The sequence below is a fragment of the Hippopotamus amphibius genome, chromosome 4, assembly GCF_030028045.1.
Source record: "Hippopotamus amphibius kiboko isolate mHipAmp2 chromosome 4, mHipAmp2.hap2, whole genome shotgun sequence".
In the NCBI taxonomy this organism is placed as follows: Eukaryota; Metazoa; Chordata; class Mammalia; order Artiodactyla; family Hippopotamidae; genus Hippopotamus; species Hippopotamus amphibius.
The window spans coordinates 156,708,531-156,825,316 of record NC_080189.1 but is presented as its reverse complement, the minus strand read 5'-3'; the positions used below and the strand labels follow the sequence as shown (position 1 = coordinate 156,825,316).

Genomic DNA, 116,786 nt, shown 5'->3' with positions numbered 1-116,786 from the left:
CGTCTAAGTGGAGGACAACAAAAGGATGAAGGAAAAGTCGGCCTCGCTCATGAACTGCAGTATCATTTTGTATGTATATTCAGCTTTCGGTTCTTAATTTGCTTTCTATAAAAGTCACCGTGATCCAAGGTGCAATTCCCCCAGGCAAAAGAAATCCGAGATTTGTAGACAAAGTGAGCCTCTTCATAGAGACCAAGCCCACTTCACCGACAGCTTTCCTACCCTCAGTCTGAGCCCCAGTAAAGTGGTCTTTCTTCTGAATTCTAGAAATCAACGGTATTGGAGTCTCTTCTTACAGGAACCCAGGAGAGCGCGAGCTGTACGCGGTCTTCATAAAGGTGAGAACTGTAGTTTCCAGAGTTCTAAAGAACATTCCAGTGGGCCTGAAGGCCTTGATAGATGAAAGGTTACGGAAGGAGCGGGGATGCAGTTCAGTGGGACGCGAGCGGAAGCTGATTCACCTGGTAGGATGGGGCAGAGGCAGCTCCGAGAGAAGGGAGAGTCCAACTGTAAGAAGGAGCTGGAGAGGAAAGAGCTCTTCCGGGGGGGAGGGTGGGCGCAACCCGGCTCGCTTCTCCTCTGCTTGCTCTCAGAAGCTCACTGGAGGACGAAGACCACAGGTGCTGCCCAATGGAACCCCTACCGCTCGGCGGCAAACAAAGCGAGCGGTCTCTTTCAGCCGTTTTGGTGTGAATGAGGGCCAAGCTTTACCTCTGAGGACCCACCCATCCTTCCTCAGGCGTCCAATGAGGCCGCGGCCTTGTCCAGCCGGGCGGTGTCGAACTCTCCCAGGAAACCGACAGGTACCTCGGACCAATGGTTGGCGCCGCGGCGGGCCAATGGGAGAGAGCAATGGGTCAACCTGGGGTTTGAGAATGAGAGAGCCCGTACGGGGGGCGGGCGACGTAGGCGCCAGGGGTGGAGAGGGGGCGGGGCGGGCGGCTGGCGGGGCAGCCCCCACCGCGGCGGGAGGAACCTGCGGCCGGGTCGGCGGCGGCCAATGGGAAGGCAGGATGGCGCGGGGGGCGGGCCCGGGCGCCGAGGAGCCCCGCCCCCTCGGGTCCGCAGGGCTGGGGCGGAGCCAGGTCTGCGTCAGGTGGTCCTGGGCGTGCGGGCGGCGCAGGGGGCGGGGCGCGGCGCAGAGCGGGGAGCGGCGGCCGGCGGGCGGCGGCGGTCACCGGCTGTGGGAGCAGGTATCCGCGGCGGAGGTGGCCAGGCCGCCCGCGGGGGCGAGGGCAAAGGCGGGGGCTCCGGCCCGCCGCGCCCCCATGCAGCGGTGAGCGCTCGCGTTCCGCGCACTTGTCGCCGCGCCGCGCCAGCCCCAGACCCAGCCCTCGCGAGCCGGCTCTCCCCGCCCCGTCAGCCAGGGCCCTACCTGCGGCCGCCGTCGGGGGAGGGGGGGTCCCCCCAGCGCTGCGGAGCCGCATGAACAATAGGCGGCGGCGGCTCCTGCGGGCGGCGGCAGCCCCGCACCCTATGGATCGGCCGCTCCATGGAGCCCTCCAGAGCGCTTCTCGGCTGCCTAGCGAGCGCCGCTGCTGCCGCCCCTCCGGGGGAGGATGGAGCGGGGGCCGGGGCCGAGGAGGAGGAGGAAGAGGAGGAGGAGGCGGCGGCGGCCCCCGGGGAGCTGGGCTCCGACGCGCCGCTGCCCTACTGGACGGCCGTGTTCGAGTACGAGGCGGCGGGCGAGGACGAACTGACCCTGCGGCTGGGCGACGTGGTGGAGGTGCTGTCCAAGGACTCGCAGGTGTCCGGCGATGAGGGCTGGTGGACCGGGCAGCTGAACCAGCGGGTGGGCATCTTCCCCAGCAACTACGTGACCCCGCGCAGCGCCTTCTCCAGCCGCTGCCAGCCCGGCGGCGAGGACCCCAGTTGCTACCCGCCCATTCAGTGTAAGGAGAAGGCGGGGCCCGGGAGCCCGGCGGGGAGCAGGGGGGTGGGGTGGGGCGTATGATGGAGGCCTGGGGTGGTTGCAGAGGGAGGGGAACCCTCCTCGAGGGGAAGGTGGGGTGGGCAATGATGGACCTGGGGGTGGGTGTGTGTGCGCGCGCTGCGGCTGCAGGGGCTTTGGCGGTTGCCATGGGTAAGAGACACGCCGCAGGCCTTTCCTGGAACCTCTGGCGCTTAGGCTCCTTCACCTTCACCTGACCACCTCAGCAGCAGCTCCTGATTCCACATCTTGCAGCTCCAGCAGGAGAATCTCCCTATTCCACTCCCCCCCCCCCCGCAATCTGGACGGATTTTAGACAAGCTGGTGATTTCTGTCATAAGCCTAGTCCCCAAATCAGGGACCTTCCCGACCTCTTCTATCTCCTGTCCCCGCCCCTGAAAGATATTTGCTTTAAAGGAGATGGGGGTGTCTCCCACAGGGCTGGGCTGGTTCACAAGTCCTGGAAGCCTGTGTGAACTCAAGGCTGAAGTATCTTTGAAATACCGTATTGATTCTTAATCTTGTATCTCAAAAGTGGTACCTTTAGGAGTCTCACCGAATAATGTGCTATAAGAAGGGTGTGTGTGTGTGTGTGTGTGTGTGTGTGTGTGTGTGTGTGTGGTGGGGCAGGTGATGAGTGGAGAAATGATTAGAGAGGGAAAAGTATGTCATTCCCTCCTGAGAGATCAGGAGCACAAAGTGTAGTGGCTAAATCCCAGCCCCTTGACACCCAGACAGTATATATTTTCTCCTTTCTTTTCACCCTAGATCCTTGCCTATATTTGGTATTTGCCAAATCTCAGGGGGACCATGCCCAGGGGTCCCTCCCAGGGCCTTTCTTCCAGTGTCCTGGTTTTCACCAATTTCCCAGGAGCCCCCAGTTCCACACCCTGTAATGAAGTTTTCTTTGTTTTTTCAAAGGAGTTAAATTGCCATTAGACCCCTTTAAATCAGTGATGCTAGGTGGTTTTAGAAGAAAGATGTAAATACCTCCCCATGCAGTTTACACGATTTTGTAGTTGAGGGTTTCCACAATTTCTTTCCTGTTAAAAAAAGTATTGTTAATTCACCTGTATCATTATTTATTCCATATTTTGTATACTTTGCCTCTTAGCTGATTTAAAAAAAATTACCAAGGGCCAACTTTAAACATTCAGTTTTAAAATTTTACTTGTAACAGTTATTTTTCTGGTCCTATAACTTATTTTCACCTGAACAATTGTATTATCTCTTAAGATATTTATTAAATACCATCCATTAATATCAAAATTATAATCTCCTTGTTTTTCTACTCTCCTTTTTTTTATTGGTGTTTTGACTGTCAAATTGATGTTCAAAGGTTTAGTTTCTTTTGTTTCTCTCTCCCTCTTATTCAATTAAAAACTTCCTGCCTCTACATTTTGATCTTTATAACACCTGGAGGTGACAAATTAAATTGTTTCTAGGTATTGCATCTTTTTGGCACTAGGGCTGGAAAGATGAAGGCTAAAAGTCTTAGCATATAGTGTCTCAAATAGTGTTGAAGATGAACTTGGTCACATGTTGGAAGAGATGTTGGCATGGCATGTTAGAAAACAGTGTAGTTTTAAACATGTCAGATTTTGAGGTGCTTCGTGGGTGAGGTTTGGTGATTTTTTTTTTTTTTTCCAAAGACAGCTAGTGTCAGAGTAGAAGAGCTCTGTGAAGTTTGTGAGCAGGAACTGAGTTTCTTTAATAACTTGCGCTCCCTGCATTCAGAGCAGTCAGGAGTGAATGTGACTTAGGCTGGGAGAACCCATGAACAAAAAGCCACATAGGTCCACACTGTGCCACATTAGAAGCTCCTTCTCCATTGCGTGCTCAGGACGTCACCTTGACTGTAACAAAAGTTACCTTGAATAGAGTAGATTCCTATATCTAAAACTCAGATGATGAGAAATTAGGAAGTACCTTGTACTTATTGAAAGAATTGACTTGAACGGCATAGCATTTGAAGGTCTTTATTTAGCCACACTGGGAGTTCTGATCTTAACTGGAATTAATTCTTGATAATTCAGAACATTTAATTCTAGTCAAAAACCAATTAGAATGCCTAATAATGAAAGAGAGATACAGTATTAAATACTAGGGGATAAAGAAATGAGAAGATGAGGAGGTACTTAGAAGTCACACATGAGGGAAGTTGGTGATGTAAATATATAATTTCAGTGCAGTGCTTTGCTCCAGGAAGTTGTTAATCTGATCAAGTGCCTCTGGTCTGTATGCTGTGTCCACCAGTTCAGTTAGTGTCACTCAGAAAATAAAGGTGATTGATGACCTTGTCTCCAAAGACTTAGAATGAAATTGAGCCTCTGACAACTTTTCCCCAGTTACTTTTTTGAACTTCCTCTCTGGGGTATGAATTTTGATATTAGATTGGGGATAGAAGATACAAAGTGAGGTAATAACATTCAGTTTTAGTTTCAAATACCGCTTTTCAAAGTGAAACTTTTGTTTCAAACTTTAATCAAAACAGAAGGGGGGAAATTACTAAGTCTTGTGACAAAGAAAGCATATGAGAGGGATAGTATAAATCATCTAACATTTATAGAGTGCTTTTATTCGCTCCAGTGTAGGTATTAGCTCTCCATGGGGCTGACAAATATAAATAACCCAGGAGCTTGCTCATCTTCTTTATTTCAGTGAAAGATGGAAAATGTGCAGATCCAAGTTTATCATCTTCGGAGATATATAACCCTAGGTATTAAAACAAAGTTTCTCTTGCAGGAGAGTTATGTCTGTTTTCAAGCAGGGCATAAATTAAGGATATTACTAATTTACATTTCTTTTTCTTGCATTCATTAGAAATATAAGGAGGTGTTTTCAGATGTACTTAAGATTTTTAAATGACTGAGGTATGTATCATTCACTTGCCCCAAACTCACCAGAATGTGCCTATATGTTTAGTTTCCAAGGATACAATTGAGAAGGAATACGTCTTAACTCCAAGACTGAAAGAAATAAGGTTTTGTTCTTGATATTCCTGGAAATATTCTTCCACAGAAACTGAAAATGTGCTCTGTGAGACTTGACCTGATTCTTACTTAAAACCAGGTCTTGACTGGAGCAGGGAAGGGAAGGAGAGTCTCACATCCTCTCAGCTGCAGTGAAGGTCTAGTTTCTATCCAAAGGGACTTCTTAGCAGGGAAGGGAAAAGAAAGGACCCCTCCCCACATCCCGCAATGTTTTGTTTTCTATCTGCTCGTCAGTTTGTTCTATACTTTTCTTGAAGGCTAGTCATAATATTTCCTTGATTAAATAGCAAGAATCTGAGAGTTTATGTTCTACACAGAGAGAGAGATCATTGCTTTGCCTTCCCTACAGAGGTTTTCTGTCTTTTGTGAAATGCCATCAGAGGAGCTGTCCTTTCAGCACCCTAGTTCAGAATCACATCTTTTAAATCCTCATATGTTTAAATAAATATTTAACACCTCCTGTGTGTTCAAAGCTATGCTTCAGACCAGAGGAAAGAAGAGGGTGGGTACCAGAGAAAATACAACAGTTAATTCCTTTAAGGAGAATTCAGATATTCAGTTGAGGAAATAAGGTATGTAAATGCACATTTATTAAATAGGCACGTCTTCATCAGTGAAAAATCTGGTAGAAAAAATGAGTATTCCTTCCCTCTATGACCAAGAAGACTCCTAAGATAACTTGCATTTTTCTCCAAGAGGGTTTCTAATCTCTCTCTGACATTGGCCTGTTTTTCTCATTCATATAGATGAGATAAGGCAAGAATTAGCAACCAGTCAGGATTCATTTTAGGACCCAGAAATACTCCAGCTGTTTTAAGCAGAAAATGATTTAGCACAAGAAATTAGTTGCTTATAGATTTGTGGGAAGGGCAGGGAGAAGGGGCTCTCAGCTGGACCTAGAGGACCAACTCCCAGAACATTGCAGACCTGGCCCAACCAGGCAAGCTGCTGCTTCTCTGAGAAGGTACAGAATCAGGAGTTACCACTGTGCTGTTGACTTCTCGAGCACGCTGTCATAGTTGCCGTCTGATTAGGTGGCTACTTGGCCTTGCAACATTCCTTTCCGCATCCACAGAGCTAATTGGACATTGACATGCTGTTGCGGGAAAACCCCATTTCTCCACAGCCGTGCTTGCCAGGAGAAGCAGCAAGGAGATGGTCTCCATCTCACGTCTGCCTTCTGAATCTTGTGCATCTCATTGGCTGACCAGCACTCTGTCAGGGAGTCTGGGAAATGTAGTTTTTTAGCTTTCTGGCCTCTAGTACTGAAAGGTACGCTGGAGGGTTTGTAGAATGGATGTTGATTGCTAGTCTGAAGGACCTGCCACACCATTTATTCTTCAAGAAGAGTGTGAGATGAGGTGATAATCTTGAAAATTGGAACTTTTAGGGTGAAAGTGGGCTACATATTTTGTATACTTAAAGGCAGTCCAACTAACTTAAGAATTTCCTTTGTGTAGACTGCCCGATGCATTACAAAATACAAATGAATATTAGCCCTAGATAGGATAGAAGTGCTATAACTAAGCAAGAGCAGAGTTTTGAGCACGACCAGTATCTGAATGGAGAATGGAGACATCATGGAGCTGGCTGAGAATGAAAGAGAACGGTTGGCAGTGGGCAGTTCCTCTTTTGGTCTTGCCGAGAGTTCAGAAATATACCTTTGTGTTCTTAGTCTTTTAGCAAAGTGTGACTATTCTCTGTATTTGTTTCAGGAGGTCCAATTCAATCCCACTCTCCCCTGCCCCAGTCAGAGTTTGGTATATTTCATACTGAGGTAGATTTTTTTCCTCATTTTACTTCCCTGTCTTGGTCACCAGCTGAATATTCGGCACGATAAGGACAGTGGTGAGTAAGGCAGACCGGATCCGCCCTTGTGCATCTTGCAGTCCAGCAGGATGATAGGCGTTGAACAAGTAATTATAACCTTGTTGAATCTTGCCAAATAGAGACTGCTATGGAAGTGCTTGATTAGGGCCTGACCTCGTTTAGTCGGGGGGTTAGGAAAAGTTCCTCTGTCAGATTGATAGTTAAACTGAGACCCGAGGGATGCGTATGAGTCAGCTAGGCAAAGACAAAGAAAGAGACTGAAAAGACAGAATAGGGTTTTCATGAGAGAAACATGAAATAGCACTTTGCTCGTATAGCAGCACCACATCTAGCCCAAGATTTATAATCACTGGTGGTTATTATTACCTATCTAGGGAAGCCTTTCCAAGCAGAGCTAAAGACAGAATCAAGTACCATAGATTCAAACTCTGGATTTGGGATGGGGAAGGAGTGGTTGGGTGTGATATTGAGAATCCCAGGGATGGAGCTGTGGCCCAGGTGACTGCTGGGGTAAGATGTTGCTTCAGAGACTCCTTTCTCACGCGTCTTGGTTCCAGGTCTTGTTAGAACCAAGTTCTGAAGATCTCCCAGTTTTCTCCATACCTTGTCCTCCTGTCTCCATGGCTTGTGAGGGTCAGACCCTGTGCTTGTGCACCTGGGTTAGTGCAGTGGCCTACTTAGTAGCTCCTTTTGCTGTTGTATTCCACGTGGCTGCCAGAGTTGGTTTCCTTTCTAAGTCACAAGTCTGACAGCACTCCTCTTCTTAAAGATACTTGACTCCTCCCATTTACAGTGTGAAGTGTAAGCCCCTCCGAATGGCTGTAAAAACATTTCATGAGCTGGCCGACCCCAGCAAGGCTTTGAGCCTTGTCTACCCTAATGCTTATAATCCAGCTGCCCTGGACTCCCTGAAGTTCCTGATAGGCCATATACTCTCATGCCTCATGTTCGTTTGTTTTCTTTTTTCTTTTTATTGAAGTATAGTCTATTTATGATGGTGTGCTAGTTTCTGCTGTACAGCAAAGTGATTCAGTTATACATACATTCTTTTTTATATTCTTTTCCATTAGTGTTTATCACAGGATATTGAATATAGTTCCCTGTGCTATACAGTAGGATCTTGTTGTTTATCCATTCTATATAGAGTAGTTTGCATCTGCTAACACCAGTCCCCCACTCCATCCTTCTCCCACCCCCCCCACCCCCCTTTGGCAACCACAAGTCTGTTGGCTATGTCTGTAAGTCTGTTTCTGTTTTGTAGCGAAGTTTCATTTGTGTCATAGTTTAGATTCCACATGTAAGTGATATCATATGGTATTTGTCTTTCTCTGTCTGAGTTATTTCACTTACACTGATAATGTCTAGGTCCATCCATGTTGCTGCAAATAGCATTATTTCATTCTTTTTTATGGCTGAGTTGGTATTCCATTATATATCTATATCTATATATCTCACATCTTTTTCCCCCCCCAAATGCTATTTTTTAATTTTTTAATTTTTTTGGAGTATAATTGATTTACAATGTTGTGTTTGTTTCTGCTGTACAGCAAAGTGAATCAGTCATACATATACATATATCCACTCTTTTTGAGATTCTTTTCCCATATAGGGCGTTACAGAGTATTGAGAAGAGTTCCCTGTGCTCTACAGTAGGTCCTTGTTGGTTATCTATTTCATTTAGTGTGTATGTGTGCCACATCTTCTTTGTCCCTTCACCTGTCGATGGGCATGTAGATTGCTTCCACGTCTCGGCTGTTGTGAATGTGCTCCATGCCCCGTGTTCTTGCTCATCACCTTCCCTCTACCCGGATTGTCCTTCTCCATCCTGATCTTCATTGCCTGATGGGATCCCTCCCACTCATTCTTTGGGGCCCATTTCAAAGGTTTCCTTACCTGAGAATCCCTTCCCCACTCGCCCTCTTCGTCTCTGTCCCGCAGTGGGAGTTGGTGTTTTCCTCATCTTCGGGGCACTCTGCTGCTAAAGCTCTTTTACATTGTGGTTGGTTGTTGTGTGTCTGCCATGGCGCTGGATTGTATGCTTCTCCCTGCCTCGTGTGTACACAGAAAAATGTGAATAAATCTCATCTCGGTACAAGATTCTGCGTGAAGTCCCAAGTGGAAGTTATTTCATGAATATTTATTGAATGCCTACTTTGTGCTAGTCACTAAGGGTAATGTAACAGGAAAAAACGTTAATCACATTTCCTGTCTTTAGGGAGTTTATAGTGAGAAGACAGAAAATCCAAGTGCACAGACAACTTGCTGTGTTTACCCACCCAGGTAAATGGGTGATAAAACAATGTTTTTCAATTGTTTTTGACTTGCTTCTTTTTTTCTTCTCTTTCTCAGTGTTAGAGATTGATTTTGCGGAGCTAACCCTGGAAGAGATTATTGGCATCGGGGGCTTTGGGAAGGTCTATCGTGCTTTCTGGATAGGGGATGAGGTCGCAGTGAAAGCAGCTCGCCATGACCCCGACGAGGACATAAGCCAGACCATAGAGAATGTTCGCCAGGAGGCCAAGCTCTTCGCCATGCTGAAGCACCCCAACATCATTGCCCTTAGGGGTGTGTGTCTGAAGGAACCCAACCTCTGCTTGGTCATGGAGTTTGCTCGTGGAGGGCCTTTGAATAGAGTGTTATCTGGGAAAAGGATTCCTCCGGACATCCTGGTGAACTGGGCCGTGCAGATTGCCAGAGGAATGAACTTCTTACATGATGAGGCAATTGTCCCCATCATCCACCGCGACCTTAAATCCAGCAACAGTGAGTACGGAGAGGTGGGGCTGGAGGGCTTACGAGCACCTTCAGGCTCAGTCCATGGCTTCGGTTGGAGTGGATTCCTCAGGAATGTTAGTGGGCAGTGAAATGCCTTGCTTAAAGCCAGTCCATCCTTTGGGAATTCCCTGGTGGTCCAGTTGTTAGGGCTCCACGCTCCACTGCAAGGAGCATGGGTTTGATCCCTGGTCGGGGAACTGAGATCCTGCATGCCACATGGCGCGGCAAAAAAAAAAAAAAAAAGAAAAAAAAGAAAAACCAAAACAGCAACAACAACAAAAAAACAGTCCATCTTTGAGTTGAGGTGTAGGGTGTGGGATGAATACCAGGAAAAAATTGGTTTAGGAAGCGAAGAATGAGGCACCTGAGGGGTATGGGATAATTCTGAGCTCTTATTAGCAGGCACTGTGGCAGTGTGTAATTCTGATGTACTCTGCAAGCAAAATATATAGATTTATTTTTCCACTTGAAGAAGGGCTGCCTGTGATCACAAAAGGGGTTTTCCTCTTCAGTGGAACAACAAGTAAAGCAAACCAGTACCACCTATTTGCATCTCTACCTAAACTCCCCAACCTGAGGTCCCTACCAGAGAAGGGGTATAAGGAAAAGGAGGCGTATTGTTTAAGCTTTGAGGCCCTTCAGGTGACTGTGTCAACTTGGAGAGCGTGGCCTGGTTGGTAGAACGAGAGCCCTCCTGGTACCCTGGGGGTGGTATTAATTAATTGTCATAACTACCGAGTATTTAATAGCAAGGACCTGAGAAATAACTTTATTAAATATCTAGAACCCATAAGCTGGGTTGTAAAGCAAGTGCTACACATAATTAAATGGTGAGTTGGTAGCAACTTCAGTCTCTTTCCTTGGCTGAATCAGCAGGTGCTGGGAATATGCTTCTTTTATGTGGTAATTTGGACTTTCCCTTGCCTAAACTGCATGGTAGAGAGCATTTAGTTTGCTAAATGGTATATGCTTAAAATCACGTTGAGCATCCTATCCAGGGAGGCGAGCGTTAGGACTTTGGGACTCTAGGAACTTCACTCTCTGCATCCTTCAGCTTTGAGCCCAGAAATTCTTCAGACTTTGTTTTGCTCTGAGCTGTTCCAGATGTGGCTTTTCTGTTGATGCTATTGTGAATCTGTTAACTTTAAAAACACGTTTTAAATTACATAGGTAGTAAGTGTTTTTGTTGTACAAAATTTAGGAAGTGTAGATAAACAAAAAGAAGAGAAAGAAAACCCATAATGTTTTCCTTCCAGGAGTATAAATATTACATTTGGCATATTTTTCCAGGCATTTAAAAAGCATATATGGGGACTTCCCTGGTGGTCTAGTGGTTAGAACTCTGTGCTTCCACTGCAGGGGGCACGGGTTCGATCCCTGGTCAGGGAACTAAGATTCCACATGCCATGTGGTGAGGCCAAAAAATAAAATAAAATAAATAAACAAAAAGTATATATGGTCTGTATATATACAAATATACTTTCCAGTTTACTTTAAAATAGAATTTAATACCCTTACCTCTTCTACCTACACTGTCTTCCCCCTTAATAAAAGCAAAATTCATCCTTGTGAGAGTATAGAGCATTAGATATATATTTTAGATCTAATGCATGTGAAGGAGTTAAGTTCCATAAAGTAAAATCTGGTTTCTCTTTTCCTTCTGCCATCCTTCTATCTCTTTACTATATGCTTATTCTCATCCCTTCTGCAAATTCTGTTCTTTGAATGTATTAATAAGTTAAAACTTTTGGTGAACCCCTTTTCAGAATAATTTCTACCTAGAGATTGCTTTGGATGATGGTGTAAGAATAAGCAGATGTTTTGGTAGAAAATGTGATACAGTAGCTGAATTTAAAAAATGTTTTCTTATATCCTTATCATGCTAGGAGAACTAGGCAAAGTGTGCTAACCTTACATAATTGAGCCCATTTAAAAACTTGGGCTAGGATGATTGTAAAAGTTAATAATTTCTTTTGTGAAGTTTTAAATCTGGGTAAAATTTCAAGCTGTAAATACAAAGTTTTACCTTTTGTGGTCTGTGTTTGGAAGTTTAGGCTCTTGTGAAGGAAGAGCTAACTTGCCAAGGTTATGCTGTTTGCAGGAGACAACAAGGGACCTGAGTGTCATTCTGTCACCCTGGAGACAAAGCCCTGGTCCTTCTTTGTCCTTATGTGGGTTTTGGGATTGCTGAGGGGGACCTTCAGGTACAGTGTATGGTGGCAGGAGTTGGATTTACACATGGGGCAGTATTTTAAAGGGCCTCAAGACAATTGAGGCCCTGAAGTGTCCATAGTCCATTGGGCTGCCTGGTCGGTGCCGATGTTGATGCCTGCTGTGCATCTCACATGTGAGTTGGGTAGCTCCTTGACATTCGTCTGTGGGTGGCTGCTTGCCTGGGATTGAATTTATCCAATGTGAGCCTTGACGACATCATTGCTCTTATTCCACTGCTGTGTGTACATGACTTGAAAATCATTTTAGAAATGTTACGCCACTTCTTTGCCTCCAGTTTGAGAGTCAAAACTTCTTTGTGTTTTGCAGACCTGGGGATACTGGCGAGTTTCTCTTGGTTTTATTAGGGGCTCCAGAGGGTTGGATTTTGGTCACAGTCACGTGAGGGCAGAATTCTGTGAATTACATGTCTTAGTTGATTTTGAACCACTAGAGAAAACAGTAAGTATATATGGGGGCTGTCTTTGTGGAAAAAAGAAAGTAGTTGGTGATAAACATCTAGCTGTTACAAAAGGGTCAGTTAAAAAGTGATTTATTAAAATGCTTTATTATCCTGATCACCCACTTAAAAAAGTGGTGTGCTGTTTATCAGATGTGTATAGCATGTAACATACTGTGTTTATACATCATCTGCAGTCAGTTCAGGTTTGACGCACATAAGCTAAAAAAACAAAACAAAATAACAGTGGCTAAAACAAGGTATCCATTCGTCTTTGAAAAGAAGGCCAGGATGGGGTTTTAGAGCATCTCCACATGTCATCAGGGACCCAGGCTCCTATTTTTTCACTCCGTCATCCCAGTACATGGGGCTTGTACGAGGGTGAGTCAGAAATTATCTGCACTCTGGCTGTAGAATTTACTTTAATTAACTTTTAGAAAAGACAAATACATCTTTTTTCGACATAATCTTTATGCCTTTCAATACACTTTGTCCATCTGTCCGCAAGCTTTCCCTCTTTAAAAAATGTTTTAGGCTGAACTGCGAGCCATGAATGCACTGCTGTCTTCACTTCTTCATCAGAAGTGAATCCGGCTCCTTCTTGATGGCTAACACTTGTGCAACCTTCCTTGAACTTCTCTATCCATTCATATACACTTCTTTGCGACAAAACACTTTCTTCATACTGTGCACAAAGTCTTCGATAAATAATGGCACCAGGTACGCCCTCAGAGCACAAAAAATGCTGCTCTTCTTTCGTGCAGATCACAAGTGGGGCATCCATTTTTGCTCGCACTGCAGTTACAGATGAACTGACGTAACACGTTCGCACCTGCACGGCAGTGACTGGGGAGACAGTAGCCTTGAATGGAAAGCGCTGATAGGACAGTGTGGCTAACAGAAGTTTTAATATAACCAGAGTGCAGATAATTTTTGACTCACCCACGTTATCTTGGGGTTGTCTTATGGTCCAAGATGGCTGCTGAAATGCCAGTTATTTGGTCCAAGTCACAGGCCTGAAAGAGCAGGAAAAGCAGAAGCACTGAGAAAGCTGCTCCTGTTGCTGAGTCAACTCCCATTAACTTCCCAGAAGTCCAGCACAACACATGTGAGTGTATAAGGTGGCCAGGATGGAGTCCCATAGCCATGGCTAGTGCAAGGGCTGCTGGGAGATGGAGGATTTTATTCTGGATGTCGTGGAGCCTGGCTAATAATCAGGGTCTGTTACCAAGGAAGAGAGAGAACTTGGCTTGTGGGGAAGCAGCGGGCAGTCTTACCATGGAATCTGGGGAAATGCATTGGGAAGAAGTGTTATCTTAGATATTTATCATCAAACAGCGAAATGAGCAGGGTTGGCCAGGCCCTGGGACGTGTGACTCAGACCCCCGATTTAACTGACGGTTTCTACTGCTTTACTACAGTGCATCATTAACTTAAACATCTCTTCATGAAACTGCTCTATAAGAGTAGATTTATGTGTCTCTGCTCCTCACATTGGGGAAAACCAGCTACTTAATTGTTAGCAAAGGTATTAGTGAAAGATGGTCTTTTAGTGGAAAGATTGTCCTTTTAGGGGTAGATAAGTGGATTTCAGGATTTTGGCTTACAGGCATTCGGCAGAATAGCAGTTTAATAGGGGCCGTTACAAATAAAATTAGTATAAAAATGAGATTATGTGTAAAAGCTTTGGAAAATGAAAAGCCTTACTCAAAGTGAAGGTAGTGTTATTTCTTTTATTTCATTATTAGATAACTTCTTTCCTCCCCTTAGAAAACATAGAAGAATGCAGAGCTAAACACAATGTGTTTTTCCATTTTTTTCTTTTGCCTTTATGCACATTTGTTTTCTCCCCTGCACCTTACACAGGAAACCCTAATAAGCACGTTGCGGATCGCCTGCGCGCTCCTCCGCCGCCCCCGACTTGGTGGTGTATTGTGACCACTTTCTTATTAAATAAATATGCTTCTACCACAAGATATTTAAAGGTTTTACAGCATTCCACTATTTAGATATAGCATATTAACTGAACCAAACCCCTATATCATCATCATCATCATAACCAAACCGCTTGAATAGTAATAACCACCAAACCTCTATATAATAACAACAAGCAACTAGTGCTTATTGAGTGCTGTCTTTAGGTCAGGCACTGTCTAAGCATTTTATGTGGCTTCTCATCTAATTCTCGCAGCAACCCTGCAGAGTAAAGACTGTGAGTGTCATTATTTTACACGTGAGGAAGCGGAGGCTCCGAGCGGGCAGGCGTTTCTCTAGGCTCTTGCTGCCAGTCCTAAGACCAGATGTTGAGCCCAGGTCTGACTCCTCACAGCTGCGCTGCGGCCGGCATTCTGCTGTGGGGCAGCCGGGGTGTTTCACTGCCCCACTCTTTATTCCGTGTGACCCTGCAGGGCTTTAGTTTTATATAATTAGGAATGATATTCCTCTGCGCACAGGGAGCACCTGCATTTCACTAACGTGTGACGTACTCATCCTTAATTTCATAGCCGAAAGGGCAGAGGTGAGGGGTGAGCTGCGTTTGGTTTGGGACTAGCCACCCCTGCCTTCCTCTTAGCAAATGTCAGCTTAAACTTCTCATAGGTCTTTGGTGCCTCATCTCCCTCTTCTTCCTCTGAAAGCATTTTTCCCTTAAGCCCCTGGAATACACTAATACTACTTCCCAGCCACTGGGCCCTCATCACACTTACCATTGCTGTGGGAATAACCTAGCTTTCAGGGGTACCCTCGCCTTATCTCTCTGCCTATCCAAACCCTACGCACTTGCCTGTGCTCGACTAAAACCTGGCCACTTCTCCTTCCTGCTAGCCTGTCACTGGAGTCAATGCTAAGCAGTCATTTGGTGCTAAATCTAGATGACCTGATAGTATGTAGAAGAATATATTAGGGGCACGAGGGACCAGACCTGCTAGTCCAGTGGTTGCAGGCTCAGGTGCCTTCCATTCAGGGCCCGTAAGCCTGGGAAGCAGCTGGTGTAACCCTGTAGGGCTTGGTGGGCATGGTGACGTGAGTGCAGGCTCTACCCAGCACAGGCCACTGATGGACAGATCGAAACACTGTGCTGGCCCGCAGCCTGCTGCCCTGCTGCATCCGCTGGCCTCCTCTCTTTGTTGGCTCTGCTGTCAGGAGCATCCGCTACATCTCCAAATAGATTTTGTGTCTTTACCTTCCAGGCACATGAATGAATGAATAAACGAGTGAAGAAAGTACCACTTGAGCTGGCCTACTTGCAGGATCTCAAAGTGTAACAATTCCCCTTGTCTTGTTGGAGGTCATCCCTCATGCCTCACTCGAGTGGAAGTTGCTCTTCCTCCTCCTTATAATCTCCAGGCCCTGATCCTTCCTAATATCAACCTGTTTCAGGTGCCAGATGCGGCACTTTTTACAGTGCATTCGTTTCCAACCTCTAACGTCCCTGCCCTCTTCTTTTCCCACATGCTTCTTGGATACCAGCCCTGAATAACTCACTGGCCAATGTCTCCCCTGCAGCCAGGTGCAGGCTGCTCCCCCACCCCGCCGCCTGGGTCCACTGCCCGACGGTCCCCTCAACCTCAGTGCTCCTTTTGTTCCCAGCTGTGAGTTCCCTGCCATGTTCCTCACCATGTCCAATTCCAGTTTTGTTGAATTATTCGATGGGCTGTTTCTCTTGCAATGGGAGGCCTGAGGAGCACCCCCCACCCAACCCCCACCACCCAGTTCTGTGCTCACATGTGCTTTGTGCCCTTCTCCAGGTTTCTCTCAAAGTTCCCAAGGTAACGAAGTGGAAGACCTGCTTTCTGAAGTGTGAGGAGGACAGAGCGTGCATCTCGCCCTTGGCCTCAGGCTGGCTATCGTGTGCTAAGCCCTGGAGTGCCCCTGACCAGACACTGGCTGCAGCCCCTGACTGCATCTCCCGTGCAGGATTTCTCCAGACTTAGGGTTTGGCTGCTGCGAGGCTTGTGGAGCTCTGTGATTCCACGCCCTAGTGTCCTTGCTCCGTGGAGCCCATTCCTGCCTGAGGGATGCAGGCGCTAAGGCACAGGCATCCTGGCTGGGAGCCGTGTGGCAGAAAGGACTTGCCTAGACAAGAATGAGGAGTAGCCGTTATTTTCCTGTAGGAGAATAAGCTGAGCTCTATGGCATTCCCAGGGTGGATCTGGCAGGCAGCCAGGGTATTGGCCAGAGCACCCAATTCCCAGTTCTTTCCAGAGGTGCATAAATGACGTTTTTTATGCCTCATCAACGCACCCTGAAAGGAGATACTTCCAGCAGTGCCTGGCTCAGGTACTGCCAAGTCTCCCTTCCCGTTATTCTCCCCATTTCTGCTCGTTGTGGTTCTTTGCTATAGGTTCCCTTATGTAGAGAACTGGAGGGTAGCAGACATGTTTTGAGGGTTTTTCCTGGCAAAAGTGTACAAAGCACTCACTCAATGAATTAGACTTCTCCTTTGGTTGCAGGAGGCTATACCTAATGTTAGCTACCAGGCACCAGGCATGTGTTCAGTTGATGGGTGGCATTTTCCATGAGTACAGAGACACGTTCTGCATGTCAAAATAAACACATAAGTGAATAAAGCTGAAATGAGGCAGATACCAGTTGGGTGAGCGTGATTCAGCAGGAGAAGCTGGCGAGGCCAGGAGGTCTGACTGGCAGGCTGGACTGTGCCTCTCACTTCTTTAACTTTGCCTGGGTGACTTGCTTTCCCCTTTTGCTTGGGCGTGGCTGTCTCTTGTGCAAAGATAGTTCTCATTTATGTGTCATTGTGAGCGCTTGGTGTTGAAACTGTAACAGGAAACAAAACCAGACATGGGCCCTGCCCTCAAGGAGTTCCCTGTGGGGTCACGGAGAAGGACCTAAAACCAGCACACGAATGCCCAGTGTGAGCAGGGCTCCCAGGAGGCGGTGGTGCCCTGGCCGTGCCCCGTGGCTTCTCTCGCCATAGCCCTTTCCTGAACTTTGAGGGGCTGAGGGACCCCTTTTAAGGATTCACGAGGGGAGCTGCCCTCTTCATGGAATATTTGCCCTCATTCCCCACAGCTTGCTCGGGGAGCTACTTTTCTTTCCTTTGGTGACTCTGGGGACTTCTCTGCAGCTTACTCAGGGGCAGGGAGAAACTTGGGGCCCTGGGCAGCGCTTAGGCACCTATGAAGCCTGTGTTGGAGTTGGAGCAGAGGATTGTGTTGTGTGAAGGATCTTGGTAGGTATTTCTGGACTATGATTGAGCCCTGAGCTTGGGAAAAACAGCCACAATGAGGGGTTGGGTTCAGGGCAAGAAGGGCTTTGCAAGGTGTACGGGCTCTGGTGTCCACGTGGTTCTTTAGTCTCCTCCCTGTTACCTCTGTTTCCTCTGATTCGAGCCTCGACTGAAAGTCACGTAAATTATTGTCTTCTCTTCCCCACAGTCCTCCTCAAACAAATCTGAGAACAGCTAAGTAGTGATCTCCCCCTTTTCACAGGTGGCCTTTGGTACTGTCATCACTCAAGGGTCAAGGTTTGTGCTTCGGGATCTTGAAGGAGATAAGAGCCTGCCTGTGTCTCCTTTCCTCCATGGCTCTTGGAAAATTTTCCACTCCTGACTTGGTGCTTTCCCTCATTCCTGTGAGGCAGCTCAGGGTCACTTATGGATGGGGAAACTGGGACACAGAGTGGTGACAGTGGTCGGGTTGAGGCAAGAGAAAAATGTAGCTTCTTGCCCAGGTTACCCATCTTTTTCCTTGGAGTCCCCGTCAGGACCCCCATCGGCTTCCTCCTGAACCACACTTGCTCCTCTTATTAAGGATCTATGTAAAATGTGTGTAGGTTCATTTTGGAGGAAGAGGGTTACAGTTTTTACTAATCTAAGACTCAGAGAAGGCTATGAAGAGAGGAGAACTTTTTAATTGGGCATCTGGGTAAGAAGACGATGGGGGCAGTGGAAGGAACACCAGCCAGATGCTCCCAGACGCATCTTGTGATCTCTCTGGGCCTCACTTTCCTCATCTGTGAAATGAGAGGTTTGGACAAGACGGTCCCTGAGGTCCCTCCCTCCCAGGACTGACATTACATGACATGAAGTGTGAATGGGAATGTTTCGGGGTGGGTGATGACCACACTGTCTATCTGAATCTGTGTGTCAGGCTACAGCGCACCCAGGCTTCCCGCTTCCTGGCCTCATTGCAGGGGCCAAAGCTCCTGATGGGGAGTCTTTGCCAAGCAGTTCTGTGGGGAAACAGCTGACAGCAGCCCACAGGTGCTCCCTTCCCCCTTTGCTGCCCAGGGCATGACAGATGGCCTCGCTGAGACAAGATGCTCTGGTCACCTGAATCATGACAGGGACTCACAATACACCAAGGGCAGCCTTCATCCTGGAAGCAGGACTCGGCTAGTCAAATGCCACTTCTGTCCTTGGAGCTGAGTGAGGGGCATCCTGGAGTCTCAGAGCTCTGCTGCTGGTTTCCCACTCAGTTCTGTGAGTCAACATAAGGCTTTTTCAGATGGGGCTCCAGACCTCTTAGTGGTTTTAATCGTGTACGTCCATGCCCACTCACCGACAGAACTGCGGGAGGCTGTGTCTGCATGGTACACTAGATGTGGCCGTGAGACACAGAAATGAGACGTTAAAGTTGTGCATCGCACCTCCCCTTCTCTCCTAACTTGCCCGAGATTTTTGCTTTCTGTGGGAAACTTGGAGGTTTTGATTCGAGAAGAAAGCATTTCCCCCTTAAGCTTGGCACGGGGAGCCACTGTGGTCTGATGGAAGGAACACTGGCTTGGGAGTCAGAGAGACTGGGATTTAAGCTACCTCTTGAGTCCCTGACATTGGGCACGCCTCTTGGAGCACCAGGATTCTCATCTGTAAACTGTGGACCAGACAGAAGAGAGCAGTGCTATTTTCGGATGACATGAAATGATGTGTACCAGGTGTCACCCAGGTACCACATTCAGGGACGAGGCTGCTCCTTCCTCCCTCTTTCTATCCCTTGTTATTTTAGGTGTACACACGGTAGAGTTGGGTTTCCCTTTTTAAAGCAGTAGATTTTAGGCAGCCCTAAGCGGCCTTCTCCTGAGTCAGCCAGGGGTAGTTTTATGGCTCTCACCAAAACGGGCAGATTTGTTTCAGCCGAAGCCACAGAAGGGCATCCCTCCCCAGCAGCTCCTTCCTGCTGTGCTTGGGCCTCTTGTGGGAAAGGCCTGTGCCTCTCGCTCTCTCTGGACCCAGCCTGAAACTCGCAGCGCTTGGCCGCTTGAGAAATGCTGCCTCGTCTTGTTATGGCCTTTGGCCTGATTGAATGGGACAGCTGGCCAGTTTTATGGCTCAGCTGGCCTCTCAGCTGATAATTAAAATGCTTTTGCCCCAGGAGAAAGGCAGTATATTTCTCTTGCTGCCTTGTCTGCTGCCAAGGTCAAAGGGAATGCCCTTTCTCATCTCCCCCTCCTGGTTTCCCCAAATCAACTTAGCATTCTTGGGCACATTCTCTTTTAAGACTCTGGAATATTCAGAGTGGGCTGAAGAGATTTTAGTTTGAGTATCATTGTCTTTTTTGGAAGGAGGATGGAGTGTGATGATCTCTTTTCCTTCTCTGTGTTATGGTTTTCTTTCCAAGTCTGGTTGTGTCCAGCCCTTAAAAGGTCCTCAGGAAATGTCTGTGGTTTTGATCATCACAGATCCCAGCGCTGTGCCTTCTCCCTTGCTTGAACCCCCTTGCCTCCCACTGTCACCCAGAGCTCCAAGCAATGCCCAGACTCTCCCCCTTTAGAGCCCACACTTAAGATGTGAACCCCCTTTTCCACTGGAGATGAACCCACGTGAGCTCTGGGTGACACTGGGTTTGAGTCCTGGCTCTGTTGCTAGCTGGGACCTTCTGAAAAGTATGTACTTTCTTGGTTTCTGTAAATGTAAGATGGGAGTAATTTTAATCCCACCTCTTTCATTCTACAGGGGACAAGTGAGGATTAAGTATAATTACTGAGGTGCAGCTCTTAGCAGTGTCTGGTACATAGTAAGTGGTCCGTGTATCTACTGATCAGTGTTATTGCAGTTCCAGCAGCTGTATTTATTCCCTCAGTATTTAGAGACACAATTTGTGATCTTGTACTTTTGAGTATAATTTGTCTTATACTTGCATTTTCAATATTTTAGTCATATCTTCTCCAATTGCACTATAGATTTTTTTTTCAGTAAGATTATTATTATTATTTTTTATTTTGGCCGCACTGTGTGGCTTGTGGGATCTTAGTTCCTCAGCAGTGAAAATGCAGAGTCCTGACTCCTGGACTGTCAGGGAACTCCCCCTGCGCTATAGATTTTTACAATTCAAAATGCAGTGCATACACATGGTCAAAATAGTACAGAATTGAAATACGAAGAAAAGTCAGTCTCCTTCCTACCCTAAACCATGAATTTATTTCTTAGAAGCAAATGAAATTAAGGGGCTTTTTGGTCTCCTTTTTAACAATTTTTCTTCCCCATGGAAACAAGAATCCCAATAGGGTTCTTTTTTTCTTTTTTTGGTCCGTTTGTTTCTTTCTTCGTGTTTTAATTTTTTATTGAAACATAACATATGCATATAGTAAAGTATATATGTCTTAAGCCTTGAGCTTGACGAATTTATTTTTTTTCCTTTTTAAAAAAAATTTTATTGAAGTATAGTTGATCTACAATGTCGTGGTTAGTTACAGGTGTACAGAATATACACATATATATTCTTTTTCAGATTCTTTTTCCTTATAGGTTATTACAAAATATTGAGTATAGTTCCCTGTGCTATACAGTAGGTCCTTGTTGGTTATCTGTCTTGTATATACTAGTGTGTATATGTTAATCCCAACCTCCTAGTTTATCCCTCCCCTCCACTAGGATTCCTGACAGCAGAGGCATTATTTTTCCTTCTTCCATCTTCCCCTGCTCCCTGCCTCCCCCTCTCCCCCTCGAATCCTGCCTAACATAGGACTTGCATATGGCAGTCTAGATTTATGGCAGAAATTCCACTTTTGCTATGAAATCTTACCTTTTCTGTCCCTAGTTCCTTTTTTTTTTTAAAATAAATTTATGTATGTATGTTTGTATGTATGTATGTATGTATGTAAGTGTGTATGTATGTATTGACTGCATTGGATCTTCATTGCTGCATGCCAGCTTTCTCTAGTTGTGAGCAGGGACTAATCTTCATTGCAGTGTGCTGGCTTCTCACTGCGGTGGTTTCTCTTGTTGCAGAGCACAGGCTTTAGGCGCACGGGCTTCAATAGTTCTGGCACGTGGGCTCAATAGTTGTGGTTCGCAGGCTCTAGAGCACAGGCTCAGTAGTTGTGGTGCATGGGCTTAGTTGCTCTGTGGCATGTGGGATCTTCCTGGACCAGGGATCGAACCCGTGCCCCTGCATTGGCAGGTGGATTCTTAACCACTGTGCCATCAGAGAAGTCCCCCTAGTTCCTTACTGGATGGACTGAAACTCCTTCACTAAGTGCGCTGCCTTTGCTCTTGTCCAGCCCTGGCTTTTATATATCCATTTCTTAAACTTTTCAGAAGCTTGGGACCCTAAGGAACGGGTTCCTTGGAGTTGTTCAGAAAGTCAGAAGCCTAATGTATTCCTCCAGAATCGCCCATCTCTGAAGGCTCTGTCTGTCTACCCATCCCTAGGAGCAGGGTTGGGGGGTGGGGCAGGGCAAGGCCTGTCGCCACACCATTGGGGCTGCAGGGCCCTGGCAGTGATGGATCTTGTAACTAAGAGTTTTCCCTGCAAATCCTTGAGTCTCTTTTGCAACCTGATTTGTCTAATAAGGCAGTGTAACAGGAAGAAGGATGATTGAAAAAAGACAAAAAGTTATCCCAGATTCCACTGTGCAAACCTGGCTTTTTAAATGGTTATATGTGATTTGCTCATTTGCTCAATGTACCTCATCTTCTCCTGCCGTTTTAGTCAAAGTGCATATGCTGTCTGGATACTTACTATATATTTTTTTTTGTTTCTGCATTCTGTTAACCTTCATAATCCCAGACGAAGGGGCAAGGGGCATGGTTGGGGAGAATAGCGATAGTCTTCAGCTTCCAGTGATTCTGATTTTCTCTTGTGTTTATTGGTAAGGTTAGAGCTTAAAGGAACCTTAGGTTGTGACTTGGAGAAGTTGAGTGGCTTGCCTAAAACCTTGCTCTCAGGGATCCTGAGTCTCGTGACTGTGTTCTTTCTCTCAGCTCCCCCCAGACCCTGACAATAGCCGGTTACTCTGCCTGGCTTCCCAGCCAGTCCACAGTATGGTGGACAGTGGTGGCACGAGGCTCTAGACACCACCTGAGGAATCAGGCATGACTGACTTACAGGGCCCAGAGGTCAGAGTCATGGGGTGAAGTCTGTGTCTTTCCTGCTCGCCAACATGAACTTGGTCATTTCTTCACTGTGTTATGTAGAAGGATAACAGTATTCACTGCTCTTCTAGGTGGTTTAATTTTCAGAAAGAAAAAACAGTAAAAACATTTTTGTTTCTTCTTGTTTTTCCTCAGCTTTACTGACATGTAATTGACATATAACATTGTGTACGTTTAAGGTATACAATGTGATGACTTGACACATGTATGTATTGCGAAATGATCTCCACCACAGTGGCAGTTAACACCTCTGTCACCTGTCATAATTACCATGTTTTTGTGTGGTGAGAACATTTAAGATTTACTCTCTTAGCAGCTTTCAAGTATCTAATACAGTGTTGTTAACTGTAGTCACCGTGCCGTATGTTATTCATCTTATAACTGGAAGCTTGTACCCTTCTCATTTCTCCCACCTTTCAGCCCCTGGCAACCACCATTCAACTCTGTTTCTATGACTTTGGCTTTTTAAGATTCCACATATAGGTGAGATCGTACAGTATTTGTCTTTCTCTGATTTATTTCACTTAGTGTAATGCCCTCAAGTTTCATCCATGTTGTCACAAATGGCAGGATTTCCTTTTTTTCTTTATGGCTGAATAATATTCCATAGCGTGTGTGTGTATGTGTGTGTGTGTGTGTGTGTGTGTGTGTGCGCGCGTGCACGTGCGTGTGTGTGTATACAAAGTAGATGAGGTGTGTGGCTCATCTACTTTGTCCATTCATCCATAGATAGACACAGTTTATGTATCTTGCCTATCATGAATAACCCTGCAGTGAACATGGGCGTGGAGATATCTCTTCTAGATAGTGATTTCATCTCCTTTGATTATACACCCAGGAGTGGTATTGCTGGATCATATGGTAGTTCTATTTTTTAATTTTTTGAGAAGCCTCCATGCTGTTTTCCACAGTGGCTGCACTGATTTACATTCCTACGAACAGTGCACAAGGGCTCCCTTTTCTCCATGTCCTCGCCAACACTTGTTGTTTCTTGTCTTTTTGATAATAGCCACTCTAACAGGTGTGAGGTCATATCTCACTGTGGTTTTAATTAGCATTTCCCTGATATTAGTGATGTTGAACACCTTTTTATGTGCGTGTATGTCTTCTTAAGAAAAATTTCTACTCAGGGCCTCTGCCCATTTTCCAGTCCGATTGAAAAACATTTTTATATCTTAAGCAGTCAACTCCTGGCTACCTGGGATAGGAGTCCCTGGGGTGAATCAATGACAATCTCCCTGCCATTGGCCATTGGCAGTTCTTCCCTCCCTGCCCACCCCCACCCCGCCCCTGCCATAGGATACCTACCCTTTCTAATTATTGGATTAAGTTATTTGTCTGTCCCAAGTGCATAGCAGCAGCTGGTGACAAGGAAGGCAGCGCCAGCAGGTCCCATGGATAGTAATGGAAAATCAACTTAAATTTTTCCCATAAAAGCTTCTCTCAGTTGACTTAAGATTATTAGTGTAATGTGGCATTATCTGATTTTTTTTTCCTCTTAGCTTATTATTCATGGTGGAGCAATGAGTGGCCCTCCCCAGTCTTCTTAGACATGGGATGAAGAATAATCACATTTTGTATTTAGTGCTGTAGAATTTTATTTGGAACAGTATCTAAGGTACTCCAGGCAGAGGTGGTGATAACCCTCATGTGACAGTAGAGGAAAATGAGGTTCAGAGAGCTTTAATGCCCAAGAATAGAGCTAGAGGATGGTGGTGCCTGAACTTGAATCCCAAGCCTTCGTGCGGCAGATCTTCCCCACATCTGGAATTGCAGGGAGGGGAACCTTCACTGTTCCAGCTCAGGGGCCTCTGACACATCTAGACCTGAGGTCCTAACATGCACAGGAGCTGAGAGCTAGTTTCCCATTTCCCCTTTCCCCAAGGCCCCTCCAGAAGCACAACATGAACCTCAGCTGTTGTTCTGTAGCCTGCCTCAGCTTTGCTTCTTGTTAGTGTTGGTCCTGAACCAAAATTATGCTTACGTACAGTTGTGCAAAAGTTGGGCCATGACAGAAGTTTCTGCTTCATTGACTCTTATCTTTGCCTGTGTTTGTGTTGTGGTTTTGTTTTTGGTTAAACAAGGGACGTATATATAGATTTCAGATAAATTCACAGATGCTTGTTTATGGAATTTAAAATTTTCTAACCAGAAGAGTAGTGTAAACATTCAGAAAGGGTTTGGACACATTTGTTAATGGCAGAGCCTTTCATGGTTGTTCAGATGCCATGACTCTTAGCTCCATGTCATCTGGGAGATGAGCGGGCCTTCTTGGGGCATTGCTTTTGCAGCTGAGTTTGTAACCAGATGGACCATGTTGGACCAGTGTGGCAATTCCATGCCCTGAGGAACACAGGCCGCTAGGCATGTTTTGTGGTGCCCACTTATATTTTTAGATTAACACTATGAAAAGAAATTTGACTTTTCACCAGTCATTCCTTAGTGCTCTGATTTGGATTGATTGCTGGGGGAACAGCACCCAAACTTTCACGAGTGAACCTTCCCAGCTGTTTCCTTCTCCTCCTGGAATTTTGACTCTGTTGCTACTGGTACTTTTGAGCTTTTGTGATGGGAGGAAAGGGGAGGGGGCAAAGACTAGAATCCTGCACATTCAGCCCAACAGAAACACTTTTTAAAAAGGAATTTTAAACGGGAAATTTGTGAGCTTCTCTGTGTAAGGGCAACGAGTGGGAGAAAAACAGAAGGATTTAAGAAGTGCTGCTGTGAGCCCTCTGGTGCCTGACAAAGTCAAGTCCACCTAAGTTAGAGTCACTTTAGGATCCTCCCTGCAATGATCACATCTCTGCCCAGTGACTCTAACATGTGAGTCTGGCTTTATACGCATGGCTGTAGGCTGGATGGACCATGAATCTGCCCAATTTTAGGCCCCTCATAAGCTTTCTGGTGCTTGATTTGATATGTAGTACATAGGAGGAGCTGCTGAGATGGGAAGAGTGATGACCTTCCAGGAGGAGTAAGAATGTCCCTGCTCAGAAAAAAGGAAGGAGGTTCCTTCAGGACAGCAAATAAGGCACTTGAGCTTATTCCCAGCAGTTTCTGGCTATGCCCAATATGCGCACCTTCCCAGAGAGCAGGGAAGGAAGGAACAGACCAGCTTTCCTCTGGAAACTGAGCTGTACCACCTTGAGAATCTGTGTGGTCTTGAGTTTTCCCAGCCATAGTAAGACCCTCAACTCCATCCCACGGAGAGTGGGGTTTGTAGAGTACTCTTTGGAGGCAGGCTGGAAGGGTGTAGGCATACACCTTTCTCACCTGTCCCAGTGGGCGTGGAGGTGGAAGGAAGATACTGGGAAGGGCCTCTGTAGCATAGGTGAGTCAGAACAAGGCTAGTCTTACCTGAGGAGGTCTGGAGGTTGGTCCCTCCTTACTCTTCCACAGAGAGGTTGAGGAATGACTCACAGGAAACTTTAATCTGTATTTCTTAGCTTTCCAGGATGATTAAGGACTTGTGGTTCACAATGGCAACTCCCATTGTCTTGAGCCGTTGTGGTTGGGGCTTCCTTGCTTGCAAGGTGATGGTGATGGGTATCTGCGGTGGGTCATGCTGCTTCCTCCTCCGCCCTCGGATCCTTTCTCCCCTTTGACGCCCCGGGTGAAATGCAGGTCACAGAGCCTGGAGTTTGCATTGTGCCTGGGTGATGCTTCTCAACCCAGCAGGTCCTTGTGAGAAACAGACGTGCCTGCTATCATAAAGATGCTGTAGGCAATATGACAGGACACTTTATTGTAGGCCTATATAGAGGTCTCATCCACCACGTTCTCCCTGTCCTCAGGAGCCACACTGTGTGAACACACCCAAACAACCAGAACAGTATGAAGCAGTATGGAATGGTGTGCCAAGTGTATGTGAGATGGTGTCTGGAGAAGGCAGAATTCTCTGGAAGGCCTTGATGGAGGAGTTAGGCCTTACAGAAAGAGTGGGATTCGGGGGGAATCGGTAATAGGCTGGTGGGCCACAGCAATGACTTTCCAGGGAAGGGGGCCTGTCCCAGCTCAGACAAGGCCAAGTGTTTGTCGATGCTGTGCCCCGTCACCTGGGTTCTTTAGGAAATTCCCAGACCTGGGCTACTGAACAGGAAAGCCAGGCTCCCAGGTAGTTGAGTCTTCCCTGTAGAAACAGCTCCTGTCTCTATATATCTGGAGAGCAGAGTGTGGTATGATGTTAGGGCCTCTGAGTCAGGCAGCTCTGGCTTTGGGCAAGGTCCTCAACCTCTGAGTCCATTTCTTCTTCTGTCAAATGGGGGTAATCCTAGCTTTACTTCATAGCACTGTAATGAGCATTAAATGAACTTATGCATGTAAGCCCTTAACATAATGCCTGGTGTAAAGTAAATGCTCAATAAAAGGCAGCTTTTCCTTTTCTTAAAATTCTGTTTCCAAGAGCAGCTGCTTCTTTGGTGGCAGCAGATATGAGAATAAACTCATAAGTATGTCACCAACTGTTTCCATTCCTGTTGCCTCGGAACAAACCACCCCAAACAAGAACCACTTCATTATGCTCGTAGAGATTTGGGGTCAGGAGTTTGGAAAGGGCTCAGTATGAATGGTTTATTCCTGCTTCTCAGTGTCTGGAGCCTCAGCTGGGAAGATTTGAAGGCTCTGGGTGAACCCGCAGATGGAGGCAGGAATCATCTGAAAGCCTTGTTTGTGTACATGTCTGTGCCTGGGCTGGGAGGTCTTGAAGGCTAGGGTGACTGGCAGGGTTGTCCGTGCGTCACTGCTCCATGAGCGTGGCTGTCTCAGGGCTCTCGGACTTCTTACTTGGTGGTACAAAGCTTCAGGCACAGGTGATCTAGTGAACAAGCTGCATCATCTTTTCTGGTCTGGCTTGGAAGTCACGCAGCGTCACTTGCTCTGCATCCTGGCAGTTAAAGTAAGTCTCAGGCCCACCCAGATTCACACGGAGGTGACATACACGCACCTTTCAGCGGGAGGAGTGTCAGGGTCCCATTGGAGGACGCTTATAGGATGGGAGGTGTTGTCGATCCATCCTGGAAAGCAACCTGCTGTGCCTGCCCGGGAGCTCTGGTGGCAGAGCTGGGGATACAAGGTTCTGGGGAGCCCGTGATGCAGCAGCACCCCACGCCCACATGCCAAGAAAGAAGAATGACTCTTTGCTGACACAATCATCAACGGTCTGCTGTGCTGACTCTCTTTTGACTATTTTTATCTAGTTTGTAGCTGGGTGCTTCTGAGGCGTGACAGAGATCTGGCATCTGTGCTCAGTTACTTTGAACCATGATGGTGGGAAGGTTCAGGGCAGGTGGGTGTTGGCGATGTTTTTTAATAAGGAAAGTGGCTGCACAGGGGCTCTGCCTCTGGCTTTCTGTCTCCTGCTGGTGCCATCTGTGTCTGGATGAGCTCAGGGCTGGAGTCCCAGCTGTGTTATCTGGGCTTAATTTGCACAAGATGGCAGTGGCTGTAGGTGCCCAAGTGGACGTCTTTTGAAACAGTCATATTTTAGGATGTCGCAAATAGCATGTTGTCTGGCAGACACACTCTGGCCAGGGAGGTGGCACCAGTTTTTCTGTTTTAATCACAGGAAGCTTGGCTATAAGAAGACTTTTCCTCAGCAGCACAAGCAAGGTGGGAAGAGGGTACAGCATCCAAAGAAGAGATGAAAAGGAAGTTCCTGTGGGGAAGCTGGGGCTGGTCAAGGGGTCACTGAAAAATAGCTTGAAACGGGCTGATGAATTGCTGTGCCTACTCGAGATCAACCATTGTCAGTCTCTAAATAGAGGAGTTCCCTGCCATGTCCCCTTCTATCCTTCAGCTCAAAAAGGCAGCAGAAATCCACCTCTTTTGCTGTTGAATCACGTGGCAAGCACAGACGCCGGAACGTTATGAAGAAGACTGGTGCTCTGAGCTGTTTCTCAAGCTGTGGTCTGCACATGTGTGCGTGATTTTCCCTTATTCCCCGTGGCACATCATCATGACACAGCCTACCAGAGTTGGGAGTGGCCCGGAACCCTGGACACTCTTGGGGTGTGAACAAGGGCCCCCATATCGCAGTCCTGTTAACTGCCCAGCCTGTCTGAACTGTGCTTAAGGCCCAGGTGCCTGTCTGAGGACTGGTGGTCCAGAGTAACACCCTAGCCAGCCCTGGGGAGCTCGTTGATCAAATCATCCCCTCTGGCCTGATCCTTAGCCCAGGCTGTTCCCTGAGCTCTTGGCTGCACACCCTTGGCTGAAACCGTGGAGCGCGGGACCCTGGCATCTGGGGCTGGCTCATTATGCCCGATCAGTGCAAGACAGAGCTGCTCTGGCAAATAATGGCTGGTCTCAACATGTCAGGACCGTGAAGGCTGCATGTGGTCCAGACAGCGGCATTTAGTAATATGTGAGTTGGTGGCTACAACCGGAGGCAAAGGAACTGTGTTCCTTGGTGGTTGTGGAGAGGCTGGAGGGGGTTGGGCAGCATCGGTCCCTGTTGGAAGGGAAGGGTGGGTTGGTGGAGGTTGATGCAGAGGTAGGGGAACAGGACCCCTAAAAGCCCCCTGTACTCACTGGATGCTTGTACCTTCCCTTGAGATTGATAACACAGACGTTCCCCACCGGAGGAGCAAGCCGTGCAAAGCCAGAGGGTTTTCCTAGGACAGCCAGCCGCTCCTTCCCCACGAGACCGTGTAATTAATGACTCCATCTCTTCTCCCACATCCCCGTCCCCATCCCCAGTAGTATCTAGTTCATTCTTCACCACCTTCCCTGGACAGTTGTAATAGGTTACTTATTGTGTCCTTGCTGCCAGCCTCTTGCCTTTTCAGTTCCATTTGTCTCATTGCAACCTTGGTTGTTTTGCTAGAACACAAATCTGATCACACCACTTCTCTGCTTTAAAAACTGCCTGTGACTCCAGGGTAGATCCCAGCTCCACCATGTGGCCTGTGTCTTCCTTCCTGCCCCAGCCCAGTGCTCCAGCTCCATCTTTTCCTCTTTCCCCTCATGAAGGTTCTGCTCCAGCTACAAGGGACTCTTTCCTATTTCTCCGAGGCATCTGGGTTTTTTTTCCCTCTTTGGCTAGGAATCACATTTTCCCCCCTACTGAGAGTGGCCTTCTGAGGCTCTCCCTTGGACTAAACCCTGACCCTTCTTTACAGCTCCAAGAGCAGATGTGTATTTTGTGACCTTCTTCCGAGGAGTTTCTTCCTTTATTTCCAGAGTCCTCCACAGTAGATGCTCAAATAAGACGGGGCAGAATCAACATCATTAAGGACATGGCAGCTGAAGCCAATCATCCCAGCTTTGTCACTTCCTGGCTGTGTGACTTTGAGGCAGATCCTCACTTGATTCAGCCATGGCTTCTTCATCTGTAAATAGGGATGAAAACACTACTCATCTCCTGAGGCTTTTAAATGATGTAGTGCATGTGAAAGTGTTAGCACAGGGCCTGGCACGTAGGAAGTGCCCCGTAAATACTAGCAGTGATGATGGTAGTGGTTACAGGTATAGCCTTGTGGCCAGAATGAAAGGGCGTAGAGATGTGAGAATGAGGGAGGAGCCATCCTATTTCCTTTATAAGACCATCTCTTCATCCCTCTTTGTTCCTCTCCCTTTTGCCTGTCTAGGTGTCTGCTGACTTTTTCCAGTAAGCAAAGCAGTTAGTATCTTTTATTGGCCAAAGTCAGTGCATTCTCACGCAGGAATGTTACTGGGGATGAGCCTTGATCCCTTGGAGTAATAGCCTGGATGCTCTCCCAGTTCTAGTTGTGATCCTGGGTGTTGGTTGTATTTTAGAGGCTTTAGTTAACCCCAAGTCCCTTTCCACCCATCGTGGTGGTACCTCCTTCCCAGAGAGGAGGGTGGATGTTCCACTTAGTCAGGGTGGGGCCCTGAGGTCTGTGCACAAAGGGCAGCATCTCAGGAGTTGACTTGCTGGGGCATGTTACCCTCTGGTGAGGGGCTGTTCCTTATGCTTCAGAATTCCACCCAGTGTACCTTGACCATTTTTAATAGCTCCAGGCTGGTCTTACAGGGGAGACTTTCTGACCCGTGGACTGTGATGGAGCCAGGAGAATCTTCCTCCCTCAAAGAACCTTTGCCCTCATTTTTGAATATGAAGAATGGTCCTTCCTGGGGTGCATGAGCAGTGAATAATGTTTCCCTGTTGGTTCCCAGTGGAACCCAGGTCCAGAGTTTCGGAGTTGACACTTATTCTTTGCCTTTCTGCTGTATGAGCCTCAGCCTTTCTGACCACTCTCTGGAGAGCCTTTCTGCTGGTCTGGAGATGAATCACTGGGTAGGGCACACGTTTGAGAAAAGGAAAAAGAGATGTGGATGATGGCTTGGTATGGGTGGGGGCAGGAACTGAAGATTCCCCTGTGAAAGGGATAGTGAGATGTGCACTGGGCCAAGCACCAGGGCCGCAGAGATGGGTGGAAAGTTAGAGATGGGTCAGTCAGGGGTGTTTCAGAGTCCTTACAGCCTAGTGGCTGAAGGGCCGATAGGAGAGGATTCTATAAATCAAAGTGGAGATCCTGGATCAAGAACATATTGTTTTGGGCTCCACTGAACAGGTATATTGGGCCCACCTGCTACTGCTTAGCACCAGATACACACCTGTCTCGAGGATGAAGGTCCAGTGTTGATAGCGGAGCTTCAGGATCCTAGGATTTCTCTGCTTCATGACTTCTTATCCTAACATTTTTGAACATTTATGTTTTCTCTCCCCAGCTCTCCCACTGATCTCACTGCTATGTCTAGGTATGCCATCTAGAGGGCTATGACTTAAAGATGATCAGTGGTATGGAGTTTGCAGGGTCAGGCTGTATGACCCAAAGCAAAACTCACAACTTCTAAACTGGTGTCAGACCTGGTGTGGGGGGTTACTTGTACTGCCCATCAACACCTTTCCCCCAACCCTCAAGCTAATGTCCTGTCTCAGCCCTAGTGCTTTTAGCACACCTGTGCCTTGAATTAGGGCTGGTGAAAGGCTGCCCCCCAGCAAGGTTTTGCCACCACCCCTTGCTGAAGCTGTCCCAGTTTGAGTGTCTTCCAGCTCCTCAAATATTTACAGTCTTCACTTCTAAGACACTCCCATTCAAATATAAAGGGGTTTGTTCCCTTCCTTAGAAGGATCTAGAGCAAAATTCAGATGGTTTGGTTTTAGAGACCCCCGCAGGGTTCTAGTGGAAAGGACAGTTGACTCAGAGGTAGAATTAGGTTTGATTCCTAGCTTCCAGGGCTTCTCTGCCAGTTTTCTTTCTCTGAACACAGTGATCCCTCCTTGTACTGCCAGTGAGAAGTAGCCATAAACTTGACAGAGAAAACCACTTTTAGCAGTGGCCCTGTCCATACAGGACATAGGATTAGGTGAGCAGTCTGCCCAATTAATTTGTGATCTGAGCCTGTCCCAAGACACATCAAATACAGATGTGGCTCGTATACTGTGCCACAGGAGAGACCAGCATTGTAGAGATGCAAGGTATTGTAGAGATGTAACGATTAAACATTGAAACACCCAAGGAGAGGGGGCAGCGTGGTATGGGGGAAGGAGCACAGGCGTAGAAGCCAGAGCAGGAGTCACATCCTGCCTCTCTCTGCCTAGATATGGGAAGGTTACTTAATCTTTGAGCCCAGCTTTCCCATCTATAAAATGAGGAAGTTACCCCCCCTTGCAGGGTTGCGATGAAGACTGAATGAGGTAACGTAAGTGAAGTTCCTAATATTGTACCTGGGACATAGCAGGCGTGCAAGAAATGGTAGCTATTATTATTATTAAATGACATAATTTTAAAAAAATTTAACAAAGAAATACATATTTATTTTAGACAATTTCAGCAATATAGATGAACGTAAAGAAAAGCTTGTCACCCCAAATCCCAGTACCCAGAGATAACTACTGATAGCATTTAGGTATACATCCTTCAGGTGTTTTTCTATGTGATAGATAGCATATTCTTAACAAAAAGTAGTATGATCCAATTAAGTATTTTTGTATACCATTTCTTTATTATAATATAGTCACATATATTTTTAAATTGCCTACTACATCTCTTTTATGCATATTTTTAAAGTAATACGTGTATATTATCTAGTTTAACAAGCCAAATTATATCACAAGGCTCATAATAAAAAATAAAGATCTCCTGCTCTAGCCTTTCTTACTCCCTGAATCTCCCTCCTGGCTAGTGATCTTCTTGAAGGGAGGTACTGGTTTAATTTATGTTTGAACACTCTGTACTTAGCACAATGCATATGGGCCCTCTGTACATGTGGGCTTTTGGAGGGGAAAGATTTAAGTCAACACTTATTATAGAACATGACATTCTACTTAGAAAAAAAAATTTGCAGCTGAAACACGTTTCAAGTTGAATCATTTTATAGCAGCTTGGAGAGGCTGTCCAAATCTTTGGCTATATCATATGGAGATTTTATTGCCTGGAATGTGGCTTTTGGTTCAGATTTTCAATTTTAATATGTCTATTTCTGTTTTGCTATAAAGAGATTTTGTAGTAGTGGAATTGAACTTTGTATTAGTTAGATTAGGTTAGCTATGTGAAGCAGACACCCAAAGTAACAGTGGCTGAAATAAGAAGTCTGTTTCTCTTGTATGTAAAAGTTGGACAGGAGACAGTCTGTGGTTGGTGTGGCATCTCTGTTCCATGAAACCTATACTCCATCCCGTCCATAGCTCTGCCAACTTTTGGGCATGATCTTCTCCTCCTAGTCCAAGATGGTAGCTAGATCTCCAGCTATCACATTCATGTTCCAGGCAGCACAGTGTAAGAAGGGATGAAAAGAAGGCCCAAGGGCCCTGAGCTGATGTCTTTTAAGACAGGTTACAGGGGGCTTTCCTGGTGGCACAGTGGTTAAGAATCCGCCTGCCAGTGCAGGGGACACGGGTTCTAAACCTGGGCCGGGAAGATCCCACATGCTGTGGAGCAACTAAGCCCGTGAGCCAGAAGTACTGAGCCTGTGCTCTAGAGCATGCGAGGCACAACTACTGAGCCCATGCGCCACAACTACTGAACTAGTTGTGTGTGCGCCTAGAGCCCCTGCTCTGCAACAAGAGGAGCCACCGCAATGAGAAGTCCTCACACTGCAACGAAGAGCAGCCCCGGCTCACCACAACTAGAGAAAGCCCGTGTGCAGCAACAAAAACCCAATGCAGCGCCCCCAACCCCCCCAAAAAAAGACAGGTTACAGAAAGCAGCCACATGATACTTCTTCGTCACCTGGCTGTACCTTGGACCAGGGAGCCTGGGAAATGTTAATGTTGTCTGTGGCCAGGTGCCCATCTTGAAATGGAGGGTTCTGTTACTATGGGAGGAGGGGAGGGTAACCACACAGGGCGACTGGCAGTCTAGGTCACAGATTTTAGGCTCTTTTCCTATCATTAATCCCTTGTTAGTCCTTTTGTGATGTGTTGCCCGGATTGCTAATGTAGCATTTCGTTTCTGCTGTGTTTTCACTTTTTCTCTTTCTTACAAGTACTGCTGACTCTGTCCTTCTCTTCTATCTCGTCCTTGGAGATGCTCTCCCATCCACTCCTCTGTAGGTGAAGGCTTTGGGACACCTGCTTGGATGCAGGATAATGGCAGACAGGTAGATCCTTTCCTGTCTGTTTTTTGCAGAACGGACTTCCGGTGCCAGCATTGCAGTCAGCTGTTCTGGTGGGCTGCAGACCCCTGGGGAGGGGGCTACTGCTAGGTGTCTTTGAATCTAAATGCATTGTAGAAAGTGTAAATATTCATATTTCTGTTTTGCAAAGGTGTGTAGGTGCTGTCGTGTTGATAAAATACAAATTCATTTAAAAGCACCCTTCGTCAGGGTGTTTAATACAGCATGGTGGTCTGGGGCCCTTATGGCGATTTCCTCCAGACCTGGGTTATGTCCTGACCCTGCCTCTTGCCACCTGTGGACAAGCCTCTCTGAATTTCTCTCTGCACATCTGAAGTGCCTTCCCAGATGGTTGAGAGAATTGAATAAGATTATGCACGTAAATCACTTAGCTCGGCGTGCAGCGCACATGAAGGCCTCGTAAACATGAGCTCTGGTTATTGTTTCTTTCTTTATCAACACATACTATAAAGTACATCTACCATCATAATAACATCTTTTAAGCTGAAAGGACATATTTTAAAAGATTAGGAATCATTACTGTAGCTTCTTTCGTGAAGCCAGTGTACCCAGCCCTCAAACAGGTATTTGGGGACCACTGACTTCAGTAGAAACTTTAGGGGTGGTTTGTAGTCGTTCACTCATTCATTCATTCATCCAGGACAAGTATTTGTTGAGTGCCGATTATGCCTCTTCAGGTTACAGGCCCTGAAGTGGAGGCCGTTCCAGTCCAGCTTTGTCCTGGCTCTGGGTCATAGGACAAGGTCACTCATTGTACCCAGTGCTCTCTGGCTTTGCCAGGAGTGCATCGCATACATCCGTTCACGTTGGTTTCCTCTTCTGTACCAAGAGGGGGTGGATGCTAAGTCCCCAAGCACCCGCAGTTCTCTCCACCTTTCTGCAGTTCTTCCGACAGGGATTCCTGGCTGCCTGTGCCCGAATGTTTGTTGGCGCACGGTTTTCTATCCTGGCTGTGCCAGTGGAACTCGGCTCAGCTCTGCTGACAGTGCTGAACCCGGCTGGGGCCTCAGCGGCTGCCGGCATCTCCCTGCCGTCTCCAGGCAGCACCACACCTCTGCTGAGGCAGAGAGTCAAGGAGTCTAGGTGGTGAATCATGTGCCTGGTAAGCAAGTCCGTCTGGCCCCTCTTGGCCTCGCCTGGAGGGACAGAGTGGGCCGAGGGCCAGGGCACAGGAGAGGCTGGGGCTCTGATGCTGGTGGCCCAGGAGTGAGGCTCTGCCACATGACTCTGGCTGATTCAGCACCACAGGAGGCCCGCTGTGGGGTTACTGCTGGCCTGTTGGTACCCTGGGCTGCTGGATGGGGCTGGAGCCTGAGATCTTCTTCCTTCCTCCACTGGAGACAATGGGCTGCAGGAAGCAAGTGTCTCCATTGCTGACTTACGCGCCCTAAGGCCTGGCTGTGTCTGGTGAGTGGAGCTTTTCTATGGAGTAGAATCATCTGGCCAAACTCCCCTTTGCCCTTGAATGTAGCTGTCCTTCAGCTCTGGTGGGTGGTGGAGCTTGGCTGACCCCAGGAGAGACCAACACAGCTTTCAGGGAATTATAGACGCTGAGAATGTCAGAGGTGGGGGCATGGGGGCCTGGTGAAGGTCACACAGTGCTGAAGCCAGAACCCAGATGTTCTGGGTCCTCCTCTATTGCTTTTTCCTTTCTGCCTTGTTGAAGTTCAGAGAGTGTTCTGGTTAAGGCGGGAGAGGATGCTGTGATACACATCTGGTGGTTGAACTCTGAGCTTTGACAGGAGCAAGAAAGAGGACAGATTTCGCCTATCGGGAGAGATGGAAGAACCAAGCCAAGGAAAGCTGGAAGCCCCTGCAGGATACCTTTGAATACAGACTGCACCAGTTTCCTTCTCTCCATCCCAGCAAACAAACAAGACCAAAGGCAGGATCTGGGCTAGGATGGCAGGTTGAACACATATAAATATTACCTCTGCTTGTGCTCTCTCTTAAAACCCAGCTAGAACTACAGGAACTCCCAAGGCCAACAGCAGAGGAGACCAGTAGTGAAGTTTTAGAAGCTGGAAAACATGTAGATGAGCCGTAACTAACTTAGGACATTTGAGAAAGATAATTTTAAGCCAACAGTGAGGAAAGCAAAGAATGAGTTTATATCACAGAATCCCTAAAATTCTGGGAACTGGCAACACCAGGTACCTCCAGAACTGGAGCGAAGGGGGTGCTAAAATAAAAAAGGTCAGGTACTTCAAAGCTTCTGCACAGCAAAGGAAACTATAAGCAAGACAAAAAGACAACCCTCAGAATGGGAGAAAATATTTGCAAACGAATCAACAGACAAAGGATTAATCTCCAAAATATATAAACATTTCATCGAGCTCAATATCAAAGAAGCAAACAACCCAATCAAAAAATGGGCAGAAGACCTACATAGGCATTTCTCCAAAGAAGACATACGGATGGCCAAGAGGCACATGAAAAGCTGCTCAACATCACTAATTCTTAGAGAAATGCAAATCAAAACTACAATGAGGTATCACCTCACACCGGTCAGAATGGGTATCATCAGAAAATCTACAAATAGTAAATGCTGGAGAGGGTGTGCAGGAAAGGGAACGCTCTTGCACTGCTGATGGGAATGTAAATTGATACAGCCACTATGGAGAACAGTATGGAGGTTCCTTGAAAAACTAAAAATAGAACTACCATATGACCCAGCAATCCCACTCCTGGGCATATACCCAGAGAACACCATAATTCAGTAAGACACATGCACTCCAGTGTTCATTGCAGCACTATTTACAATAGCCAGGACATGGAAGCAACCTAAATGCCCATCAACAGATGAATGGATAAAGAAGATGTGGCACATATATGCAATGGAATATTACTCAGCTGTAAAAAGCAATGAAACTGGGACATTTGTAGAGACATGGATGGACCTAGAGACTGTCATACAGAGTGAAGTGAGTCAGAACGAGAAAAACAAATATTGTATATTAACACATATAGGTGGACTATAGAAAAATGGTACAACTCAACTAGTTTGCAAGGCAGAAATAGAGACCCAGATGTAGAGAACAAACATATGGACACCAGGTTGGGAAAGTGGGGAGGGTTGGGTGGGGAATGAATTGAGAGATTGGGATACCAAATTGTACACTCTAAATATATGCAGTTTATTGTAAAAAATAAAAAAAATTAAAAATTAAAAAAAATTAAAAAAAGATAAAATAAAATATACAGTTATGAAAGTAAATAAATAAATAAATAAATAAATAAAAAAGGTCAGGTAGCAATGATATGAAATGCATTCCTCCTCCACTCCCTGCAGCCACCTGACTGCCTTTCCTTTTAGAGGAGGGAAACAGTTTCTGAACTGGGGGACACAAGCACAGGGTATGGGAATGGGGACTTTATTTTAAAGATGGAGCGATACCTGTTTACATACTGAAGCCTGTGACCCCCCCTCACCCCCCACCGCACCAACTTTGTTCCCAGCACACTGGCAGCTGTACTTTCCTACAATTGGAGGAGTATTTGACCAGCTCAACAGAATGACCACAGGTATTCTTGTCTAGGCTTACATGGCTCTCCCTACAGGGAAGCTCAAAGTTGACAGATTCCTTCTATGTGCTTAGAGGGTCTAGACAGCTTTTGATCCCTCACTCCTTAGCCCCGACCCCAACTTATTATTGTGGAAAATACATACGCAAGGAAGGAGAAACAGCATAACAAACCCCCCAGGTACTCAGGCAGTTTCCACAATGACCAACTCATGGGTAATCGTGTTTCTTATGTCCCCTCACTCATTTCCCACCCTTGATTATTTGGAAGGAAGTCTGCAACATTATATTTTTTGGGTAAATATTTCAGTATGTACCTTTGAAACATGAGGACTTCCTTTTTAAAACATAAGCCCAGTTTGGTTCTTGATGATGAACAGACAATCAAGGATACAGTAACTCTGAGCAAGGGTGCATTAGAGACCAAAGCACAAATAGAAAAACTAGCTGAGACAAACTACACTGGGAGAAACAAAGAAATAAAGAACCATTAATGATACGCTCAGGTAAAAGAAAGGATATTGGACCTGTATTACAAAAACAGGCATTACATGGCTACATATGTGCTTGCCACTCATTTGAAGAAAAATTCAGAGAACAAGAAAGAGGTCCCTTAGAAATTAAAATCATGATAGGGGAAGTGAGAAACCCAATTGAAGGGTTAGAAGACAAAGTGATGACATCTCAGAAAGAAGATAAAAATGAAAAGATGAAAAAGTGGAGGAGAAAAGATAAGAACACTGGAGGACCAGTAAAGAAAAACTAGTACCTAAATAATAGAGGTAGAAAAAAGAGAGGGAGAGAGAAAACAGAGGAATATGGGGAAGGAAAGTAACAGTAAAATACGTCAAGAAAATTCCTTGTAACTGAAGAACATGTGTGTTCAGATTTGAAAGTATTCACAAACTCCCCACCCAAGGCACATTCCTCTGATATTTCAGAACACTGGGGATTGAGACTAAAAAATTCCCAAAAGCAAAAGACACATCACATACAGAGCATCAGGAAGCAAAATGGCCCGGGGCTCCTTAACTACAATGTTGGAAGCAAGAAATTGATGCGTGATGCCTTCAGAATGATGAAGGAAAATCTCCAGTCATTTTTATGCCAAGTATGGGGATGGAATGTAGACATTTTCTGAGAAAAAAAGTGTACCTTCCATACATTCTTTCTAAGGAGCTGTTGGAGAATGCATATCACCAAAGTAAGAGAAGAAAGCAGCAGAAAGAGAAAGTGGGTACAGGGCACAGGAGATAGATGAAGGGAAAACCCCCTGAGGACTGCGAAAGGAGACCCCAGGAGAACAGCTGTGCATCAGACATAGAGGAGGCAATTTAGATCCAGTAGTGTGACCCAGGACTGTTGTCACCAACTCACCTCACCTGCTGCTGGTGCTCCATCAATTTAACCTGAGGTTCCATCAGTTTAACCTGAGGTTCTGTCACTTTAACCTGAGGAATGACTGCCTGGGGAGCCTGCTCAGGATTCCGCTCTGTACTTGGCTGTCTTGCTCGTGTGCTGATGAAGCTCCTTTCCCTGTTGACCAGATAAACAGAAGCATTTTCTTTGCCCAACACCAAGAACCCGCTATGGGCCAAAATGAATTTAGAAACAGAAAATGTAGGGACCCCACACCCCAACCGTATTTCTGATGGAGGTCCAGTATCTGCATCTCTCCCCACCATTCCCTGCTGCCACATGTTCCCCGCTGTGGTCATCTACGCAGTTTTTCTAGCACTCATATATGTGCTTGCTTACTGACTTTCCCAGAAAGGGCTCTAGTCAACTTTCTGGGACCATGGCCAGACACTGTGTTTAGCTTATTTCCTTGAGAGCCTTCATCTAGCAAAGGCAATATTTTTATTGTATTCTGGGTAGAATTATATCCCCCTAAAAAAGACATGATGAAGTTCTAACCTGTGAATGTGACCTTATTTGGAAATAGGATCTTTGTAATCAAGTAAAGATGAGGTCCTGTGGGATGAGGACTGGCCCTTGTCCAATGCCTGGTGTTTTTATAAGAAGAAAGAAATTTGGACCCAGACACACAGCACTGGGAATGCCATGTGAAGAACAGAGACAGACACAGAGGACAGATGGCCAGTGAAGAGACTGGAGTTATGCTGCCCTAACCTGGGGAACACCAAGAATTGCTGGCAGCCATCAGGAGTTGGAAGGGGCAAAGGAGGGTTCTTCCCTGTGGCCTTTGGAAGTAGCATGGCCGTGGCCGACACCTTGATTTTGGACTAGAATTCTTGCCTTCAGATCTGAGAGACAGTAGGTTTCTGTTGTTTGAAGCCACCACGTTGGTGTTAATTTGTTATGGCAGCCTAGGAAACTAGTACACACAGCTACATTTGTGCTTGTCACTCACTTTCAAAACAAAACAACATCTTAATTTACGGATGTATACATAGGTCGTAAGATGACAAAGTGAGGTAAAGGGATGAATGACAGAAGTCAGGATTGTGAGACGTCTGGGGAGATGGAAGGGGATGTGATGGAGAGGAAAATGTGGAGTTTCTAAGGGACTGGATGGAGTCGTGTGGGTTTTCGTCGTATTTTCTTTAAATCATATGTGTTTTATACTCTCTTTTATGTGTATATGCGTTTGACAGTAAACTTTTTTTAAAATCAAGCAAGACACAGCCCTCGAAAGTTGATGTTGAATCATTTGGGCCAAATGAAGGGCTGGGAATGTGGGAACCTTGGTGCCAAGGTGAGCATTTAGCAAATCAGAGCCCCGTGTGCTAATGGAGATGAATAATTAACAAGAAATCTCAAAATGATAAATCATCAACCAAAGCTAAATTTACCATTAGGACATATGGGAGAGTCTCCTCAGTTATGCCAAGTTTTGAGAGCCTGGCCTTCAGCTAAATGATATCAGGTCAGACTCACAAAACCCTGTGTGGCCACCCCTGCCTGACTCATTTCCTGCTCTGTTGTCCTAGCAGGGGATGGCCTTGAGGTCCCTTCCTGTGGTCTGTCTTAGGTAACACTGAATTCCATAGAAAGTCATTTACCCTCTCTATATTCATGGAGGATCAAGATTCATCTTGGTGCCAATTTGCTTTTATTCCTCTCTAACCCTTGTAAGCTTTTCTTTCTATCAGAGGCAGCTGGCCTTAGGCTCAGAACTTTGACTAGTAGCAGGATCTATTGACTCTTTTTTTTTAAATTTATTTTTAAAAAATTTTTTGGCTGTGTTGGGTCTTTGTTGCTGCACACGGGCTTTCTCTAGTTGCTGTTGGAGGGAGGGGGAGCTACTCTTCCTTGTGGTGAGCGGGCTTCTCATTGTGGTGCCTTCTCTTGTTACAGAGCACCGGCTCTAGGCACTCGGGCTTCAGTGTTGTGGCACTCGGGCTCAGTAGTTGTGGCTCACGGGCTCTAGAGTGTAGGCTCAGTAGTTGTGGCACACGGGCTTAGTTGCTCCGCGGCATGTGGGATCTTCCCGGACCAGGGGATGAACCCATGTCCCCTGCATTGGCAGGCGGATTCTTAACCACTGTGCCGCCAGGGAAATTCCTCTACTGACACTTAATAACATTTATTTTTGTTCTCATTTTATTTATTTATACAGGTTACCTGATATTATGAGAATATTTGTTTTTTTCCATTTATAATAATGACATAAAATTTCTTCTTTTCATAATTTTTTAAAAGTCAATTTTAAGAAAAATACTAAGTAAATGGTATATAGGTGGTGACCTGGTCTGGAAATAGTGTCCTTGGGTTACTGAGGTTTGGAAAACTGTGATTATCTTACTGCTTGTAGTAAAAAGTGGGCACTTAATTGAAGCATATGTTGTCTTAATGTGATACTCAGTTTTATTGTGTATATTTCCATACAGCATGTAGAGGGCCCTTAAGGACAAAATCTCTAGCTTATCTATCCTTGTGTCCCCCTACCCCACCTGACACGAGCAGGATGTGTTAGTCACCAGTAACCCTGGCTGAGGAATTCCTCTTTCTCCAGTCTCCTTGTCTTTCCTGGTATCCACCCAGCTCCCCTTAGTGCCTCAGGTTTGGATAACATTGGAGGGATGCCCCCCACCCCCAGCCCTGGCAACAATAGAATGGGGAAGTGGATAGTTTGAGAAGATGCACAATGACTATTTCAGTGAAATAAGTAACTGAAGGGTGAGTTCTTTCAGAGAGCCTGGTCTTCTGCTTGATTCCTGGGGGCAGGTGTGTGTGTGTGTGTGTGTGTGTGTGTGTGTGTGGCATGAATCCCAGAAGAAAAAGAATGGGGTTTTTCCCCTCTAGGAGTCATATTCCATCACATTCTAGAGGAAATGATGAGACATGTACATGCCACAGTTGGAAATAATTAAATATGCTGTTAAATTGTGTAGTACTGGTTTTGGGTGCTGAAGGAATACTCCATGAATAAGGAGAGCAGTGAAGACTAGTTGATTAATGACAGTATTAGGGATCAGATGGGAACTGAGCTAAGCATAGGATTTCTTTCTGTCCTCTGGATGGCATAGCGTGTGAAGAGAGATCTGGCTTTGGAACCCATCTCCATGCCTTACTGACTGTGGGCAACTGACTTAACCTTTCTGTGTCTGTTTCAGCATGAGTAAAATAGGGAATATAATTATGCCTACTTCATAGGGTTGGTTTAAGGATTAACTAAGGTGATGGATGTCAAGCTCTTTACATACATCATGTAAAGAGCATCACGCCACCACAGGCGTATTCTTTGGAGGTATTGTGGGTTTGGTTCTAGACCACCGCAGTGAAGTGAGTATCGCAAAGAAGCAAGTGACATGAATTTCTTGGTTTCCCAGTGCATATAAAAGTTATGTTTAGACTATGTTGTAGTCTCTTGAGTGTAGTCTTATTATGTCCACAAAAACAATGTACATACCTTAATTAAAAAAACACTTTATTGCTAAAAAATGCTAACCATCATTTAAACCTTCAGTGAGTCATGATCTTTTTGCTGGTGGAGGGTCTTGCCTCAGTGTTCATGGCTGTTGACTGATCAGAGTGGCCATTTCTTAAAATAAGACAGTGAAGTTTACTGCATTGATTGACTCTTCTTTTACAAACGATTTCTCTGTAGCATGCAATGCTGTTTCATAGCTTTTTAACCACAGTAGAACTTTTGAAATTGGAGTCAATCCTCTCAAACCCTGCAACTGCTTTACCAGCTGAGTTTTATGTAATATTCTACCTTTGTCATTTCAACGATCTTCACCAGAAATAGATTCTGTCTGAAGAAATCACTTTGTTTGCTCATCCATTAAGCAGCAATTCCTCATTCGTTAAAGTTTTATCGTGAGATTGCAGCAATTCAGTCACACCTTCAGTCCAGTTCTAATTCTAGTTGCTATTTCCACCACATCTGCAGTTACTTCCATCATTCAAGTCTTGAACTCTTCAAAGTCATCCATGAGGTTTGGATCCAACTTCTTCCAAATTCCTGTTAATTTTGATATTTTGAACATCGTGAATGTTTCTAATGGTATCTAGAATGTTGAATCCTTTCCAGAAGGTTTTAAAATGACTTTGCTCAGATCCATCAGAGAAATCACTAGAACAGCTATATCCTTAAAAAATGTATTTCTTAAATAGTTTTAAGACTCGAAAGGCAAAGTTGCTCCTTGATCCATGGGGTGCAGACTAGATGTTGTGTTAGCAGGCATGAAAACAATAAGAATCTCACTGTACATCTCCATCAGAGCTCTTGGGTGGCCACATGTATTGTCAATGAACAGTAATATTTTGAAAGGAATCTTTCTGAGCAGTAAGTCTCAACGGTGAGCTTAAAATATTCAGTAAACCATGTTGTAAATAGATGTGCTGTCATCCAGGCTTTGTTGTTCCATTTAGAGAACACAGGCAGAGGAAATTTAGCATACTTCTTAAGGGCCCTAGGATTTTTGGAATGGTAAATGAGTATTGGCTTCAACATAAAGTCACCAGCTGCATTAGCCCCTAATAAGAGAGTCAGCCTGTCCTTCACAGCATTGAAGTCACGTCTTGACTTCTCCTCTCTAGTGATGAAAGTCCTAGGTAGCATCTTCTTCCAATAGAATACTGTCTCATCTACATTGAAAATCTGTTGTTTAGTGTGGCTACCTTCATTGATGATCTTACCTAGATCTTCTGGATAACTTGCTGCAGCTTCTACATTGTCACTTGCTACTTCACCTTGCACTGTCACATTATAGAAATGGCTTCTTTCCTTAAACCTCTTGAACCAGCTGCTGCTAGCTCCACACTTTTCTTCTGCAGCTTCCTCATCTCTCTTAGCCTTCATAGATTTGAAGAGAGTCAGGGCTTTCCTCTGCATTAAGCTTTGGCTTAAGGGAATGCTGTGGCTGGTTTGATATTCTATCCAGAGTGTTAAAACGTTCTCCATATCAGCACTGAGGCTGTTTTGCTTTCTTATCATTTGTGTATTCTCTGGAGTAGCACTTTTAATTTCCTTCAAGAGCTTTCCCTTTGCATTCAGAACTTGACTAACTGATGCAAGAGGCCTAGCTTTTCGCCTGTCTTGGCTTTTGACTTGGCCTTCCTCACTAAGCTTCATTATTTCTAGTTTTTGATATAAAGTGAGAGAGTTTCACCCGAACACTTAGAGACCATATTAGGGTTATTAAATAGCCTAATTTCAATATTGTTGTGTATCAGGGGATAGGAAGGCCCGAGGAGAGGAGGAGAGAAGGGGGAAGAGCCAGTTGGTAGAGCAATAAGAGCACACACAACATTTACCCATTAAGTTTGCCACCTTATGTGGGCATGGTTCATGGCTCCCCAAAACAATTACAACAGTATGATCAGAGATCACTGATCATAGATCACCATAAGAAACATAATGATAATGAAAAAGTTTGAAATGTTGCAAGAATTACCACATGTGACACGGAGACGTGAAGTGAGCAAATGCTGTTGGAAAAATGGCACCAGAAGACTTGATCAGTGCAGAGTTCTCACACACCTTCAATTTGTAAAAAAATGCAATATCTGTGAAACGCAGTAAGGCAAAGTACAATAAAACAAGGTATGCCTGTACATAGTAAGTGATCGATAATGGTTAGCTATCATTATTATTTAATCAACCACTTATTTATACAGTAAGAATTTATTACATGGTTGTTATGTGCCAGGGCCTGCCAGGCATTCCACCAGGGTTCTGAATGCCTTGAACTTGAAATCCCATGGTTTCCACTTACGTATGAGACACTTAATCGTAATAGTAGTAATGGTAGCTATACTGTTCTGAGTTCCTAATTATGTGTCAGCCATTCTGCTGGGTTACTGTATTACCTTTAATCTTTATCCCCATTTTTTGAAGCAGGAATAGAGATGCAGAGTTTATGAAACTTATCCAGGGTCACATGGAAAATGTCAAGCCTGGGATTTACGAATTGTCTGCTCTTTTTTTTTTTTTCCTGTTCTGCAATGACTCTTGTTACTGTCACCCTGAATCCATTATGTCCCAGACTGAACTTGGCTTCCTCAAATGGGCTTTTGTCTTTCAACTTCTCAGTCAGGGGCACTACCATTTCTACTTGTCATCCATATCTGAAAGGTGGGAGATGTCTCCCTTCTCCCTCAAGCTCCTATATCTGATTAATCACTAGGATTTTCATTCAGATGCATGTTTTTCTCCCTCTTTCTCTCATCCTAGCCAGGCTCCCCTTGACTTGGGTTTGTTAGTTTTCAGCATTTGTTCCACCGCCCCCCCCCCCCCATACCCCCTACATGAGAGGGGAGGTTTCCACAATACACTTTCATGGACTTCACCAGATTTTGATAAAAATCCTAAAGTTTATCAAGAAGGAAAGCACAATAGTTTGTTACTGCTGCAGCTGTTTGTCAGAGGTGGGAGATTGGAATGGGCTCACAGCAGTGGTACAGACAAGTAAGCTGCTGTGAATATAACCTTTTTCTCCTACCCAGGAAAACACTTTTGGAGAGAACTATGCCCCACTCTATCTTAAAAAGTAAAGCTTTCCCCTTTGACAAACAGTACTGGGAAGATTGGATCTCCACATGCAAAAAAATAGCTTTGGACCTCTATCTGATATGATATCCAAAAATTAACTAAGAATGGGAGATAGGATCAAGATGGTGGAGTAGGAGCATGTGTGCTCACTCCCTCTTGCAGGAGCACCAGAGTTACAACTGACTGCTGAACACTCATTGACAGAGGGACACTGAAACTCACCAAAAAGATACCCCACATCCAGAGACAAGGGAGAAGCCGCAATGAGATGGTAGGAGGGGCGCAATTGCGTTAAAATCAAATCCCATAAATGCTGGGTGGGTGACTCACAAACTGGAGAACAGTTATACCACAGAAGTTCACCCACTAAAGTGAGGGTTCTGAGCTCCACATCAGGCTTCCCAACCTGGGAGTCTGGCAACGGGAGGAGAAATCCCCAGAGAATCAGACTTTGAGAGCCAGCAGGATTTGACTGCAGGACCTCCACAGGACTGGGGGAAATAGAGACTCCACTCTTGGAGGGCACACCAAAAAATGTGCTCACCAGGGCCCAGGGGGAAGGAGCAGTGACCCCATAGGAGACTGAACCAGACCTACCTGCTGGTGTTGGAGGGTTGCCTGCCGAGGTGGGGGGCTGCTGTGGCTCACCGAGGAGATAGGGGCACTGGCAGCAGGAGTTCTGGGAAGTGCTCATTGGTGTGAGCCCTCCCAGAGTCCACCATTAGCTCCACCAAAGAGCCTGTAAGCTCCAGTGCTAGGTAGCCTCAGGCCAAACAACTAACAAGATGTGAACACAGCCCCACCCATTAGCAGACAAGCAGATTAAAGTTTTACTGAGCTCCGCCCACCAAATCAGATTAAAGTTTTACTGAGCTCTGCCCACCCAGCCCAACCTACCATCAGTCCCTCCCATCAGGAAGCACGCACGAGCCTCCTAGATAGCTTCCTCCACAAGAGGGCAGACAGCAGGATCAAGCAGTATCAGCAGTATTTCATCTTGTGGAACTGAAAACCACAGCCACAGAAAGATAGAGAAAATGAAAAGGCAAAAGACTTTGTACCAGATGAAAGGACAAGATAAAACCCAAGAAAAACAACTAAATGAAGAGGAGATAGGCACCCTTCCAGAAAAAGAATTCAGAATAATGATGGTGAAGATGATCCAGGACTTTGAAAAAAGACTGGATGCAAAGATTGAAAAGTTGCAAGAAAAGTTTAGCAAAGACCTAGAGGAAGTAAAGAGCAAACAAACAGAGATATGCAACACAATAACTGAAATGAAAAATACACTAGAAGGAACCAATAGCAGATTAACTGAGGCAGAAGGGTGAATAAGTGACCTGGAAGACAGAATGGTGAAAATCACTGGAAAAGAATAAAAAAAAAGAATGAAAAGAGCTGAAGACAGCCTAAGGTACCTCTGGGACAATGTTAAACGCACCAACATTCGCATTATAGCGGTCCCAGGAGGAGAAGAGAGAGAGAAAGGACCCGAGAAAATATTGGAAGAGATTCTAGTTGAAAAATTCCCTAACATGGGAAAGGAAATAGCCACCCAAGTCCAGGAAGCGCAGAGAGTCCCAGGCAGGATAAACCCAAGGAGAAACATACTAAGACACATAGTAGTCAAAATGACAAAAATTAAAGACAGAAAAGTTATTAAAAGCAACAAGGGAAAAACAACAAATAACCTACAAGGGAACTCCCATAAGGTTAACAGCTGATTTGTCAGCAGAAACTCTACAAGCCAGAAGGGAGTGGCACGATATATTTCAAGTGATGAAAGGGAAGAACCTACAACCAAGAATACCCTATCCAGCAAGAATCTCATTCAGATTCAATGGAGAAATCAAAAGCTTTACAGACAAGCAACAGCTAAGAGAATTCAGCACCACCAAACCAGCCCTACAACAAATGCTAAAGGAACTTCTCTAAGTGGGAAACATAAGAGAAGAAAAGGCCCTACAAAAACAAAAACAAAACAATTAAGAAAATGGTAATAGGAACATACATCTTGATAATTACCTTGAATGTAAATGGACTGAATGCACCAACCAAAAGACACGGACTGGCTGAATGGATACAAAAACAAGACCCATATATATGCTGTCTCCAAGAGCCTCACTTCAGACCTAGGGACACATACAGACTGAAAGTGAGGGGATGGAAAAACATATTCCATGCAAATGAAAATCAAAAGAAAGCTGATGTAACAATACTCATATCAGATAAAATAGACTTTAAAATAAAAAATGTTAGAAGAGACAAGAAAGGACATTATGTAAAGATCAAGGGATCCATCCACTAAGAGGAGATAACAATTATAAAAATATATGCACCCAATATAGGAGCACCTCAATATATAAGGCAAATGCTAACAACTATGAAAGAGGAAATGCAAGGCAGAAATAGAGACACAGGTGTAGAGAACAAACACATGGACACGAAGTGGGGAAAGCGGGGAGGGTTGGGGGGGAATGAATTGGGAGATTGGGATACCAAATTGTACACTCTAAATATATGCTGTCTATTGTCTGTTAACTGTATCTCAATAAAAGTTCTTAAAAAAAAATTAACTAAGAATGGATTAACAACCTAAATATAAGAGCTGAGACCATAACACTCTTAGAAGAAACCATAGGGGCAAATCTTCATGAACTTGGATTTGGCAGGCCTTTGGTATTACATCAAAAGTACTGTATGAGCAGCAAAAGGAAAAACAGATAAAGTGGACTTCATCTAAATTAAAAACTGTTGTACATCAAAGGACATTATCAAGTAAGTAGAAAGACAGCCCACAGAGAGGGAAAAATATTTGCAAGTCACATATTTGATAAGGGTCTAGTATCCAGGATCTATAAAGAACTCACAACTCAACAACAAAACGACAGACATTTCTCCAAAGAAGACACACAACTGGCCAAAAAGCACATGAAAAGACGCTCAACATCATTAGTCATTAGGGAAATGTAAATCAAAACCACAGTGAGATACCACTTCACATCTGCTAGAATGGCTATAGTAAGAAGAAAAAGAAAAAGGAAAATAACAAGTATGGTGAGGATGTGGAGAAATTGGAACCCTCATTCATTGCTAATGGGAATGTAAAACACTTCAGCTGCTGTGGCAAATAGTTTAGTGATTCCTCAAAAAGTTCAACATGAAATTACCATATAACCTAGTAATTCCCCTCCTAAAGAATTGAAAACAGGCACTCAAACAAGTATATGTGCACATGTGTTCATAACAGATTCACAATAATTGACAGATGGAAACAATGCAAATGTCTATCAGTGGGCAAAAGGAGAAGTAAATTGTGGTATATACATGTGATGGAATATCATGCAGTCAGGAAAAGGAGTAAAGTGCTGGTATGAACTACAATGTGGATGAGCCTTGGAAACATTATGCTAAGTGAAATGACCAGATGTGTCACATATTGTATGATTCCATTTATATGAAATATGCAGAATAGGTAAATCGATAGAGATAGAAAGCAGGTTGGTGGTTGCCAGAGGCTGGGAAGAGGGGAGAATGGGGAATAATGCTTATTGGCTATGGAATTTCCTTTAGGGGGTGATGAAAATGTTTTGGCACTAGATAGAAGTGATGGTTGTACAGTGTTGTGAATGTACTAACTGCTACTGAATTGTTCACTTTAAAATGGTTAATTTTGTGTTATGTGAATTTCTCAATTTTAAAAATCTCCAAAAAAGAAAAAAAAAAAGTAAAGCTTTCACAAACTTTGTTGCTTTAATTGTTAATAGTAATACATTCTTGGTAGAATCCAGTATTTCAGGGCACTGTTCTTGCGAATCATTGGCTGTAACCATGTGTCAGAATTACTAGCTGCCAGGATTATAGCCTCTCTCCTTTTCTGGGGGCAGGACCCCTACGCCAGGGCTTTTTAACTCAGATGCCTTCAGGGGCCCAACCTGCGGGGATAAATGTTTGAGGTCCGCCAGATGCAAGGCATCAGGGAGTCATGGAGATTAGGCAGAACTGGGCTGGACGTGCACTGTCTAAAGGCATTCCAGTTTAGACAGACTGCCCCTGGGCTGGTTCTTGCCCCGTCCCATCTTTCGGTCATTCCTCTTAAGCCATCCGACAGACTAATAATATTTTAAACATCATCTTAAGTATGCCATCTCATTTCTAAAAATTGATTTCCTGTCACAGAATCTGAACTTCTCTGCCTTCCCTTTCCAGCATAGGCTCCAAGAAAGCTCAACTGGACCCATGCAGCGTGGGGAAACTGTTATCCTCCTTCCACTGCACCCTGTCCCAGCCACCTGGAGGCCTGGGGTGACAGGACTCAACCTGGTTGGATCTGTAAGGGGAAGGGCTCTCTCTGAATCTTCAGTTCAAGGGCGGCTAAGGGAAATGCTCAGCAGCTGGTTGCCGCCACCGCAAAAGGCATCCCTGGCAGTCTGAGTGCATATTGGTCTGTTATCTCTCTACCCACAGAGAAGGGGAGAGAGGCACAGAAGATTTTTGTCATTAGATGAGATGTAGGAAGTTGTTTTTTGTTTGTTTGTTTTAATCTGCCTGAGCATTTAGAGGCTTAGTTAGACCCATCAGGATGCTAGCAGCTTGGAGTGGGGGGTGGGAGGGTGTTGGGGAAGTAGGGAGAGAGCGTGGAGGAAGGAGACTTAGTCCATTAGATCTGAGGAGTGGCTGGCACTGATTTGTTTTATGCTTCCAGCCCTATAGCTGCTGTAATCCCTCTTTGCTGCTGATTTTCTCGGAAGCACGTAGGACATAGAGCTCTTTGGCCCACGTCCTTTCATTATGTAACAACTCAGTGGACATGTGCCAGGGCGGGGTTTGGGGGGCAGGAAAAGAAAAGTGCAGTCACGTGACTTGAGGGACCACCTGCAGCTCTTGCCCTAAAATCCGCCCCCCTTTCCCCACTCTCCCCATTTAGACTTGAATGGCAGAGAGAATCTTCCTTCCTTCCCTGAAACCCTGTGTACTGAGCTCTGAACTCCAGGTGGTTCAGCGTCTGGCCCACAGAGGCAGTGCCGACACAGGGGCTTGGAACCATCCCCCCTGTGGAAACAGAGGCTCAGCTTCCTCACCTCCCAGCAGCTTGCTAGCTGCCCACTCAGGCAGAGTTCCTGGCCTTCGCTTATAGCACTTGAGTTGATGAGGGAGACTGGCTCCCACGAGGGCATGCTTCTTGCTGGAGCCATCATGTGGGTGGGGTGGCTGCCTTAGCTGCTGTCCTGGGAGAGCTGGGGTGGCTCCCACACGGCGGGGCTTTGGCGTCAGAACGTGGGACACAAGGCCCAGAGCGTGGCTCGTTCAGGGCACTAGGTCCTCCTTCCTGGGCCGTGTTCCCAGAGAGCACTGTGACCTCCAACCTGTCAGCCACTTCTCAGTGGGTGCAGGTGAGTCCCTGGATTAAGGGAAAATCTCTGCCCCAAAGACATGCTTTCTTTCCTTCTTTTTTTTGGTAACTTTTTATTGTATATTGGAGTATAGTTGATTAACAGTGTTGTACACCTGAAGCTAAGACATGCTTTCTTAAGACTTTAAATAATGTAACTTGGAAAGGTTCATGGAAACGGTTCAGACACTGTCTGAAACCTTAAAAGTCCAACAGGCACCTCCACTCTTGATGTTTTGAGAGTAGTTAAAGCCCAGGGGTGCCCTGGAAGTCAGGAAGCCCAGGTAGCTGCTCCTCACAAAGGGTCAGCTGTGACCCCACAGCTCTTCTTTCCTATGGTGTGATTGTAACAGAGAAGTCTCTTGAGTCAGGCTGTCAGGGTTTCCATCCTGACTTATTATCTGAATGGCCTTGAAAAACTTATAGAGTGGCGTTGTATTTCAGTTTTCTCATCTGTAAGAGCAGTGATGGCAATAGCATCTACCTCATAAGGTTGTAGTGAGGGTTGAAGATCATGCCTGTAAAATACTTGGCACCAAAATGGATGCATCCTAGGTGTTGAAGGATGGTGGCTCCCACCATCCACCCATGGTCGCCACATGATGGAGCCTGTAGGAGAGGACAAGAGGATGGCAGGAGGGCTCTGTATTGCACGGTTTCCCTGTGATTAATGCAGACTCTCTGGTTTCTTCTGTATTCCTTTCCTTGCCCAGTACTGATCCTCCAGAAGGTGGAGAATGGAGACCTGAGCAACAAGGTTCTGAAGATCACCGATTTTGGCCTGGCTCGGGAATGGCACCGGACCACTAAGATGAGCGCGGCAGGGACATATGCTTGGATGGCACCTGAAGTCATTCGTGCCTCCATGTTTTCCAAAGGCAGCGACGTGTGGAGGTAAGGTCCAGAGGTGCAGGGTCAGCTTTCCCCAGATTTATTTTGGCTGCACAGCTGCTTCAGGACTTGGAGAACTGAGGTCGTGTAGAATCCCAGGCACCCCAAGTAGGTCTAGATGATCCCTGCAGAGCAACCTACACTAAATCCAACATTGCCAAGGACACTTTCTAACATCTTCCTCTACCAGAAATCCCTCCAGTGCTGTGGCAAGTACCACCTTTGTGTAGGCCCCTTTGTGTTGGTGGTTGCTCCCTAGGAAAGACCAGGAGATTCTAGGGGCAGTATGTGCTGACCTCTAGGGTGGCAGGGGCACCCAGATACTCCTGTACACCTTCCCCACGGTCACCCTGGCTTCCTTAGTGACAGTGGCTGTTACTGCTGGACTTGTTCTCACTATAAGCTCTTCAGCTGATGAGTATTGTTTGTGCTGTCTCTTTTTTCTCAGTGGGCTGGAAATTATTCTTCCAGTTACCCAGTTAAGCTTTTAGTCAAGGATCTGTCTTGTCTGTTGAACATTGATATAGAAATGGGAAAAGATAGGTCTCAAGCGTGCACCCAGAACTGCAGAGTCAGATTCAACAAACCATCCCCCTAGTTAATGTCAGCCCGAGAGGTCACAAGGACATGGATCTGAAAACTTTTTTCCCACTGATGGGAGGATGAGCATCTACAGAATAAGCATCCTCGTGACTGCGAGACAGTAGCATCATCTTGGTAAACAAAAACAAGGACTGTAGATTATCATAGTATTTCATCTATGAAGTTGTTGCTTCTCAATGTGTTGTAAAGTGAGTTTGTGTGTGTGTGTTTTAAATAACAGCTTTATTGAGATATTATTCATATACCATAAAGTGCATGTTTTAAAATGTATAAGCCAATGGTTTTTAGTAAATTTACAATGTTTTACACTGATCATCATTGTTATTAGTTTCCTAAGGCTACTGTAACAAATTACCTCAAAGCTGGTGGCCTAAAACAATAGAAATTTATTTAGTCTAGAGACCCGAAGTCTGAAATCAGTATCAGCAGGCCTATACCCTCTCCAGAGACTGGGGCAGATTCTATTCCAAATACAGCTTCTGGGAATGAGGACATGGACATATCTTTTCAGGGCTACCATTCAACCCATGACAACCACTAAGTATTTCCAGAATATTTTTTATCGCTCAAAAAACCCTCAATACCTATTAGCAGTCATTCTCCAATACCCCCTACTCCTACCCCTACTCCCTGGCAGCCACTAATTTACTTTCTGTCTCTATGCATTTGCCTATTCTGGACATTTCATGTAAATGGAATCGTACAATATGTGGTCTTTTGTGACTGACTTTTTTCATTTGAATGATGTTTTCAGGGTTCATATATGTTATTCAGAACGTCATTTTTTAATAGTTGAATAATATTCCACTGTATGGGTATACCACAGTTTGTTCATTAGTTGATGGACATTTGGGTTATTTTGCTTTTTGTCTGTTGTAAATAATGCTGCTATGGACATTTGTGTACAAGCTTTTGTGTGAACATATGTTTTCATTTCTCTTGGGTATATACCTAGGAGTGAAAATTTCTGAGTCATATGGTAATTCTATTTTAAACTTTTTTAGGAACTGCCAAACAGTTTTTACCATAGCTATTACCATTAGCAACGCATGAGGGTTCCAATTTCTCCACATCCTCTTAACACTTGTTATTTTTTATTATAGCCATCCTAGTGGTTGTGAAGTGGTATCTCATTGTGGTTTTGATTTGTATTTCCCTAATGACTAATGATGTTGAGCATCTTTTCATGTGCTTATTGGCCATTTGTATGTCTTCTCTGAATAAATATCTGTTCAGATCCTTTGCCAATTTTAAAATTGGGTTATATGTCCTTCCATTTTTATGTTGAAGGAGTTCTTTATATATTCTAAATATGTCTCTTATCAGATACATAATTTGTAAATATTTTCTCCCATTCTGTGGGTTTTCTTTTCACTTTCTTGATGGTATCCTTTGAAACACAAGCATTTTTAATTTTGATGATGTCCAGTCTGTTTTTTCTTTGATTGCTTGTACTTTTGGTGTCATATCTAAGAAACCAAGTCATGAAGTTTTATACCTGTGTTTTCTTCTAAGAGTTTTGTAATTTTGGCTCTTATGTATAGGTCTCTGTTCCATTTTGACTTAATTTTTGTATGTGGTGTGAGGTGGGAGTCCAACTTCATTCTTTTACATGTGGCTATCTAGTTGTCCCAGCACCACTTGTTTAAAAGTCTATTTTTTCCTTATTGAATTGTCTTGGCATCCCTGTCAAAAAGCAGTTTACTACAAATGTAAGAGTTTATTTCTGGACTCTCGATTCTACTCCGTTGATCTATGTGTCTACCGTTAGGCTGGTACCACCTGTTTTAAGAACTGTAGCTTTGTAGTAATTTTTGAAATTAAGAAGTGTGAGTCTTCCAACTTTCTTCTTTTTCAAGATTATTTTGGCGATTCCGGATCTCTTCAATTTCCATACGAATTTTAGAATCATCTTGTCAATTTCTGAAAAGTAGGCAACTAGAATTTTAATAGCGATTGTGTTAAATCTGTAAATCACTTTGGGGGTATTGCCATCTAAATAATGTTGTCTTTCAATCCATGAACGTGGAATATCTTCCTATTTATTTCGACCTTCTTTAATTTCTTTCTATGATATTTTATAGCTTCTGTATATTGAATCTTATTTCACTGCACATTAATTACAGGGTGAAGTACATATTGTGAAGAAAAGAGTTTTCCTTTCCTTAAAATATCTGACCAGATCTCATTAGGTTGAGCTGTATCCTGATATTCAACTGTTCTGTAGGCTAATGAGATTAGTTAATACCTACCGATGGTAGAAATGTATTTCTTTTTCAAGGAGTAGTCCGCCTGTCCAGGCCAGTGGGGCAGCTTTGCACTTTTAGATCATTCAGGCACTCAGATTCTTTCAGCGTCCCTCAGCATGTTATTCTTATCTGAGTGGTTACATCTGAGTGACAGTTACTTCTGCAGAAACGTTATAATTATATCCCACAGAAAAGGGGAAAGAGAACTTATCTGTGGCAAGCAGCTTGTCTTTAATTTGGAGATGACTCCAAAAGTAGCTATTATTATTTCTGTTTTACAGATGAGGTAACTGAGGCTTAGATGATTGATGTCAGGTGCTTTGATTTACCCAGGTGGTAGAGGTAAAGCTGTGATTTGAACTAGACATGTGTCTCTTAAAACTCTGCTTGTAGCCATGTCACCATCTATATACTCTTATTCCTGCACTTTAGGCACCCTCTTCCAGGGTGATTGGCCCACCATGCCTGGGACCCAGCAGGGTGTCCCAAGAGGGCCAAAGCATGTCTAGGAACTTGGGACAAAGTTGGTTCCCAGACTGACTTGTAATGCATTTACTCCTTCAAGAAATGTTTGTTGAATACGTACTTACTCAGCAAGTTGACTCGCTTCCCCCTGCACAGCGGAAAGACCAAACACCGAGGCAACGGTCTTTTGCAGAGAGAAAAAGGATTTATTGCAGGGCAGCCAAGCAAGGAAGCAGGAGGCAATGCTCAGATCTGTCTCCCCAGTTGGCTGTTGAGTGGGATATTTATCGTGGGAGTAAGGAATAAGAGGGGGAGAGGGCTGGGAAATGGTTAGTGGAAAGTAATTTGTAAGTTTCTGGAGTTCTCTGCCCAGGCTCTACTGCTCTTCATGCCTCTTCATGGGTTGCATGTGCAAATTCAGGGGGGTTTCCTATGTTACATGTGGCAGATTTTCAGCCTGTGACTTCTAAAGTTCACTATCAAAGTTCACTATTGGTTATCCTAGTCCCTCAATGTGCCCGAAGAGGCTGTTAGCAGGTTGTTTCTATATCTGTGGTTTCCCTGGTATTCTGCAAAAAAGCTTGGTGTCTTCCATGTATTGCTTTATTTCTATCCCATGTCTACCTTATGGGCCTTGAGTGTGTAAGGTAAGGGTATGGTTTCAGTGTCAGATACTGGGCTGAGCCTGAGTCCAGCCCCCTTCCCTCCCACTGCCCTCCTGGAGCTCGTCCAGGGCCTTGGGCCTCTGCAATTGCTGAGTGCCCAGGGCCAGCCGAGTTTGTCTCACTGCTCTTCAGGTACAGTTCTCTAGGCCTCCTCAGTGCTGTGATGGAGGGTAGGATGAGAATGACCCAGACCCCTCAAGAAGAGCAGTTCTTTCCCTTTGGTTGTGCTGTGCACGGAGGATAGTGGCAACAGCCAGAGGCCATCGTCTCGCGGTGACTGTCTGCCTGTCGTGTGTAGGATGAGGTGGAGGCCTTTTATTAATTAATCATTTTAAGTTTTTTAAATTACAGAAGGAAAAAATGTTGACTACAGAAAAAAATTAGAAAATATGGATAAACAGAAAAAGAAAGAAAAGAAAAAGAAAATCACCCACAACGCACTTCTAAAGATAATCTGTGTTGACATTTTGGTGTGTTTATTCCTGTTCCCATGATCACCCACCCATGCCTTAAAACGGGATCATTCTGTTTTGTAAGCTGCGTTTTGAATGTAATAGAGCATGAACATATTGCCATGTTAATAAGTATTTGTGTCAATAAATATATTAATGTATACATTTATAAATAAGTCAGTAAATATGTTGTCATTTTAAATGAAGGTCTGGTTAACAGCAAGAAGAGTAAGTATATGTTACCTAACAGCTTACAAAGTACTTTCACATATGGTTGTTCAGTTGTCTTTGCCAAAGATTATTAAACAGTCAGCGTGGTTCCTGGAATGTGGAGTCACAGCTGATGACCAAGGACAGGAGCCCATTCAAGGGAGACCCTCTCCTTTTGGAGGGTGGGTCCCTGAGTTGGCCGTCTTAAAGTCCATGCAGGTTAATAAGAAAAACAGTCCTTGCCCAGCACAGGTGCAGAATTGCTGCACCTTCTGTTGGGAAGGGTTGTTATTCTTCACCTTGAAAAAAAATAGAACACCCCTCCCCCACATCCGACGTTACCAAGCAGTGGGAAGGATTACTGCACCTCTGGAGGTGGTTAATTATTGACACAGGGTGCATTTCTGAGGGTTTAGGGTCAGGCTGTGAGGACCCCTGGGAAATCATTGGCAGCACTGTGGGAGCTGGCACTTCTCGGGGGGGAAGGGACTCCGAGGCAGAGTTCTAGCTGAACTGGTACTTCGAGGCCACTTGTAAATGGTCTTGAACAGACCTCTTGACCTTCTCTTAACCCTGGTAGGGCAAGAAAGTAGGCGAAATCCGAGGTAAATCATGCAGACTTCTACTGTCCACCTCTCCCTGGGGCTCAGACGCATCTAATGTGTGTTCCTACAGTCCCCCTTTTGGACTCTGTTCCTCCAAGCCTTCATTTACATCACCCACCTTCTGTTATAAAAATACAGAGGAACACTGGCAGAGGAACACTGTGACTGGTTTAGTCATCCCCAGGAAGGCTTCTTCCCTGAACGCTGGTGCCCCTCGGCACAGCTCTCCCCAGACACTTTCTCCTTTCAGGCCGTTCCCAAGGGGAAGCACACAGTGTTTACAAGCCATAGCTGGTGGTTTCAGGATGCAGGGTGGTTATTGTTGTTCGTTCCTTGCAACTCTTAGTTCTTACAACCTCTGCAAGGTAGGGACCGCTGTCTCGGTTACACGGATGACACAGGTTTGGAGAGGTTAACTTGCTGTCTCAAGGTCACCTGGCTGTAAGTGGTAAAGCAGGCATTTGACTCGAGTCTGTCTAAGTCTTTCTTGAGCAGCACTTCCCCCACTTTTCCTAGTTGGAGAGCCCTTCAAATGGGATGGAATGCCCATGAACAAAGGACCAGGCCAGGTGGAAGCCAAGCTGCCCGCGTGGAAGCTGGGAGGGGAAGGTCCCTGGCTCCCCCTCTCCCAGATGGCCTGAGACATCTCCACGGAGTAGAGCTCAGTGTAAAAACCATAGCAGAGGAGACACGAGGACACAAATGGGACATGTGTTTGGATCTTTGAAAACACCCCGTCTTTCCAGGTAGTTAGGGTTGGGACATTGATTGTCTTTGCCTGGATGGAAGAAAGGCGTTTTGGGAACCTTGAGTTTTTGTTCCTGAGGGTGGAAGTGGGCAGTAGTGCCAAGAGCAGGCAACTGAAGATGGGAGTTGCTCCAACCTGGAATCTAGTTGGCAACGCTGAGAGCTCGTAGAGGTCACTTGGTGGACACTGCCCAGCATGACCGCTGTCTGGATAAGTCACATGAAGGGTTTGGCAGGAAGTGTCTTAGTGCAGTTCGTGATGATATTTGGGGCTTACTCTGGGGCACCCAGTGCAACCTGCAGGACCATCTGACTGTGCTCTCACTCCTACACCCACCCACCAACTCATTCACTGTGTGAGGGCCTAGGCGTTCCAGAGCCTGGGCAAGGCCCTGAGAGCGCAAAGATTAGGAACTACTATCCCTGTCCTTTAGGAGCCCACAGGCTGGTAAACAAACAACTAGCCTATGTGACAGCACAGACAAGGGCTGAGTAACACGTCAGGGTGTCAGGGAATGCTTCCTGAAGTGTCCAATTGTTCCCATCATCCGCAGGCTAAAATCCAACTTCTTGTCAGCACAAGACAAGACCTGCAACTACCGATCTCCTAGGCTTTTTTTTTTCCTGTCAAAATACATAAAGAAAATATCAGTACTTGGAGGGCTCACTGGGGGAAAGCCATTGTCCAAGGAGACTGGCCAGTCCACCCTGAGGGTCCATCTGTAGAGACCCCTGGGATGCCCTGGCACATTGGTGGACACATTGTTCTCCTTTGGAGCCAGGTCAGGCCACTTGGATCCTGTGAGGGCAAGCCCACGCCTTTGTGTTTGCTGATTCCTGTCTCTGGCGTCCTGGCTCCTCCCTCACTTAGCATCAAAGTTTTACTTAGGGTTCAGCTACCTCCTACCTTCGTCCCGGTCTGGTGTAGGTGACCCTCCTTTGTGCTCTTATAGTATCTCTGTTGTGACTCCTCTCTCCATATTCTAATTGATGCTTTTTCTATTCCTCTCGCTAATCTCTTTGTGGATGAGATCTGTGTTTTTTATCGTGTATCCCAGCGCTTGGCATTGTTTGATGCATAGTAAATATTTAGTAGATGTTTAAAATGAATGAATAAATGGTGGTGCATTTGAATCAGATCTTGAAAGATGATTAGTAGAGTTTACCAAACAGAGAAATGGTAGAAAGGCATTCTAGGGAGAAAGAATTGAGAATTGGTCCAAGTCCACTGTAACTTACTCTGTATATGCCCTTAATATATACTGCTAACCCTATCTAAAACTTGCTTTCCTCATCTGCAACATGATGATAATACTTATCTCACTGGTTTGTAGAAGGGATTCAAGATGATGTTTGTAAATGTTTTAGCACACTGCACATACAGGGTACCATGATCAAATAGTTACTGGGTTTATTATTATTTTTAAAATAAAAATGTCTTCTTGCTGGTTGTAAACTACTGATGAGTATTACCAATAGGTAATCGAGGTTTGCTTTGAAAACATAAGGAGAGCCCCTCTTCTCACTGTTCATGGCTTTGTGGTTTCTGATCCTGACTTATTCCTGGAAGGATTAAACACTGCGTGAGTTTGCCTGGTTCTGATTATGAATTCATAGAATAATTACTCCGCTAAGCTTTGTATTCCCCATTTGCTAACTCACAGAACATGTGAAAAGAAATTCTTCATGTGGACTTGAAAGGTAGGGAGGGAGCTCGAAGCCTTCACAGCTGATGTGCTGCTCTGCTCCACCGATGCAGTCCACCCTTGTGAAACTTTCCCCTTTGAATTAGACAGAGGTCAGCATTAAGGAAGCACTCATGCTGATCAAGGGCAGGAATCTATTCAACCTAGTGGGCACTGAAAGAAATCTTTCACAGGAGCAAAATATATTTGTTTCGGGTGTCATCTTTCTACTTTTCTAAAGCTAAAAAAAAAATGTATCTGTTGCCATATGATCCAGCAGTCCCACTTCTGGGCATATGTCCAGGCAAAACTATAATTCAAAAAGATACATGCACCCCTATATTCATAGCAGCACTCTTTCCAATAGCTAAGACATGGAAACAACCCATGTGCTCATCAACAGACAATTGGTTTCAGAAGATGTGGTATATATATACAATGGACTATGACTCAGCCATAAAAAAGAATGAAATAATGCCATTTGCAGCAGCATGGATGGACCTAGAGATTATCATACTAAGTAAGTTAGAAAGAGAAAGACAGATACCATATGATATCACTCATATGTGGAATCTAAAATACCACACAAATGAACATATTTATGAAACAAAAACAGACTCATAGACATAGAGGACAGACTTGTGGTTGCCAAGCAGGGGATGAGGGAGGGAAGGATTGGGAGTTTGGGATTAGCAGATGCAAACTATTGTATATGGGATGGATAAACAACAAAGTCCTACTGTATAGCACAGGGAACTATGTTCAGTATCCTGTGATAAACCATAATGGAAAAGAATATGGAAAATATATATTATATATATATGTATATATATATATCTATATATATCACTTTGCTGTACAGCAGAAATTAAACACAATATTGTAAATCAACTATAGTTCAATAAAATTAAAAAAAATAATAAAAAATAATGTATCTATGACTTAAGCTGAAGTTTTCTTAAAGCAAGAAAAAATGTATTCCCAGGAGGCTGCCTCTTCTCCCAGTTTATTACATTCACAATAGCAACCACAAAATAGCTATGGCCCTTGAGCACTGATTAAAACACTAGAGCAGTGCGCTTCATTTCATGACAATCTTGTCAGACTGCTCATGTTATCTGCACTTCACAGATGGAGCAATTTGAGGAACAAGACTTTGAAACCAAGTGTGCTTGACTCCAGAGTTTTCACTTATAGCCAGTAGGCTTTACGGTCTCCCTCTTATATTATAGCAGTGCATCTGTTTTATTAGTCTCTCTACATGTCGGAGAGGATGTGGGATGCTTGTCAAAGCCTCGCAAGCTATTTCCATGAACTTGCACCTATGGTTCACTGCGTGGTTTCTGTCTTCTCCCTCTCCTTAGCTATGGGGTGCTGCTCTGGGAGCTCCTGACTGGTGAGGTGCCCTTCCGAGGAATCGATGGCTTAGCAGTCGCTTACGGAGTGGCCATGAACAAGCTTGCCCTTCCCATTCCTTCTACATGCCCAGAACCTTTTGCCAAACTCATGGAAGGTGAGTGACCCCTGGCTGGAACAAAACTGGAGACCATTTACCTTTCTATCAGCACTCAATAGATTGTGGCCAGTTCTGCAGGATCAGTAACTGAAAGAGGAGGTGAAGTATGAGTCACTCAGGGAGGAATCCTGAGAATGGTTGGAAGAGCTACTTCCAGATGATATCAGCACCCTGCTACATGGGTGTCACTGATGTCCTTCTCTCCCATCTAGTGACTATAGACCTTAATTTAGAAACTGAAGGCTGCTATCCAATGCTTTGGTATATTATTTAATGCAAAGTAAGAAGGTATAGCAGCTTTTATTTCAAAACCTCTGAGTGTCTTACATGTAGAAATGAAGATCTAAGAAGAAAGGAATTCTAAAATTTATCTAGTCAAGCCTGGTTATTTTGTCAGTGAGAAATCCTAAGCTGAGAGAGGTTAAATGGATAAGTGGTCACTCCATCAGTTAGTGGCTGAGCTGAGAGTAGACGGGATTCACTTTTCCTAACTCCCATGCTAGTGCTTTTCACCCTTGCCCTCTTATCAGCACATTGAGTTGGAGAGGGATAGTTCATTTATTTATGGGAAATTGAGGCCCAGGGTGTAGTTACCCATTGTCAGGACCGGAATCACGTAGTAACTTGATAAACTGTGGTAGTTGTCCTTCACGCTAGAAAACGCTTTGGACTTGCCTTTCTTATGCTAAATCAACAGTCAGATCGGAATGGGTACAGGGCTGCTGCGTTGTGTTTCCAGCTTTACTCTTGATGACTGTGATGTTGGGCAGCCTGCTTTACTTCCTGAGCCCTGTTCGGGTTCCCCTAAATCCCAGTCTCTATTTCGGGAAGGAGAAACAAGTGCTGATTTTCTGTCAGGTGAGGTCAGGTAATATTCTAAGTCTTAGGTTTACCCCTGTGCGTTCATGTTTCCTGCCAACTCATGTGCCCCCTGCAGACTGCTGGCATCCCGACCCCCATTCGCGACCATCTTTCACGAATATCCTGGACCAGCTGACTACCATAGAGGAGTCTGGTTTCTTTGAAATGCCTAAGGACTCCTTCCATTGCCTGCAGGATGACTGGAAACATGAGATTCAGGAGATGTTTGACCAACTCAGGGCCAAGGAAAAGGTAAGAAAGAGAAGCAAAAGGTATGCATTGAATCAGTGAACCTTCTCCACTGGGGCCTCTGGACAGATTCTGATACGACCACCTTCCTGCTTGGTTTGCGGCAACAGAGCAGCTTTTTCCTTCCTGGCTTTATGTGGAGAGTTCTCCAGGCCTCAGGTGTGACCTGAGACGATAGAGAATTTTTCTTTCTTTTGGGGATGTGGCAGGAATAAGTAGCGGATGTCGTGGGTCCAAAGTTCTCCTTGCAGAGTATCTACTTCATTGTCCAAACAGAAGGAGGAGCACCACCAGGCAAGTACCAGCAGGGTGTCTTCACCCCGCTGGCTGAAAATACGAGAGGGTTCTAGAAAGCTTTCTTGGTTCTGCATTAGACGTGCAGAAGGGGGTTCAGTGGGATACATAGGGATGCTTCAACACTGGGAACACTTATCAGAGGATCCTGCCAGTGTCTTTGGGGATCAGTATCAGAAACTGCCTGTGGGCTAAAAATACCATGAGTATGAAATTGTTTGGCATTTTTCATGTTTTTATGAAAAGGGCTCAAAGGCTGAACCAGCGGAGGAGTTCAGAGACGTGTAGCCCATTAGAGCTCCGCCTTCTGTTTTGGTGACCGTTCCCTAAATGCCCCCTCTCTGTGCCCACAGTGTCTGGTGGCAATCAGGGTCCACACAGAGGAAGCTAATCAAAGCAGTTATGTTGCTTATCCTGTGGGGCCTGAGGCTCGGGGCGCAAGGGATGTCCATGGATAGACTTGGTTAATTTCTTCTTTCCCTTCTCAGTCCCCACTGTGGAAGTTTGGGAAGAAATATAATAATAGTAGTGTCTAAAATTGTCTTTATGGCTTCCCAGTTCTTTCACTTGAAAGGTCTGATGAGACCTTTTCGTCCATTTTATCCGAGTGTCTTAATGGGCCCTGCTACCAGCATGTAGGGCAGGTGTTATTAACTTTTTCATCTCAGAGCTGAGGGTCAGTGTCTGTCTAAAGTCACACAGCTAGTAAATGAGGAGGCAGAATCTTGAACTGGGGTCTCCTGATTCCAAAACCGTCTTCTTTCCAATATCATTGTAGTTTCCCTAAACAAAAGACTTAAAAATCATTTCTGGAGCTGATTTGAAGACATAACTCTTTTGATGCAACATAGCAGTCCTAAGCCTGGTACTGTTTGGCAAGTCAAGGAGCATTCTGCAGGGAGATGGAATGAGCTTATGACAGTTCTTTAGGGACCCGGCAGGGAGAGGGGGTGGATCCGCAGTGACCATTGAGCAGAATGATTGAAAGAGACTGTTCCAATTACTAATTCTGTTCCAACTAGAAGAACCCCAGAGTTCTTGGCCTTTTTTGAGACTGCTGAATCACTGACTCCTGGTTCTTTCTTTTTTTTTAATTGAAGTATAGTTGAATTACAATGTTCTGTTAATTCCTGCTGTACAGCAAAGTGACTCAGTTATATTTATATATATATATTCTTTTTCATATTCTTTGCCATTATGGTTATCACAGGATATTGACTATAGTTCCCTGATTATTTCTTTTGATTGATGAAATTATAAAGGTACCAGCCAGTAAGAAAAATGAAAGTTGGATTTTGTCAGGAAGTAGTTACTAGGAAAAGTCAAACCAATTCTTATAATAGCTAACATTTGTAGGGCATGTGCTGTGTGCCATGCTCTAAGTAATTTATATGAATTCTTAAATAATCTTGTATAATAAGGTAGTAATTGTCTTATGTAGTACAGCCCTGTGATGTTGGTGCTATTAAATCCATATTACATGTGATGCTCATTTTTTTAAGTTTTTTTTTTTTTATTTTTTTTTTATTTTTTTTTGGGGGTACACCAGGTTCAATCAACTGTTTTTATACACATATCCCCATATTCCCTCCCTTCCTTGACGCCCCCCCCTCGATTCCCCCCCACCCTCCCTGCCCCAGTCCTCTAAGGCATCTTCCATCCTCGAGTTGGACTCCCTTTGTTATACAACAACTTCCCACTGACTATTTTACAGTTGGTAGTATATATATGTCTGTACTACTCTCCCGCTTCTTCTCAGTTTCCCCTTCACCCCCCGCCCCCTCCCATACCTCGAGTTCTCCAGTCCATTCCCTGTATCTGCTTCCCTGTTCTTGTCACTGAGTTCATCAGTACCATTTTTAGATTCCGTATATGTGAGTTAGCATACAATATTTGTCTTTCTCTTTCTGACTTACTTCACTCTGTATGACAGATTGTAGTTCTATCCACCTCATTACATATAGCTCCATCTCATCCCTTTTTATAGCTGAGTAATATTCCATTGTATATATATGCCACATCTTCTGTAGCCATTCATTTGTTGATGGGCATTTAGGTTGCTTCCATGTCCTGGCTATTGTAAAGAGTGCTGCAATAAACATTATGGTACAAGTTTCTTTTGGGATTATGGTTTTCTTTGGGTATATGCCCAGGAGTGGGATGACTGGATCATATGGTAGTTCTATTTGTAGTTTTTTAAGGAACCTCCAAATTGTTTTCCATAGTGGCTGTACCAACTTACAGTCCCACCAACAGTGCAGGAGAGTTCCCTTTTCTCCACACCCTCTCCAACATTTGTTGTTTCCAGACTTTGTGATGATGGCCATTCTGATTGGTGTGAGGTGATACCTCATTGTGGCTTTGACTTGCATTTCTCTGATGATGAGTGATGTTGAGCATCTTTTCATGTGTTTGTTGGCCATCTGTATGTCTTCTTTGGAGAAATGTCTATTTAGGTCTTCTGCCCATTTGTGGATTGGGTTATTTGCTTTTTTGGTATGAAGCTGCATGAGCTGCTTGTATATTTTGGAGGTTAATCCTTTGTCCGTTGTTTCATAGGCAATTATTTTTTCCCATTCTGAGGGTTGCCTTTTAGTCTTGTTTATTGTGATGCTCATTTTAACTTGCCCAAGGCCACAAATTGGCCACTTGGTTCCAGAGTCCTTGCTGTGATACCTCTCCATTATAAGGCTTGGAGTTGGGCAAGTGAGGGTAAGATGGATAATGAGCTTTCTCTCTGGAGAGATTCCTCTTAAATCATTGTATGTGGAAGACGTGATTTGCACACTGTGGAGTTGATACCCAAACAGATGTTTCACATGAAGGGGATTTACCATGTTGGAGGGTCTCTAGGTATATGGCACTATAGGCAAGGAGTCCATAGAGGAGAGCTGTCCAGGTTGCCATGAGCACTGGCCCCCCCAGGGCGAGCCCCCTCTGCACGGAACCCGTCCCCTCCCCCCCCTTCTTTCTGATGGTTCTACCTACCCGGCAGGAGCTGCGCACCTGGGAAGAGGAGCTGACGCGGGCTGCGCTCCAGCAGAAGAACCAGGAGGAGCTGCTGCGGCGCCGGGAGCAGGAGCTGGCCGAGCGGGAGATCGACATCCTGGAACGGGAGCTCAACATCATCATCCACCAGCTGTGCCAGGAGAAGCCCCGGGTCAAGAAACGCAAGGGCAAGTTCAGGAAGAACCGGCTGAAGCTCAAGGATGGAAACCGCATCAGCCTCCCTTCCGGTTGGTGGCCGAGGACCTGGGGGAAGCGGGAGTGGACCGAGGGGCTGGTGTGGCGGGGCATCTGTGGGAACCAGGGACTGAGCTCGGAAACGTGAGACCCCGGGGCTCATCACGGAGCCGGTTTGAGAAGGTCCATTCTATTCCATGGAAAGCCTGGCCTGGTGGAAAGCTTCCCCCTTCCAGGGGGATTTTGGAGTGTGACTACACACAGAATATGACGGGAAGGCCGTGATGAATGGGCCTGACAGGCAGGCTCAGTCCAGGCTGCTAGAAGCACACAGGCACTTCTCACTTTAGGCAGACCTAGAGAAGGAAGATGTCACTGGGGGAGAAAAATCTCAGGGTGTGTATGTATGTGCGTGTGAGACAAGAAAACTCCTGGCTCTGCAAAATAATTCATCTCAGGGTTTCTGTAAATAATTAGTTCCCTGTGTGCAGATGAGATTAGGATGAATGTTTAAGAATTTGATTTGCACACAACCTTTCAGAAACACATTAGCTAAACAAAGGTACATTTGCAGTAGGTACAGCCTTGGGAAAATGCAAAGAAAAATGAAACTATGAATTAGAATCTCTGCGGGGTGTAACGTACCCACGGAGGGAGGTGGGTACTCAAGTGTGTGTTTATGTAGATAAAAAAGTTCATTGCATTCCGAGTCTGTGAGGCCTCAGGAAGCAAGCTTATTAGAGGTGTAAGGAACCAAGGGAAAATGGCGTAAGAGGAGCAGTAGTGGATGAGTTTAAGCACTGGGGTGGCGGCTTAGGTACAGACAAGAGAATCCATTTAATAAAATTCAGCAAGTGTGTTGTTGCACATTATTTTCTTCTCTTAAGCACCTCTGGGGTGTCTGACACAGGCCAGCATCTTGCTGTGTCCTGAGGAAGCAGATAGGACAGCCACGGAGCCCACCTTCAGGGAGATCTCAGTCTAGAGGGGAGACCTAGGTGCATAGATGGGGAGAATGAAGCTCAGAAACTCAGAGAATCTACCTTTTCCATCCCTCCAGCTATGCTGTCAGTGTCTTTGGAACACATCAGAATTTGGACCATTAACTGCGTGTCCCTCGCTTCCCCAGGTTCTGTGGGTTAGTCCCGTTACCCTGCACTTAGCGAGGAGCATCCGTCTCCCTGCTTGGGTCCCTGAGAAAAGGAGGCGTGTACTAATAGACCATATGAGATGGAGGATTTTAAGTTAAATTTCCTAGAATAATTGGCAAGGTCTCATGATACTTTAAAAGAACCATTCTAAGTACGTACTTGCTACACCTATGTACATTATATAGACGGCTTTATGAAAACCGTATAATGAAGTTCATTTGGGTAATGAAGTTTCCTTCTCTTCATATGTCCATCTTGTCACATCCCTGTGGGAAAAAGGAATGATTGTGGAAGAGAACATTTCCCAAGTGAAAAGGAGCTTCTCAAGAAATAGGGCTTTTCCCTCAAGCCTGTCAGGAAGTATCAGTTCTCTCACAGGAGTTTTTTTTATTGAGGTATAGTTGATATAAAATATTATACAAGTTTCAGGTGTACAACATAGTAACTCACAACTGTTAAAGGTTATACTCCATTTATAGTTACTATAAAAGTTACTATAAAATATTGCCTACATGCCCTGTGTTGTACTATATATCCTTGTAGCTTGTAGGAATTTGCTAATGGGAAAATTCTAATGCATGCATCTGTTTGTCTTTCCCCAAGCAGATTTCCAGCACAAGTTCACGGTACAGGCCTCGCCCACCATGGATAAAAGGAAGAGTCTCATCAACAGACGCTCCAGTCCTCCTGCAAGCCCCACCATCATTCCTCGCCTTCGAGCCATCCAATGTGAGGCTGTTTCCCAAATTAGCTGGGGCCACAACACACCAGGGGCAGCTGTCCCCTGCTCTGTCCAGCCACCGACTGGTCCAGGCTGGCTCCGTCCATAACTCTGCCACCTCTCCTCGACAGTATGTGTATACATGCACATGTGTACGCAGACCCTTACCCCCCGTCTCGTCTCTCCATGAACCTTACCCCTCCTTGACCCTGCCTCCTGTACCTTTCACTTGTAGTCAGATACCAGCAAAGGGGTCTGTGGGTATCGGCAGGCTCTTTAGTGAATTACAAAGCAATCTGGGATGTGATGAAGGTACCCTGGCCGGGGGACCTTGTGCTACCATATTTGGGGCATCATGGCTTTTCTGTTGTCCGTGCTTCCCGGGATAAACTTTCCAGATACTTTATGATAGGCCAAATCGGAACCAATTTTATTTTATGACAGTGTTCATTAAAAAGAACTTATACATACACAAACTCACATATGTCCATACATGTATAGTGTGTGTGTATGCCCTAATGTAAAGATAGAGTTCATCGAAAAACCCCTCAAGACCTGGATTTCTGGCTTTCCTTGAAAAATCAAGTCCAATCAGTGGATTCTTTTTTTCATACGCTCTGTATTTTGCCTCAGTTCCCTCAACCCCCTGTTTTTTTGGTAACTGGCTTACTCCACTCATTTATGATATCAGGCGAGTCTCTGAAGCATTTGGGTTTCAGTCCTTGCTCTAAGGGATCAGGGTGAGAAGAAGGTGCCTCCTCTCCTATCTGCTGTATTTCTCCAGGCCTGTTCCCTCCCCTTCTCCTACCCCTGACTACCTGCTCCATAGTGCTGAACGCCTCACTTTCTTCCTTTCCAGCGCTTTCTTACCAACATTTCTTCACTTCTACATCTTCCTTACCCCTTTCTCTCCCACCTACTTCTTCACCCCTTACCTCGCCCCCCAAGCCAATTCCCCTCAACAAAACATATTCCCTAAGTCAGGTCTGTTTGGAGCTCCGGTGACTGGCTGGCCTGAGTGCCCACTTTACACTGGACTCGGGAGAATCTGGGAGGCTTTCCCCCGTACTTTGAGGGCGCTGAGTGAGTGGTAGCTGGGAACTCTTACTTACCTGGCAGGCTCCACTCGAGCACAGAGTTTTTGACAAGGTCTGACTCCCCACCTCCCCGCACCCCCTGCAGCTCCAATTATGTGAGTGTGTGTGTCTGGCTGGGGAGAGGCTAGTTTGAGGGGGACCTCTCTGTTTTCCAGATCCCATTCGACCTTTGTTATTCACAGTGACACCAGGTGAAAGCAGCAAAACCTGGGGCCGGAACTCTGTCGTCCCCAAGGATGAGGGGGAGGAGGAGGAGAAGAGGGCCCCCAAGAAGAAGGGACGGACGTGGGGGCCAGGTACCCTTGGTCAGAAGGAGTTTGCCTCAGGAGATGAAGGGTAAGAGCCAGATGATGGGAAATCCTTTAAAAATATGATACGGAATACCTTTTTCTCTGTTGCATGTTTCACTGCGTTCGGAGAAACGATAAGCTTCTTGATCTTTACAGTAGGGTTTTCCAATCTCCTTGTTCCCTGGAACCTCCTAGGACAGGAGGTGGCATACTTTTCCCATAAAAGGCTGGATAGTAAGTATTTTAGGCCCACTGTGGTAGTACAGAAGCAGCCACAGACTGCGGACAATATGTACATGAATGAGCGTGGCTGTGTTCCAGTAAAACTGTACAAACACGAGTGATGGGCAGGATCCAGCCCCTGAGTTACAGTGTGCTGACCCCTGGAGGTGTCCTGTTCAGAGCAGCAAGTAGCCCAAGCATTCACCTGGTGAGGAGTTCTGCCTGAGTGTTCTATTTACACCTGGCTTTTGCCCTTAAAACATCTGCCCAGAGGAAAGAGAAGGAAGGGCAGAGGTGACAGGTCTCTTGCCCAGAGGCTCGACCTGAAGCAGGGGCAGGCAGAATAGCCCAGCCCTGGAGTGCAGTTGGAGGTGACTCCAGGGCCACTAGCACTTCTTTATGACCCCACCCCACAGCCACACTGACTTACGTGAGCACCGCCCCCCATCGCCGGCGCAGCACAGCACGTGGCACGCCCTGGTGCCTGGGATGTGTTTGTGTTCTGACTGTGGGCTCATGGCCCAGGGGTCCCAGTCCTTCACAGACCAGTTGTTTGTAGGGGAGTAGTGAAGAGCATGGATGCTGACCCCAGACTGCGTGGGTGTGAATCCGGCTCCTTCACACCCCGCTGTGGGGTCTTATGTTTTCTCTTCTGTCAAATGGGGATTCTCTCCGTACCCATCTCATGGAGTTGATCATGAATCAGTTCATCTTTGGGAAGTCCCTAGAAGACGGGCTGCCTCCTAGTAAACATATGTAAATACTTGCTCTGATGAGTCATCCATGCTTCTCATGCAATTCTACTTAATACCTGAAGAATGCATATAATGGGATATACTTCTTATTCTTGTGTTAGAATCTAGAACTGTATTTCTTGACTTTTCCAAGTATGAGGATAGGCAGCAGCCCCCTTCATCCTTTTTAATGGCTTTCCAAAGAGCTTGTAAGGTTGCCTATTAGACTTATAGGTGCCCTGAACCCGTAACTGGCCTTGGTATTTCTCTGAATACTAAGAGTTCATGTCCAAAGTCTATTTCCCCATGTCAGATCTGAGCTGAAGGTGAAAATAACAGTTTGGTTCATGAAGGATGGACTCTTTGAAGCCAGGCTTTGGAAATCACTTAGCTACCTTGGAACAGAAAATTTAGATATGTAGGGAAGACTGCCTAAGTTGTGTAAGAATTCAGTCATTGAGTCCTCTGGGGACTGCAGGTTGCTCTGCTATACTAAGTTCTGTAGGTACAGGCACTCCTCAGTTTGTCCTTTGAGCCTTGGCTAGACTAGGGTTGAGCTGGGGCTGAGGAACTCAAGTCACCCTGAGTCCCTTGGTATTTCTGACATCAGTGTGATTCCAGGGGGGCTTTACCAGGTTGGCTGTGGATCCCAATAGTTTCTCTGGTTCTGCTTCATTTAAAGGTATTTTTTGTCTTGCTAGTAAATTAACTGCATTTCACATTACACAAAACATTCACTTTGGAATTTTCTTCCTCCTTCCATAGATTTGCCCTCAAAACTTTAGAAGCAGTTCAAAAATATGTGACTTAATTTTTCATGAATCTCAATTCCTATTGACGAAGTAAAGAAAATCCACCCAATCTCAAGAAAAGACTTCTTCAATGTCAGAAATTTTTGAGAGCCTCTGTATGATACTGTTTCTAGTTTTAGTCCCTGTTGACTGAAGAAAATATGTAATGACAAAAAGCTGTATTAAATTCAGTAATGTTAAGTGAATGTACATCTCCATCCTTTAAAAAAAACAGTACATATCTACAGGAAACATAGGCACTGTGTGTAGACAGTGGGTATCTATGGACTCACAGACCCCTGTGATGAAGCTGTGGCTGCCCAGGGATGTGTGTCCCACAGACTGGGGGGTCCTGGGCCTGTGGTCGTTCCAGCAGGGCCATCTTGTTAAGCTTTCTTCATGGTGTGGGCTTTGCTGACCAGACAAGGGGAGGGCAGCTGGTGACGGAGCTGGAGCCCGGCCTAGAGGGTTCTCATGCGGGAGAGGCCGAGCTGCATGTACCCGCTGTTGCCTGCTACTGATTCTCTTTATTCATTGAAGATCCCCTCAGAGACGTGAGAAAGCTAATGGTTTAAGTACCCCATCAGAGTCTCCACATTTCCACCTGGGGTGAGTCTAATCTTCACCCCCTCGTCACACGTACTGGTAATAACCCTCCCTCCGTTTCCTTGTCCTCACAGCACAGCCCGTAGAATCAAGCCTCGTCATTGCCAGGGCCGTGCTGACTTTCTTTTTCGGAAGCAGTACCATCGTGCACCTTGGGAAGATTCCTGTGTTGGTGTCACTTGACAGTTCCTCGCTCCCCTGACCACTCCTGTCGTTGGGATTCTCCCAGCCTGCTTAGTTGTAGGGAGACAGTCTGTGGCTGTTTATCCTTTGGTCCCCAGCACTGGCTTTGACTCTGCTGATCTGGATTCCTTGGACCCAGAGCTGGAGGTGATGTTATAAGATTTTCAGTCAGCAGTCTCAGACTGTAGGTTTGGCAGCACGCCCCTCTCTGGCTTTGTATTCTGGTTGAAACCCCTGGTGGCTGGAAGGAACTTTAAGTCAGTGGTATTTCTGATAGCACTTGAAACAGAGATCTGCGGTCAGGGAAAATGTTGGTCCTTGTCCCTCCCTCAAGATGGGCTGGGAAGAGTGGGCTGTAGTTGAATGGCTCTCTCTAGCCCTGAAATGAGAGCCACCCCGGTGATGATCCTGGTATCTCCAGGGGAACCATAGCCCACAGAGTCCTCAGTCCCCCTTCTTTACTGTCCTTTAAGGAAAAGACCAGTGCTTCTGGGCCTCTGATGCCCCTGTCCTAGCAAGGAGTTGGTGGGGCACCCCGTCTGTGTCCGTGGGGTTACTGGCTTGCCACTGTGAGCTGATTACAGGGATCTGAAGGCGAGCTCCTGTCCTCTTCCTCTCCATCCCCAGACAAACCGAGGGTTCGAGACCAGCGTCATGCACTACCCACATAGGTCTGTCCCAAAGTGCACTGGGTTGGTGCAGCGTTGTTGGTTGATTTTTTTGTTTTTGAAACGTGGGTGGTTTTGAAAATTGCCTGAGCATGCCGTGAGCGTGGAAGGAGAAACTGAGAAGTGGTGCGAGTGGAGGGGCCCGGCCCATCTCCGCGAGCTCATTGCCCGGTGCTTGCCTTGCATTGCGGACCTCAGTATTGCAGTTTCTCTAATGTCACCAGTGTGTTGTGGTCAGTGTCTGTGGAGTGATGGCCTCTCCCTTAAGTTGGGCTCAGTCAAGACCCTGGCCGGTGCTGGGCAGTCCTTATTCTTTCCGTCCTCTTGCCAGCCCGCCCAGCAGGTCTTCCCACAGCTCCACAGCAGCATGTGAAGGGGTGGTTCATGCCTCCGCTTTCGTTTCCCCAGAGCATGTGCACTTTTGTTAATGAAGCAGGTGGGCTCAGTGAGGCCTGTTGCCTACACCCTGAGGCTCTTGGGCTTTGCTGTAACCAAGCAGACAGGGAGAGGCATTTCCACAGGCCCACAGAGCTGAGGGTAGAGGAAGTAACCAGCTCTGACAGTTCCCTCATTTCCTGTCATTCAGCCTCAAGTCCCTGGTAGATGGATACAAACAGTGGTCGTCCAGTGCCCCTAACCTGGGGAAGGGCGCGAGGAGTAGTCCAGCCCTGCCAGGGTTCACCAGCCTTATGGAGATGGGTGAGTACTGCCTTTGTCTTGACTCTCCCCCTGTTCCCTCAGGGAATTCTTGACCAAGGTTCTCAGACTCTTTAAGGACCCCTAGTACTGCTTCTTGGGGGGTGTCTCCTCTTTTCCTCAACTTCTGGTTCCCCACCCTATCCCCGCTCAGGTTCCTCTACTCCCATTCCATTGAGTCTTCCCAGATCACTACCGCTGCCATGGAGCCTGCCCTTGGCCTCCTATTCCAAGGGGCCAGTTATAGTCTCCTTAGGGCAGTGAAGAAGGAGGAGGCCTGGAATCAGGCACTTTCCTTTGCTGGGTCTGTTTCTGGGTAGTGTAAGGTCGGGAGTCCACAGAATGGGAGATGGTGATAGAACACACCACAGTGTTCCGCCAAGGAAGCTTTCCCCGTGTTGCCCTGTGTTTCCTGATGGGTAAGGCCTTCTCCAGGCTCTCTCTCAGAAAGTACTCTTCTCTCTAGAGTTCCAAGATCATAATAAGTCAGTCCATAGAGTAGATTGGCCTTCACCCATGCAGGGGATTCTAATCTTTGCAGGAGACTAGTCTTAAGTCTGTAGGCTGTCATTCTAGAAATCCAAGGTCCCTTCCAGTTTCAAGCTGTAAAAGAATTAGAGATCTATCTGTTCCAGGAACTCATACTGTACTTCTTGTGTTGACAGAAGGAGCAAGTTAGCAGATCCCCTTTTCTGCAAATAGGAAAACAGGCTCTCGAATGGGGAGTGATTTCCCCATGTTGGGCACAGTTGAGTGTGGAGGCATGAAGTCCTATTGGTTCTTTGTCCTGCACCTCAGACTATTCAATGTCTGCAACCCTGGCACTAAGCCAGGGGCCTGGGGCTGGGGAGAAGGACCAGATTCTTATTCTTTCCCCTTCATTCCTATTTTCCTTTTTCCCTCCACTGCTCTCCTCTTCGCAGAGGATGAGGACAGTGAAGACCCACGGAATGGGGAGAGTTGTCTACAGCCATCACCCAACCAGTCCTACCTCTGTATCCCATTCCCTCGTGGAGAGGATGGGGATGGCCCCCCCAGCGACGGCGTCCACGAGGAGCCCACCCCAGTCAACTCGGCCACCAGTACCCCTCAGCTGACACCAACCAACAGCCTCAAGCGGGGCGGCCCCCACCACCGCCGCTGTGAGGTGGCTCTGCTCGGCTGTGGGGCTGTCCTCGCAGCCACGGGCCTCGGGTTTGACCTGCTGGAAGCTGGCAAGTGCCCGCTGCTGCCCCCGGAGGAGCCTGAGCCACCAGCCCGCGAGGAGAAGAAGAGGCGTGAGGGTCTTTTCCAGAGAGCCAGCCGCCCCCGTCGGAGCACCAGCCCCCCATCCCGGAAGCTCTTCAAGAAGGAGGAGCCCGTGCTGTTGCTAGGAGACCCCTCCGCCTCCCTCACCCTGCTCTCTCTCTCCTCCATCTCCGAGTGCAACTCCACGCGCTCCCTGCTGCGTTCCGACAGCGATGAGATTGTGGTCTACGAGATGCCTGTCAGCCCCGTGGAGGCCCCGCCCCTGAGCCCCTGCACCCGCAACCCGCTGGTCAACGTCCGAGTGGAGCGATTCAAGCGAGACCCGAAGCAGTCCCTGACGCCCACGCACGTCACCCTCACGGCCCCTGCACAGCCCAGCGCTCACCGGCGGACTCCTTCCGATGGGGCCCTCAAGCCGGCAGCCCCTCGAGCCAGCAGGAGCCCCTCCAGCAATGGGCTGAGCCCCAGTCCTGGAGCAGGTGAGGCCCGCCCTCTTCCTCCTTCCTCTTTCCCGCCTTGGTGCCTCCCCCAGGAGTGCAGATGTCGGGGTCAGCTCCATTTCTCCGACTCGGCCAATCAAGACAGGCTGCTCTGGGCTGCAGGAGGTGGCCGACTCCTCTCCTCCTGTGCCTCAGGGGTCTTCCCTGAGGAGGGAGAGCAGACAGGCAGGTTCTGGGAAGAATCCGACCAGGACTCCTGTGGGATGCTCAGGACCTGGGTCTGGGAGTTTGTGGTGCAGCGCTTTCAGGGTGCAGCAAGGGCAGGAGTCCAGCTCTGTTTGTTCCCTGAAGAGGAGGCTGCAGTTACCGAGAGGAATCCTGCCCTGCATGGGGGAGGGTATTTTCTGCCATAGCTGGGCTCTTGCCTCTCATTACAGCATGAGTATAGACGCACTCATAAGGCCAGCTTCCGCCTGGGCATCACGCCCTCCATCACTCATCTCTTACTCAGGCCTGACTCAGGCGCGGAGATGTGTCCGGGTGAACTGCTGTGCCGGTGCACACGCTCGCCTTCTCCGTCTGACATCCAACACACCGGGGCATACACGGTCCCCCTGGGTCCTTCCCACCCTGTCCCTGGCTCCCTATAGAAGCCCTCAGTCTCACGCTCAGATCCCGTCGGAGAAGAGGGCTTGGCGGTACCTTTTCAGTGGGATCTGAGTGTGAATGACAGTTGCACTTGACCGCTCAGCTTGCCCTTCCCCTGCGTAGAGTTTTTTTGTTATAATCAGATAGGCGGCCTCTTTGAGAAAAGAGACCCGTAGATTACTCGTCTTTAGGTTTCGGACACCTAGCTTTGTTCTTGTCACATGTTTATTAAATGGATGAACTGCGGGTGAACAGACATTTCCTCAACTTGTTTCATTACAGATACGACCCCTGTGTGTCCCGTTATTATCAGATGCAGGGCCTACGGCCTTGTAGTTCACTGTTATATCCCCAGTGCCTGCCAACACACTGCCTGACACATAGTAGGTGCTCGTAATTCACGTTATCCCAAGCGGACAGGGACGTGGCAAGGTGGGGAGCAAGCCGCGTGCATGGCCCGGAAGTGTGATGCCATCATCTGATGCCTCTCTCTTTGTCTCTTGGACCAGGAATGTTGAAAACCCCCAGCCCTAGCCGAGACCCAGGTGAATTCCCCCGTCTGCCCGACCCCAATGTGGTATTTCCGCCGACCCCAAGGCGCTGGAACTCACAGCAGGACTCTACCCTGGAGAGACCCAAGACCCTGGAGTTTCTGCCTCGGCCGCGTCCTTCCGCCAACCGGCAACGGCTGGACCCTTGGTGGTTTGTGTCCCCCAGCCACGCCCGTAGCGCCTCCCCGGCCAACAGCTCCAGCACGGAGACGCCCAGCAACCTGGACTCCTGCTTGGCTAGCAGCAGCAGCACCGTGGAGGAGCGGGCCGGGCTGCCGGCCCTGCTCCCGTTCCAGGCGGGGCCGCTGCCGCCGGCCGAGCGGACGCTTCTGGACCTGGACGCAGAGGGCCAGAGTCAGGACAGCACCGTGCCGCTGTGCAGAGCCGAACTGAACACACACAGGCCTGCCCCTTACGAGATCCAGCAAGAGTTCTGGTCTTAGCACGGAAAGGGTTGGGGGCGGGCAAGGGGGAAGCAGGAGGAGATGGGGGGAACTGGCTGGCACAGCCCTTTCTCAGAATTGGACCCCCTGAGCTCCCGCCCTACTTCTTGCACTGATAATGCACTTTGAAGATGGAAGGGATGGAAGCAGGGCCCCTTCAGAGGACTTCTTGTCCCGCAGGGCCCTTCTCCCCAGGTCCACTGGAGGGGCTGTGGCCATCAGCTCTGGCTGTGTAGGGGAGGGAGGGGTGCGTGCATGTCCCCCCCCCCCCCCACAGTCTTCCTCGCCTCCGGGGTGGCCCTGCAGAGTCACTCAGCCGAATCTCTCTGCTGCTCCCTCTCCTCAGCCGCCCGGCTGTGCCCTCCTGGGGTCCCTGTGTTAGCCCTGAGTTCAGCCTTCCCAAACACCAGTACTGGATGTTCTGTGATTGATTTTGCTCCTCTTCCACGTTCTTCCCCGACACTCACGAATCAGAATCTCTTCTGGTGTGAAATGTGAGCTTTTCTGTGTCCTAAGCCCTTTGGTGCCGGCTGGAGGACAGAAGGCAAAGTGCCCCAGCGTCAGGCACAGGAATTGGTGGAGCTAGCACCCCCGATTGCACTTCCAGGCACCCCACTTATTTATTTGAGCCTCCCAGTGGTGGGGACCTGCCTCTGTGAGAACCAGGGAGGGGAGGGAGTTAGCAAATACCGTCGAGGTGCGGTAAAGAGGGTAACAGAGTCTGTCTGTCCTCGTACCTTTTGTAAACACTCAAAGAAGGGCAGAAACCAGCACGTGTTGACAGCATCCATCTCCTACCTGGGGTCCAAACGTGGTCAGACCAGGTTCTGATGCAAACACACTCTCATCCCAGGAAGAGTTTCCAGGGAGACTCACTCACTGGTGACAGTTCAGCAACCAGAGACAGAGTTCTTGTGTTTGTCCATTTTGTCATCTGATCTGTATGTGTTCTTCCCTTCCCTTGATCTTGCCTTCAGTCCGCAGAATTAGTGGACTTCAGGTTATGTGTCTGGTGGGGAGATGTCTCTGCACTGCACCAGAATAGCATATGGGGGCGGGTCCTGGACACTGGGAGCTGGAACTGTGGGATTCCTTCTCGCCTGTCATCACTCTGTGGTGCCCTGGAAGTAGAACGGAGTGCTTAGTAGTTCCTTGCGTGAATGGCTGTGGTGCGTGAGGATGTCTGTAAGGTGCTCAGTGAGCCCCTGATGTACAGTAACCTTCAGGTCCCGAGCGCTGGAGGCTGGCCAGGGCCTCTTGTCTCTGTGCACAGCCCCTCGTGCTGGGCTCTGAACCATGAGCTGGGTAGGAAGAACAACAGAGGCCAACCCCGACTCTTCTGGAATTTGTTTCCTTAACTTGAATGTTGAACTTCTTCTGGAGCTTTCTCACGTGCATCTCCACCATTCCTCTTACCCTGAGGCTCCTGTGGCAAGTATGAGCAGTTGTCTTGCATGGGGATAACACCTTGACAGGAGCAGGGCCCTTAGGTCACACTCCTCCCCCCTCAAGACTCTCTCGGCACCACTCCACCGTCTTTTATCCTGGACTGTTTCTTGGCAGGTGTTGGAGGCCCACGTGCAGGTTCCTCGCGTTTGCTGCCTGGATGCCAGGACAGGATAGCAGCGATGCAGGCATGAGTCATGAGTTTGGTCCCTGCTTGCTCTGTAACTGGGATAGAAGTCCTGTCCTGGGGATGACAAAAGGAGAGACCTTGGTTTTCAAGCTGTTCCTTGTTTTACGAGCCCACTGGCAGGCACTTTGGTTCAAGGGCTGCACCTCGTCTTGGGTGGGAAGGCACTGTTGGTTTCATCACCTAGGGTTCTGTTTTCACATCTCATCTCTCTTGTCTGTTTGTTCAGGGAAGACCATATGTAAGAGACTATTTTTGCCTCCGTCCCCTGCTCCTCGGCTAGGGAAGGAGGAGGCTGAACCCTGTCAGTAGTTCCAGCCAACCACATGACTCCTCTTCATTCTTGATGGGGAGAGGGACACAGATGGCCTGTTCTGTGCCCTTTCCCAGGACTCTCCATGGCCCCAGGCCCTAAGCCACTAGCACATCTCTAAACACTTGGTCCCCCTAAATGGCCCCCCCTAAATGGTCGGTGCAGCCTACAGTGTTGTCCAGACCATGCTGGCTCTGGACAGTGCTCTGTGGAATGAGGCAGGGAGTCTTCCTTTGCTCATTTTCTGCTTTTTGTCATTTTGTTGAATTGTAGCTGTCTGTCTTGGAAGTGGTAGTGTAACTGGTGTGGAGTAAACTCGTGATGGCTGGTTGCCGCTGAGTGAGAGGTTGAACCCGGTTCTTCCTCATCCATCCAGGGGAAGACAAGGGGAGGCTGCAGGAATTATACCTGCAAGAGGCAGAGCAGGGTTATTCTGAAGACACTTCTGTGGGCCTCCACGAAGATGGAGAACGTACTATCTCTCAGCTCCTACAAACCGAGTCTCCGAGGGGCCCCTGCCTGCCACGCTCACTGTCTCTGTGGGGCAAGGCTTGAGTGGGATAAGGATTCTATATATGAGGGTGAGTCAAAAATTACCCTCAGTCCAGTTATAGTAAAACTTCTGTAAATTCTACAGCCAGAGTCTGGGTAATTTTTGACTCACCCTCGTAGTAACAGGTTTAGGTTGCTTTCTATCCAGTCACCTTCCCTTGTCTCCATGGTCATAGGCAGGGGCCGGCCTGGGAGCGGGGGATCAAACCCCTGCAGTGGCAGCAGCTGGCCCCCCCTTTCCTCAGACACTTTCCCACAGCTCTTGGCAGGTGCTCCTACATGGAAGATGGTGACGGGAAACAGATGCTGCCCGCTGCCCCTTCCCCTCGGCTCCTTCAGTTCCTTCCACTGATTCTGCACAGGACTGTCCTCTGTTCTTGGGGATCTAGGCCACTGCCAGGGGCTGTGAAGATGTCCCAGTTATTTTCGCATGTTACGTCTGAGAGCCTTTGAAGGATGCTCTTAGCGTCACATCTCTTGGTATCGGAGGTCTGGCAGTGATTGATGAGGAGGAGGAGGATGGTACCTTGCATTTGGATGACTCAGAATGGTGCTAACCTTTCCTCCCAACCTTTACATGTTTTGCCTTCTACATTCATTATACTTGTTGGTAGAAAAGCAGAAGTGCTTAAAGAAGAAGTTTCAAGTGAAGAGAAGTTAAAAAGCTGCTTGGACTGATTGCTGAGTCGGGCACCAGGCTCTGAGACCTGCACACGTTGGCTCTGTTCTCCAATCTGCTTTTGCTGTCTGACCTAGGGCTTGTCTCTTAGCCCCTCTCAAATTTCCTTCCTGTAAGAGCAACCATCACCTGCCTCTCCCACAAGGGCAAGAGACTGTGTATCAGAGCAGGTCTGTGAAGCCTGCGGCTCCCTGCCAGCCAGTAGGACAAACTGCTGAAGCTGACGGTGCAGTTCTCCCTGCCTTTGCCTCTAGGGACTTGCCTGCTTCCTCTGGCTTCTGGAAGAGGAATGGTTTGGAGTTGGCTTAGCATGACTAATGGAGACCGTGGTCAGGCACATGCTCTCCTACTGCATTTAGGTAGCACCTGGTGTTTACAAGCATCCCCTTAATGCCCCCACTTAGTTTGTCAGGCTGATTGTCCCTACCATTAGTGTCTTGCAGAGAAGGAAATGGGAGATGGGGAGCCAGAGGCAGCATCCGAATGATGATTTGGGGTCACTCGTTTCTTAGAGCTGTTCCCAGAGTCTGATGTGTTCAGAGGCAGGAATCAGGCCGGTCCCTGAAAGAATCTTTGGGAAAGGGTCTGCTGGCCCTTGGGACGTGTGTCGTGGTGTGGGCTTCCTCACAAGGCCCCTTTGCCCTCAGACCACAGTTGCTCAGGGACACAACAAGACACCCCAAGGGCATCTAGGCCTGATGTGGCGTCAGCACTCTTGCTCCACAGCCCCCTCCCCCTGCCTCCTGAGCATGCCTGACTCTGCAAGCTCGCTTAAGCGCAGAGCATCGGGTACTGAAGACTGGGTGGCTCTGAGTGGTACCCTGCAGGGCTGAGATGGCTGTGGCAGAAATGACTGTGAGTGCAGAACCTTGACCTTTCATGCATGTGTTTCATTTAGCCTGTGCCTTGACTCAGATCTGTGAGGGCCCCCTCCTTGGGCAGGTCAGAAACACTGTTGTCTCTTCAAGAATTTTGAGGAAGGAGCAGGTGCTGCTGCTTCTGTGGTGCCAGGCTTTTCCTGAGGACTCTGCCAGGGACTGTAGACCGGGGGCCGGGGAGAGCAGCCCACAGCGCCTTGTAAGTGAACATGGCAGGAGTGGCAGGAATTTGGTGGTCGGCGCTACCCACCTGCTAGTTGTGTGATGTCGCAAACGTCTCTTCCCACTCTGGACCTCTGAGCCCAGCTGTGAACCAAGGATGCTGCTACCTTCCCCACCTGATGCATGAAGGCTTTCTAGCTTGAAAATCTGTGGTCCTGGGGCCCCTGGTCCAACACTGATGAGCCTTCCCTTGCTAGGTTGCTTCCTTTTGTGGAGAACAGTGTGTGTGTGTGTGTGTGTGTGTGTGTGTGTGTGTGTGTGTGTGTGTGTGTGTGTGTGTGTGTGTAGTTGGAGGTCAAAAACAGTCAAATATTGGCAGTTTCATGTCGTTTGACCGACTAGACCACCTGCCTTTCTCCTTGGCTTCAGGCCTGAGAAGACTTCTTGTCAAGCCACAGCTGTTGTGAGGAACACATTCCCAAATGTCTCTCTTTGTTCAGACAGATCATTGTTTTCTTAGATCAGGAATTCAAATGAGTAAAAGTCCACATCAGAAGGGGAAACCCACAGCTACTTCCAGGGAGGCTTCAGTCCCTGGCTTTGCCCTGACCTTGCCACCTGGGCACCTGCCACTGCAGGCACTGGCGCTGGAAGGGCAGGAGGCAGAAACTGGAGTCCTGGATGATTAAGGCTAATTAACAGGGCTTAGGTGTCTAATTAGCCTGACCTGGCCCTGGGCTTCTGGTTGGCTGGAGGGGCCAGGTGAAGCTCTAATTCACTTTGATTATTTTCCATTTGTTCTCATGCACTATTGACAGGGCTTCGCCCATCCTTTGTCCATTTCAGGGTCTTCAGGCACCTTGGCCTCCCTAGGCTGCTCAGGGAGCCCTGATCTGTTTTCCTGAAGGCTGGGCTGCTCCTTGTTCTGGAGCCGGTAGGACTGGTCCTTCTTGATTCTTACTGGCTGTGGTTCCCTGCATCCCCTGCCCATGGCCTTGCTTTGGCTCTTTTGCTCACGACCACAGCTAGAAATAGAGAAGAGCCTCTGGGCCCAGCCGCTTAGCAGAGCCATGAGCTTTTCTGCTCCTCTCTTGGAAACAGACTTGCCTTTCCCCCAGCCCAATCTCCCTCCTGACTGGTCTGACCCACCCTCCCTGCAAACACCCACAACCTAGTTTTATTAGCCTGATTGGCAACTAGTCAGATATCTCAGGACAGAACACCAGAGTATATAATTCCAGAGGTTCAGAGGCAGACCTTTTCTGCTGGGATGTGTGAGGTGGACATCCCAGAAATCTGAACCCAGAGGTCAGATTGATTTATCAAGAGGGGTCCTGGTGAGTGATGGCCCCCTGGATATGGTGACCTTGCTCTGCACTTCCTGAAGTCCAAGAGCAAGTTTCGTAAGTAACATGTTGCCCATGTTTCTGAAAGCCTTCACACCCAGGTACTTGCTTTGACAGACCCCAACTTTATTTAAAATTGTGATATTGTGTTCATGAATTTCTCAATTTTAATTTTAAAAAATATTGCATTGAAATATGATTTATCCGCATAACTGAGGTTTTGTTTTGTTTTGGTGACCCCTTAAATTTTATATCACAGGTGAGTGCCTCCACTTACCCTCGTCTCAGCCCTGCCTGCCCCTCACCTGAACAAGCTCAGACAGAACTGTGAGGTAGACTTAGGTCTTCTCTGCTTGCCTTTCCCTTCAGGTCTTGAGTCGGGTGGTAGCTCTCTGGAAGTGTTTGTGTTTGAATAGGAACATGTTGACTTAACAGCAGTGAAACAGCTAGGGCAGTTGTCAGCCTTGGACCTGTGACTGGGGTGACTTTTCCTGGATGGCCCCCAGCTTCCTTTCAGCCTCTCTGAAACCCTGAGGCCACTGAGAGGTGTGTATGTGTTTCAAGGGAAAGGGAAGGGATTACAGTGGAGAGGACTCTCTAGAGTCTCATCTGAAACCTCTTTGGGACATCTTTGAATTTGCAGAGAAGTGAATAAACCATTCTCTCTCCCAGTTCCAGAAAGGACAGCAGTGGACAGGGGCGTTTCTACTCCCTTGCCTGCCTAGCACTGTGCCTGGCCCACAGTGACCTTCGTGATGTCAGCTGTCACGTCACCTCCCGCAGTATCCTTTTCGCCACCATTATTATTCTCTGTCTTCTTTACTTTACTCTCATCATTTGTCTTTCCTTCCAGTTCCAGAAGCCATGCTGGCTATGGCTCTTTTCTTTGTCACTGTCAGAATGGGACACGGGTTTATCCTGGCCTGAGTATGGAAACTAACAAGAAATTACCTGAAACCATTATGTTTCTTCTAGGTGAGAGGTGCTGTCCTAAAGGTTTATATTCTTTTCTCTTTTTTGGGGGGGTGGGGTGGGTAGGGGGCATTACCTCCATCTAAGGATGTGGAAACTGAGGCTCAGATGGTTATGTAACATGCCCAAGGTCTCACAGGTAGGGAACAGTGTTGCTGATCTGCTTGGCTCCAAAGACATCTCTTGTTTTCCTCTGAGCACATTTTAGGCCACTGTTTAGAAGCCCTGAGATAAAAATCCGCCTAGCCCAAGTCTGCGGAGGCTCTGAGATGGTTCTTTGTCCAAGGAGGAGTTGTTCTGTGGCCAACGTATCATCTGCCTTCACGACTGGAGACGCCCAGCGGGACGTGCAGCCTCGCCGGAGTGCAGCCAACCTCCGCTCTGCTCCTGCCGCTCCCTCTGCATCATTTCCTCCCCACGATTGTTCAGGGACCTGTTCCACCAGGGGGTTGAATGTGTCGATCCTATAGCTCTTCTCCCAGGACCGCTGAAGGCCTGTGGGCCTCTCGCCCGTTTCCACCGCACAGTTGCCCCATTTCTGCCCTTTACCACAGCTTCAACCCACGTCCCTGCTGGCCTCCCGAGTTTGAAGGCCTTATTGCAGCTCCTCTTGGGAACTTGAAATCAGGCGTTTGTCCTTTTATTGTATCGAGCCACGTGCCCTTGGTACCCAGTTGTAGCAAAGAAGGGGAGTGCTGAACTTAACTTTCGCCTCTGACCTTCCTCATTACCCATGCTAAACACACGTGCTCACACACACTCACACGCATGCTCACACACTCACACGCGGATTCGTCTGAGACTATCTTCTAGAGGGTTAAGGGAAGGAGCTGGAGATGGGTTTTGTTTCATTCACAGAAAACCTTTCTTTGGGATTTTCCTCCCCCTTAGAGCCTTCGGGTCTAGGTAAAGTGGAAGTTCACATACATGTTGGTTTTGTTCCTCAGTATATAGCTCCTAGTTTTCATCCCCTAGGCCTTCCTGGCTCCAGTGTCTTGTCCATGTGTGCTGACCCTGCGTCCTTGCATTCCCATTTTGCTTTGGGATTTAAGTTATTGTAATTTGTCAACAATATTTAAAAGTAGAAAAGTCCTGAAGGAAACTTACCAGGTTCTTTTCTTTGGCTTTTCTTTTTTTTTTTTTTTTCAAGGTACTGTAAATTGTTAACTAGGGATGCCAAGCAGGCTTGGTTCAATGGCTAAACCTCTTATCGTATTACAGTGTAATGCTGATCTCAGCCTGGTCTCACCACCAGAGCACACACAGACTTGAATAAAACTGTTACAACAATGACTTCTGCTTTGCCATGGTGCTTTGTAAACTTGTCCTTTCCTCTCCTTTCTTTGTAATTATAGAAGATGCCCAAGTAACTGGCTGTTTCTCGAGAATTTCCATATGTAGGGATAAAATACCTGGAGAGAGGGGCAGATATGGTGCAGGAAAGAGGAGGTGGGTGAGGAACCTCCCTGAAGGTCCTAGAGCCCACACCTGGACCACGGTGGCCTTTCTGAAGCATAGCGCTGACTGGTGCCTTCCCCAGGCGGTTCAGTCTCTTTGCACAACTGACTTTTGTCCAGGTTGTGGATTTTGGCTTTCAGAACTCCTAGAAAGCTTGTGCTGTCTCTCACCACCTATCGGTGTCCACCCTGACATTCCTGGTGAAGCTGTGAATCTGGCTAAGAGAACAAACACCAACGGAGTTGTACCCTTGTGGACAAGACTTGCCAGCTGTGAGTCATGGGTTCCTTGTGGGCTTGATACTCTTAATGGCACTTGCCAGCTGTGTGACCTTGGGCAAGCCACTTAATCTCTCTGGGTCTCTTCTGGAGCAGGGTGATCACAGAGCAGCCTTTGTGCTCTCACTTTCCATGATTGTGTACTGGGTGGGGATGAGGGTGAAAATAGACAGAAGAATCTTGTTTGAGGCCATTCTTCAACACTTCCACTGTTTCATCATTCGGCTGCATGTGGAAAAGTGACTTCTGAACTTCTATATTGACCCACTCATGCTTTAATGCCGCAGCCTTCACTCACTCCATCCCTCTTGGCCCCTTCCTCTGCCACCCACGGAGGGCATCTGTGGGGTGGGTGCTGGGTGCTTGGACTGTGAGGAGAAAGATGACCTTGTGCAGAACTTCAAAGTAGGTTTGACCAGGACCACATAACCTTTGTCAGGCTGACTGGGCAAAGATGAAAAATTGACCCAACTCCTTGCTTGAGAAGATGCCTCGAGAGGCATATGTATGTAAATTGCTTCATGTTTCTGCAATGCAGTTTGACCATGTGGCATTAATTCTGTAACATGGACCCAGAAATTTCATTTAGTAATAACAACTGGCTGCAACGTGCCAGGCCTTGCACTGAGACTTGACTTGCATTATCTCATTCACAACATCTCAACATCCTAAAAGTAGATCCCATTATCCTCTCCATTTTACACTGAAGAAAATGGAGACTGGAGTCAAGTAACAGGTCCAAGGCCACAGAACTATCAAACAGTGCAGCTGGGATTTGTCTGATTCTAGCCTCTGCACCCATATCAAAGAATGAGTCAGATGCAGACAAAGTCTTGTTTACAAGCCATCTCAACATTATTTACAGGAGGGTTCTAGTGACTACAAATGACCTGAACAAGATTTTTGGGGTCTACCTCTACCCTCTTCCGCCGTCAACATGGAATCTAAGAACATGAGAGCATGTTTCTAATTACAAATTAGAAACAGTCTAAATGCCTGGCCACAGGGGGTTGCTTAAACTTTGCATCTTTGCGAGGCATTTATTGAATATCTTCTACGTGCCAGGTGCCAGCTGGATACTGGAGATTTACAACTTGTTCAAATACAGCCCAGTTTTCCAAGACTTTATGGTCTGCTGGAAGAGTTTGAAATATACAGAAACCTGTTTAATGCGGTCAGTGCTATGATGACACTACAGGAGCACTGTGGATCGATGTTAGCCTGAGCTGGGGCTTCACAGACCTCAAGGAGGCAGGGACACCTGAGTCGAGTCTTAAGGGATGGAGGAGCACAAGGCGCAAAGGCATGAGATGGCTTCCTCTCAGAGCAAGCAGCACACACCTGTCTCTTTCTTGTGTGAAAGTGGCCCCAGCGATACCTCCCCCTAAGTTCCTATCTCTGATTTTATGATTCAACGATATGTGAGGTTACGTAGCCATTAAAATTAGATCGTTCAAGAATAATTAAATAGGGAAGTGTTTAAAAGTTAAAAGGCAGGGTACCAAAAACTTCAAAAATAACTTGACCCCAATAATATACAGAAAATATACTTTCTCGCCTATCTTTTAAAAATATATATCTTTTAAAAATATCTTTTAAAAATATACCCACTAGATAGGCATAAGAAAAGATGGAAAGATAGTTACTGATATCTTTATGAAGAGGTATTATGGATAATCTAAAAATGTTCTTTACTTTCAGAACTTTTAAGAGTTTTTTTCCCCAATGAATATATGTTACTTTTACAGTCAGCAAAATAATGGTGAATACAGTAGTTTGGGGGTACTTCTTCATGATCCTGGGTTTCTCTGCAGATGTTCCAGCAGTCACTTGCTTTGAGGCTGCCCCCCTGCCCCAAGTAATACAGAAGGTAACCGCAGAAGCCCTGATCTTGGAAGGTAGAATTGGGGCCAGGGCCAGCTTCCTGGTCCTAATGGACTCTCTTCCTCATCCGTTTCCTCATCTCTTCCTCTCAACTGGAATGGTGAGCCACCTGCAGAATGCAAGCAGAACCTGGTGAGAATACATGAACAGAGAAAGTTCTGAGAGAGAAGGTACATGGAGGTCTCCTAGAGCGCATGGCTGGTTAGGAATGTCAGGTCCTGGATGGGCCTGCAATGGGCTCTTAGGTTTGCAACACATGGACATACCCCTCCATGAAAGGAACTGGGTTGGGCCAAGGTACACCACACCCTGTTTACTTGACTATGGAATGTGCTTCGTTCAAGGATGTGCTAATCCTCTGAGGCATCCGGTCCCCACCCAATCCAGTCCAACCAGCTGGAGTTGGAGAACATGTTTTGGCCTAGGGGTGTGGGGTGGGGGTGTGGTAAAGGGTGAGCATCTGCCCTGTCCCTCCTCTCAGACAGACGCTGGTCACACGGCAACTGCCCAGTCAGGAGGGCCTCCTGTGCAGTCTCAATGGCGGGCCCTGGAGACTTCCTTATGATCAGAGGAAAAGGGGGAGGGTTGGGACAGAAGATCAGCCCTAATGAATATGTTCACGGAATACGGGTCTGATCACGTTACACACTAACTTCTGTAGGAGATCCACATTCTTTAGCATGGCCCTGAGTGCCCTTCACAATCTGGTCCTAACCTACCTTCCCAAACTCCTACCACACTTTCCCTGCCGCCAGCCCTTCCCCACACCTAAGACTGTACCCTTCTCTGTTTTCTGTAAGGCTTGTTCTTCCGGGAACAGAGGCCACCTGCTTGAGGAGCGTTCTCTTCTTCATGAGCTTGAAACCGCATAACTCAGATGGGACTTGAACCCATGTGCTGGGACTGGAACCCAGCTGAAACCCAGATCGGGACTTGAACCCACGGTCATCTGCGATCACACACCTGGTCTCAGGACTTAACAAAGCTCAGGTTATTTATGTCTCATTGCAGAAAGAATTCCGTGAGATACAGAGTGGTAAGTAAGCAGTGAATTTCTTTAGAGAGAGACGTTCCGTAGACAGAATACAGTCTGTCTCGAAAGGCGAGAGCAGCTGCACGCTATGGAGTCATCTCAGAAAGAGCGGCCAAGGGAGAAGCACACTCCACAGACAGAGTGTGGGCCATCCCATAAGGTGAGAGGCCCTGACATATGGGGTGGTTTTGTGGCCAAAATCTTGACTCTCTGTGCACCAATGCCAAACAGAAATATGGATCTGGAGCTATGGAGGGGAAAGAAAGAGTGGCTTTATTTCTTTTCCAGGCAAAGGGGGATCACGGTAGGCTAGCACTTCAAGAACTGTGCCCCCTTTTCTGGGGAATAGGGAGAGGTTACACAGTTAGGGGTAGTGGTTAGAGGTATGGGATAAGGATCAGGGCAGTAACAGCCTTGCATTCTTCTTTCTTCTGCAAAGTTTCAAAAGGGTGGGGTTGCTGACAGGATTAGGGTGTGTGCAGAGTCTCAGGTGGTCGGGTCTCCTAATCTTGATGAACGTCTCTGGTCCCTTTAATTGTGCCTCAGGTGGTTTCGTGGCTTCTCCTCCCTTGATTAGCCACTGTGTGAATCTGCCCTTTGGAACTCAGGGAAGGTCATGGAGGCTGGAGTCTTGCCTACAAGAAACGGGGGACAAAAAGCCCTCCATGCCCAGGAGCCCCACAGGGCCCTGCTTGGCATCAGTTAGATTTTATGGGCTAGGTAATTTCGTAGGCTAACGAGTGGGAGGGTTATTCCCGGTATTTTGGAGAAAAGGTGGAGATTTCTGGGAACTAGGCCACTGCCCACTTTTTGGCCCTTTATGGTTGGCCTCAGAAATGTCATGGTGCCTGAGGCTGTGTCATTTAGCATATGCTGATATGTCGTAATGAGTGTCTAATGAGGCTCAAGGTCTACTGGAAGTCAAGTCTTCCGCCATCTTGGACCTAGTTGGTTCTAACCGCTTTTTGTCATGTCCTCAGGCTATGTCATTCTTTTAAAGGTTGTGTCCTGTTCCCTCCTGTTTCAAGCAGACTGTCTGCTATCTACCCAGGTCTCGAAGCTGACTGTAACTTAAGTTGTTGACAAATTAAGTGGTCAAATTGGGATTGGGAAGGGGGAAGGCAAGGGATACTTGGGCCAGAGAACGAGAAGAAAGGAAGAGAGGCTGAATTCTGCCCCCTAGAAGCTCACAGTCTCCCTGTTGAGGCCAAATACACCAGGATGCATTGAAGAAGCTTAGAATGGGAGTGAAACCTAGTGGGGCCCTGTGGGGCTTCTGGGCTTGGAGGCCTTTTTGTCCTCCATTTCTTGTAGGCAAGACTCCAGCCTCCATGACCGTCCCTGAGTTCCAAAGGGCAAATTCAAAACTAATCAAGGGAGGAACAGCCAAGAAACCACCTGAGGCAAGATTAAAGGGACCAGAGAAGCTCATCGAGATTAGGAAATTGACCACCTGAGACCCTGCACACACTCTAATCCTGTCAGCAACCCCACCCTTGAACGATTGCTATAAAAGCCCTCATCATATCCTCCCAGGTTGGGACACATGGTTTTTCAAGGCAGCAGCCCACTGTGTCCCCCTTTGCCTGGCAAAGCAGTAAAGCTCTCCTTTTCTACTTCACCCAGAACTCTGTCTCTGAGATTCAATTTGGCACTGGTGACAGAGAGGCTGAGCTTTTGGCATCAGGACTCCTGCAGATAAAGGCAGTCCAGTCCTGAGGGCCATGGCTAGTGAGGGGCAGGGGTAGTTAAAGAAGCACTGACTCCCATCTTGTTCTGTGCTTTACCCAACCTGAAAAGAAAAGTATCATCCCTCTGATAAATACTTATTGAGGGCCTGCTTGGGTCTGGGATGCAGGATGACTGGCAAATTCCATTTCTCTTAGGGGTCAGGCAGGTCAATGAATGATGCATTCTTATGACAAAAACATGCAGGTGGGGGTGGGGTGGGGAACTGTGGTAAATGAGGGGCAAGCCCCATCTAAGGCAGCCACTTAAAAAAAGAACATGTAAACATGCCCCTCTGCGTTTTAAGCCTCTTGAGAGTGAATGACTCCTTCCTTTTGGGAGTTTACCATCTAGTGGCAAAAATCAGGTATGGTACAGAAAATTGAAGCACTATGAAAATATACTGTTTCTTTCTGTGTGTGTGTGTGTGTGTGTGTGTGTGTGTGTGTGTGTATGGAGAAGTAGAGGGAGCAGGGAGAGAGACATGGGGTGGAAGGAGGGAGAGGGAGGCGGGGAGAGAGGAGAGGTGGGAAGTGATGTCTAAATTGAGACCTGAAAGATGAGTAAGGCTGAAATCGTCACTGGGCGGTGAAGGTCAGGAGATTCCAAGGTTGCAAGCAGCCCATGTCCTCTGCCAGATTGCTTACCTTGCATTCCTCGCCTTATGGGGTACTTTGTTCTTGTGCCTTTTCTTTATCATTGTTTTAAGGTTAGGTGGCAAGTGGGAGAGAAAATGAAAAGATGCATTTTAGCCTGGGCGGGGGTGGAGTGGGTGCTTCCAGCTGGGTTGCACCTGTGCTATTTAGCCTGCCCTGGAGTGAGGGATAATGTTCTCTAAGGAGACTTTCTGTTAGGGAATCTGGAAGGGAGGTGGGCAATGGGAATAACATGGGATGAGGGGTTGAGGAGATGGGTTCTGGGCCTCTTATCCTTGAGCCCATCTCTGAGCAAACGATACTAATGACAGAATATAACGGCCCCTCCCTGCTTCCTCCCACAGCCCACAGAGCGATGGTTTTCAGAGTGTGGTCCACAGATGCCCGGGGGGTCCTGCGAGATCAAAACTATTTTTCCAGTAGTATTAAACAGTTGTTTGCCTTTTTGCTGTGTTGAGATCTGCACCAGAGGTGCAAATATAATGATGGGTAAAACTCCTGGCACCTTAGCACCTGCCAGGGCAGTGACACCCAACAGGACAGAACTCCCTGTATCCTTTACCACCAAGCACGTGCAGTAACGGAGGTGCCAGTTCCACTGAAGAACATCCTTGGTAAAACAGTAAACATTACTAATTTAGTGACATCTTGAGTCATGAGGTCGTCTTGTTAAGGCTCTGTGTGATGAAATGTGAAGTTCACATAAAGCACATCTGCTGCCTAATAGAGGTTGTCTCGAGGAAAGCACACATGTGATTGAGTTGCTAACTGAACTGGCTGCTTTATTTTTTATAGGACACCATTTTTCCTCAAGGGAATGACTGTCAAGCCAACTACGTTTATTCAGGCTTGAATATTTGGCTGATATTTTCTTGAAAATGAATGAAGTGAGACTGTGACTTCAAGGAAAACAACTGATGGTATTTGTTTTCAGTGATAAAATTTGAGCTTTCAAGTAAAAATTAGGATTTTGGAAAACTTGAGTCTGTCATGTGCTTGACAGCCAGCTGATACTTAAAAGATTTTTCTGATGAGATTGGTAGCAATATTAATGGGTGTGATGTTTTTATGTCATATAATGAAATGTGTCAACATCTAGAAGTTCTGCATAACTCAGTGAATCAATATTTTCCATGTTACAATGAATGATGTTACAAAATCAAGCATTTAAAAATCCACTCAAAGCCCAAGGTAGACCAATGGATTCTAATACGGCATAGTATAAAAGTTCATGGATATGACTTCATATTCTACATTCCAACTAATCTTTAAGAAACTATCACTTGTTGAGTTTTGGTATAGTATCAAATAGCCACAATTATCTGAAAAGCCTGTCAAAATATGCCTCTCTTTTCCAACCACATATCTGTGTGAGGACAGATTTTCTTCATATGTTTCAACCAAAACAAGATGCTGAAACAGACTGAAGGCAGAAGCAGATATGAGAGTCTGGCTGCCTTTTATTAAGCCAGACATTAGAGACGTGAAAAAAATTTAAAATAATGACTCTTTTCATAGAATTTTTAAAAAATATAGTTATTTTTCATGAAGATGCCTTATTTATATTTAAAATTTAATGAGTTTATTAGTTATTTTTAAATGAATCAATAAATATAAAAAATTTCTTGGTTTTATTTTCAAATACAGTAGATACAAAGCTCACATATACACAGGCACTCTGGGGGCTTCAATCATTTTTAAAAGTCCTGGTGGATTTGAGTGACCACCAGATGGCGCTGATGAAAATAAAGAACAGATTTTGTGTGTGTGTGTGTGGAGAGAGAGAGAGAGAGGAGAGGGAGAGGGAGAGAGGGAGAGGGAGGGAGGGAGGGAGAGAGAGAATAAAAGTGGGATTTGCAGTAGTGAGTTTTATGGTATGAGATTTCCTAATAGCAATGATATTTGTAGACTCCGGAGGAAGAAAGTGACAGGTCCAGGACTTGATCAGTGGGTTTTCACAATATAAATTAAATAGGCAGATTTATGCCAAATAATATGTTGGACTTTTTTTTTTTTTTCTTCCTTTAACAAAAGCCAAGCACATTCCTTGGAGAAGCTCCCTGCAGCCTTGGAAACTAAGCAGATTAAACTGAAAGAGCTCAGTCTTCTCCATTTTGTGCTGTTAATAAGATAACATTAATCTCTGGGGTTTAAGAGTGAAATGTAGGCAGATTCATTCCAGTAAGGAGTGCATTGTAGTAACCTCACAGCCGACAGCTCCCTCCCACAGATCTTTGGCAGCCCTGAGTGGGGGAGGAGGTGATTGGGGTGGGAGTTGTTGGGGTGGGAGTAGAGAGAAGGTCACCTTTGAGAGAGTTAGCTGGCCTCTGGATGAAAAAACAGTATAAATGTCTGGGCTTTGTGTGAGGAACTGTAAATGGGCGTTGGGAAAACTTGAAGCCAAATTTATTTTTCCTTCAAGGGCAGTCTGAAATAGCTGACGAGGGACAGAATTCTCTTCCAGAGGTGAAGTGCTTATTGGCAGTGCTCTTTTAAGGGTCACCAAGAAAATGAACTAGAGTCTGAACTGGAGGCTGGAGCTCTGAATGGGTTTACGAACTGCTAAAGAAAGGGATGCAGTGTGGTATCACCCATCTCTCCTCTCTAGACTGGGGGTTTATGTGTGCCCTCCTCTGATATGGGCTTGGCCAAAAAGTCTGTTCTGGTTTTTCCATAACATCATATGGAAAAATCTGAAAGAGCTTTTTGGCCAACCCAATACTTATTCATTCATTCACTCATTCGTAAACATCGTTTAGAACCTACCATCCACATGCTAGGCCCTCTGCAAGGTGCTGGGTCTACATGGGTCTGAAATAGATGTGGTTCCTACCCTCAGGTGGACTGATTTGAAAAAAACCAAGTAAATACTGAAGAAACCTAGACATCTTCATGCCACCATGCAGCATAGTCTTTGTAAAATATTTCAAAATCCATGACATGTATTCTCTAGTAAAACCATCAGTGCAACTGGCGAAGTTGAGTGGAAGATTTTCCACATAAAGATGAAGGTGGGCCTGACACTGCAAGAGGCTCAGAAATAGTAGGAAGGGATGCTGGTTAATCTTGGCTGCTGTTTCTCCTTTTCTCTTTCCCTTCCTTCCTGTCCTTCTTCTTCCCACAAATATTTATTGAGCATCTACTAAGCAATAGGTGCTGAGGCAACAAAGCTGAACAAGACATACTTGGTCTCCAACCTGGTGGAGCATACATGTATATAAGCAACCACAAAGGACTTCCCTGGTGGTCCAGTGGTTGAGAATCCGCCTTCCAATGCAGGGGATGTGGGTTTGATCCCTGGTTGGGGAACTAAGATCCCACATGCTGCAGGGCAAGTAAGTCTGCGTGCTCTGTGTGCCAGAACTAGAGAGAAGCCTGCGTGCCACATCTAAGACCTGACATGGTCAAATAAATGAATATAAAAAAAAAAACTGCAAAAACATATTGACAGATTGTGGTTAGTGATGTGGAGGACAATAGGGTAGGAACCAACTTGAGATAAAGATGGTCAGGGAAGGCGTCTCTGAAGAAATGAATTTAAGACGAGATTTCTCAACCTCAGCACCACTGACATTTTAGGCCAGACATTTCTTTTTGCTGGTGACTGTCCTGCACGTGGTAGAATGTTTGGCAGCATCCCTGGCCTCTGCCCCCTAGATGCCAGTAGCAGCACCCTCCACCCCCATTTGTAAGAACCAAAAAGAAAAAGAAAAAAAAAAAAAGACTCCAGTGTCAAATGTCCCTTGGGACCAAAAGTGTTCCTGATTGAGAACCACTGATTTAAGCTGAGATCCGAAAGATGAGGAGCCTCTCAAGAGAGGATTGCACTGGGGGTCTCTGAGGCTATAGTAAAGAGTTTGGATTTTATTCTAAGTAGAAAGAAATCATTGGGATTGCCATATATACATTACTAATAAGAAAAAATATCAAATTGTACACTTTAAACATATGCAGTTTATTGTATGTCAATTATATCTCAATGAAAGTCCTTTAAAAAAGAGAAATATTTCAGAATTAAAAAAAAAAGAAATCATTGTTTTCACCCAATCATGGGTGACATCATCTGCTTTGAACTTTGCAAACCCCTTCACGCTGTGGAGTGGGGGATGGATTACCTAGAGTAACAGAGAAAGTCACAGCTGTCAGTGGAGGCTGTTGCAGTTGTCAGCCTAACACTCAGGAAAGCCTGGACTGGGGCTGTGGCACCAGAGGTGAAGAAAAGAACACCCAGGTCTTGCTGATGGATTTGATGTGGAGATTGCATCCCTAAGCGTACCCCACGGGCCTCCTTTGCTCCCTGGTGAAGTGGCAGCATTTGCTGGGGCAGGAGGGGGTGGGGGGTTGGAGGGGATGTCAAACTTCGAGCCTGATCCAATAGCTGCTGGTTTGTTGCTCTCACAAGAATATGTAGTTGGCGTTAACATTTGGTTGGGATGATCTCTGGAAGTGTGTGTGCTGGGCTCAGGGTTCTCTGGACCTTGTGATTCTGGCTGATGGAGAGCATCTCTTAGCCTCTCAAGATTTCCGCTCAAAAACCTGGAAAGGCGGAAAAAGCAGAGCTGATTAATGAATGGAGGCTAATTGAGGCTGGATGCTCAAGTCTCACTTTCAAAGCCAGTGATGATGCAAAATCCACTCGGCATTCTCAACTCAGTCCAGGAATCTTGTTCCTTAATGGGGAAAAAAATGGAAGCACAGTGACCTGGCAGTTGGAGCTGGGAGTAAGCAAAGCTACTGTTCATGGCAATAAATCACAGCTGACCGTGGGCCTCTTGTCTAAAGTCAGAGAGTGATGGGCAGGCATTAGGGGAACAGGGGAGTGAGGCTGTTTGGTGAAAAGCATTGTGTTACCAGGGACATGGGAGAACAGCAGGAACAAACTAACAAAATATTAGGGCCCAAGGAAGGCCTGTTTGTTAGTTTGTTTTTAATTGCATAGAACACGGTTGCCAGAGTTTTAAATTGTAGTGCTCTAGGCACGTAATTAAGCGAGAGGGCTTAGTTGGCACCAACTGGGATTCCAGGTTGTTGATGCAGCTTACGATCTTCTGATATTAAAATTTCAGGGGCTGAGTGTGTGTATGTGTCCCTCTCCTATTTGTATGTTTTTCCTCTGGGCCTCCAAGCTCTATGTAAAAGTGAACAGCCCCCTTCACGTGTTTTGTTTTGGCACCTGGATGAAAACCCCATGTAGGTCTCAGTCTGTCCTGCACCGATAACGTTCAGTTGAAACGGCTTCTGGATGGGAAACAAAGATGGATCATCTCAGCCCAGCCGTGACATCCCAGTCACCGCAAATGCCCCCATGCAGTTTCTTCTTCTGATTATCATCATAGCATTTTAGAGCTGAATATAAACTTGGTAATTCCCTTCTCACTTTGTATCTAAGGAATCTGAGGGCTGGAGTTCTGAACTGACGTCTGAAGGTAGCTCCGCTGATGGGTGGTATCGGGAAATGCCCGGGACTGGAACCTGGTCCCAGAGTCCTCTCTGGTATAACCCTGGGGCCCCTCCCATAGCTCTAGGCTGTCTTTTCTCCACTCTCCCTGCCCCACCCCAGCCTCCTTCAGCATGAACTCCTACCCTCTTGAAATACTGCTGTTCTCTCAGTCTTTTGGCCAGAAGTATGGCAGCCCTGCTGCGGATGTTTCATGGAGAGAGAAGAGGAAGGTCATGGCCCAGGTAACTGAAATGTTTCATGAAATGGTAGATGATAGTTCATTTTCAAGTCACGAGGGAACCATTTCACCTTGGCAAAGGCAACTTACTTAGTGGACCGTAATGGCCTAGAAGAGTTCCTGCCCCTCCCCAAAGTGAGCAATTTCCTCCGTTCAGCTCTGCCCGCACAGGCCCATTGCACATAAAGACACTGCGTGTTTACCTGGCAATTATCTGGAGTGGGAACCAGCCCTTTCAAGAGGTTCTCTTTGATTCTTCCTTAGCAATACCCTCAGAGGTGTGGGGGGTGGGGGCAGATGGAGGGCCTCTGCCGAGAAGATGAAAAGGAAGGCACACAGAAGGTCCTGAGAGTGACCAGAAGTTAGGATGGGGTCTCTGGGCCTCCCGGCCACCCCTCTTTCATGCTACCTATTTGGACCTTGCTGCTGTCACAGTAGACAGAGGATTTGAAAGAGTCCCAGTTTCCCCTTCCCCGGGTCAGTGAAGGAGGAGCTTCTCAGATGCTCCTTGTTAGGGGTGGATAAAGGAGAAATAGCAAAGTGTCTTTGGAATTGAAAAGCATTTTTGTTTGTTTACGGTGACCATGTCCCAGATGTTTGAGATGCCCTGATTTCAAATATTCTGTCTTTATAAGTTCATGTACTTACCAAAATTTACATTCTGGTTTTTGATCCTGAAAATAGAGACATTACACTTATTTGGAAGTGGAATTCCTCACCCCTTCGCGGTATCTGACTTTGAACCTCATGAAGAACAGAATCCACTCCCCTAAGCCCCTCCGGTAACCACACCAGCTAATTATCTAGGGAGCCTGTGATGGGGCCGAGTAAGGTGGAGTGTGTATGTGAGCCTGGGTTTGGGAATCAGTTCTGGGTTCAAAGCCCAGCTTTCAGCATCATAATTGACAATACTTTTCTAATGCTGTTTCAGAGCATTAGCCTCCAGGTTATCCCTCTAATCCTTGGTGCCTGCCTCAGGACCTTTGCACGTGTGCTTTCCTTTCTCTAGAATGCTCTTCCCCCAGAGATCCACATGCCTACACCCCTGCCTCCTTCAAGCCTTTGCTCGATGTGATCGGGCGGAGGCCTTTCATGGCCACTCTAAAATTGCAGTCCTCCACGCCCTCACTCCATCTCCTTCCTTGCTTTTTTTCTCCACGGCACTTATCGCCCTCTGGCATATCGTACAATTGACCTGTATTTCTTATTTATTGTCTGTCTTCCCCAACTATAATGGAAGCTCCATGAGGGCAGGGATTTTCATCAGCTTTGTTTACTGCTCCAAACTCAGTGTCTAGAACAGTGTCTGGCTGTTGGTAGGAGCTTAACAAATACAAATGGATACATAAATTTGAGCAAGTCATTTACCTTTCTGAGCCTATGTCCTCCCTCTCTTAAAGGATGGTATGAGAATTAAGTAAGAAAACTCCTGGAGATAAAAATAATAGCCAACATATATTTCATGCTTGCTTATTCGGTGCCAGTTTTCAAATGTGTTAAGTGCTTAATGGGGATTATTTTGTTTCATCCTCCCCCAAATCCAGTGAGGTATTCTTTTTATCTTCATTTTACCGAAGAGGAACCTGAGGCTTAGAGAAGTTGAGTCACCTATCCAGGGTCACACACAAGTCAGGCCCATATTTGTTTGAGCCCAGAGCCAGCACCCTTAACCTTGACAGCAGCTTGCACAGGGCCTGGTACGTAGCCGTGGCTCGGCCAGTGCTAATTCCCTTTTCTAAGTCACACAGCGTAAGACCCTTGTGGCCCATCCGCCCTCTCTTCTGTTGTGAACCTGTCTCTCTCACTGAGACCTGACATCTTGGAAGCATTCCCCTGTCCTCGGGAGGCAGCGTGGTGTATGTAGCAATGAGATGGTAGGTTTGTTCGTTGGGGGACCTAGGTTCTGGCCCCTCCACCGCCACTAACTTTCTGTGTGATCTTGGGCAATCGCTTCCCCTCCCTGGGCCCCAGGTTCTACTGGTTTGATGAGCCCTGTGGTCTCTCCCAGCCCTAACAGCCCTCAGGATGGTGGGAGGACACCACCCAGTTGTGTGATGCGTGAATCATGACGGAAGATCCTGCCCCCAGGCTGTGGACTTAACCCCACTGTCCTCAATAATACAGTCTATCCTGTTTCTCGACAATTGCTGGTCTTTCCCCTCCCACACCTCTAGAGCTTGAATTTCTGGCTGCTGGACTTGAGGGGGAGGATGGAGGAAGCAATATATCTAGTGATTTTCTACGCCCTTCTCTAGAGGTGAGACCAAGAGAAAGAAAAGGAAGGCTGGAGAGCCCTTCCCACCCATAGTCACTGCCTGGGACAGAGTCACTGCAGGATACGGACTTCCCTTGGGGGCTCGCAGAGGAGAAATGCCCAGCCTCTGGAAGCTCTGCAGAAGGGCTTGGGGACTGCTTATAAAAGCACATCTGGGGGCTTCCTAGGTGGTGCAGTGGTTAAGAGTCCGCCTGACAATGCAGAGGTCACGGGTTCGATCCCAGCTCCAGGAAGATCCCGCGTGCCGCGGAGCAACTAAGCCCGTGTGCCAAAAAAAAAAAAAAAAAAAAGCACATCTGCCCAACAGCCCCTTTCCAATTCCCCACCACACCTCTTGCCAAAAGAGCCACAAGCATCCCCTTATTTGCCAACCCTAAACTTGTCTCACTTTAGCTCCAAGTTCTAAACTGGAATTTGGGGGCCTCCTTGTGAAACGGAGGTGAGACTGAGGTTGATTAAGCTGAGAGAGTCAATAGCTTGGGTTGTTTTCCTCAATGAATCATTCACTTACTCATTCGTCCACTCATTCAACATTCATTTCCTAGATTCTTTGCAAGGAATTCAAAGAGGAAACTAGTCAAGTCCTGGCAAACTTAAATTGGGTAATTGGTCATTTGAGCAGAGTTAATAAAGAGAGTTTTCAAAGGTAGATACAGTGTAGGAAAACAAGGGGTAGTATAGTACCCTGGAGCTAGTGATATCAGGAGGATGTTATCAACCCTGGGCTGAAGGGGTAAAAGGAGAGAATATTCCCAGAATCCAGAAGGAGAGAGCCACGTGGAGAGGGCCACCTGGCAGGAGATGTGTGTGACCTTAGGTTGAAGGACTCATCTCGCTGGTGAAATGAAAACCTTGACCTCCTTCACGTCCCTCCGTCGGCTGAACTCTGTTGATGTAGTTGGTATGAGTCAGCTTCTTGGAGTTCGCAGCAGGGCAGAGAAGAGCAGAGTGCGGATCTGGAGGGACAACAAGATCCCTAGCACAGAAATCAGACACAGCATCTGTCCTCAAGGAGCTTGTATACCAGAAGGGGAGACAGGAGTGCAAAAGTCCGTTACAGGGCACAGATGCTTTAACAAAGATGAGAACAAAGGACAAGAGGGGCTCACGGATTAGGAAAGGAAATCTGCCAGAAGGGGTGTTAATGTGCGTGAAGGCTGGGGGAGGTGGTTAGCTCCTGGGAAGGGTTTGCAGACAAGCTGTTTCTCAAATGACAGTCAGGCTTCTTGGAGGAAGTAATGTTTTGAACTGAGACTGAAATATGAATAAGAATTAGGCAAGAGAAGAAAAAAAAAAGGAAAGGAGTCCGGGCAGAGTGAAAACGTGTGTAAAAGCTGGAGGTTGAAGGAGTGTGTAGACCGCTCTGGGAAACTGTCAGTAATGTAATATGATAGTGTAATGTAATAAAGTAATGTGACTGAATGGTGTGGAGGGGAAAGGGTGAGAGATGAAGCTGAATAGCGAAGGGCCCAGAGCATGAAGGAGTCTTTGGCCAAACTAAGACATTTGGAATTTTGTCTAAGGCCAGTGGTAAATCCCTAAAACATCTTAATCAGGGGAGTGATATCATTGTACTTCCATTTTAGAAAATCACTTAGGTTGAAGTGGAGAGAGTGGGTTAAAGGCAGGGAGATTGGAAAGAGGTTGTTTGCAGTAATCTAAGTGAGAGATGACAGTGGCCTAAAGTCAACTGGTAGAAGAGGTGATGAAGAGAAGTATTAAGAAGGTAAAACTTGCTGGGATTTGGGGATCGAATGTAGGAGTGAGGGAGAGTTTAGTCTGGGGAGATGGTGATACAGTTCACTGAGATAAGGAACTTTAGAGAAGGAAGTGTGTGTGTGTGTGTGTGTGTGTGTGTGTGTGTGTGTGTGTGTCGGGGAAGATAGTGTGGAGAAGATGGAGGGAATTGATAAATCATCCAGTTTGGGGCATGTTGAGGTGATGGCACCCGTAGGATGGCCAAATAGAACTTGGTGCTGAGACTGGAAAGAAGGGGGCAGGGCACAACCATTAAAAGAATGACACAATGATTAAGAAGAACAGGATACGACAAAAACTGGTTAGAACCTATTGGCCCAAGGTGGTAGAAGACTTGACTTCCAGTAGACCTTGAGCCTCATTATACGCTCATTGTAACAAATCAGTGCGCTAAATGACATATCCACCAGCGCCATGACAGTTCTGAGGCCAACCATAAAAGGCCAAAAGGTGGGTGGTGCCCCAATTCCTGGAGATCCCCACCCCTTCTCCACAATAGTTAGAATATTCCTCCCACTCATTAGCCTATGAAATTACTAAACCTATAAAAACCAACCACCCCCACACTTCCACTGCTCTCACATTCCCAGGTGACCCCATGCCCTGGGGCTGCTGCTCTTGCCTTCTGAGACAACCCACACTTTGTCTATGGTGTGTGTCTCTCCCTAAATAAACCCGCTTTCACCTTACTATAGCTCGCTCTTGAATTCTTCCTTGCTTGAAGCCAAGGACAGCCCATCCCAGGGACTCACTTGAGACCTGGGACATGACCATCCTCTTGTGCCCCATTTTTTTCCTACAACAGTGCTTTTTTTTTTTTCATATCTTTATGGGAGTATAATTGCTTTACACTGTTGTGCCAGTTTCTGCTGTATACAACAGTGCTTTGAATGAGTTGTCCAGAGAGGTCTTGCTGGAAGCTATGGATCTGAGAACCATAAGGTGCAAAAGATGACTGCAGCAATGGAGCGCCTGGAGATCACCACGCAAAGAGCTTAGGGTTAGGAGCAAAGAACACCAACAAACGCTGACTTTTTAGGGGATGATAGAGGTGGAAGAACTCATAAAGGAGATGAAGAAGGAGACCCAGGAGAGAGTGGAGTCATAGAAGCCAAAGAGAATACTGAGTTCTAAGAGGAGGCAAGAGAAGTAACCGTGTTGAACATTACGGAGAGGTCCCGGGTACAGGAGTTAACTAACAGTGTGATTATTCTTTCTCCTTCTGAGTCTTTTAATCAGATAGACAAGAAATAGTTCCTGAGCACCTACAGTATGGTTGCTATGGGCTGAATTGTGTCCCCCCCAAAGAAATGTTAGAGCCCTAACCCCTAGTACCAGAATGTGACTGTATTTGGAGATAGGGACTTTATGGGGGTAAGTAAGGTAAAACGAGATCGTATGGGTGGGTTCTAACACAATAGGACTTATGTCCTTATAAGAAGAGGAGATGAAGACTCAGGCACAAAGAGAAGACCATGTGAAGACAACGAGGAGATGGCCATTTACAAGCCAGAGAGAGAGGCCTCTAGAAGAAACCAACCCTGCCTACGTCTTTACCTCCAACATCTAACTTCCAGAACTGTAAGAAAATAGATTTCTGTTGTTTAAGCCATCCAGTCTGTAGCAGCCCTGAGCAAATTAAGACAATGCTTTACATGGGGCTTCAAAAAAACAAACAGCAAGGGCTAAGGCTCTCAAAGAACTTAGAACTCTTTTAGGAAGAGAAGAAGCACATAGATTAGCAACTAGCCCTTCTAGCCAGTATGACTCAGGTTTGGGTAAATTAGGCTGGTAATGAACTCTTTTGGAGGTTAGAGAAGCAAGCTTTTGCTCTGGGCAAGGAGAATCTAGGGGAGGTTTAAAGGAGGAGGTGGGGGACTTCCCTGGCAGTCCAGGGGTTAAGGCTCTGCGCTCCCAATGTAGGGGGCATGGGTTCAATCCCTGGTCAGGGAAACTAAGATCCTGCATGCTGAACGGTGTGGCCAAAAAAAAAAAAAAATAAAATAAATAAGGGAGGAGGTAGTATCGAGCTCAGCCTTGAAGTATGTACAGGGTTGGGGTTGGCAGGGAGAAAGCGAAGGGAGGCTCCCGTCGGGGGACAAGGCTAGCAAAAGGGTGGAGAGGAGAAAGTGAGAGGTGTTGAGGGAGACAGTAGTTCAGGCTGGCCGAAGGGGCGCCTCCTCCAGTAGAACTGCGGAAGATGGGGCTATATACAGAGACTAACAGCAGCAGGTCCTCCCAAGATCTGATCGCTCATCCATGCTGATAGAAGGTTGGCTGCCTAGCCAGACATGTCATTTGCCATTAGGTGTGGTCATGTGACTGGGTTCTGGCCAATAGAATGTGAGTGGAAGAAGGGATGCGGCCAACCTCCCCACTGTATAATCGTCTAAAAGAATAAGTGCATCCTCCCTTTCACCTTTCTTTCCTCATCCCTGGTTGGAAGTGGACACATGCTGGTGGGCGTTGGAACAGCTGTTTTAAATCACGAGATGTTGACGATGGCAGGAACAAGATAGAGCCTGGATGCTCACCACATGTGGCCACTGTATCAGGCCTGGACTGCTCTCTCTTGGACTGTTATTTGAGAGAGAAGCTCCTATGTTGTTTAATCTACTGTTATTTTGCCCCTTACAATAACAGACAAACGGATATTCTAACTAATACATACAGGATGGGGCTAAATGTTGGTGGAAGCTCTGGTTTGTACTGTGTATGACAGTAACTACTAAAGTCTTTTGGGTAAGAGATTGGTAATTAGGGAAAGAAACAAATATTCTGCTGAGTGCTTATCGTGTGCTAGGCGTTGTGTTAAGCTTAGGTATGTGTTATGCGTTAGAATTATTTAATTCTCACGATGGCTTGATCAGGTAGCTATTATGAGCCTTGTGTTAATGCCAAGGAAACTAAAGTTTCAGATAAGTTATATCTCTTTATATGTTTCTCCGTCCATCACATCACCAAGGGAACCCAATTAGTAGGTGAAAGAGTCAAGATTTGGATCTAGGTCAGTGGTTCTTAACTGGGGGTAATTTTGTCCCCCAGGACACACTTGGCAATGCCTGGAGAAATTTTTGGTTGTGGCAGATTGGGGGTGGGGAGATAGGGATGTGCTACTGAGTAATAGGAATGCACTAAACGTTCAACAATGCACAAGACAGCCCCGCCCCCGCCCCGCCCCAATAAAGAATGATCGGGTCCCACATGTCAATAGTGCTGAGACTGGCAACCCCTGAAGTCTGTTCTCCAAAACGCCCGTGTTCTTTTCATGACACCAAATTGGATGCTGGGAGTTGAAGAGGGAGTTATGAAAACATGATGTGGTAGGATAAGAAAGTCATGAAAAGATTAGTTTAGGAAGATAAGCCTAGAGGGGTGGCAAGATGAGCTGGAGATAGGAGAAAGTGAAACTAAGAGACTAATGGAAAGCACTAACAAGGTCCAGGTGAGAGAAGGAAGGACCTGGAGGGGTGGGCATTGGGACCAATAAAGGGAAGAGAATTTAAGTGTCAATGGGAAGAACCTGCGGACTGAGAGCATCTAAAGGATGGGTGAGGCAGGGAGAAGCAAAGACAGACTAGCCAATGAGGAGTCCGTCTCTCCTCCCCCCCTTTCCTTCTTCTTCCCCTCCTCCCTCCCCCTGTTTCTCCCCCTCCTCCTCCCCTTCCTCTTCCTTCTCCCATCTTTCCTTTCCTTTCCCATCCCTCCCTGTTTTCCTCTTTTCCCTGCAGCCCCTCCCCCTTCTGCCTCTGGTGCTCTGCTTTCTTTCCTACTAACCCCTTTCTGTAAAGGTCTGCTCTGTTTTCCCCTGACCCCCCGTTCTATGCTAGGCTGTGGGTCTCAGCTTCCACCCCCATCAAGTGCAACTTGGAAAAATCTGTGTTTCCTCAGCTTTATCCCCTTGACAAGAACCAGCAACAGCGACAGACTCTGACGTGTCTTTTCCATCTTGCTTCCTTCCCCATTTCCTGTTTGCAGGGTGGATTAAAAACCTTGACCAGTGTCTAGGATTGTTACAAAGACAGCCCCGTGGCTCCTGGAAGAGCCCTGAGGGAATTTCTGACAGGCCAGAGGAGGAAGGAAATCCTCTGTCTCACTTTTGCTGTTTTTTCTGGAGTGTCTTCCAGAGGACGCTAGCCTGTTGACAAGGTATCCCGAGGGCCTTGGGGGTGGCCTGGCTCCCTTTCCTCACCCCTGGCCTTGCCTGGCCTGGCAGCCTGTGGCCTGCTTTAGGGCCAGGGAACCAGCGTGGCCAGGCGGGCCCTGAGCCCTGCTGGCAGAAAGGTTAGTGTTTGGTCTCCATCTCTGCGTCCCTGGCCCTCTCTTCCCCAAGACCTAGGGAGCCCTGTTGCAGGGTTGCTTGTGTCTCCTGCTTTTGGAAAAATTGGTCCATAAGAGAGTTGCAGTGATGGACTGATTGCTTTCAAGGCTTACAGCTAAAGTTAGCAACTGCCGGTTCTACCCTAGATCAATGATCAAGACGGAAGGGTCAACACTGGTTCCCCAGCTCCTCCCATCACGCTTCCCAACCTGCCGTATGCAGCTCACCACTTCTCTCAGGTCAGCCTGCCTGCCTTCCTCACCTCTAGGCTCCCTTTGCTTGCTTACTCTCTTAATTTCTAGGTCCTTAATTTCCTCTTCTCACTCCCACCCCACAACCTACCACCCGCCATGGGAGCCAGGTGTTGAGGAACAGGAAAGCAAATCCCAGTTCCTCTTTGGCCTTTAGCTCCAGTCCCCTTTCTGTACTCTTTCCTCTTCCCTCTTTCAGGTACCTGCCTCCTCATATGCATCTCCATCCACCACATCACCATCTGTTTTGAAGAAAGAATTGGGTACCAGTCCTCTGTACCTTTGGCAATCTCATGGCATGATGTTTTGGAAAATGCCTGGAGTTTAATAGCTTGGGTTGGCATCCAGGCTCTTTTCCTTACATGCAGCCCTGGGTATATAAGCAAACTTTTATGCACTGGTTTCCTTAGTCCATAAATTGGGGCCAACAATAGTATAGAACTTGTGGAGTTGTAAGGATTAAATAAATGATACATGCAAACACTTAGAATAGTGCCTGGCACTTGAGAAGTTCTCTAAAAATTAGGTGTTGTAATCTACATAAATATGAATTGATGTACTATAGCGCAACAAGAGTTCTGTGGTAGGAGTAGCTGCCTTCCAGCCATGGCAAGCTGAATCAGGGGACCTGATGGGGTGACCAGGCTAGGGAGGTGGCCAGATCAGTGTTTGCTGTCATCAGAGTGGCCAAGCCAACATTGGTGATGCCCAGGAAAGGCTGAGCCAAGTCCCCACATCAGCACCATTGGCTGGAGAAGTGGGGGCTGTGGTAGAGAAGAGGGGCGGAAGGAGGGAAGGGAAAGTGGGTTCTGCATGGGCAGGGGTGACCTCATTCCAGCACTCACCGGAGCATCAGGCCAGCAGTGGGCAGGGGACAGAGAGCTGTGCCACTGCAGGGGGAGGGACGGCCAAAATGGAAAACACGCATGCTTCCCTAGGAACCTGCTGGGGACGGGCGGGCCAGAGGCTCTGCTTTACGAGGGCTGATGTGCCAATAAAGACCTTTTCTTTTTCCCCTGTTATTTCTTTAAATTTTTATCCAATTTTTAAAGGCTACTTTCCATTTGCAGTTATTACAGAATGTTGGCTATGTTCCCTGTGCTGCACAATACATCCTTGAACCTGTTCCACACCTGACAGTTTGTACCTTCCACTGCCCCACGCCATACTGCAGCCTCCCCACACTGGTAACCACGAGTCTGTTCTCCACATTTGTGAGTCTGCTTCTTTTTTGTTGTATGCACTGTGTGTTGTATTTTTTAAGATTCCACATATAAGTGATATCATACAGTATTTGTTGTTCTCTGTTTAAATTATTGCATGTAGTGTAAAGTTCTCTGAGTCCACCCATGTTGCTGCAAATGGCGAAATTTCATTCTTTTTTTTATGGCTGAGTAGTAGTCCATTGTGTATACGTACCACGTCGTCTTTAGTCATTCGTCTGTTGATGGACACTTAGGTTGCTTCCATATCTTGGCAATTGTAGATAATGCTGCTATGAACATTGGGGTGCATGCATCTTTTTGAATTAGTGTTTTGGGGTTTTTTGGGGGGTATATACCCAGGAGTGGAATTGCTGGGTCATATGCTAGTTCTAGTTTTAGTTTTTTAAGAAACCTCCATACTGTAATGAAGACCATTTAATTGTCACAACCACCTCCTCTCCATTTCCTGTGCCCCTTCTCCCTTGTTCAGGTCTCAGTGCCATTCATGGGCTCTCCTTTCCCCTCCCAGAGGAGGCCCCTTGGAAAAGCCCCCAGAGCAGCCATAGCTGAGTGTGAATGATAAGGTTTTTATGTGTCTACTATGGTTTCTCTATGGGAAGGATGGGAAGCTCTGACTTTTATTAGAGAAACAATGTCTTCACCCAGCAGGAGGGCAGATGTGGGTGGTCTAGGCTCCTGCCTACTGCTCCCTGGCTTAACGGTGGGGCTGCTTCCCAAGCGAGGAGCGGCGAGAGGCACGCACGGCCCCCGGAAGTCAGGGCTTGGGAGCACCGTCCATCCCGGAGCACCACGCACATCTGACCTCTGGTGTCACCCCTCGGACCCTGGCTGACCAGGGATCCCTTCCTCCCTGCTCTTGGTCCTCTTTTGTGAGGGGCTGGGTGTTAGCGGGAGGTGACGGTGGGAAGTAGGAGGAATCAGACTGAAACGCAGGACTGAGGGAGGCCGTTGCTCGGGGCAGGAAGAGGAAGCTGCAGCAGAGGTGAGAGCACACCTCGAGCTTCCACCTTCCTCCCCTCCAGTCCTGCCTGGCAGATGATGGACCGGGAGCTGGGCAAGGAGCTGTGATGTGAGACAGACTCAGCTCTCCACTGACTCATTAGGAAGAGAAATAATGGAGCCAGAGCTGCCAAGACCAACTCTTTAGGATTTTTTTTTTTTCTTGGCACCTTTTCAGCATTGCCAAGCTAATGGAGGGGTCGGGGTATCTGCTGGGAGCAACAGGAAAACCAGGTGCCCACAAGGTGAACAGTCAGATGTGTGCCCAGTAGGGTGGCAATGCCCGATGTCCTGATATGGTCCTTGTGGTCACCTTGGGCTCAGGAAGGAACCGTCTCAGGGTCTGTGCTTCTAGTCTCCTGAAGAACACAGTGGCATGGCTGGGTGGGGCTGCCGCCCCAGTGACTCAGCAGGAAGAGCGTTGCAGGCAATGCTTTCCCTCTTTTGCAGGGATCCCGCCTCAGGAAAATCTGAGGCCAGGGTGTAGTGGTTGGGTCTGTTCGATTTTTCCACACTCTTCAGCAGTGGCCCTGCCCGCCTCCCCCATTCATTGATATAATGGTTGTGTTTTTCCATCTTAAGAAAAATGCGGTGCAAAAGCATCTTTAAGCCAGGTCCCCTAGCCCCAGGGGTGATTTTCAAAATAGCGCCAGACATGAATCCTTTTATAGCAGGATGTTAGGGAGGTCCAGGGGTCCAGGGGAAGGGACTTTTGGTGGCTCAGGGCAGTGCCATTTGCCATCTGAAAGGAAAATACTTGAACTTTATTTTGAGGTTGGGGGGAGGGTAATTCATGTTTTTTCTTCTTTATTGTCAAAAACACATAATATGAAATGTACCATCTTAGCCATGTTTAAAGTACAGTCCAGCAGTGTTAAGTATATTTACATTGTTGTGCAACAGACCTCTAGAACATTTTCATCTTGCGAAACTGAAACTCTATTCCCACTAAACATGAGTTCTCCCTCCTCCCTCCCCCAGCTCCTGGCAACCACCTTTCTACCTTTCTACTTTCTACGTCTATGATTTGGATGACTTTAGATACTTCACAGGAGTGGAATCATACAGTATTTGTCCTTTCGTAACTGGCTGATTTCGCTTAGCCTGATGTCCTCGAGGTTCAAAGCACATTCATGTTTTAACAACCTGTATTTACGAATACATGTTGGCTGAATGTCAGCCCTGCCCAGCCCCCACCTCAAACTTAAGCCCTGTGGTGCAGTGCTGGAAATTAGTCTTGCCTGAATATTGAAGAAATCCCATTCCTCATCCCCAAACCCCTACTATGGTTCCTTCCCCAGTGTGAGTTCCAGGAGGCTCTTGGAGTGTGAGAATCTCTCTGCCGTGGCCAGTTTTCTGTTCAAGGCCTTATTTATTTAACACCAGTGTGGTGGTGTGTGTTTTTGGTTTTTTTTGTTTGTTTTCCTTTCTAGCTCATTCCTATTTCCTTGCATATACCACATAGTTCTAAATGGAAATTCTTGCTATTTTTTTTTAAAAATACATCCTACATGCTCCCCATCTTCCTGCCTTTGCTCGTGCAGTGTCCTCTGCGTGGGGGACTCTTTTCTCTTTTCTCATGATGTCCAACTCCTATCCACCTGCTAAGTCCTACTCAAATGGCACCTCCTCCCAGAAAGTCCCCAAATAGTCCCTTGTTGAGAAATGGTTTCCCTTTTCTGACGTCCTAAAACACTTTCTTTTGAAACTTTAGTATGGCACTTATAATTGTATCACCATCACCATCATTGCTTGGTAGTATTTATTGAGAATCTGTTTGTGTCATGACAATATTCTGTGCCTTTCAGTCTCATTTGCTTTTCTATCTTGTTGAATAGTTACTTATGTGTGTCTTCTTCCTTTCTAGGTTATCATAATTAAGCAAATGGGATTTGGCATCAAACCGACAGGCTTGCATCCTAGTTCTGTTATTGGCTTTAGGACTTTGGGCAAATTAGTCTCTCTAGCCTTCAGTTTTCTTGTTGGTAAAACCCAAATAATAGTACTTCATATCAGGTAGTTGTATTGCATGAAATAATAATAATAATAAGAATTTACTGAATGCTTATTATGTGCTTGGCTATGCTGTAAGCACCTTTTCTGTATTATCTTATTTAATAATTTAAATTCTTTATAATGACCCTATTTAGTAAGTTTATAGAAGGAGACTCTAAGATAAAGAAGGTTTAAGCCAGTAAGTGGAAGAGCCAGAATAAAAACTTTGACTTTAGAATCCTCACTCTTTTCTTTATTATTTGTATTTTTTATTGAAGTATAGTTGATTTACCACATTGTGTTAGCTTCAGGTATACAGCAAAGTGATTCAAAGATCTATAAATATATATGTGTATATACGAGGGTGAGTCAAAAATTATCCTCCCTCCAGTTGTATTAAAACTTCTGTTGGCCGCACTGTCTTATTGGCGCTTTCCGTTCAAGGCTACTGTCTCCCCAGTCACTGCCGTGCAGGTGTGAACATGTTACATCTGTTCATTTGTAACTGTGGTGTGAGCAAAAATGAATCCCCACTTGTGATTTGCATGAAAGAAGAGCAGCGTGCTGTGATTTGTTTTTTGTGGTCTGAGGGTGTGCAGCACGTCCGCACACTTCTGCCCACACTGTCGACACTGCAAAAACTTCTTTTTGAGATGTTAAAGCATCCTCCCTATAGTCCTGATCTTGCTCCATCGGACTTTCATCTGGTTGGTCCCCTGAAAGCAGCCCTACCAGGATGAAGATTCACTCCTGGTGAAGAAATGAAGATGGTGGTGACTTCATGGCTTGCAGCTCAGCCTAAAACATTTTTTTTAATGAGGGAATACGAAAGCCTGTTGACAGATGAACAAAGTGTATTGAAAAGCAAGGAGATTATGTCAACAAATGGTGTATTTGGCTTTTCTAAAAGTTAAAATAAATTCTATAGCCAGAGTGCGGGTAATTTTTGACCCACCTTCGTGTGTATATATATTCATTCTTGCTCAGATTATTTTCCACTATAGGCTATTACAAGATTAGAATCCTTGCTCTTAATCATTATCAACAACTGCCCCTCTGGGGTGGGTAACGTCCAGTGCAGGCTCCATAATATTCCCATAATACTTAGCCCAGCACTGGCAGGGGGCAGCTGTTATTCTTATTCTCATTCTCATTACTGAGGGCTGGGGTCTGTCCTGTGCATCTGTGTGTCCCCACAGCACTTCATAGTAGTAATAACTAGCATTTGCTAAGCATTTTCTATGAATTTGCATTGCCAGAAATTGTGGGAAGTCTCTAGCCCTAGCACAATTAAGGGATGAGGGATGAGTGATTGAATAAATAGATGAATGAAAAGAGGGGACAAAAACTCTTGAACAACAGGCAAAGCCTGTCTGAAAAGAGGGGTCATCCCGGCCAGGTTGTCAGCCAGGCAAGAGGACATGGCAGCAGAGGAGAGGCCTCCCAGGGATCTGGCTTATGCTCGATAGTCATCAGTGTTTTCATTAACAACTCAAAAGATGGAGTGCGGAGCATACTAACCAAATTGGAGAAGCCTGGGAGGCAGGATATAGGCTGAGCACTTAGGAGGCACGATCAAGCTTGCAGACAGTACTTGACAAATTAGAGAAATAAACAGAGTCAATAAACAGAGCTCCAGGAGCTGCAGACTTCAAGTGGCTCCAAGGGAGCAGCTACTCTAATGGATCTGCCCAGAGAAGCCTTTGGCCCAGTTTTCTCTGGGCTTCAACCTGGCTTGATTGTGTATTTGGGGGCAAGTCTGAACGCAGTTCTCTTCATGGGGGATTAGGGCTTAGAGGCTTCATGGACAAAGTCCCCTTTCCAAAGACTGTCCCCATACTCCTTCCTGGGCTCTCCCCCCTCCCCCTAGCCATCTGCTTAGCTGGGTCTGATGGAGGGAGGGAAATGGTTCCACCTGCTTCCCCAAAGACCTGAGGCCTGGTGAAAATGTCAGCTTCCCGCATGCTGCCTCCTCCCTGCCCTCAGTATGGTGCTGCTCTTTTCTACTTGCTACAAATTCTCGTCATTAACTAACTTCTTTTCCCATTTGAGGCTGCCCTGGAGGTTACCGTGACCTCGATTTTCCTTGGGAACATGTATTGGGTATGAAAGGTGGGGCAAGGAGGGACAAGGAGACAGTGTTACCTGGTAGGGACTGCCCTACAGCTGCACTGCCAGCCTCTGGGAGGAGACAAAGCCTGAGTGGTTTGGCAGTTACAGAAATGTATGGGCTTTGGAGGTCCAGATTCATCCTTCTGGGGCTGTGCGGCGTCAGGTAAGTCACTTAATTTCTCTGAGTCATGCCCCTTTGATTGCAAATAATTGAAAGCCACTCAGTTTATCTTAATCAGAATGGAGTACTTAATTGGAAGAGTAAGAGAAAGTCTCAGAAAATCTGGGAGCCAGTGGAAGAATCACAGTGGACCACGGCATGGCCTCTTTCTTCCTCCTCTTTCTCTCCTGGAGTTGCGAAGTTCTCTGTGCATCTAATTTTCAGCGCATCTGATTCTTTTTTCTTGCTTAGCCTTCATGGTACACATGACCACACACTGATGTTCCCGTCCCCCCTTTATGACAGGCCTTACAGTAATGTCTCTATATCCACATCTACATTTCTGGGAAAAAGAAACTGAACTTGCCGCACTGGGGTCAAGTTTGGTACCGGCATGCCAGCAAGGACCCACCCCTGTGGGTAGATGGCAGGTTCTCGAAGAAGAGACAGAAGTGGAAAATCATTCAGTTGGGTGTTCAAAGCAGTCTCTAAGCTTTGGTTTTCTCATGTGAAAATGTGAATGATAGTACCTACCTGGTGAGGATGAAATGAAATACTGTTTGTAAAATGCCTATCCTTGTGGCTGACATAGTAAGTGCTGCCCCTTGAACAACTGCCCTTATTCAAGTTGAGGTTCACTGGACTTGGTGGAGGATCTATGAGTTTGATGGGCCTGGGTAGGAAAGGAGGGTCAGGCTGAAGGGGTGGGATATGGGGACATGGGGAACGTGTCTTTATCCATCACCTGTTGGGAGAGACAGAGTTGTAAACAGTTGGGGTTGGGAGTGCTCAAATGTTATTATTTCAGGAGGCCTGACTCCTTGTTCCTAGCTGGAGGGCAGGTCAGTGCTACCATGTCATGGACACCCAAACCACCCTTTCCTTCATTCAGCCACTGAATGTTTGGGCAGCAACCTGGAAAAAAAAACTAGTTTATTCTAGGAACAGCCAGGATGAATTTTTTTTTAAGTCATCTCTAGCTATTTAGTGAAGTTGATCATCTAGTTATCAGTCTCCATGTTTCTGTCCCCCATTAGACACAAGTTCTTCAAGATGCAAGTTCTCACTTTTGCATACTTGATGATAAGCATACAACAGTGTAGGTAATCCACTGGCTTTTGATGTTAACTGATGTTAACTGAATACCTACTGTGTGATGGATACCGTTCTGGTTGCTGGAGATGCAGCAGTGAACCCTCATGGTGTTTGTATTCTAGTGGGAGAGGAAGACAACAAATAAGGTAAATAAATAAAATCTGTAATATGTCACTGGCAGGTGAAAAGGAGAAGAAATAAAATGGGAAAGAGATACATGAAATGTCAGTCGGCTGGGATGAATGTTAACATTTTAAATGCGGCTAGTCAGGGAGGGCCTCACTAAGGAGATGTCTTTTGATTAAAGACCTTGAAAGAAGTGATAAAGCTAGTCATGTTATTGGGGTGAGGTGTGGGGGGGAGAATTCCAGATAGGGGAAACAGCCAGTGCAAAGGCCCTGAGGTGGGCACCAGGAAGGAGTCACAGGGAGGCCAATGTTGCTGGGGCAGATGGAGAGAGGTAGGTGATGAAGTCAGAGGCTATAGATCCAGGTTCTGTCGGATCCTGTTGTTCACGGTAAGTGGTTCATTGTTCAGGCTTTACTCTGAGTGAGAGGGAAGCCAGGGAATGTTTTGAGCAGAGTAGTTACATGATTGGAATCAAGTTTTAACAGAATCACTTTGGAGTAGACTGTGGAGTCAAGCATAGGACTAGTGGGCCTAGTTAGTGCTGCTAAGGGAGCTAGAGATCATGTCTTGGACCAGAGTGATCCTAGCAGGAGTGGAAAGAGGTGATCAGATTTTGGATATATTTTGAAAATAAAACTGAGGGATTTGCTCAGTTTAACTACTGCTGTGTTCTGCTAGCAGTGACATAAATTCCAATTCCAGGCCCTCAAATATAACTTGCCACATGGTCCTTCCTGCCAGCCAATCCTTCCCATGCATGTCTCTGTCAAACATGCTCAGGTGTCACCCCCTTTCCATGGTGACCTGAGGCGTAGAGAACTGCTAAGATCTCTAAGGCCACAGCCATAGCTCTTGGGGTCAGGAAGCTCTGAGGCCAAGCCCCCCATGAGGAGGCCTGAGGGATATTTATTATGGTAGCAGCTCTCTTTCAATTCAGTGACCTAACACTGAAGCCCAAAAGTCACTTCTTCCTTCCCTTTTAGTTTTGAGGTACAAATTGAGGGGTTCCAGGATGGAGTTCCCAACCCATGAGACAAGCTGCCAATCTAGAAGTGCATGGAAGGTCCAGAACCACTAAGAAGTATGGAGCGCAGACTCCAAAAGAAATGGATTTGAGTCCTGGTCCTGTCACCTTGGGCCTCTATCTGTTTATAAAGGGTTCAATTAGATGAGCTCCTTTTAAGCTTTAGAGGCCTGTGAAGTGTATGCAATAAAAGCATTTTGTTATCTGAGATATTTGCTTTTCTGGCTGTGGCTTCTTCAGAGTCCTCATTCTTTTAAGATTGGTCTCCTACAAATCAGGAGAGCTGGGTGAATTATGCTTTACCAAAATGGCCTGATGACAGAGAGAATGCCTTCAAGCTAGATTTCCAGGCTAAGGCTTGGAAAACTCATCCTCCTCCTGTCAACAGGCCTCACTTGGCAGCCTAAGTGGAAGATGCTCATCTTTGAGGCAAGAAGGAGTAAGTCAGGAGAAAGGAGGGACGAGAGAAGATGATGCCTGCAGAGTTTAGTTTTCTTGTTGCTGGTTGTCTTTATTCTCATATTTCTTCTGAGTTGTTTTTCAGAAAGCAAATGAAATTTTTCTATCACCTCCAGGGCATGACAAGGCAAGAAGCTGTGAAGAAGTGGCCCATCGTTTCTTGGGTGTCACCCGGTCACCCTTCCCTAACTGGTTCTGTCTGAGGTCATCAGCAGGGTAGGAGGGGCTGTAGAGAAAGAATTTGAGCTCTCCTAGCTTTGGATGGGGGGGGGGGGAGGGGAAATCTCTGTTTTGTGGCAACACAGAGCCTGCCAGATGTCTTTAAGCCAGGCTGGCAGCTACTCCTTCAAGCCAATAATGGGAAAGCCTAAATTCTTTTAGAATACTAAATTAGAGGAAAAATCAACCTATATGGTCAAGAGAGGAGGGGAAACACTATCTATTAAGCATATTTTGTCCAACTCTCTTCTCTTAGAGTTGGATAAATGCTCAGGAGGACAGGCCAGATTTTTTGCAGGGAGATCCCTCTCTGGTTCCAGTGAACTAAACGTACCCTTTTCCTCTTCGGTGTTCTGTCAACAAACATTTATTGAGTAACTACTATATGCAAGAATAGGTTCTCCTGCTTGGAATGCCCTTTCTTTGCCCACTGCCCTTTCCAGCCTGTGCCTAATCAATAGTCACTTATCCTTCAGACCTAAGCTCCCCGAGACATTTCTCCCTTGATTAAGTGATAAGGCTTCAAATGCAAACTGCCTCAAAACACTCATGCATGTGGAGACATGGCAAAACCTTTTCAGATCTTTCTCTAAAAGCCACCTTTGGTGTGGAAGGAAAGGAGAGTAGAGAACAAAGGAAGACAGAGGCCCCTGAAGTGAGAGGGAGGAGGGGGCTGTAAGATGGTCCCATGGAGGCCAGCAGGGATGGTCAGGAAGAGGAGGCTAGGGATCTCAGACATCAATCTGGTCAACTTCTCTAGCATTGAAGATGCTCAAAGATTAAGCCAGACTTTTTTCCTGGACATTCAGGACCTAGTATAATTTTGTTCCAGGCTAAGGAGAGATGAAAGCAGCCAGAGTGGGTTAGGACCAGATAAAATTAGACTGAGAAGAGGCAGTGAGTCCTTGACATCCCAGGGAGAAAGGATTGCTCACCCTCCCAGGATAACGTCCCACATTACAGTGGCCAAGAACTTGGGCTTTGGAGTCAGATGGCCTGGGTTCACATCTTGGTATTTCCACTTATTAATTACATGATTTTGGGTAGTTTAACCCCTCTGGTTCTCAAGTTTCTCCTCAGTAAAATGGTTGTTCTAATAGTAACTATTTTATAAAATGAGGTTTACAAACCCGATAGGACCATAAAACACAATTCTGGCACATAGAAGTCAACAGATGTTTCCTATTACAGAAGCAAATTATTTCAGAGGGAGGAAAATAGGGAAATAAAGTTGGTAGGGGAGTATCGATTATAAGATATGCATTGGGGTGACTGTACAAAGAAGGACTTAGAGGTTAGCAGGAGGGGTTGGAGGTAGAGATGTAGGCTTCAGATCCTGATTCCCAAGATGTTTGGAGTGCTGAAATACCCAAAAGTCTCAGTGAGATAAGAATACAGTAGTTTATTTATAAACAATATGTAGATGCATAAAGATATGGTCAGAGGAGTATCTGGATACAGGGTTAGGAATTGGCTGACTCTGCAGGTGGCTGCCTCTGCTCAGGAGTCAGGCTACTCTCTTCTCTCGCTACTCAGAGCATGGCCCATACACCAGCTTCAAAGCATCTCCCAGAATCTTGGAAAGGCAGGATCTTGGGCCGCACTCCAGACCTACTGAATCCTAATCTGCATTTTTTAAAATTGAGGTATAATTGACTTACTATATTATATTAGTTTCAGGTGTATAACATAGTGATTCAATATTTTTATAGATAATACTTCATTTAAAGTTATTACAGGACTTCCCTGGCAGCGCAGAGGTTAAGAATCTGCCTGCCAATGCAGGGAACGTGGGTTCGAGCCCTGGACCAGGAAGATCCCACATGCCCCAGAGCAACTAAGCCCATGTGCCACAATTACTGAGCCTGTGAGCCACAACTACTGAGGCCATGTGCCTCAACTACTGAAGCCCATGCACCTAGAGCCTGTGCTCCACAAGAAGAGAAGCCACTGCAGTGAGAAGCCCGTGCACCGCAACGAAGAGTAGCCCCTGCTTGCCACAACCACAGAAAGCCCTCACATAGCAACAAAGGCCCAATGCAGCCAAAAATAAGGAAATTTTTAAAAAAGTTATTACAAAATAATGGCTATATTTCCCTGTGCTGTACAATCTGTCCTTGTTGCTTATTTATTTTATACATAGTAGTTTGTGTCTCAATCCTATACCCCTATCTTGCACCTCTCCCCTACTTTCTCCCCACTGGTGATCACTAGTTTGTTGTTTTATATCTGTGAGTTTGTTTCTGATTTGTGATATACATTGGTTTTATGTTTTAGATTCCACATAAAAGTGATAACATAGAGTATGTATTTGTCTGAATTGTTTCACTAAGCATAATACTCTTTAGGTTCATCTATGTTGTTGCAAATGGCAGAATTTCATTCTTTTTATGGCTGAGTAATATTCCATTGTATATATAGACCTCATCTTCTTTATCCTGTCACCTGTTGATGGACACTTAGGTCGCTTCCATATCTTGGCTATTGTAAATAATGCTGCTATGAATATATGCACATATCTTTTTGAATTAGAGTTTTCATTTTCTTAGAATGTATACCCAGGAATGGAATTGCTGGATCACATGGTATTTATATTTTTAGTTTTTTGAGGAACCTCCATACTGTTTTCCGTGGTGGCTACACCAATTTACAATCCCACCAACAGTGTAGGAGGGTTCCCTTTTTTCTGTATCCTCGCCAACATTTGTTACTGTAGACTCCTTGTTGATAGCCATTTTGACAAATGTGAGTTGATATCTCATGTGGTTTTGATTTGCATTTCTCTGATGATTAGCGATGTTGAGCATCTTTTCGTGTGCCTGTTGGCCACCTGTATGTCTTCTTTGGAAAAATGTCTATTCAGGTCTGCTGCCCATTTTAAAAAATTGTGGTTTTTGTTGTTGGATTTTTTGTTGTTGTTGTTTTTGTTGTTTTTTTTTTTTGGTATTAAGTTGTATGAACTGTTTATAAATTTTGGATATTAACCCCTTATCAGTCATATCATTTGCAGATATCTTCTCTCATTCAGTAGTTTGTCTGCATTTTAACTAGATCTCCAGGTGACTCTTGGGCACATTAAAGCTTGAGGAGCACTGCTGTTCACCCATCTAAGTCCCAGGCTCTCCATGGAGGGACGTGTGAACTGCTAGGATTTTTAAGCTCTATGCCAGGATATAATGCCATCAGATATGCTAAGAACTGGATTACATTCTCTATTGAAATTAACTTTATACTTTAGTAGGCTCATCTTTGAATAAAGTCTTTGTATATAGACCAGTAGCAAGAGGGAACGACATCACCAATATGCCTTTGCCTTATGAAACATTCCTGGCTT

At 46.3% G+C, this 116,786-nt stretch overlaps 1 protein-coding gene across 10 annotated transcripts; it reads left to right on the top strand.

Moving 5' to 3' along the window:
• The first annotated feature begins 506 nt into the window (after window positions 1-506).
• Window positions 507-83,998, top strand: MAP3K9 (mitogen-activated protein kinase kinase kinase 9). Of its 10 annotated transcripts, XR_009053092.1 has the most exons (14): window positions 829-1,892; window positions 9,103-9,516; window positions 51,729-51,909; window positions 60,952-61,100; window positions 62,041-62,216; window positions 65,503-65,743; window positions 67,448-67,570; window positions 68,815-68,995; window positions 71,237-71,305; window positions 72,740-72,852; window positions 73,773-74,576; window positions 75,695-81,799; window positions 82,596-82,717; window positions 82,923-83,998. XR_009053092.1 is itself a non-coding variant. In XM_057730618.1 (13 exons), exons 3-13 carry the CDS (start codon window positions 9,285-9,287, stop codon window positions 76,177-76,179), a joined length of 2,754 nt encoding a protein of 917 aa, XP_057586601.1. In that variant the 5' UTR covers window positions 507-803; window positions 4,754-4,803; window positions 9,103-9,284; the 3' UTR covers window positions 76,180-83,998. The 10 variants fall into 10 exon arrangements, 7 of the variants coding, with proteins under 7 accessions (XP_057586601.1, XP_057586600.1, XP_057586595.1 ...); XM_057730618.1 differs by lacking the exon at window positions 829-1,892 and adding exons at window positions 507-803; window positions 4,754-4,803 and having other exon boundaries at window positions 75,695-83,998; XR_009053091.1 differs by having other exon boundaries at window positions 82,596-83,998.
• Window positions 83,999-116,786: the final 32,788 nt, after the last annotated feature.

Coding starts and splice junctions, on each gene's coding strand:
- MAP3K9 (XM_057730612.1), top strand. CDS start 1,493: ATGGAGCCCTCCAGAGCGCTTCTCGGCTGCCTAGCGAGCGCCGCTGCT. Junction 9,517..51,728: donor CGACCTTAAATCCAGCAACA/GTGAGTACGGAG, acceptor TTCCTTGCCCAG/TACTGATCCTCCAGAAGGTG. Junction 67,571..68,814: donor TCGCCTTCGAGCCATCCAAT/GTGAGGCTGTTT, acceptor TCTGTTTTCCAG/ATCCCATTCGACCTTTGTTA.